Source organism: Oncorhynchus nerka, linkage group LG25 (genome assembly GCF_034236695.1).
Source record: "Oncorhynchus nerka isolate Pitt River linkage group LG25, Oner_Uvic_2.0, whole genome shotgun sequence".
Lineage (NCBI taxonomy): Eukaryota > Metazoa > Chordata > Actinopteri > Salmoniformes > Salmonidae > Oncorhynchus > Oncorhynchus nerka.
The window spans coordinates 56,477,066-56,614,521 of record NC_088420.1 but is presented as its reverse complement, the minus strand read 5'-3'; the positions used below and the strand labels follow the sequence as shown (position 1 = coordinate 56,614,521).

The following is a 137,456-nucleotide window of genomic DNA, read 5'->3' as shown; positions in this document are numbered from 1 at the left end:
TTGAGCTTTGTGCAGTAGGCCAAATACATGATCACAGCATATTGGTTATATGCCTGGCCTGCCAATATTGTTCTTCTCGGACAATATTATATTTAAAAACTTGAGATTTGATTACAAAATAGAACAGTTGGTGTAGCACTTTCAAGGCACAACTGAGCATAAATTAAACTTTATATAACTAGACAAGTCAGTTAAGAACAAATTCTTAGTTACAATGAGGGCCTACTCGAAAATCGAGTAGCACCGCATCTGACTCATGTACAAATTCATGTTGTTCCTATGACCAGAGAAAGTGAATTATTCCTCGATATTATAAAATAGACACGACGAACTGCTAATAATAATACAAACGCAAGGATGTCTATACACTTGGCTACTCATTCATTGCAGCTGCAGCGCGAGTGGAAGTAGTAGAGAAGCACATTTTATGTTTTGTAACAGTGCTAAATATTTTTTCATAAAAACAGCAGCTCTATGCGGTATAATTTGACTCTCTCTGTGGCCATGGTTTTAAAAGTTATTAAATGTTACGTAGGCTAGTATTAAACGTTGATGTGGGCGGGGGTTGTTGAAGGTCTGTAAGTACGGGGATTTTAACCACAGATCTCCCTGTCCGCCTGTTAGACGGATTTGGTATTTTCTCACAAATGAAATGGTTCAAAATGGGAACACTTTGCTTACCTAGTGCACAGGGCATCTCAAACAAGTGCACATACGGCCAATAGTGCAGCACGAAAATTAAAAAAAAGTTTGCAGATCCAACACCACCTGAAAGAGTCAATTAATTAACTTTATTTGACAAATTGAAAATGCATTTTCCTCTCTCTTTTACTTAAATGCCCTCCAGTTCACATTTGGGAGTGGGTGAGAGGTTGTGTGGTGGCTCTTGGAGTTTTTATGCAAAGCGTCTGCTAAATGCATACATTTTATGTATGGGTGGTCCCGGGAATCGAACCCACTAGAGGAAGGAGGAAGGCCCTAAAAATTGTCCAAGACTCCAGCCATCCTAGTAATAGACTGTTTTCTCTGCTACCGCACGGCAAGTGGTACCGAAGCACCAAGTCTAGGTCCAAGAGGCTTCTAAAACAGCTTCTACCCCCAAGCCATAAGAGTCCTGAACACCCAATCACATGGCTCCAATCACACTGCTGCTACTCTTTGTTATTATCTATGCATAGTCACTTTACCTACCTACACAACTTGTAGACTTGTTTACGTACTGCTGTGCGGTTTGTTGATAACCTTATTTTGCTACCTGCCAACTTTACGGCTTTTACTTTTTAATTACAGTTTTATATTTGTATTTTTTCCCTCACGCTACTTTTTTCCTGAAACTTTTTCACCCCGGAAGCTTTATCTGGACGTGATTCGTCAGGACCTCCACCAGCCGAAGATAAGTAGTAATATTAACATGATTCCTTCTAATTGCAGTCGCTATACTCATAATATACAGGAGAACGATCGCCTTACAGTGAGGATAGCCGTGATACAAGCCCAGCTTCAGACGCAAGCGTTAGGCAAGGGTAATGTAAGTGTAGGAAAGGATGAAACAGTGTCTGTGCCACCAATAAGTACAGATAGAAGTATAAATCCCCTCGCACAGTCCCCGCAGCCGGACAACTTTCTCATCGCTTCTGGAGGGAAATGCTGTAGGAATGCTCAACCGGTGTCGCTCATTCAGCCGACAGAAACTTTGGACCGGTTCTCCCCACTAAGCAACTGGTCGGAGTCAAAGGCCGAGCCTTCTCTGTTCTCTCCTCCTCCCGTTACGGGGTCTGAGATGCGGAAGACTTCCACCATTAGCTCTGACAAATTGAAAAACCTAGTCATTGGTGACTCCATTGCCCTCAGTATTAGACTTCAAACAAATCATCCAGTGATCATACACTGTTTACCAGGGGGCAGGGCTAACGACGTTAAGGCTAATCTGTTTACCAGGGGGCAGGGCTAACGACGTTAAGGCTAATCTGTTTACCAGGGGGAGGCTAACGACGTTAAGGCTAATCTGTTTACCAGGGGGCAGGGCTAACGACGTTAAGGCTAATCTGTTTACCAGGGGAGGCTAACGGCGTTAAGGCTAATCTGTTTACCAGGGGGCAGGGCTAACGACGTTAAGGCTAATCTGTTTACCAGGGGGCAGGGCTAACGGCGTTAAGGCTAATCTGTTTACCAGGGGGCAGGGCTAACGGCGTTAAGGCTAATCTGTTTACCAGGGGCAGGGCTAACGGCGTTAAGGCTAATCTGTTTACCAGGGGCAGGGCTAACGACGTTAAGGCTAATCTGTTTACCAGGGGCAGGGCTAACGACGTTAAGGCTAATCTGTTTACCAGGGGGCAGGGCTAACGACATTAAGGCTAATCTGTTTACCAGGGGGCAGGGCTAACGGCGTTAAGGCCAATCTGTTTACCAGGGGCAGGGCTAACGGCGTTAAGGCCAATCTGTTTACCAGGGGCAGGGCTAACGGCGTTAAGGCTAATCTGTTTACCAGGGGGCAGGGCTAACGGCGTTAAGGCTAATCTGTTTACCAGGGGGCAGGGCTAACGGCGTTAAGGCTAATCTGTTTACCAGGGGCAGGGCTAACGGCGTTAAGGCTAATCTGTTTACCAGGGGGCAGGGCTAACGGCGTTAAGGCTAATCTGTTTACCAGGGGGGCAGGGCTAACGACGTTAAGGCTAATCTGTTTACCAGGGGCAGGGCTACCGGCGTTAAGGCTAATCTGTTTACCAGGGGGCAGGGCTAACGGCGTTAAGGCTAATCTGTTTACCAGGGGCAGGGATAACGGCGTTAAGGCTAATCTGTTTACCAGGGGGCAGGGCTAACGGCGTTAAGGCTAATCTGTTTACCAGGGGCAGGGCTAACGGCGTTAAGGCTAATCTGTTTACCAGGGGCAGGGCTAACGACGTTAAGGCTAATCTGTTTACCAGGGGGCAGGGCTACCGACGTTAAGGCTAATCTGTTTACCAGGGGGCAGGGCTAACGACGTTAAGGCTAATCTGTTTACCAGGGGGCAGGGCTAACGACGTTAAGGCTAATCTGTTTACCAGGGGGCAGGGCTAACGACGTTAAGGCTAATCTGTTTACCAGGGGGCAGGGCTAACGACGTTAAGGCTAATCTGAAGATGGTGCTGGCTAAAGCTAAAACTGGCGAGTGTAGAGAGTATAGGGATATTGTTATCCACGTCGGCACCAACGATGTTAGGATGAAACAGTCAGAGGTCACCAAGCGCAACATATCTTCAGTGTGAAAATCAGCTAGAAAGATGTGTCGGCATCGAGTGATTGTCTCTGGCCCCCTACCAGTTAGGGGGAGTGATGAGCTCTACAGCAGAGTCTCACAACTCAATCGTTGGTTGAAAACTGTTTTCTGCCTCTCCCAAAAGATAGAATTTGTAGATAATTGGCCCTCTTTCTGGGACTCACCCATAAACAGGACCAAGCCTGGCATGCTGAGGAGTTGACGGACTCCATCCTAGCTGGAGGGGTGCTCTCATCTTATCTACGAACATAGACAAGGCTCTAACTCCCTTAGCTCCACAATGAGATAGGGTGCAGGCCAGGCAGCAGGCTGTTAGCCAGTCTGCCAGGTTAGTGGAGTCTGCCAGTAGCACAGTCAGTGTAGTCAGCTCAGCTATCCCCATTGAGACCGTGTCTAATTTTTGGTGACTTTAATATTCACATGGAAAGGTTCACAGACCCACTCCAAAAAGCTTTCGAAGCCATCATCGTCTCAGTGGGTTTTATTCAACATGTCTCCAGACCTACTCACTGCCACAGTCATAATCTGGACCTAGTTTTGTCCAGTGGAATAAATGTTGTGGATCTTAATGTTTTTCCTCATAATCCTGGACTATCGGACCACCATATTATTACATTCGCAATTGCAACAAATAATCTGCTCAGACCCCAACCAAGGATTATCAAAAGCCATGCAATAAATTCTCGGACAACCCAAAGATTCCTAGATGCCCTTCCAGACTCCCTCCACCTACCCAAGGACGTCAGGGGACAAAAATCAGTTAACCACCTAACTGAGGAACTCAATTTAACCTTGTGTAATACCCTAGATGCAGCCGCACCCCTAAAAACAAAAAACATTTGTCATAAGAAACTAGCTCCCTGGTATACAGAAAAAGCTCTGAAGCAAGCTTCCAGAAAATTGGAACGAAAATGGCGTTACACCAAACTGGAAGTCTTCCGACTAGCTTGGAAAGACACTACCGTGCAGTATCGAAGAGCCCTCACTGCTGCTCGATCATCCTATTTTTCCAACTTAAAATTGAGGAAAATAAGAACAATCCAAAATGTATTTTTGATACTGTCACAAAGCTAAACTAAAAAGCAGCATTCCCCAAGAGAGGATGGCTTTCACTTCAGTGATAAATTCATTAACTTCTTTGACGAAAAGATCATGATCATCAGAAAGCAAATGATGGACTCCTCTTTCAATCTGCGTATCTCTCCAAAGCTCAGTTGTCCTGAGTCTGCACAACACTGCCAGGACATAGGATCAAGGGAGACACTCAAGTTTTTTTTATACTATATCTCTTGACACATTGATGAAAATAGTCATGGCCTCTAAACCTTCAAGCTGCATACTGGACCCTATTCCAACTAACCTACTGAAAGAGCTGCTTCCTGTGCTTGGCCCTCCTATGTTGAACATCAAGCTGCATACTGGACCCTATTCCAACTAACCTACTGAAAGAGCTGCTTCCTGTGCTTGGCCCTCCTATGTTGAACATCAAGCTGCATACTGGACCCTATTCCAACTAAACTACTGAAAGAGCTGCTTCCTGTGCTTGGCCCTCCTATGTTGAACATCAAGCTGCATACTGGACCCTATTCCAACTAACCTACTGAAAGAGCTGCTTCCTGTGCTTGGCCCTCCTATGTTGAACATCAAGCTGCATACTGGACCCTATTCCAACTAACCTACTGAAAGAGCTGCTTCCTGTGCTTGGCCCTCCTATGTTTACCATAATAAACATCTCCCTATCCACCGGATGTGTACCAAACTCACTAGAAGTGGCAGTAATAAAACCTCAATTGAAAAAGCCAACCTTGAGACAGAAAATATAAAAACGATCTGCTATATCGAATCTCCCATTCCTCTCAAAAACTTTTGAAAAAGGCAGCAACTCACTGCCTCTCTGAAGACAAACAATGTATAAGAAATGCTTCAGTCTGGTTTTAGACCACACTGAGACTACACTTGTGAAGGTGGTAAATGACCTTTTAATGGCATCAGACCAAGGCTCTGCATCTGTTCTCGTGCCCCTAGACCTTAGTGCTGCTTTTGGTACCATCAATCATCACATTATTTTGGAGAGATTGAAAGCCCAAATTGGTCTATATGGACAAGTTCTGGCCTGGTTTAGATCTCAACTGTCGGAAAGATGTCAATTTGTCTCTGTAGATGGTTTGTCCTCTGACAAATCAACTGCGACTTCAGTGGGCCAATGCTCACCTTCAATGGCCACTGGCATGCTGGAAAAGTGTGCTCTTTGTGGATGAATCCCGGTTTCAACTGTACCGGGCAGATGGCAGACCACGTGTATGGCGTCATGTGGTGAGTGGTTTGCTGATGTCAACGTTGTGACCAGAGTGCCCCATGGTGGTAGTGGGGTTATGGCATGAGCAGGTATAAAACACTGACAACAAACACAATTGTATTTTATTGATGGCAATTTGAATGCACAGAGATATCGTGAAGAGATCCTGAGGCCCATTGTCGTGCCATTCATCACCTCATGTTTCAGCATGATAATGCACGGCTCCATGTCGCAAGGATCTGTACACAATTCCTGGAAGTTGAATGTCCCAGTACTTCCAAGGCCTGCATTGTGTGACGGCCCTGAATTTTTCTGAACCGTCTCAGTGCTTCTCCTTCCAATAGGGCGCGTCCCCTTTAATTCCCAATTAAATAGTGCTTCTCCTTCCAATAGGGCGCTTTCCCTTTAATTCCCAATTAAATAGCAAGCATCAGCTGCGCAAAATTGGGGTTTTGATGGAGGCGTGAATGAGGATGTGGTCAACCCTCAGTTGCGTTTGTTTTGTAGCTTAATAGAGTTGTACCCAAGACCGGATCCACTCTTTGCGTCCGTGGACTACACCTCAAATCAAATCAAATCCAATTTTATTTGTCACATACACATGGTTAGCAGATGTTAATGCGAGTGTAGCGAAATGCTTGTGCTTCTAGTTCCGACAATGCAGTGATAACCAACAAGTAATCTAACTAACAATTCCAAAACTGCTGTCTTATACACAGTGTAAGGGGATAAGGAATATGTACATAAGGATATATGAATGAGTGATGGTACAGAGCAGCATACAGTAGATGGTATCGAGTACAGTATATACATATGAGATGAGTATGTAGACAAAGTAAACAAAGTGGCATAGTTAAAGTGGCTAGTGACATAAGGATGCAGTCGATGATCTAGAGTACAGTATATACGTATGCATATGAGATGAATAATGTAGGGTAAGTAACATTATATAAGGTAGCATTGTTTAAAGTGGCTAGTGATATATTTACATCATTTCCCATCAATTCCCATTATTAAAGTGGCTGGAGTTGGGTCAGTGTCAATGACAGTGTGTTGGCAGCAGCCACTCAATGTTAGTGGTGGCTGTTTAACAGTCTGATGGCCTTGAGATAGAAGTTGTTTTTCAGTCTCTCGGTCCCAGCTTTGATGCACCTGTACTGACCTCGCCTTCTGGATGATAGCGGGGTGAACAGGCAGTGGTTCGGGTGGTTGATGTCCTTGATGATCTTTATGGCCTTCCTGTAACATCGGGTGGTGTAGGTGTCCTGGAGGGCAGGTAGTTTGCCCCCGGTGATGCGTTGTGCAGACCTCACTACCCTCTGGAGAGCCTTACGGTTGAGGGCGGAGCAGTTGCCGTACCAGGCGGTGATACAGCCCGCCAGGATGCTCTCGATTGTGCATCTGTAGAAGTTTGTGAGTGCTTTTGGTGACAAGCCGAATTTCTTCAGCCTCCTGAGGTTGAAGAGGCGCTGCTGCGCCTTCTTCACGACGCTGTCAGTGTGAGTGGACCAATTCAGTTTGTCTGTGATGTGTATGCCGAGGAACTTAAAACTTGCTACCCTCTCCACTACTGTTCCATCGATGTGGATAGGGGGGTGTTCCCTCTGCTGTTTCCTGAAGTCCACAATCATCTCCTTAGTTTTGTTGACGTTCTGTTCTTCGTGGCCTTCCTCCGCTGGAGATCTGTTGGCGGATTGGATTGTCTGACTGACCACAACCTTTTTGTATACGGTATTTCATTTGTTTTCATGTATACTGTGATGCTTTATGTAGTTAGTTATAGTTGAGGACTTATTAAGATTTGATACGCTTGATGGTTGTGTGGTAAAATGATTATTTTGATTATATGATTTGATACTGGCTTTACGCTACACTTGTATGAACGGATAAACATTGCGTGACTACGGTCACTTGAGTTCCCTGAACTTCTTTACCGGGCTGGACTCTTTTAGGCCCGAGGTACAGGACATTTCTGGAGTAACCAGTGCTCATTATTTGTTATAATGTTGTGTGTGTGATAATTTATGTTGGTAATACAACCCACACAAAATAATAGTAGTTTTTGATGTTCGTTCCAATGTTTTAAGTGTTTATGAAGTGTTTCCATCCTGTCTTTTACATAAGTCCTTTGTGTTGGTGTAGACTTGACGGACCAGATGGGACTCATTCCCTCCCAAACCAAAAGGAGAAACCAATGTTTTCTCTGGTAGGCACAACCTACCTGGCACCCCTATAAATAATAACTTCAAGTCAAAACCGTTACAATACTCACCAGACATGTCACCCATTGAGTGTGTACTACAGTGTGTTTCAGTTCCTACCAATATCCAGCAACTTCACACCTCATTGAAGAGGTATGGGACAACAATCAACAGCCTGAAACTCTATGAGAAGGAGATGTGTTGCGCTACATGAGGCAAATGGTGGTCACACCAGATACTGACTGGTTTTCTGATCCACACCCCTACATTTTTTTAAAGGTATCTGATAGAGAAATTCTAAATTACTCTATGCTTTAATTGCCAAAACCAATTTCACACTCGTTTCTATTCATTAATGAGGTGTAAGTTCATTAATTATGCATGAAGTAGATCGAGACCAGTCTTAAAAGCCAGGTAAAGAGCGTTTAATTCCAGAGAGTACTGAATGCTTACACACATTTCCACGGGTTATAAACTGAAAATGACGTCAGCGTTTTCCAAACGTTCCGTTTCACAAACAGAGGGCCCCTCTATCTTTCAAGCCTCCGCGTTATCAGCACGAAGTCAAGGCCAGTCAGCATAAATCAACATTCCCGACCATTTGGAGATGGCCTGTTCCCACCACCTGGAGATTTGTACAACTGAATGAACTAAGGAACAGACTTATGGTTACTAACTCCTGACTACATTATATACAATTGGGAAAGGGGGCAAGAGGGAAAACTCACATGTACCGTACCAGTCAGTTTCTGATTGGAATGTATACTTAATTAGTCATTTCAACCATATTTTCCTCTATCAATCCTCCCTTTGATCAAATATTATACATTCAAATCTACAAAATAAAAATATTATTATAAATGTTTACCCGACTTTTCACCCATCATTAATCAAATCTAACCTTAACTCCAACTGTTTTTAAACCTACATCAGAATCATAACTCCTCTTTCAGGATTTTTTTTCTTTTTACAATCTTTATTAAAAAACAGTTTAATCATTGAAACAAATTACAATCTAATTCCCCTTCATCTCAACACTATTCTCATCAAACATAAATTCCCCACAAATGACAGATCCAGATTCGTCCACTTCCTCTGTAGACATGCCTTCAGTCCTCCATGGGTTAGAACCTGGAATCGGCCCATAACGCACCATCTGTAGTGTCATTGATCTCTCCAGAGTCCTGGAAACAATAACTTTCATACATACACGCAATCAACCACGTACGTACAAGACTAACACAGTCACACCGGTTAAGGTAGCCCATAACACCACATTTTTCCATAAATACTGTCTACCCAATTTAGTTCAGAGAATTATCCACCCCAGAGTTTCTGCCAACCCGTGAGCCAGGGTGGTCAAACCAGCTGAGGCTTCGGGCACTGATTCGTCCGGAGCTGTGCTACCTGGGATGTAAGACACGGTCCTGATTACCACGCCCACTTCCTCCTTTTATCTAATGCAATTCTATTCTGTCAGGTCTTCCAGCTGATTGCTTCAGTCTGTTCTACAAACCCTTTAATAACCCTTCTGGTAACTATAATTAATCCAGTCTACATTCTTATTGAGAGTAGACCACTCTAATCCTGCCAGTATCTGATTTCTTGCCTTGAACTCATCCGGCACACCTCGTGGAACCCCAATGTTATCAATATATACTCTTTCGCCAAAAGACCTAGTTGGAGCATCTCTTCTCTCTCGTTTTGGCTAACTTCATGTCTTGGTGTTGTATGAGTGTAAAAGGCATTCCTAAATGTACTAAAGCACATAGTCCAGTCCAATCAGTCGGCAATACCACACAAACTCATTCCCCCGCACAACCACCAGATGTCGACACTGGCCCATTTTATTTTATTGAAGTCCCCAGAGTTCAACCAGCCTGTCAATTCAGACATGGTCTCGTCAGTGGTCATATTCTCTGTACCAACTTGGTTCCTGGGGATATAAATAGTGCAAATCAATACAACTGTCATTATTTGGCATTCCTGCTTTCATGAACAGCTTTACCATACATGCCATTCCCTTAGGGGAATTAATTCCGTTCAGTGGAAAAGGGATAGTTGTTAACTGGGGTTTAGCGTTCGCACAGGCATAACATTCTTCTTTAGCCACTGATCTGGCCGTATATTGAATCCATTCCAACCATAAGTTGGACTCCCCAAACCCAGTCTCCACTTCTATAACTTCTTTGAGGTCTTTGGTCTGAACTATTCGTACCTTTATACAATACTTCCTCTGTTCAGGAACACAGTCCAAAACGCCAACCCTTACTATACTCCACCTGGTCCCAAATTGAGTGTATGGGTTTACGTAGCCATCCCTTTCAGTGTGAGCTATGACCTGTCCACGATCAATATGGGAACCTGCACTGATATCTCTTCTATTTTGGAACAAAATCCTCACCGTCTAAACCATGGGTCAAATTACCACTCTCCGCATATCTAGTAGGACGTGCTGTATCAGGAATACGTCACCCACGATAAGACAGCTCAGACGAACAGCTTCCATGTGAAACCCCACCCTTTCCCCGAAAACACATAACTTAGCAAGAGCCAGATACATCTTCACTTCTATGAACAAAAACAGGGGTGACAGGACAGGGAGGGTTACTTCATTCGAGAGATGGCCCCCGGAATTCTGTTAATTCCAGTTCTCCTCCCGAACACTGTTTATTTGTTCGATAGTGAAATATGTATCTTACCCCCCGCAGTGCGATATGAATCCGGGTGGCCCGGGTAGTGCATAAACTCTTGGACATACAGGTTTGGTTAATAAAACAGTTTCTTATTTGTCAAACCAATAAAACATTTTTTTTTTATTAGTTAATTATCCCGTAGGTCACATCCTATTCTAGAACACTATTTACCCATCCCCCTTTTGTTACCTGGCTCTGCCCAGGTAACAACCTTGCCTTATTCTTATACAATGACTTAGATAAGATTTAGTGAATTATCCTTATGTCTGAAATTCCATTTAGGATGTTATCTTTTCTCTTCCTGGCCCCCCCTCTAACTTCTCTGCTCTCCAACCTTCAAGGTCTCTGCAGTGCGGGGGAGGGCTCCTCTGTATGTTTCTCATGTTTTCCAAATTTGAACTACATGGGAACTACAAACCCATGGACCCTCTTTTAGAAAAAAAACCATGTCTATGAGCGGCTTTTCTCCAAATTCCTTAATCAATCTATCTTAATCCTAACAATAATCCTAACTCCTCATAGATGTCCTATATTCCTGTTAAATATAATACTATTTAAAAACTTATCATCTAATAAATGCTAACCATATTAAAAATCCTTCCTACACTAACAAGCCCTCTCCTTGGGGACCCTCAGTATTCTATCTGACAATAACATGGATTTAATGTGTTGCAAAGTGTGGAATAAAACTTTGGTCCTGTAAAACTGAGTAAAGCAGAACAAAGCATTCTTATAACCCATCTGGTCCTCTCAGCTATTCTTATCCAGCACCAGGTGGGCACCATGCCACCCTTCACGACAGGGAGAACAAACATACATGGGTCATCCTCAGTCAGTCTTATCCTCCCCTCAAAGCATGCTTCACCTCAGCCTCTCCAAATGGAGCATCAAGCAAAGGCATCATGCCTGAAGCCTTCACCACATCTGTAAGACTTCTTAAAACACGGTATGATGCAAGCAGCACATCACATTAATAAGAACACCTCCTCCCAGCTGCCCACTGCACTGAAGATAGGAAACACTGTCACCACTGATAAATCCACCATAATTGAGAATTTCAATAAGCATTTTTCTACGGCTGGCCATGCTTTCCACCTGGCAACTCCTACCCCGGTCAACAGCACTGCACCCCCAACAGCAACTCGCCCAAGCCTTCCCCATTTCTCCTTCTCCCAAATCCATTCAGCTGAAGTTCTGAAAGAGCTGAAAAATCTGGACCCCTACAAATCAGCCGGGCTAGACAATCTGGACCCTTTCTTTCTAAAATTATCTGCCGAAATTGTTGCCACCCCTATTACTAGCCTGTTCAACCTCTCTTTCGTGTCATCTGAGATTCCCAAAGATTGGAAAGCAGCTGCGGTCATCCCCCTCTTCAAAGGGGGACACTCTTGACCCAAACTGCTACAGACCTATATCTATCCTACCATGCCTTTCTAAGGTCTTCGAAAGCCAAGTCAACAAACAGATTACCGACCATTTCGAATCTCACCATACCTTCTCTGCTATGCAATCTGGTTTCAGAGCTGGTCATGGGTGCACCTCAGCCACGCTCAAGGTCCTAAACGATATCTTAACCGCCATCGATAAGAAACATTACTGTGCAGCCGTATTCATTGATCTGGCCAAGGCTTTCGACTCTGTCAACCACCACATCCTCATCGGCAGACTCGACAGCCTTGGTTTCTCAAATGATTGCCTCGCCTGGTTCACCAACTACTTCTCTGATAGAGTTCAGTGTGTCAAATCGGAGGGTCTGCTGTCCGGACCTCTGGCAGTCTCTATGGGGGTGCCACAGGGTTCAATTCTTGGACCGACTCTCTTCTCTGTATACATCAATGAGGTCGCTCTTGCTGCTGGTGAGTCTCTGATCCACCTCTACGCAGACGAACACCATTCTGTATACTTCCGGCCCTTCTTTGGACACTGTGTTAACAACCCTCCAGGCAAGCTTCAATGCCATACAACTCTCCTTCCGTGGCCTCCAATTGCTCTTAAATACAAGTAAAACTAAATGCATGCTCTTCAACCGATCGCTACCTGCACCTACCCGCCTGTCCAACATCACTACTCTGGACGGCTCTGACTTAGAATACGTGGACAACTACAAATACTTAGGTGTCTGGTTAGACTGTAAACTCTCCTTCCAGACCCATATCAAACATCTCCAATCCAAAGTTAAATCTAGAATTGGCTTCCTATTTCGCAACAAAGCATCCTTCACTCATGCTGCCAAACATACCCTTGTAAAATTGACCATCCTACCAATCCTCGACTTTGGCGATGTCATTTACAAAATAGCCTCCAATACCCTACTCAACAAATTGGATGCAGTCTATCACAGTGCTATCCGTTTTGTCACCAAAGCCCCATATACTACCCACCATTGCGACCTGTATGCTCTCGTTGGCTGGCCCTCGCTTCATACTCGTCGCCAAACCCACTGGCTCCATGTCATCTACAAGACCCTGCTAGGTAAAGTCCCCCTTATCTCAGCTCGCTGGTCACCATAGCATCTCCCACCTGTAGCACACGCTCCAGCAGGTATATCTCTCTAGTCACCCCCAAAACCAATTCTTTCTTTGGCCGCCTCTCCTTCCAGTTCTCTGCTGCCAATGACTGGAACGAACTACAAAAATCTCTTAAATTGGAAACACTTATCTCCCTCACTAGCTTTAAGCACCAACTGTCAGAGCATCTTACAGATTACTGCACCTGTACATAGCCCACCTATAATTTAGCCCAAACAACTACCTCTTTCCCAACTGTATTTAATTAATTTATTTATTTTGCTCCTTTGCACCCCATTATTTGTATTTCTACTTTGCACATTCTTCCATTGCAAAACTACCATTCCAGTGTTTTACTTGCTATATTGTATTTACTTTGCCACCATGGCCTTTTTTGCCTTTACCTCCCTTCCCACCTAATTTGCTCACATTGTATATAGACTTGTTTTTTTTACTGTATTATTGACTGTATGTTTGTTTTACTCCATGTGTAACTCTGTGTCGTTGTATGTGTCGAACTGCTTTGCTTTATCTTGGCCAGGTCGCAATTGTAAATGAGAACTTGTTCTCAACTTGCTTACCTGGTTAAATAAAGGTGAAATAAAAATAAATAAATAAAATAACAAATAATACAAGAATTAGGGTCAGAAATCCAGTAACCACCATACCAGTATACTTACCAAACCAGTCTCCCAACCAGGTGGACAGTCAGACTCCTCTACCCCCGCCATGGTCCTCATCTCAGCAGATAGTGCATCAAGCCCATTTAAGGCCCTTAGATATACTACCATCTGGACTGGTGTTATTAGGGATATACGTACAACATTGTTCACCGAACATCTTGCAGACTCCCCCCTGACTAGCAAGAAGCATATTCTAAGCAAGTCTATTCTGTATAAGACAGCCACAAATTGTCCCTACCATCAAAACCAGTCTCCGTGTCTAATTGATCAATAGCTGAATAGTCTAACATTAATTACCTGAATGGGATTTTTAGCACAGTGGTGGCAGGTTCGGTCCAGGGGTGGTAGAGGAGTGTGTCTGGCCCCCTGGCTCGTCTGAGACCTCTGTTTTTGGCAGTACCTTAATAGAAAACACACCCACCGTGTCTGTCCCGGTCCTTTGTAGTCCGGGGGTGTAAGTGCCTGCATCAGAGAGCTTAATAGTTTTGATGGTTAGTAGGATTTCATCACCTTTACAAAGTTCAACAGTACTCCCAGGTTTCCCCCATATCATGGGAAACCTATCCACCTTTAATGGGATTCCCTATGCCATAAAGATATCCTCTTCTCTAGTCCCAGAACTGTCCCAAGTTGGTTATCATGTAATCCCCATACGGACACCCTCCCCCATTACACAGGTAATGTCCCCGTCTTTTGACACTCCTGTACACGGGTGTTAAAATCAAATAAAAATACCTCAATTCCTTCCCTGCCCTGTTGGCTCAAAATATGTTATCTTCCCTATTTATTCTCAATGATGAATATGACTTTCTCTCTGTTACAATACCAACTCCCTAATAGCCCATTCAAAAAAAAAAACTTCACAGCTAATGTTATAAGACAGAATCCTGAACCACTTTCTCATTTGCGGTTCAAACAGTAATTCTAAACCCTCAACCAAAACTGCTTCATTTCTAATGAATTTACCTTAAAACAAGTAACTCAATATGACCCCATTCATTATACAAATGACTCTCCCCTGAGGCTGATCAGACCTCAGAAGCCAGTCATGATAAGGTCAAAAGGCCATACCATATTAGACATAAAGATCCCTTTATCCTTACAATAGAAATAGTCACCTGTATGATTCAAACCCATAAAAAAAACATCTCATAAGGTTCCATATGTGAGCGTGCCTCTTTAAAACCTCCTTGCACTAAAACAAATCGTTCTAACAGCTGTTTTATATATATATAATTTGCAGACCTTTTTCAATTTGGTCGTTTAAAGCTGCACTCTCCCCCAAAATTATAATCCCAGGAGGCCTCTAAAAGTGAGCCACCACATCCCTAACTATCATTCACTAATGCTACCTCGAATCAGAAACTCAATAAGTGAACTATAACTAAAACCTAATGATAATTCCCCTTTGACTCAATTCAATAATCATAAGTTTTAAACATCGTCTACGGATATGTTTACTTAAATGACCATGCTACCTTTAGATACAATTCACCCGATAACATTATTATCCAATGCATTACTTTTTCTCTCTGACGCAAATGTCGTACATTTCACAGTGTAAGGAATCCGTAATTTAATCCCCGATATTTAATAAATATGCATTCACATTTCTCTCATGGCTCCTTTAATTTACTTATTTTGGTTAACTTTCATCCGTTCCGGAACAAAGAGTTCTACCTAAACCCGCCAGAACACACTGTTCAACTAAGTTAAATCAAACCCTAAAATTGACTATAACCAATAAACAAATAAACAAAACACTTTTATCTCAACTTCTGAAAGGTTACTCGAAGCCTCGATACACACACTAACAGCCATACAGTTTGCTCCGTTATTCCCAGTCTCTGGTGACAAAAGTGTCTCGCTAGTGACGTCATCATCAAGCGCTCAACCTGCCAATTCGTAGCGACTTCAAATGGATTGTAAATAATTCTTGTTCGATTAACCAAACCTAATTTATCACATCTGTTCTAATCCTGAATTATAATTTACCACCCCAACCAACATCTCTAAATTCGCCAATTTTATAAAAGCTTTTCGATGGGCATAAATCATAATGGTCTCTTTGTTATCATTTAGAATCCATTTTGCTCTAAATACCTGTCTCGTCTTTGACTTAGTATTTTAATTACAACTCTATTCCCAATACGTTATTCAGTTGTCTAATTACAACTCAGACCAGCATTAGTGAGTGCTCGCCTTAAAAATGCCTTGTCTCTGGGAACAGGGAAATCCCCTTAACCCAAACATTTACTCCTACAACGACACCCAATAATTCTTATGATCCCTTCACGTCGTTCGTTTTAAATCTCTTGATGTATCATGTAACTTATTTTTCTCTCTTCGAATTGTCGTCCCACAATATTTTTTCCACTGTCATACACTCAAACCACTGTGATTACCGTGCACTGTCCCTTTAAGATAAGACTTTTAATTTGTTCCCCGCAACGAGAACGGAAATCAGATCATTTTTAGAATACGTTACTTTTTGTTCAAATTCACTGGTGTTACCTTCACCAAAAATCAATAATCAGAAAAACAATCACAACTTCTTACGATTCAACTATTCTTACCTAATTTATAGTCCAAAGCGTTGCACTATATAGCCCCATTGAGTGTCTAGCAATTCCGTTGCTGGCCATAGCCACAAATCTGCCCGCCTTTGTAAAATATATATTCCCTATTCAGATTGAGTTCCCCCCATTTAACTTTAGGTAACTCTCTCTCTTCTATGATACATCTATTTAATTACGACTCCTATCTCAATACATTATTCCACCAGATCATTTTGGGCGAAATAGCGTTTTACATCGAAATTGTTTCGTCGTTATTTTTAATGACTTCTTTTATCAGTTCTATCTGGAACACATAATATCCGTTCAGTTATATCTTTTGCAAACACTGGCGATCTAAAATCAATTTTAGTTAAACCCTCGGCCGGGAACCGAACCGTGGATTCCCGTTGGCGAGACTGTTGCTCTCGCCACTATACTACCAGCGCTCTGAATTTGACCGAGACTCTCCGCAAATATACCCATTTTTACAGTTATCTGAAGTTGTTACTCCGACATCTAGACAACAGAAAATAGCCTAAATTTAAACGCCCATATCTCTTTTATTGGAATCCTCATCTACTAAAATCTGACATTAAGTCTCACCCGTACACAATACATTACTGTTCCTTTAGGACTTTTACTAAGATTGTCGCTCCAAATCAGCCTACTTGTAGGGTTGACCGAAGACAAATAGACAGAGTCTCAAGAGTCTCCGTCCACTCGCCGTTCAATCTGATATTAGTTTTCACCCGTATATAGCGATCACTACAGTAATTTACAGTAATCCCTATTCCTATAGGACTTTGAACTAAAATATCGCCCCAAATATAGCTTAATCTGTAGAGTTGATTGAAAATGACCAACGGAAAAGCAACTCAGTTGTTCCCCATAATCTACAAGATCTATATATCTATGGGGTCACTTGTTCCGTCTTTCCGCTGCATACATTGTTCAATCTGACATTTAACTCACCCACACGATCACTTTTCACTATCAAGAACACTGACTACTAAAAACCGGGAAAGACCCCCCATACATACATGCTCGATCTCCCGTCAGTTCTGGGGCCTCTTTCGAGGCATTTCTCCCCATTCTTAATCCTTACCGTTACTAGTAGCTATGGTCTTTAAACACTTATCTATGCCTTTCTATATAATTTTAAATTCTATGTGCGTGCAGTTCTATAAATTTGTTTACCGTTACTTAGTTACTTCTAGTTACTATTCTGTCTGACTACGTGTGTGTCCCTTTAAAAATAATCAGTATGTATTTTCCATCTCGGTCGGGTGCGTTTCTCATGATTTAAGTTTAGCTCTTTTATGGAAATCTTACCAATAGCTTTGACTTTTGAAACAAACATTAGGTCTAACCTTACAACCATAAGCCCAGGGTTTGTAAAGTCCTAGTATTTTCCGGTTGTGTCAGAGGGCTTTTAAAGAACGCTAATAATCGTTATCTCACGCCACTAATTGTTATATTTCCCTCTCGCATTAGATTTAAGTTACCCTCTCCCCCTTATTCGGCTAAACAATCCTTCCTTTTTTGTCGTAATCTCTCATGATTAAGTTTAGCTCTTTTATGGAAATCTTACCAATAGCTTTGACTTTTGAAACAAACATTAGGTCTAACCTTACAATCATAAGCCCAGGGTTTGTAAAGCCCTAGTATTTTCCGGTTGTGTCAGAGGGCTTTTAAAGAACGCTAATAATCGTTATCTCACGCCACTATTTGTTAAACTTCCCTCTCGCCTGGAACTGTCATGTCTAAAGAATGGCTTTTATCTCATTTCTTTAGATTTAAGTTTCCCTCTCCTCCTCATTCGGATATTTTCCGTAGTATTAGTTGAATCGGGACGGTGATCAATACTGCCACTATTCACATGACCAATCCAGTTATCTTGCGCTTGCCGTCTCTCTACGCCCAGTATTTGTACAAACTCACCGTCCTATCTCCCAGTACCTATTTAATATCCCTTCTTAATCTCGGGCTGGTGTGCCACTCATGACTAAGTTTTAGTTTATTTTCGGTAGTGCACATTACCACAGGTTATTTTCGAACCTGCTTCAGTGTATATCGGTTATACAAAACCCAGTGTATGATGGTCATACATACCCTGTGGGAATAGCATGGCCCCCATTATTGATGATTTCTGAAAATTTCAGAACATCAATTAAAGAGCTCAAATCCCCCCAGAATCGAGAATAAAGGCTACTTTACCTGCTGCCGGCTGGGAAAACATTGTTCGTTTGAATCTAGTCACCCTCTCTGTCCTCTGTGATAATACGCAGGCCTGTTTAAATTTTTACCTCAATTCAGAGGTCAGGTCTTTAGTAAAACGAGTCAAAACTCGTCCGTGCATGATTTTCCAGCGTACTACCTACAGGCACAGAGAGGGATATTTTAGATCCGGCTCTTCGAAGGACCAAATTGATAGAGAAATTCTAAATTACTCTATGCTTTAATTGCCAAAACCAATTTCACACTCGTTTCTATTCATTAATGAGGTGTAAGTTCATTAATTATGCATGAAGTAGATCGAGACCAGTCTTAAAAGCCAGGTAAAGAGCGTTTAATTCCAGAGAGTACTGAATGCTTACACACATTTCCACAGGTTATAAACTGAAAATGACGTCAGCGTTTTCCAAACGTTCCGTTTCACAAACAGAGGGCCCCTCTAACTTTCAAGCCTCCGCGTTATCAGCACGAAGTCAAGGCCAGTCAGCATAAATCAACATTCCCGACCATTTGGAGATGGCCCGTTCCCACCACCTGGAGATTTGTACAACTGAATGAACTAAGGAACAGACCTATTGTTACTAACTCCTGACTACATTATATACAATTGGGAAAGGGAGCAAGAGGGAAAACTCACATGTACCGTACCAGTCAGTTTCTGATTGGAATGTATACTTAATTAGTAATTTCAACCATATTTTCCTCTATCAGTATCTTAGAGCAACAGATGCATATCTCTATTCCCAGTCGTGTGAAATCCATTGATTAAGGCCTTATTTATTTAAATTGACTGATTTCCTTACTTGAAATTGTTGCATGTTTATATTTTGGTTCAGTGTACTTAGTGTGTTAGCTAACCCTATCCCTAATCTTAACCCTTTTAGCTAACCCTAACCTTCACCCTTTTAGCTAACTCTTAACCTTAACCGCTAGCACTATCCACCTAGCTAGCGTTAATTCTTCACTTATCATGTTTAGCAAATTCGTAACATATCATACGAATTGTAATATCATACAAATTAACACACCATACGAAAGGTAACATATCACACTAAAAGGAGTGTCTTGGATTTATGTACATAATAATATGAAATGCCCTGAGACCACATTGGAGCATCAGGAGTCAGATGGAAACATAATGCTATTTATTTACGGGAGCAGAAGGTCAGCTGGATCCATGGATACTTACAAGATGTTGACGAACACTCGCATACAAACACAGAATTTAAAAAGAACAAACAAAATGGCCAAGTCACTGAAGCTACAACTGGCTTCTAAGGCAGAGTGCCTATATCTTTGAGAGAGTATCACTAATTCCTCACACAGCTGAGTTTTAGAGAGAGCCCTGGGACATGTCACTCCAGTCTAAGCTCACATGAAATGAGCCACCTGAACAGGGGTGTATTCATTAGTCAGATTCCGTTGCAAAACATGTCTGTTGCAAAACGTTTTGCAACACACCCTATGTAAAAAGCCAAACCCCTACCACTGAACTTTAACAGGTAGGCTATTTCTCCAATTACATTATCTTATTCTATAATCCGTACTCTCAATACATTATACATTTCACCATGTCAAGACATATCACAAACATTTAACAAATAAAAAATATTAGGAAAACACCCTCAGCTATGAGAATAGAGCATTTGAATGACTGAGAACAGTGCTGGATAGATATGTGACATGACCGGAGCGCACTCTCATCAGTCCACAAACAATCTGTGGTGGAGAGTAAGCCGACACAGGATGGCTATACAATAATGTATCTTTTGATATTATCTGCGTTGTTAACCTTTCTTCTCACGTGTGATATGTATTAGACAAACGTGGAACATGTCTAGCAGTAGGCATATACTTGGAAAAGGAAAGCAACATGAACAAACATAGGAAACATTAGCACTGTGTTTGGAGCCAAGTGAGGGAAATGTGCATTCCACAGTCTATATTATTTATGTCATTAATTTCCATTGATAAATAACTTATGTTAACACATCGGCCTACCTGTTCTGTGCAGTTCAGGGGTAGCCATTCAAGAATCATGAGAGTTGATGGCAGAGTAAATCCAGAGATAATCAACCAAATAAGATCAACACCATTCTTGTAGACTAACTGCATAGTTAGGATAAAAGCCCTGTCGGGAAATGTGTTGAGTGACACAGCTCACATCACTCAGCTGAATTTGATAGAAGTTACAGGATGTGCAGGCATGAACAAGGAAATGCCTTCAGGTACAAGTGAAGTCATTTTCTGGTGAATATGTTATTATACACATTAGCATTGGCAGGAAATGACAAATAAGAACGTTTCTATTATCAGATTTGTGCTCAGGCTTGTAATTATCAGTCACTAGAGGGCAGCAGTAGCTAAATTTCTTTGCCCTAGTCTGATGAGTATCCCGTACCCACTATTCTATTTTGGTATCGGTAAATAGGCCTACAGTAAATTGCAATTGCTTACATTTTCTTTCAACTATTTGAAGGGTTTTGTATATTTACATTTTTATTTGTACCATTTGGAGAGTAGCCAACCAATGCCATTCTGATTGTATATAGTCCAATTGCTAAACTATATAGACTGCATAAAAATGCATCCATTAACTAAACTTAAATTAAAATGTTGATTACTGGACGTATATTCAACTGCAGTCTAGCACTACTACTCCTATTCAGGGAATATGCCATTACTCATCAAAACCAGGTTGGAATGTGTTGGAAAATCCCTCAGCCATAACCCTAAAGGATCTGTGTGCATTCTCAACCTCATTCAAAGGCTCAGACTGATCCATCAACAAGTTGCACAGGCTCAATTTTCCGTCAAACTTTTGGGGCACTGAGCAAATTTGAGGTCTTGTGAGCTTAAACTTGAACTTGTGCAACTTCCAGCAAGCGTTTACAGTGAACGCTGAGGCTGTACCCTGACGCTGTAGCCAAAAGGCTATTTGAGCATAATGTTGGCCTACCAACAAAACCATTAGAGCAAATCCAATAGCATTTTCACATGGAACTAGCTTTTGATTTCTATGAAGTAGCCTATATGCAGACCTACATTTGCATGAGACTTTTAAAAACGTTTTTACGTTATGAAGGGCTTGATATTAATTTTTTAAAACTTGGTCTGTAACACCACGGGCCAAATAGGTGACTGTAAATTGCATTGTGTTGTGTTCCATGATGCAAGAAGCCACTTAACAAAATAAAACATATTATTACCATACAGAGAATTAGACAATGGATTATGTGCCTGTCTCAAAATACAACAATTAAGACACACTTTTTTTTTACCTGTCTGGCTTTCCAAAGACCGCTTGAAATGCAGCCTACACGTTTATACACGAACATCAACAAATGTGCACAAGCATGGCTCAGCGCTGGAGAAGCACCTGACTGCAGTTCGGGTCCCGGGCTCAATACGTGGCGGAGTCCAACGCGTTGAACCAGAACCCGTCTCCTTCAAGGTCAGCCAAGTTGAGGTAAACATCGAAGGTGTCAACGAAAGTGAATCTTCATCGAACCTACATGGATAAAAATATAAACCATGGAAGTAAGTGAAACTGTCATTATGCATAATGTACGTCGTAATATTCATATACCAGTGCAGTGGTATATTTTTACATGACCAACTACCGCACCGATGTTAGCATAGCTTTCATTAGCACCCATTTGCACGTGAGCTAGCTAATTGCTCACAATGAGCAATCTTTACTTGGACAAATTTTCCTACATGAGCAGTAAAGCCTAGGTTTACATGTAAATTACAGTTATGTAATCGATTTTGTTGTTGATTTTCTGTATTTCTTCGATGTATGCCTTGTTGTGTTTGACTGGCTCTAAATGTGTATTGTTGGAGCCATTACCTTAGTTACACATAGCAAGTCTACACAGTATATACAATAATGAAATCACCTGGTCCCAACATACATGGTAAGTCAATAAAAGTCATTGTAACTTGTCCACACAGCAAACTGAAGTAAAATAAGAACAACTTCAAAACACATTTACGAAGAAAGCATACACATTGCTTTGAAAGAAAAGATTTTTGGCATGTGAGAAATGGTGTGTTTGCAGTCGAAAAGAAATGTTCTGGTCCAGCAATCCATACATGTTGTGAAAAATACGTGTTCTAATTCAGTTCCAACTGTGTTCAAAACTGTTATGCATGCTGGAGTATAAAAAGCTGTTGAATTGTACTTTTTCTTTACTTTCACAAACACTGTTCACAGAAACAGTGGGGGTCTTCATCCAGAAATATATTCCTGGGGGGTATTATTACTATTTACTATTATCATTATTATCATAACTATCAAACTTAACAACCTACTTTTTCTTTACGTACAGTACGCTCTGTACATTGCAATGGAAGCAAAGTGTGATTTCACTGAGGTATGTATAAATTATGACGTTCTCATCACTAGCGGATATAATGTTTTTTGGGATCCCCATCTGATTGTGTGATTTTCTTTTTCAAAGGAAAACTTGCAGCAAATTAGGCGACGGTGGTGCCTAGTTCTCCTGCAGAACATTCCCATGCTGTAAGTCTTGAACATTATCAAAACTTTTCATTTGCATCCTTAAAATCACTTGTTTCATTGTAGCCAGACTGACCTGAATATATTTTCATATTGAATGTATATAATGTCATTCACTCACTAAGGCATGAAGAAGACTTAACCCCACCTCTCCAATATATTTTAGGATGATGTAGAAGACACCTCCCCCAAGATGTCGCATCAGCATCCAGCTCTGCAGGATCAGGTACTGTATAGGCTATTAGCTAAAGTAAGGTGCATTCTTGTACACACATCCCTAGAGGTTCCCTTACATTACTTAATGACCACAATCTGTTATCTTTCTTGACAATACTGAAAACAAACTGCGTGGCGAACTGGGAGCTGTGAACTGGGTATGTATTCTGTGTATAATACTGAAGGCTTGATGCATGGCAAGATATAATATTTGTGATGACTTGTTGAGCAGTTATAGATATTGAAAACTCCTTTAATAGTGGCTTTTGTTTGCATCGTTGTATTGTGAATGTGAGGTGTAATTTGACTTGATCACCCAATGAGGCCCTACTCCTAATATTTATTCTTCCTTTTTCTTCAAGGAAGCGGATGTTCTTCTAAGGGACACCCTAGAGGCAGCAAGGTGGTTGAACTCCAAACATTTAAATGTACTGTTTCCCTCCCTAGAAAATGGCTGTCTTTGCCTCTTTTGAGGAGCAGGAGTAAAGCCATTTTTGAGCAGTGGTCAAACCTTGTTTTTGTCTGCTGTGTTAACACAATTAATAATTAAAACAATTATGTTGTTTAGTAAAGATGATGTAGAAGTCACCCGAGTCTCTGATCTCTTTACTGGAGCTGGTATAACTTAATGTACAAAGCTCGTCAGTATGTCTATATGGTATTATATGCGGGCGATTCCCTGATCCACCTCTACGCAGACGACACCATTCTGTATACTTCTGGCCCTTCCCTGGACACTGTGCTATCTAACATCCAAACGAGCTTCAATGCCATACAACACTCCTTCCGTGGCGTCCAACTGCTCTTAAACGCTAGTAAAACCAAATGCATGCTTTTAAACCATTTGCTGCCTGCACCCGCACGCCCGACTAGCATCACCACCCTGGATGGTTCCGACCTAGAATATGTGGACATACAGTGCCATGCGAAAGTATTCGGCCCCCTTGAACTTTGCGACCTTTTGCCACATTTCAGGCTTCAAACATAAAGATATAAAACTGTATTTTTTTGTGAAGAATCAACAACAAGCGGGACACAATCATGAAGTGGAACGACATTTATTGGATATTTCAAACTTTTTTAACAAATCAAAAACTGAAAATTTGGGCGTGCAAAATTATTCAGCCCCTTTACTTTCAGTGCAGCAAACTCTCTCCAGAAGTTCAGTGAGGATCTCTGAATGATCCAATGTTGACCTAAATGACTAATGATGATAAATACAATCCACCTGTGTGTAATCAAGTCTCCGTATAAATGCACCTGCACTGTGATAGTCTCAGAGGTCCGTTAAAAGCGCAGAGAGCATCATGAAGAACAAGGAACACACCAGGCAGGTCCGAGATACTGTTGTGAAGAAGTTTAAAGCCGGATTTGGATGCAAAAAGATTTCCCAAGCTTTAAACATCCCAAGGAGCACTGTGCAAGCGATAATATTGAAATGGAAGGAGTATCAGACCACTGCAAATCTACCAAGACCTGGCCGTCCCTCTAAACTTTCAGCTCATACAAGGAGAAGACTGATCAGAGATGCAGCCAAGAGGCCCATGATCACTCTGGATGAACTGCAGAGATCTACAGCTGAGGTGGGACACTCTGTCCATAGGACAACAATCAGTCGTATATTGCACAAATCTGGCCTTTATGGAAGAGTGGCAAGAAGAAAGCCTTTTCTTAAAGATATCCATAAAAAGTGTCGTTTAAAGTTTGCCACAAGCCACCTGGGAGACACACCAAACATGTGGAAGAAGGTGCTCTGGTCAGATGAAACCAAAATTGAACTTTTTGGCAACAATGCAAAACGTTATGTTTGGCGTAAAAGCAACACAGCTCATCACCCTGAACACACCATCCCCACTGTCAAACATGGTGGTGGCAGCATCATGGTTTGGGCCTGCTTTTCTTCAGCAGGGACAGGGAAGATGGTTAAAATTGATGGGAAGATGGATGGAGCCAAATACAGGACCATTCTGGAAGAAAACCTGATGGAGTCTGCAAAAGACCTGAGACTGGGACGGAGATTTGTCTTCCAACAAGACAATGATCCAAAACATAAAGCAAAATCTACAATGGAATGGTTCAAAAATAAACATATCCAGGTGTTAGAATGGCCAAGTCAAAGTCCAGACCTGAATCCAATCGAGAATCTGTGGAAAGAACTGAAAACTGCTGTTCACAAATGCTCTCCATCCAACCTCACTGAGCTCGAGCTGTTTTGCAAGGAGGAATGGGAAAAAATGTCAGTCTCTCGATGTGCAAAACTGATAGACATACCCCAAGCGACTTACAGCTGTAATCGCAGCAAAAGGTGGCGCTACAAAGTATTAACTTAAGGGGGGCTGAATAATTTTGCACGCCCAATTTTTCAGTTTTTGATTTGTTAAAAAAGTTTGAAATATCCAATAAATGTCGTTCCACTTCATGATTGTGTCCCACTTGTTGTTGATTCTTCACAAAAAAATACAGTTTTATATCTTTATGTTTGAAGCCTGAAATGTGGCAAAAGGTCGCAAAGTTCAAGGGGGCCGAATACTTTCGCAAGGCACTGTACATATGCATACCTAAACATTCATACATACATAAACATACTTTTTTTGAATATACCTTTATTATTCCCCACAAACCCTACCACCCTTCCCCCAATTGGAGTAAACTAATAAACAATAACCCTTTGGCTTCTACCTTCAGTATATACATCCTATACACATTTTACAGACACAATCTATTTTACAATAGTTATATTTTGTTTGTTTTTAGTCCTTCCTCTATTTCTGATGTTCATCCGGTTTGATTTCTATTTGTAACTGTGCTATTTCACAAAATTTCTGAACCTACAGTACTTAAGTATCAAATGTAAAAGTATAAACCATTTCAAATTCCTTATATGAAGCAAACCAGAAATCACTATTTTTTATTGAGGGATAGCCAGAGGCACACTCCAACACTCACATTGTGTTTAGTGAGTCCGCCAAATCAGAGGCAGTAGGGATGACCACATGGATGTTCTCTTGATAAGTGTGTGAATTATATAATCTTCCTGTCAATAAGTAAGGAGTACTTTTGGGTGTGTATGGAGTAAAAAGTACATTATTTTCTTTAGGAATATAATTTAAAAAGTAATTGTAAAGTAAAATACAGATTCCCCCGAAAAACAACTTAAGTACTTTTGCTCTTTTGTGTAGCTCCACTCCGTAGCCCACTAGTCTGTCTGTAATGGAGTCATTTAAAACATTGTTAAACTCAGTGCACTGGTAGTTTATTTAATGCAGCAGCAAACATTGTCACTGATTCTACACTACTTTCTGATTTTCTCCTGTGGAACCTAAACCTTTTAGCAATAACTAGTGTCCATTCGGTATTTCCACAATATCCCCATACATCTTAATACCTGGCCTGTCTGTCTTTAGCAGGCTGCGTAGTAAATTAAGTGTATTTGGCCATATTATACAAAAAAAATGGAGGCACAATTTCATCCTCGTCAATGGCATTTGCAATAACATAATATTCAAACCGTTCTGTGTATGAGCTCCGCTGGTCAAAACTTTCATCAGCAATTTTTCATTTCTCAATAGGCTCCTGATTGTCACTAACTTCAATATTGTCCTCAGTCATGTGATCTTCTTTCACCTCACTCACTGACATTTCATCCTCAAGTTCGCTCATTGAGCAGTTTTGAATTCCAAACTTCGTCTTCACAGTTGAACACATGTCCTTTCCTTTACTCACTCCTCCCTTTTCAATCACGTTGTTTCCCCACTCCGACATCCGTCTCGAACCCTTTTCTGCCATCCATGACAATTCTAACTTTCTCTCTTAGCTAGCTCGACTATGCACTTGCCTCTTCTAGCAATACACTGTGCTAACATTAGCCCAGACCAGGGGTCCCCAATTACATTCAGCCGAGGGACAATTTTTTTTTTTGACGGATGGGTGGTCATGACTACAGAAAAAAGCTAGAAATAATTAGTACACTGTAAATTGACCACAAGAATCCCAAACAGATATTTAGTATTTGACAAAAACAAACATTTCAAACCTTGATTATATTGGGAGACGATCACATATGGCTCTCTATTTATGTGCGGGAATACTTGGGAACAGATATCCTAAATTAAAATCACTTTGAGAGGATTTCCTGTAGATTTTACAGTATTTTATGTCCAACAACTAAAATGTATCACACACGGGATGAATTTTCAGGAACCCTGGCTTAGACTGTACTATGGAAAATAACACTTTTAAACATGTAAAAACGGACTTATTCCAGACAGCATAGATACTGTAGGTTCAGACTTACTCGCCGACACACTTTTATGTCTCGTTATGTCTCGTGGGTTTCATAACCACGTCTGCATAACAATTAAATACTGATGAGACGGGAATCAGTTCAACCATTTATATGAACATTTGTATGTGTTATAGATGAGCACGTTGATATAAATGGTTGAACGGTTCCCCATCTCATCAGTTTTTAGGTGGCACAACCCCAACACACAACATTATTTCCTGGCTCTTACAGGTGTTTCTGTACTGTTCACTGACAGTGAGCTACGGAGTATGTCCCACATGGCACCCTATTCCCTACATAGTGCACTATTTTTTGACCAGGACCCATAGTGACCTATGTAGGGAAGAGAGTACTTATATGTTTACATACCCTACATTACTCGTCTCATATGTATATAATGTACTCGATACCATCTTGTCTATGCCGTTCTGTACCATCACTCATTCATATATTTGTATGTACATATTCTTCATCCCTTTACACACAAGCATTTCGCCACACTCGCATTAACATCTGCTAACCGTGTGTATGTGACAAAGAAAATGTGATTTGATTTTGATTTGATACTACTTGGTACACAGAAAGAGTTGCCAGACTAGTTTGCATAACAATATGCCAGATAGACTAGCCTGGTCCCAGATCTGTTTGTGCAGTCTTGTTACAGCATGCGTGGCAATGACCATGCGAGTTGACAAGGCAATCACATAAAGATCTGGGACCAGGCTACATATTGACACCTTCCACCTGGCTGCTATTTGAAACCATGCCCTAGATGAAGGTGTATTTGGTCTCAGTGCCAAAACAGTACCAGTGTGTGAGCACGGAGCAGTGTGTCAAATCAAATGCACGCTCCAATCCAGTTCAGACAGACAGACACCTTCATGGGGCTTGTTGTTTTTGATCGTTAATGTAAAAAGAAAATACATGTTACAGATGTGTTTCGTTTACAGCTAGGAACAGTGGTGGTGGTGATCTTCATAGCAGAGTGTGTGGACATAAAATACTGTAAAATCACCAGGAAAAAAGCTCAAAGTGATTTTCATTTCGGAAATCTGTTCCCAAGTATTCCCACGCATAATAGAGAGGCGTATGTGATCATATCCCAATGTAATCAGTATTTGAAATGATTCTGTTTTTGTCAAATACAAAATATGTTTGGGATTCTTGTGATCAATTTGCAGTCTACAAATTATTTATAACTTTGTTCCGGGCCCCCGACCATCTGCTCAAGGAAAAATCGTCCCACAGCTGAATGTAATTGGGGACACCTGCTCTATGTACTGGTATTTGACAGAACGATTACCTGATTACCTATTATATTACATTGCATCTCGGTTTTAACAGTATGATCCAAGCAGTGATTCCTCACTGTGTGCCTTAAAATCTATTTTTCTAGAGAAACTGGTATCACATGATGGTTCCACGTTGATGGTCTTAGAGCAGGTGTTCTTAGATATCGGACCATTCTGCCAGTTTGTCCAAAGTATATTTTTCAGAAGTAGTTTCATAGCACGGATGTGTTTGTTCATGCATACGCACTGTAACTGTATGCAACATGTGTAAGTGTGTTCGTAGGTGTGTCTGACCTGTGTACACCTTTTCCATCTGCATAATCTGGGAATGGGATCCATATCAAATGGATATGTCACACTGTAGGCTGAGAAACAAAGAATGTTGGGATGTATTCTATGAAATGTCAGAAGTAGGAGAGGTGTTGCAGGGGTCTATTTTAGTGAGCCATTCACATTATGTTTTCAAGACATGAATCTTTCCTTGAAAAATCATTAAATGCTTTTTCCTCTCCCTCTTCTGACACTTCTCTCACTCTCTCTGATTGTCATCACCTTGAAGGTAAGTTTGATACATGAATCAAGTTATAATGAAGCTATGCAAACATCGCTATACAGGGAAACTATCAATTGGAATGAATCAGAAGTTACATTGAGCTGGGTGAATGGACTATGGAATGACAGTCATCCGATATGCTGTAATAAAAACAATGCCATGCTCATGAAAAAAAAGAATGGTCCTCTCACATCTAAAACGGCACCAACCGCCACTGCTCTCTACCTCTTAGGCTGCCAGTCCACCTGCCGAAGGCTATGTTTTGATGCAGGGATTAGTGAAGATTGCATATCAGTGCCACTTAATGAGGGATGATTATTTTATTTTTTATGAGCATGGACTCAATGTAACGTCTATAGGTTTAGGCTACTGGATGATACTAAACTTTCCCCTGTACCCGTCATGAGGTTGCTACAACCTATCCTATGAATGAAAGTTTACAACGTAGGTGCAATAATCAAGAGAATTGAATAATCAAGGTGACAGACAGTGACACATTCAATATCTCCGTGCACACTCTTGCCTGCATTTAGTTGATCTAGGGTGCAATAATTAGTCCAACAGTTACAAATGTGAGTTTCTATTGGACAAATTCAGGTATGTTTATCTCTGTTTCGTTGTGTTTGCTTCCATTTAAGAAACGCTTTTCAACAGAATATTCGGAATGAATACATCCCTGATCACACGCAAACACAATTCACTTTCATAGCAGCCACATAGAAACAGCATGATCACTTTTCTCGTTGTATATAATTTATTCTCGCAACTATCTACACGCTTTCCTCCTCTCACCTTTTTCCTTCGCTTGTGGACTTCAGTGCACAAGACATCAGTTGTCTGTGACTAGGCGGAAAAACCTTTCCAAGTCAAACCTTTCCTATCATGACCGTTAATCGCTAACGCACAGCCTACATCGTTGTCAAGTCATACACCTATTCGGCACATGTGACAAATACAATTTGATTTGACAGTCAACATAGCTACTATAACTAATGCGTTAGTAAACCCCCTACAATCATGCAGTACAGTGTACAATCAGAAAGCAGTTCAGCAGAACCCTGGTGGGCCCAGTGGCAGTAAATTCATAAAACCAAAAGCCTTACCTTGACTTGGAAGAGTTCCAGTGTTGGATAGCCATAACCAGCTAACTAACATAGCATCCCTCTCTGTCGGAGTCAGGCGTTTGAGTAGGCTAAACTAGCTAGCTGCATTTGCTAGCTAAGGGAAAGTCTCTCTCTCTCTCTTGCTTCTCCTTAATTTTGGAAGAAATTCATTTGTTCCAAACTGTTCAACTATTGTCTTTCTCTCTCTTTGAGTCAACTACTCACCCCATTTCATGCACTGCAATGCTATCTAGCTGTAGCTTATGCTTTCAATACTAGATTAATTCTCTAATTATTTTGATTGGGTGGACAACATGTCAGTTCATGCTGCAAAAGCTCTGATAGGTTGGAGGACGTCCTACAGAAGTTGTCATAATTACTGTGTAAGTCTATGGAAGGAGGTGAGAACCGTTAGCCTCCTAGGTTTTGTAATCGAGTCAATGTATCCAGAAGAGGATAGACGCTAGCTGTCCTCCGGCTACACCATGGTGCTAACCTACAACGTGCTGTTGAGACTACTAGAGACCATCATTGCAAAACAGTATGTTTTAATCAATTATTTGGGACGTGATTATATTTAGTTTGGATTTATCTGAAAAATTATAACTTTTTAAATGTTTATTTTTTTTGAAATTCTCTGAGTATGGTCCTCCCCTTCCTCCTCTGAGGAGCCTCCACTGTTGCATATTAATGTGAAGGACTGTGACATGGATACCACTGTGGCTTCTCTTATTTACATTAGGGAATCTGTGTTACGCATTTGCTTTTGCTGTGTGCATGTGTGTGTGTTTCTTAGTCAGAGCAACTGTCCGAATGTGGTCAACAATGCTGTGACTTATTCTGACCCCTCCGGGCCACACAACCTGATCTCCTAACTCCAGAACATGGCACTTCAGTAAGGGCCAAATGTAATAATATGAAGCTTTTTACACCCCCCGCCTGCCAAACATGCAATGGCAGGTAACAACTTGAAAGAAAAGGAGAGCCGCACACTTTAGGAGCTCAGATGCAATAATTTAATAACCTAATAGCCAACGTTTCGACAGACAAGCTGTCTTAATCAGGATTTCTTTCGCCTCCAGGTAACAACTTGACCCATGACCACTTGACCCCACTTTAGTGGCCAAGAACCTGGGCTCAAACAGGTTGAAGAGTGAGGGGTGAGGAGTGTAAACTAGCAGCCATATGAAGAGAATGGCATCTCTACTACAGGCCATTCTTCCTCTGGAATCCTCTTCTTTTACTAGTTTACTAGCTTACCCTGTCATTGACAGGTTTAGCTTGAGCTGGACATGTCACATTACGACAATGCCGCAGGCTGCGTATTGCGCATTTATGTTTCATTAAACATTCATGCTAAATTACACTTCTTCGGCTGTCTGTCGCCATAGAAAAGTTATCCTATGAGGGCAGCCGAAGAACTCTTTAAGGTTCTAGATAGTACCTTTTTTTCTAAGAGTGTATGGTGCAGAACCTGTGAATCTCATGTGCCATTTTAGGATAAGGAAAAATAGCAGATGTATGTAGTTCCATCCAAAGCAATGATATTTCGACAACCCCATTTGTCACTGGATCAGCCATGCACTGAAGGTTCACCTTGTGATATTACAAACACATGCTGTTTAGTGTTGCAGGAAGGTTAAAAAAATAGCATCATAAAATCTATTTCCTATCAGAGGGAAAAGGTTTTGGCAGAACACACACTTTAGAGAGAGAGAGATGGATAGATCACCCTGAGTGTTCTGCCAAAACCTTTTTCCTGCCCGGCCTTCTATTCATGGGCCTTTGACTCTTATCATCAAGGCCACAGCTGCTATCTGGCTTCTATCTGGGCCATAGGAAAGCATGGGAGCAATGCAGCCAGACAGGAGCTCTCACAGAATCAAAGCCCTTAATAACAAAGGGAATTATTATCCCATGGTGTAAGTAGGGCTATTGCGGCAGTCAAATTCCACATAACCGTTTAGTCATGGTAACTAGGCTTCTCCATGCTCTGATACTGCTGATAGCAAGTTTGGTGGGCTTCTAATTACTAACTGCCTATACTCAGCACTCTATTGTCACTCTAATCAGTCTGACATCAATGCAAATGTATTTGAAAAATCGAATCAAACACTTCATGAGAGCCCATGAGCTCATGTTGCGCAACATTTCTATAGGCTATGCAATTATGTGAGAAAACAACGTGATGGCCTCTACTAAAAAGAGGAGGATTCCATCAGCTTTCTATAGACTAGGGCTACTACATTTATTTCTCACTTTCCTAATATTAAGCACATTGTAGTATAGCATGCCTGGCTGACATGAAAATTAACCACAGGAAAAGCATCCTCCATTCGCTATTTAAGTGCATAGATGACATTTTTTTCCTGCTGCCCCTGTTTTGAGACATGTGCATGATAATGGTTCATTCTAAATCAAAACAAATTTCACACATATTTAGTATATGTAAAGACAAGATTAAATCAATAATAGTTTGATGGGTGACAATATTAGATTTATATATTATCATAATTAAGAAATAGGGCCCGAGTGGGTGTGATATATGGCCAAATAAAATTTGATTGGTCACATACACATATTTAGCAGATGTTATTGCGCGTGTAGCAAAATGCTTGTGTTCCTAGCTCCAACAGTGCGGTAATATCTAACAATTCACAACAATACACACAAATCTAAAAGTTAAATATTTCCTTGGTATATTGCCTTGGTATATTGGCCATATACCACAAACCCCTGAGGTGCCTTATTGCTATTATAAACTGTTTACCAACGTAATTAGAGCAGTAAAAATAAATGTTTTGTCATACCCATGACATATGGTCTGATATACTACTGTACCATAGCTGTCAGCATTTAGGCTCAAACCACCCTGAATGCTGATTGGCTGACAGCCGTGGTATATCAGACCATATACCACAGGTATGACAAAAAAATGTACTTTTACTGCTCTAATTACGTTGGTAACCAGTTTATAATAGCAACAAGGCACCTCAGGGGTTTGTGATATATTGCTAATACACGGCTAAGGGCTGTATCCATTCCGCATTGCATCGTGCCTAAGAACAGCTTTTAGCCGTGGTATATTGGCCATATACCACACCCCCTTGGGCCTTATTGCTTAAATATATCATACATATTCTAAGTTGGTCATAGAGGCGGAGAATCATCTATAAATATATATTATTTCACAAATCTGCCAATATAGATTTGATAGAATTCTCTATACTTCCTGTTGAACGCGGAACAAACAAGAGCTCGGTTTTATTGTTTTGTTCTTAGCAGCTAGCTAACTTTTAGTTTGGATTCTGTGACGCAGTTGGCATCAGTTACTGAGAATCCTAGTCTCTGTCCAGTGATCCTGCCTACAAAGGATGGGTCTGAGGAGCTATTTGGCATTGCAACTATTTACATATCAAGCTAGTGGGGATTTCTTGAGGGCTTGAATGCAGCCCGCGACTCGGTTAGCATTTGTGGTTGGGACCGCAGATTGTCCCGGGTTTGTGGCTGTCCAGATCCCTGCTGTTTGTTGTTGTCAATCTTCCCTGTGACCTGCCCTGTCTGGAACTGCGAGGAGAAACAGTGTAACCTACGTTGCTAGCTATCGTGACGAAGACCAAAACCGGGGGGGGTACCGTTGAGGACAGTGCTGGTGTCTCTCTATTACATGTGAATAATCTTTTAAACAAACAAAAATAGTTCTACAAGCAATTGTTACAAGCAGTTGTCCAAACACTGGTGGATTCATCTAATAAAATAATGGAAAACCTGGCCAGAGAGGTACAGGACCTGAAGAACAGTTTGCCGTTCTCCCAGGGTCAACTCGATGAGTTGAAACAGGAAAACGGCAAGATGACATTAATCTGTAAGTCATTGAGAGAGCATATTAGCGCTGTGTGTGAATCCATGATAACAATGACGGATAAATCAGACTATCTCGAGGGACAATTAAGGCGGAACAGCATGGTTGTAGACGGAATTGCAGAGTCTTCACATGAGACCTGGACGGAGTCTGAGGACAAAGTAAGGGAAATTATCTCTGAGAAATTGAAGATGGACCACAGGAAGATTGAGGTGGAGCATGCCCACAGGACTAGAAAACCCACCACAGGTCCAGGTGACAGGCCCAGGCCGATAGTGGTCAAGTACCCGAGATTCAAGGACAAGATAGCTGATCTGGAATTTGCCCATATCTTGAGAGGAAAGTATATCTTCCTCAATGAGGACTATCCTGAAGCTGTGTGCCAGAAGAGAAAATATACTGATCCCAGCCATGAAACCTGTCTTTGTTTGCTCTTTTCAGTATTGTGTCTATATCTGAAGCTACCCAGGAAAGGGCTGAAAATAGTCCATATTAATATATGTAGCCTTAGAAAAAAAGGTTAATGAAATCAATAACTTGCTACTATCAGATAACATTAATATATTAGCCATTTCTGAGACTCACTTAGATAATTAATTTGATGAAACCGCAGTATCAATACAAGGATATAAAATCTATAGAAGAGGTTGAAATGCTTATAGGGGAGGTGTTGTTGTATATATTCAGAGCCATATCCCTGTAATGCTTAGAGAAGATCTTATGTCAGGTCTTATTGAAGTGTTGTGTTTGCAGGTTCACTTGGCACATCTCAAGTATTTTCCCTTAGGGTGTTGCTATAGGCCACCAAGTGTCAACAGTCAGTATTTAAATCAAATGCTTGATAGTGTATATGATGTAAACAGAGAGGTTTACATTCTTGGGGACCTGAATATTGAGTGGTTTTCAACAAGCTGTCCTCTCAAGAGACAACTTCTTACTGTAACCAGTGCCTGTAATCTGGTTCAGGTTATTAATCAACCTACTGGAGTGTTTACAAACACTACAGGAACAAGATCATCCACATGTATCGATCACATTTTCACTAATACTGTAGAACTTTGTTCTTAAGCTGTATCCGTACCCATTGGATGCAGTGATCACAATATAGTGGCTATATCCAGGAAAGTCAAAGTTCCAACAGCTGGGCCTAAAATACTATATAAGAGATCATACAAAAGATTTTGCTGTGACTCTTGTGTGGATGATGATACAAATATTTGGTCTGATGTGATTAATGAGGAGCATCCAGATGCTGCACTGATGAATTTATGAAATAGCTTATTCCAAGTATTGATAAACAAGGCTCCATGGATTGATGAGGAATTGAACAACTGTATGGTTAAAAGAGATGGGTTAAAAGGAGTGGCTAATAAGTCTGGCTGCACATCTAACTCTGACTTACTGCAAATTGAAAAATGATGTGACTAAAGTCAACAAAAATAAGAAAGTGTATTATGAAGCCAAGATCAATGATATAAAGAATGATGTCCTTTCAATGAAATTATGGGCAGAAAGACGAATTCAACTCCATATTTCATCGACTCAGATGAGTTATCCATCACAAAAGCATTTGATATTGCCAATTATTTGTATGATTACTTCATTGGCAAAGTGGGCAAACTTAGGCAGGAAATGCCAACAACGAACAGTGAGCCATCGTATTCATGCATACAAAATGAATAATGAAAGAAAAGCAATCCAAGTTAGAATTTTGAAAAGTTAGTGTTGGAGAGAATTGGAAAATGTATTGTTATCGATCAATAATGACAAACCTTCTGGCATTGACAACTTAGATGGAAAGCTACTGAGGATGGTGGCTGACTCTATAGCCACTCCTATCTGTCATATATTTAAACTGAACCTAGAGGAATGTCTTTGTCCTCAGGCCTGTAGGGAAGCGAAAGTAATTCTGCTACCCAAGAATGGTAAAGCTGGTTCTAAAAGCAGACATATACGCTTATTGCCAGCTCTTAGCAAACGGTTGGAAAAAATTTGACTACAGTTTGACTACATACAATGCTATTTCTCTGTAAACAAATTAACAGACTTTCAGCATGCTTATAGAAAAGGGCACTCAACATGTACTGCACTGACACAAATGACTGATGATTGGTTGAAAGAAATTGATAATAAAAGATTGTGGGAGCTGTACTGTTAGAGTTCAGTGCAGCCTTTGATATTATTGACTATAACCTGTTGTTGAAAATACGTACAGTATGTGTTATGGCTTTTCAACCTCTGCCATATTGTGGATTCAGTGTTATCTATCAAAGGGTTTTCTTTAATGGAAGTTTATCTAATGTCAAACATATAAAGTGTGGTGTACCACAGGGAAGCTCTCTAGGCCCTCTACTCTTTTATATTTTTACCAATGACCTGCCACTGGCATTAAACAAAGCATGTGTGTCCATGTATGCTGATGATTTAACCATATACACATCAGCAACCACAGATAATGAAGTCACTGAAAGCCTTAACAAAGAGTTGCAGTCTGTTTTGGAATGGGTGGCCATTCCATAACATTCTGAACATCTCTAAAACTAACGGCATTGTATTTGGTGCAAATCATTCCCTAAGTTCTAGACCTCAGCTGAATTTGGTAATGAATGGTGTGGCTGTTGAACAAGTTGAGGCGTTACCTTATATTGTAAACTGTCATGGTCAAAACATATAGATTCAATGGTTGTAAAGATAGGGAGAGGTCTGTCCGTAATAAAGAGATGCTCTGCTTCTTTGTCACCACACTCCAAAAAGCAAGTTCTGCAGGCTCTAGTTTTGTCCAATCTTGATTATTGCCCAGTTGTGTGGTCCAGTGCTGCAAGGAAAGACCTAGTTAAGCTGCAGCTGGCCCAGAACAGAGTGGCACGTCTTGCTCTTCTTGAGAATCAGAGGGCTGATATACATACTATGCATGTCAGTCTCTCTTGGCTAAGAGTTGAGGAGAGACTGACTGCATCACTTCTTCTTTTTATAAGAAACATTAATGTGTTGAAAATCCCAAATTGTTTGCATAGTCAACTTACACACAGTTCTGACATACACACACTTATCCCACCAGACATGCCACCAGGAGTCTTTTCACAGTCCCCAAATTCAGAACAAATTCAAGAAAGCGTACAGTATTTTATAAAGCCATTATTACATGGAACTTCCATCTCATATTGCTCAAATAAACAGCAAACCTGGTTTAAAAAAAACAGATAAAGCAACACCTCAAGGAACAACGCCGTTCCCCTATTTGACATAGATAGTTTGTGTGTATGCATTGATATGTATGCAACGTGTGCCTTTAAAAACACATTTTGTATGTAGTTCTGTCCTTGAGCTGTTCTTGTCTATTAATGTTCTGTATTATGTCATGTTTCAAGTTTTGTGTGGACACCAGGAAGAGTAGCTGCTGCTTTCGCAACAGCTAATGGAGATCTTAATAAAATACCAATACTCTAACCTAAGTCATTATTTTTGCAGTATATAAATGTTTTTAAATATTCTGCTATTTCAACAATACCGTTATCTGTAATTAATGTGTTGTTGGTTCTCCATGTAAAAAAAAAAGTATGGTGGTCTTTTCTACACGATATCATATTCTTGCAGGACCTTTGCAAAGACCAACACCAAAAGATTGATTTTATAGATGACAAACGATACAACGTTGAAATCAAAGTGGGGAAAAACAATATAGAGGTATGCTATGTTATAGTATTCCTTATGTCCACATCACACAACCACAAACCTATCCACAATCCTGACAAACCCTACATCATCATATTTTACAGTCATTTTTTATGGTAACATTCCTAGCTACAGGGCCTTTGGGAAATATTCAGAGCCCTTGACTTTTTCCACATTTTGTTATGTTACAGCCTTATTCTAAAATTGATTCAAAAGTAGTGACAAAGCGAAAAAAAAAGTTTTAGACATTTTTGCAAATGTAAACTCCATTTTAGGACATCCCTATGACAAAACTCCATACTCTGTATAAAGTTCTAAAGGTGTAGGTATGATACTGGTCCAGAGAAAGGGTTTAGAGGTGATTGTAGCAATACATGCTACATGTCAACTTGCCACCAATGGGTGGAGTCAGAACCATGAGACAGACTGACAGTGTACCGCCCCAAACGTTCAAGTCCATAAAAGTATTTAATTACAGCACTTACCTGCCTGGATAACATTTAGATGCTATGTGCAACAGTAAACGTCAATGTCAGTGGGAGAGTGACTCGGACAGAGAGCAGTCTATTTTAGTGAGCCATTCACACAGGGGTTATAAACTATAAATCTGAATGATATTTCCACTATACGCTCTCAGCTACTCTCCCACCCTAAACTCCCTCACTCTCTCCCTCAGACTTTTCTACACCTTAAAGGTAGGGTTTGTCTCAAAGACTCCTTTGGCGTAATATGAAGAAACTTACGTTTTTAAAATGTAATCTTCTGTGTGGATGAAATGTATTACATTTTAGGTTTGAAATTAATGTAGGAGGAGTTTCGCTGGTTGAGGAGAGCGGTGGAAAACAGTTTGGAAAGTGTAACTTTTCAGCATAGGTCAATTGTATTTATTTCTGGAGGGCTGCTTGAATTCAGAATGGAAATGTATGGTATAAAATGAAGACACATTGGATTAACATTGTTCTGAAGACTGACAGTGAATAGTTAGTGTTAATTAGTTCACATGCCTTGGAATAAGTGGGTTATGGAGTCTTATTGACGCCTATGCAGAGACTCTGGTCAGTTATGGAGATAAATGTTAACACCGCACATTGTAAAGCTTGGATATTCAACAAATGTTAAAATGTTGAAATGTTACAATAATTATTTAAATATAACATTTTGGCAAACCTTTTGTTTGTTCTCAAATAAACCAGAGCTGCATTTGAAATGGTTAATAAATAAGGGTTTTAATTTTGAGTGTTAAAAAAACTATTATGGATCAGACCTTTAAAAAAAGAAATCTTCTTAAATGACATACCCAAATATAACTGCCTGTAGCTCAGGAGCTGAAGCAAGGATATGCATATTCTCGATACCATTTTATTTTTTTATTTCACCTTTATTTAACCATGTAAGCTAGTTGAGAACAAGTTCTCATTTAGAACTGCGACCTGGACAAGATAAAGCAAAGCAGTTCGACACATACAACAACACAGAGTTACACATGGAATAAACAAACACAGTCAATAATACGGTAGAAAAAGTATATATATAGAGTGTGTGTAAATGAGGTAGGATTAGGGAGGTAAAGGCAATAAATGGGCCATGGTGCCGAAGTAATTACAATATAGCAATTAAACACTGGAATGGTAGATGTGCAGAAGATGACTGTGCAAATAGAGATATCGGGGTGCAAAGGAGCAAGATAAATACATAAATAAATAGACTATGGGGGTGAGGTAGTTGGATGGGCTATTTACTGATAGGCTATGTACAGGTGCAGTGATCTGTGAGCTGCTCTGACGGCTGGTGCTTAAAGCTAGTGAGGGAGATATGAGTCTCCAGCTTCAGTGATTCTTGCAGTTGTTCCAGTCATTGGCAGCAGAGAACTGGAAGGAAAGGCAGCCAAAGCAGGAATTGGCTTCAGGGGTGACCAGTGAGATATACCTGCTGGATCGCGTGCCACGGGTGGGTGCTGCTATGGTGACCAGTGAGCTGAGATAAGGCGGGGCTTTACCTAGCAGAGACTTGTAGATGACCTGGAGCCAGTGGGTTTGGCGACGAGTATGAAGCAAGGGCCAGCCAACGAGAGCATACAGGTCGCAGTGGTGGGTAGTATATGGGGCTTTGGTGACAAAACGGATGGCACTGTGACAGACTGCATCCAATTTGTTGAGTAGAGTGTTGGAGGCTATTTTGTAAATGACATCGCCAAAGTCGAGGATCGGTAGGATAGTCCGTTTTACAAGGGTATGTTTGGCAGCATGAGTGAAGGATGCTTTGTTGCGAATTAGGAAGCCGATTCTAGATGTAATTTTGGATTGGAGATGCTTAATGTGAGTCTGGAAGGAGAGTTTACAGTCTAACTAGACACCTAGGTATTTGTAGTTGTCCACATATTCTAAGTCAGAACCGTCCAGAGTAGTGATGCTGGACGGGCGGGCAGGTGCGGGCAGCGATCGGTTGAAGAGCATGCATTTAGTTTTACTTGCATTTAAGAGCAGTTGGAGGCCACGGAAGGAAAGTTGTATGGCATTGAAGCTCGTCTGGAGGTTAGTTAACACAGTGTCCAAAGAAGGGCCAGAGGTATACAGAATGGTGTCGTCTGCGTAGAGGTGGATCAAACAATCACCAGCAGCAAGTGCAACATCATTAATGTATACAGAGAAGAGAGTCGGGCCGAGAATTGAACCCTGTGGCACCCCCATAGAGACTGCCAGAGGTCCGGACAACATGCCCTCCGATTTGACACACTGAACTCTATCAGAGAAGTAGATGGTGAAGCAGGCGAGGCAATCATTTTAGAAACCAAGGCTGTTGAGTCTGCCGATAAGAATGTGGTGATTGACAGACAGCCTTGGCCAGGTCGATGAATACGGCTGCACAGTAATGTCTCTTATCTATTATGATATCGTTTAGGAACTTGAGCGTGCCTGAGGTGCACCCATGACCAGCTTTTTAAATTTTTTTTAAAGGAAACACTTTGAAGTTTGTGGAAATGTGAAATTAATGTAGAAGAATATAACACATTAGATCTGGTAAAAGATAATATAAAGAAAAAACATGTTTACATTTAGGACACTAGGCGCAATTTAGATTTTGGCCAGGTGACTGCAGTGTGTGTGCAAAGTTTTAGACTGATCCAATGATCTACTATATTTCTGTTCAAAATGTTGCATCAAGTCTGCACAAATGTGCTTAATTGGTCAATATATACATTTTCAAGTACATAACTGTGCACTCTCCTCAAACAATAGCATGGCATGTTTTCACTGTATTAGCTACTGTAAATTGGGCAGTGCAGTTAGATTAACAAGAATTTCTAAGCTTTCTGCCCATATAATATATGTCTATGTCCTGGGAAATGTTCTTGTTTCTTACAACATCATGCTAATCACATTAGCGCACATTAGCTCAACTGTCCCGAGGGTGGGACATAGATCTGTAGAGATCTTTAAGAGATTTAAAGTGCAGTGCATGCCCTGACATTTCCCCAAAAATATGTATATGTGATACAGTTTAGTCGGAAAGTATTCAGACCCCTTGACTAAAATGGTTAAATAAAAAAAGGCCTCATCAATCAACACACAATACCCCATAATGAAAGCAAAACAGGTTTTTAGATTTTTTTGCAAATGTATACATAAAAAAAAATGAAATACCTCGAAATTGAGCTCAGATGCATCCTGTTTCCATTGATCATCTTTGAGATGGGCCTTGGTCCTGGAGGTGACCAAGAACCTGATGGTCACTTTGACAGAGCTGGGAGAACCTTCCAGAAGGACAACTCTCTCTGCAGCACTCCACGAATCAGGCCTTTTTGGCAGGTCTTTATGGCAGAAGCCACGACTCAGTAAAAGGTACATGACAGCCCGCTTGGAGTTTGCCAAAAGGCACCTAAAGGACTCTCAGACCATGAGAAACAAGATTCTCTGGTCTGATGAAACCAAGATTGAACTCTTTGGCCTGAAAACCAAGCGTCAGGTGTAGAGGAAACCTGGCACCATCCCTACGGTGAAGCATGGTGGTGGCAGCATCATGTTGTGGGGATGTTTTTCAGCGCCAGGAACTGGGAGACTAGTCAGCATCAAGGGAAAGATTAACGGAGCAAAGAGATGCAGGACAACAGGACAATGACCCTAAGTACACAGCCAAGGCAACACAGGAGTGGCTTCAGGAGAAGTCTCTGAATGTCCTTGAGTGGCCCAGCTAGAGCCCAGACTTGAACCCAATCGAACATCTCTGGAGAGACCTGAAAATAGCTATGCAGCGACGCTCCCCACCAACCTAACAGAGCTTGAGAGGATCTACAGAGAAGAATGGGAGAAACTCCCCAAGTACAGGAGGTGTGCCAAGCTTGTAGCGTCATATCCAAGAAAACTTGAGGCTGTAATCGCTGCCAGAGGTGCTTCAACAATGTACTGAGTAAAGTGTCTGGATACTTATGTAAATGTGATATTTTATTTTGTTATTTTTAATACATTTAGTATTTTTTAAATAAACTGTTTTTACTTTGTTATTATGGGGTATTGTGTATACATTGATGAGGGGAAAAAACAATTGAATCCATTTTAGAATAAGTCTGTAATGTAACAACATTTGGAAAAAGTCAAGGTGTCTGAATACTTTCCGAATGCACTGTAAATACAGTTGCAGCAGCTAATAGGGATCCATAATAACTCCAAATCCAAATTCGTTGGGTTATGGACTCTACAAGGTGTCGTAAGCGTCCCACAGGGATGCTGGCCCATGTTGACTTCAATGCTTCCCACAGTTGTATCAAGTTGGCTGGATTTCCTTTGGGTGGTGGACCATTCTTGATTCACACGGGAAACCGTTGAGCCTGAAAAACCCAGTCGCGTTGCAGTTCTTGACACAAACCACTTCACCTGGCACCTGCTATACTACTGTACCCCTTTCAAAGGCACTTAAATGTTGTCTTACTCATTCACCCTCACATCCTGTGAGCTTCAAATAACAAGAGCCCTCTTCTGCCTTACATACTGAACACATTTCAAATGCTGTTCAAATAAGATACCTCAAGTATGGACACAGGCCTCTATTGGACTTGGACACAGGGTTAACCAGCAGTGCACATTAAATGATCTAAAAGAGGTTCAATGAGGCAACATGTGCACTGGGTGTGTGACATAGCTGATGCAAATGAGGATACAACCAATCATCAATCCCCATCCTCAGCATTGGCAACAGCTTAATATGTGAAAGATACACTACATTGTATTTGGAATACATTTTTCAACCAAATACATTAAAAAAAGAAAAAAAAGATTATTACAAAATGTATATATATTTTTTAGCACCAGTTGATAAAAAGGCCGACCTGGATCCTCATGAATGGTATGTAAGCCTGAATGTTCTGTTGTTTCGTTTTTTTGTTTGTGTTGAGGGTGAAAATGCTTTCTTCTTCTACTTCAATTTCAGGGCTAAGACAATAAGGGAAACATGGCGGACGCGTAAGTAGTGATGTTTACGTGTGCCTTGGAAAGATGAACCACATCATATAACAGAACAGCCCATCTCCATGTTCTCTATTTCTCTCCCACTGTCATTTAATGCTGACACAGGCCCAAACTAAAAGAAAAGTCCAAGATCTCCTCAGCCCGACGGTTGGGGTTGAAGGTGAGCATTTTGGCATCCATGGCCAACATAAGAACAAAACTTGTAGTTTTACACTGTCGGAACTAGAAGCACAAGCATTTCCCTACACCCGCAATAACATCTGCTAATCACGTGTATGTGACCAATACGATTGGATTTGATTTGATTTGAGATATGAACAGTGTATAAATCAGTGGAGACTGCTGAGGGGAGACCGACTCATAATAATGGCTGGAATGGAGTCAATGGAATGGCATCAACCACATGGAAACCACATGTTTGATGCGTTTGATACCATTCCATTGACTCCATTCCAGCCATTATTATGAGCCGTCCTCCCCCTCAGCAGCCTCCAATGACATAAACAGAACGCATGTCATAACGCGTAGGTCATGTGTAGCTCATGAACCCCGACCTCTTGTGACCTTTTGAACCTATGTTTACATTCCTTTGGATGTTTGTGCTCCTATAAACACATGTTTGATACAATTCCACGTATTCCGCTCCAGCCATTATCACGAGCCCGTCCTCTCCAATTAAGGTGCCACCAACCTCATGTGGTAGCTTTATGTTTCCTTCCTATAGATCAGATTGCTGACAGTAGCTTTATGTTTCCTTCCTATAGATCAGATTGCTGACAGTAGCTTTATGTGTCCTTCCTATAGATCAGATTGCTGACAGTAGCTTTATGTTTCCTTCCTATAGATCAGATTGCTGACAGTAGCTTTATGTTTCCTTCCTATAGATCAGATTGATGACAGTAGCTTTATGTTTCCTTCCTATAGATCAGATTGCTGACAGTAGCTTTATTTTTCCTTCCTATAGATCAGATTGCTGACAGTAGCTTTATGTTTCCTTCCTATAGATCAGATTGCTGACAGTAGCTTTATGTTTCCTTCCTATAGATCAGATTGCTGACAGTAGCTTTATGTTTCCTTCCTATAGATCAGATTGCTGACAGTAGCTTTATGTTTCCTTCCTATAGATCAGATTGCTGACAGTAGCTTTATGTTTCCTTCCTATAGATCAGATTGCTGACAGTAGCTGGCCAGATGCTAGAGGTTGAGACGGAGGAGAAGAAGAGAGAAAGAGAAGAAGCTCTGGCTGAGAGAGTCCCTCCTCTCAAGCTTTCTGGCTTGTCTGTGGATGAGCTCATGGTATTATTTATTTAAACTTCAGTCTGCCAGCAGCATACCACCCTGCAATCCCACTACTGGCTATCCTCTGAAGCTAAGCAGGGTTGGTCCTGGTCTGTCCCTGGATGGGAGACCAGATACTGCTAAACGCGGTGTTGGAGGGCCAGTAGGAGTCACTTCTCTCTGGTCTAAAAAACTATCTTCCTTATGTAGGGTGCTGTCTTTCAGTTGGGATGTTAAAATAGGTATCCTGTGGTCATTAAATATCCCATGGCACTTGTTGTAAGAGTAGGGGCGTTAACCCTGGTGTCCTGGCTAAATTCCAAATATGGCCACCTAATCAGCCCCAGCTTCCAATTAGCTCATTCCTGTAACTATTCCCCAGGTTGTTGCTGTAGATGATCATTTTTCTCAGTAAAATAAGGGATGAAAATATATATATTTTTAATTTAACTAGGTGGGTCTTGTTGAGATAAAAATCTATTTTTCAAGAGAGACCTGGATATAGACCTAGGTATACACACTGATACTCACATTGACATTGTATACAATACTGTGCATTTATGACGCCATGTGAGGGTGTGCATAATGCATTATAATACACGACAGTTGAAATTCTTTACAGAAAGTGTAACAAAAGAAAATATGATAAATTGGCTGTCTTTTGTTCGCTTGGCAGGATTTGTGCAAAGATCTGCAACGTAAGATCGACGTGGTAGATGAGGAGCGATACGACGTGGGACTGAAAGTAACCAAAACTGACAAGGAGGTAGGATACTCAAAATTAATTTGTAGAAAACAAGTAATTGCAGAGGAAAATGACAAAAGATCAGGGGTGTAAAGATGTAAGTAAAAATAATTGAAAGTACTTACTATAAGTATTTTCTTGGGGGGGGGGATCTTTTATTTTTACTTCACTACATTCCTATAGAAAATAATGTACTTTTTACTCCATACATTTTCCCTGTCACCCAAAAGTACTTGTTACATTTTGAATACTTAGAAATTGGTACAATTCACACACTTATCAAGAGAACATCCCATGTCATCCCTACTGCCTCTGATCTGGCGAACTGACTAAACAAAAATGCTTAATTTGTAAATTATGTCTGAGTGTTGGAGAGTGCCCCTGGCTATCTGTAGATTAAAAAAAAAAACTTAATGTAAGCCATTTGAAATTATTTATTTTTTTACTTTAACTTTTGATAAGTATATTTTGGAAGTTACATTTACTTTTGACATTTAAAAAGCAAATACTTAATTATTTTTTGTAAAAAAAATTATAAAAATAAAAAAAAGGCCAGGGTTTGGGAAGTCAATGAGAGAAGTGAAAAATTCTTCCTCGGTTGTTAATTTTCTCGAAATGTCTTACGTAGCTGAACATGTCATTACTCCCACCTCATGGAAGTGACAAACAGCTTCATATCAAAGGAGTGCCTTTTATTTGACGGCCTGCACAGGTGCAGTTCAGCGAGAGTTGACCGTTCGACCCGATGACGTGTTTCTGTGTATGAACTTAGCTATCCAACATCGCCATGACATCGCTACAAGCGTGATCAAGGACTTCTATTTCCGTCTTCATTCTGTGCTGTCTTTGATAATACAAAACACTGCCTCCCAACGGCTATGAGTTCACAACATTAATTAAGAGGGAACGTCAGCCACAGTACATACTCGTTGCTGTACAACTGGGAAGACTACGCATCTGTCCCAAATAGCACTCTATTCCCTATATAATGCACTACTTTTAACCAAAGCCCTATAGGGCCTGGGCAAAATTAGTGCACTATAAAGGGAATAGGGTGCCATTTGGGACATTGGCAATGATCACAGTAAATGTGAAAGCCTGTATTGTGACTGAAAGTTATTATGTCCTCTGTGCTCTGCCAGTGCCATGAGTTGGGTCTGAAGATCATTGAGCTGCAGAGCAAGTTCAAGAAGCCAAGCCTGAAGAAGGTGAAGATCTCAGCTGAGATGATGCTCAGTGTTCTGCTGGGCTCCAAGCACAAAGAGACAATCGACTTCAAGTCCAACCTCAAGACAGTCAAGAAAGCAGAGGAGAAGGTAAGACTGGTCCATGCTCAATCGCCTGTACTTCGTCAAGATGTCTACTTGCTTTTACTTGTTATATTGAGGTATTATCACAGACAGCTCTTCATCTCGAATCCAAATGATGAACTTGTTGTTTATTCTCACGCTAGTTTGTTTGTCAATGACTGATTGAGTGTCAATGATACATTTCTGCTCCCCACAGAAAGAGGAGGTCACCGACTGGCGTCAAAATGTGGATGCCATGTCAGGCATGGAGGGCAGAAAGAAGATGTTTGATGCTTAATAAGGTACACAAAACATTGCATGCACTGAGAAGATCAATTCCTGTAAACACATTGCTACAACACAGAACTACAATTACATCTGTTTACTTTGGTATATGAAATGTTTTGCAGATTAGTGATGATTATCAAGGAAGGCTTTTCTGATTGGAAATAAAAGAAGTAGAAAAGGAGAGGACAACTGAAGGTACCAATTATAACTGTAAGAGATAACTGAGTGAACACATGGAGAAGAAAGAAAAAGTTATTGAATATATTTGTTATTTTTTGTACATGAAATCAACATTTTAATTTAAATAACTATATGAGACTTTTGAAGCAAATATAAATAGTTAAAATATGTTTTTATTAAGTATTAATACAATATATATTGTATCTGAGCAAATGCATGTCTTTATTTGAAACACCTGTATGCAGAAGTTACAAGACAATAAAAAAAAAATGGTTTGAGTATTTCAAGTGCAGTTTCTTGTTTAATGTACAATACTCCACTACCGCCTGATATCAGTGTTACATTTAGGTCTGAGAAAATTGTCTTGGTTCTCTTGACTAGGTTGGATCGGGAGTGTCTCTGCACTGCTATTTTCAGGTCTCTCCAGAGATGTTCGATTGGGTTCACGTCTGGGGTCTGGCTGGGCCACTCAATGCCATTCAGACTTGTCCCAAAGCCACTCCTGCATTGTCTTGGCTGTGTAGGGTCATTGTCCTGCTGGAAGGTAAACTTTCGCCCTAGTCTAAGGTCCTGAGTGCTCTGGATCAGGTTTTCATCAAGGATCTCTCTGTACTTTTCTCTGTTCATCTTTCCCTCTATCCTGACTAGTCTCCCAGTCCCTGCCGCATGCAACCACCATGCTTCACCGTAGGGATGGTGCCAGATTTCCTACAGATGTGATGCTTGGCATTCAGGCCAAAGAGTTCGATATTGGTTTCATCAGACCAGGGAATCTTGTTTCTCAAGGTCTGAGAGTCTTTAGGTGCCTTTTAGACAACTCCAAGCGGGCTGTCATGTGCCTTTGATTGAGGAGTGGCTTCCGTCTGGCTTCCGTCTCTACCATAAAGGCCTGATTGGAGGAGTTCTGCAGATATGGCTGGAAGGTTCTCCCATCTCGACAGAGGAACTCTTGAGTTCTTGGTTACCTCCCTGACCAAGGCCCTTCTCCCCCGATTGCTCAGTTTGTCCGGTTGGCCAGCTCTAGGAAGAGTCTTGGTGGTTCCAAACTTCTCACATTTAAGAATGATGGAGGCCACTGTGTTCTTGGGGACCTTCAATGCTGCATAAATGTTTTGGTACCCTTCCCCAGATCTGTGCCTCGACACGATCCGGAGCTCTCTGAGCTCTACGGACAATTCCTTCGACTTCATGGCTTGGTTTTTGCTCTGACATGCACTGTCAACTGTGGGACAGGTGTGTGCCTTTTCTAATCATGTCCAATCATTTGAATTTACCACAGGTGGACTCCAATCAAGTTGTAGAAACATCTCAAGGATGATCAATGGAAACAGGATGCACCTGAGCTCAATTCCGAGTCGCATAGCTAAGCGTCGGAATACTTATGTAAATAAAGTATTTCTATTTTTTACCCTGTTTTCACTCTGTCATTACGGGGTACTGTGTGTAGATTGATGAGGGGAAAAGTATCTAATCCATTTTGGAATAAGGCTGTAATGTAACAAAATGTAGAAAAAGTCAAGGGGTCTGAATACTTTACGAATGCACTGCATACTAATGTATTACTGCATCTGCATATCCCCCATCAAGAGTTAGAAGTGTTTCAACATGTACAGTATGACCTATTAATGAATAAATCAATCATCTTTTGAGCTCAAGTGCATATTTAACTGCTTGTCAAATGATTATGGGGGCATTATGGATTGCTGTGGTTGAGATTCAAAAAATGTTCATTTTGTGAACAACAGGACAATACATTTAATACACTCTCAATATACAGGATAGAAATACTGTACGTCCAGAATCCCTTACTTACTAAAACATGTTCAAAAAAAAAAGATTTCTAATTTGTGCAACTTAGAATATTGTTGACAGAGGTACACCTGAATTATTTTAGTGCCAGTCACTGCCAGCTACACAAAACAAAAAATGAAAGTCCCTGGGAACATTCAACTCTTATAATACAGATAAGGTTAACTCAAATCTGTGTGGTCATTGTTATTTTCCGAATTACATGGCTTTGTACAGTTGTGTGACATAGACCAAATCCTCTGAAATGCTCTTAGTTGTGTACACCACATATAATGTATCACTTACATAAACGTTATTACACTCTCCCATGTAGTACAACCACTTAAACAGAAATCAAGTCACTTCATGGAGTTTGTCCCCCTCCGGTCAGTCACTGTGTATGAACAGACAACCAGACAGGTGAAAAGACACACGGGATCTGCAGCGTTTCACAGCAAGAATGGTGAGGACAGTGAGTCTATTTTAGTGAACACCTCACGCGAGGCCGAGAATCTATGTATCTACTCACTTTCCGTCCCTCCAGCCTCACATAGACGACTACAGTAGGTTTTCCTCAAATGAAAGGTACGTTTCCAGTACTAATGTTTTGAAAGTGGCTTGTTGTCAGTATGAGTAGTCACCCCAACAAAGAGAGGTCAAGTTGAAGTAGTAAATAGGAAGTTTGTCCACTTGATTTACTCAAGGATTGTTTTAGTTTGCCAACAATTTCTATTGCAATCAGTTTTTATTTATTTTTACAATTGGATATTTTATTGTTATTTGTTATTTGTGTTACCTATCCTATTTTTGTGAGATGTTACAGAAGATAGCTAACCAATTAAGCTATTTATATGTACAATTTATGCAATCTAAAGTCTACAATAATTAAAAGGAGATATCTTGGGAGAATACCTTCATAAACGAAATTATAAACCTACATAAAAGCATTATTTAATCAATGCCCCAAATACTGCATTCTAGTGAGATATGTTTCTAAATACTAATAATATTGAATAAAAACTACATTAAATAAAGACCAAATACTAGTCAGACAGATTCATTGTGTTAACTGCGTTCATCCACCTCTGGCCTGCTCGCCTCCCTACCACTGAGGAAGTACAGTTCCCGCTCAGCCCAGTCAAAACTGTTCGCTGCTCTGGCCCCCCAATGGTGGAACAAACTCCCTCACGACGCCAGGACAGCGGAGTCAATCACCACCTTCCGGAGACACCTGAAACCCCACCTCTTTAAGGAATACCTAGGATAGGATAAAGTAATCCTTCTCACCCCCCTTAAAAGACCTAGATGCACTATTGTAAAGTGGCTGTTCCACTGGATGTCATAAGGTGAAAGCACCAATTTGTAAGTCGCTCTGGATAAGAGCGTCTGCTAAATGACTTAAATGTAAATGTTAACAGTACTGACTTTCATTGATTATTTAATGATTCCTAGATCATCTTATTTTCTGTAGTTGTATCATATGTTTTATAAACAGTCAATTGTTGTAGTTCTGACCAAAAAGCCACTAACCAAATAGGTTGCTAGATCAAATCCCTGAGCTGACGAGGTACAAATCATTCTGCTCCTGAACAAGGCAGTTAACCCATTGTTCCTAGGCTGTCATTGTAAATACAAATTTGTTCTTAACTGACTAGTTAAAGGTAAAATGAAAAAACAAGCCAAAATGTAAATTGATAACCTGGCAGAATGAATATGAATGTCATCCAAACCAACAACATGTTTTTAGAACGTTGAAATACATTTTTGCAAGCTCATCACTTGTATTATCCAAAATATAGTGACATAGTTGAGAAAAACAATATTTGAGTCCATTTGAGTCATCTTTTTCATTGACGGGGGACACACAGTAGCCATGTCTGAAGCGTAAGAATCCATGTCTTACGCTATAATAACAATATAAATATGATCATCTTCCTCTTTGTCTATTTTTCATCTTTATCTCAAATTTACTGTTTGTCCAGGCCGGTAAGTTCATTTTCATATTCAAACCGGGACAAATGAACCCTGCTCCTGTAGTTGACTATTGTGACAGGTCTAATGTCACTCACAATCATTTATGCCTCATTGCCCTAGGCTAGAAGTAGCTGGTGGAACAGAACACAAATCATGTCATGTCAGGATCTTATGTTGTGGATTTTTTGGGGGGACTATACAGACAACTAATTTGAGGCAGCGATAAAAATCTTATGTATACTGTCCATAAAACATAATTAATACTTAAATAAGAACATATTGATAATTTATATTATTGTTTATTCCATGTTCAACAATGTGCTCAAGACACCTTTTCTGCCCTGATTTCAGCCAAAACCAAAGTCAAAGATCTCTCTGCATATCACAGACTCTTGTTGAAGGTAGCTTTTGTGTGTTATTTAACTGGCAGCTGTACAAGAAGCTTATCCATAATGTGTGTGTGTTGTAATTTGGATAATATGTTGTACATAGATATACTGTATATAAAACATAATGCAAATTATGCTACTATTATACTCAGGGTTGGAGGGATTACTTGAAAAATGTAATCAGTTACTGTAATTATTAAGGCAATCAATTGGTTTACTCGAAATGAAATTACATTACTAATTACTTTTGGATTCCTTCCTTGGTGAGCCAGCATCTGCCTCATCAGTTTATGCTGATCAGTTCCCTCTTTAACTCTACCCACCCAACCCCCCAGAATCCTTGGTCAAGTGATGGCTCAACTTCCTGCTGCGTCTCTGGATGAAATTACCTCACTGGTCAGCTTCACTGTCAGGTTTCAGTGAAAGCTTTCCCAACCCTCATTTTTTAATTGTGAAATTATAGGCCTATAGACAAATCAAATCAAGGTGTATTGGTTGCATATACAGTTTAGCAGACGTTATAGTGGGTGCAGCGAAATTCTTATGTTACTTGCCCCAAACAATGTAGTAAAATGTCAAACAAGCACACACAAAAAAAATAAAAAAAATAAAACACAACAAGAAATCAAGAAATGTCCGAACAAATCAAATTAACAACTCAAATAGCACTGTAACAGTTATCCAAATGCAATCTATAGGTACAGTGCATTTGGAAATGATTCAGACCCCTTCACTTTTTCCACATTGTTACGTTACAGCCTTGTTCTAAAATGTATTATATAAAAATGTTTACGGCCCAGTACATCACGGGGGCTAAGCTGCCTGCCATCCAGGACCTCTACACCAGGCGGTGTCAGAGGAAGGCCCTAAAAATTGTCAAAGACCCCAGCCACAGACTGTTCCCTCTACTACCACGTGGCAAGCGGTACCGGAATGCCAAGTCTAGGACAAAAAGGCTTCTCAACTGTTTTTACCCCCAAGCCAATAGACTCCTGAACAGGTAATCAAATGGCTACCCTGACTGTTTGCATTTTGTGCCCCCCCCCCAACCCTGTTTTTACGCTGCTGCTAATCTCTGTTTATCATATATGCATAGTCACTTCAACTATACATCCATGTACATACTACCTCAATTGGGTCGACCAACCAGTGCTCCCGCACATTGGCTAACCGGGCTATCTGCATTGTGTCCCGCCAACCCCTCTTTTACGCTACTGTTACTCTCTGTTCATCATATATGCATAGTCACTTTAACCATATCTACATATACATACTACCTCAATAAGCCTGACTAACCGGTGTCTGTATGTAGCCTCGCTACTTTTATAGCCTGTCTTTTTACTGTTGTTTTATTTCTTTACTTACCTATTGTTCACCTAACACCTTTTTTGCACTATTGGTTAGAGCCTGTAAGTAAGCATTTCACTGTAAGGTCTACACCTGTTGTATTCGGCACACGTGACAAATATACTTTGATTTGATTTGATCATCCTTGAGATGTTTCTACAACTTGGAGTCCACCTGTGGTAAATTCAATTGATTGGATATGATTTGGAAAGGCACACATCTGTCTATATAAGGTCCCACAGTTGACAGTGCATGTCAGTTCAAAAACCAAGCCATGAGGTCGAGGGAATTGTCCGTAGAGCCCCCGAGACAGGGTTGTGTCGAGTCACAGATCTGTGCAAGAGTACCAAAACATTTATGCAGCATTGAAGGTCCCCAAGAACAAAGTGTCCCCCATTACTTTTAAATGGAAGAAGTTTGGAACCACCAAGACTCTTCCTAGAGCTGGTCGCCTGGCCAAACTGAGCAATTGGGTGAGAAGGGCCTTGGTCAGGGAGGTGACCAAGAAGCCGATGGTTACTCTGACAGAGCTCCAGAGTTCATCTGTGGAGATGGGAGAACCTTCCAGAAGATAAAAAACAACATGAGCTGGCGCACACCCAGAATTATGGTTAATGGGTATTTACCAACGTTTCAACGTTGGTAAATAGGTCAATTAAATTGCTGGGAGATTACACATGGAGTGTGCGACTTTCTTTATTTTGATAGTTATATGTTGGACAACATCTCTACAGCACTCCACCAATCAGGCCTTTATGGTAGAGTGGCCAGACGGAAGACATTCCTCAGTAAAGGCACATGACAGCCCACTTGGAGATTGCTAAAAGTCACCTAAAGGACTCTCAGACCATGAGAAACAAGATTCTCTGGTCTGAATGCCATGCGTCACGTCTGGAGGAAACCTGGCACCATCCTTACGGTGAAGCATGGTGGTGGAAGCATCGTGCCGTGGGGATGTTTTTCAGCGGCAGGAACTGGGAGACTAGTCTGGACCACGGGAAAGATAACCGGAGCAAAGTATAGAGAGATCCTTGATGAAAACCTGCTCCAAAGCGCTCAGGACCTGAGACTGGGGTGAAGGTTCACCTTCCAACAGGACAAGGACCCTAAACACACGGCCAAGAAAACACAGGAGTGACTTTGGGATAAGTCTCTGAATGTCCTTGAGTGGCCCAGCTAGAACCCGGACATGAATCCGAACGAACATCTCTGGAGAGATCTGAAAATAGCTGTGCAGTGACGCTCCCTGTCCAACCTGACAGAGCTTGAGAGGATCTGCAGAGAAGAATGGGAGAAACTCCCCAAATACAGGTATGCCAAGCTTGCCAAAGGTGCTTCAACAAAGTACTGAGTAAAGGGTCTGAATATTTATGTAAATGTGATATTTCAGCTGTTGTTTTTTTATACATTTGCTACAATATCTAAAAACCTGTTTTTTCTTTCTCATTATGGGGTATTGTAGACTGGTGAGGGGTAAAACAATTGAATCAATTTTAGAATAAGGCTGTAATGTAGCAATATGTGGAAAAAGTCAAGGGGTCTGAATACTTTCCGAACGCACTGTATATACACTGGATGAAAGATCTACTAAGAATGACATGTACAGTAGTACATATATTACAGTGAGCTATGTCAAGAATCCAGTATATAAATAAATATCTGGTGTGTATAAATAGTGTGACTAAAATGCAATGTACAATAGTAGAAACATTAGAATGAGCTATGTTGAGAATATATAAAAAATATAAATACACAGTACGTGGCAAAATTGATATAAATATATATGCAGGTGAATGGTGTTTATAGACAGTATGCAAATAGAAAAGGTGTGTTTAGCAGTAGTTATATAGGATGAGCCATGACTAGAATACAGTATACACATATAAAGTCTGTAAAACAGTATAGAAACATTATTAAAGGGACCAGTGTTCAATGACTCTCTCTACACAGGGCAGCAGTCTCAAAGTTGCAAGGTAGAGCACAGGGTGGTAGCCGGCTAGAGACAGTGTCTACATATTCTGGCCAGTAGAAGAGGAAATGGTCATTTGAATGTCTGACTCACCTTTAACATAACAGTCAGGTATAATAAACTCTTTAATAGACAGATGTATAACAGATCGAAATGAAATCAGATCATTCCATGAGTTGGATGATTACTTGTGCAAATACTCTGAATGTAGATCGGTCTTCAAAGACAGACAGGTCAATTTTAGTGACCTCATTTGCACTTAAATGATAGATTTAGCTGACTAAGCAGCTGATTTGTCATGTGTGTCATCCCAGTGCTTGGGAAGTGAACAGGATGGGGCTGTGTTGACTAATTAAAAAATGTCCTTTTGACACAGGGATCCTGATTAAATGTGGGATGATTTAGTTCTCGGTAAGTGGGGGTCTGACTTTTGTGGTTAAAAAAAGTTTCTGGGGAAAGCAACCAGGGAGAGGAAATTCTGAAGTTTGAGATTTTAAATAGATTACGGTACAACAGAAGGAAAAATCTTAAATTCCCACTGAAAAGGTGACTTCCGAGCTGTGTGCCTCATCACATCTTTCAAAAAATCTGCCATTTCACTGTGTTTAAGGCAAACACTTGCAGCCCACATATCATATCAGATTAAGTAATCCAAGATGTAATCAGATGTTTTAATTAACGTCATCCGATAACAAATGTATTTTAAGTAATCTGGTCTGATTACAGTTACTTCATTTTTCGAATCTGATTACGTAATCCTGTTACATGTCTTCTGTTACTATCCAACCCTGATTATACTACTAATACATAATACTAGTATTATACTACTAAGTAATTAATAATAGTAGTATAATAGTATTATAATTGTAGTGTATCTATAATATTGTATCCCAGACCAAACTGGTGAAGAAGGCCACATCTCTGCTGGTGGCTGAAAAAGAGCAGAAGGTGGTTGACAGAGATACCACACTGAGTGAATGAGTTCCACCACTCAAACTCTCTGGGCTGTCTGTACAGGACCTGCAGGTACTATATGTATGAGTATATTCAGACATATTACGATGTATTCAGGAACAGTACTATGAGTATGAGTATATTCAGGTATATTTAGGTACTTGATTATGAGTGCGAAATATTCAGGTATGAATCTGCTTTCTCTTCACAGAATATTTGTAAAGTACTGCAAATTGAGGTTGTTGTTGTCGCAAATTAAAGTTTCCAAAAGTTACCAACAGATTCTCAAATTAAAATATTACAAACCGTTAACTTCATAGTATGATCTTTCAATGCACACACTATCCAAGTATGGGATATATTATTATGCGAATGAATAAGAAGCTCTTAGAAGATAATAAACCTTTGTTATGGTCGATATTCTAAAAAAGAATGTGCTACTATAAAAGCAACACCGATTTTTTGGGCAATAAAATTTGAATCAAATCAATGTACAGGCAGTACATATTCGTGTTGGCATGTGAGACTTTTATTTTGAAACCTTGCTATGTGGCAATATAGATTGGAAATCTGACCATGAAGATCATTGTGCTGAAAGGCAAAAAGTGACCTCAGTTGAAGAGGGTAAGAGTATCAGCTGAAGCAATGTTGGGGGCTCTGCTGGGAGCCAAGGTCAAAGTCTGTTGACTTCAAGGCCAACCTCAAGACTGTCAAAAAGGAGGAGAAGGTAAGGGAAGTAGTAGTTTTACATAGTAAGAGTCTCTTGCATTGGTATATGTTTTGTATGGATGCAAATCAAATTTACATCATACGATAGATCATTCTAGTCATTCAATAGAAAATAATGTCTTATTTTTAATGGAAAGTAATGTATTATTTTTATGTAATTTGTTCTGAAATTGTATTTATATGATGTAGTATGGACACACACAATGTTGGATAGTTAGAAGTTATTCATAAAATTATGTTACTGTCAATAAAGCACTTATTAACATCGTATTATCATTGTCACTTGCATGGTCAACAATAAAAGTTAACACTGCGTTTGTGTGAGTGTGCGCGTGTGTGAGTGCATGCGTCTGTGTGTGTGTGTGTGTGTGTGTGCGTGCGAGCTTGCGCATGTCGTTTGTATTGTGTATCAATCATAGTTTATACTGTAGTTTTTTTTTAACAAAAAAAAGTGCCGTAGTTTCCACTTTGCAGGCAAAACATTGACATAGCAGATACTTAATAATGTCCACATTCAGTGACTTTTAAAATGTACCCAGCTAAACATGTCATGCCACGCCTTCTTCCTCCATGATGACGGTCCCAGACAGCGCGAGCCGTTCCTTTCATCCGTCCATATATGGGCAGTACACGTTACACAAATCCCGCCCAAATGTGAGATTTACCGCTTCGATTGGACCGCAAGCTGTCAGTCGCGGACCTCTTTTGAACGCTCTCGATGGTGATCCAAATATCTGTCATCAGTCACGACTGCACGACAATTGGTCTAAACTTGTAGCTCACGCAGGGTAAGGTTGTTTCCATGCTATTATTGTAATACATTTTCAGTTTTAATTGTTATTGACCCGCATTTTGTAGCTTGAACGTCTTTACACGCATGCCCTCGTAAAAACGCATGCACGCTATCTGGATTCTGGACAGAGTAGACTACCAGTGTATGAGATGACAAGTGCAAGGCATCACAGCTAACGTTAGCTGTTTTTATTGTCTGTTGATATGATGTAATAATATGGTATTCCGTATTCATTACGCCACAGGGAATGTGTAATAGCCACATTTCGTTGTTTAGATTCAGCGTTACCCTGTGCAATGATGTTTAACTTGGGTTAACGTAACCGTGTGTTGGTTTGTAGTATGCCACTTGAAATTATTGACCTACCAGACCCACCCCTTAAACCTCTCAGCCATGTTGATGATGGCTTCTGCTTCTGATATCACGCTCATTAACAATAGAGTTGCATAGTAACACAAGTAAAATATTTTAGGCTTATAGCAAGCGGAGTTGTGTACATGTAACTAATAACAGTGCTTAATTAATAGTGTGTGCCGTGACAAAACGTATGCGCGGGTGGAGGTTGACCTCAGTGAATCTGCATGCAATGCTTTATAATAAAGCATTGCATGCATATCATCGCAATTGCTAGTGCCATAGAGCAGTAGAGTAGAAGCACTTACAGAAGTTGCAAACATGGGGAACATTTTTAGTTGTTTATGGTCCGGGAAAAATGGGGCCTTTTATGAACGCATTTCATGCATTTATAAAATGACTGGAGACTTTGGCAGATACCACACAAATGATCGAAATGACAGTTTACTTTGACACAGACAAACTGAGAATCTGAGATCAATAAAAACAACCGTGTCTTGAATCCATCAATGGCCTAGGCCTCAACCAGGTCTCAGAGCATTTTGTATTATTCTGTACGTGAATCTGAGACGCTCCTTTTACTGTGATAAGTTATGTTTGGTATGGTTACATAAGACAGATGGTTACTTAAGTAGGGTGGATGGGTGGGTGTATAACCCAAAGGTTGCGAGTTCAAATATCATCACAGACAATTCAAAACTCAGCAAAAAAAGAAACTTCCTCTCACTGTCAACTGCGTTTATTTTTAGTAAACTTAACATGTGTAAATATTTGTATGAACATAACAAGATTCAACAATCACACTCAATTTGTCATCCGCGCTTCGGTCTGCTTCGGTCTGCAGGTTGTATAACTTTTCATTACATTTCATTATAGTACAACGGTTTGATTTGTCTAATCTTAGCAATTTCTTCTTAGCTAGCTACATAGCCGTCTTTGTATCAAAGATAATTGCGTAATTATCGTATTTCGTCGTCCTCCTATCTGCCCAGCAGCTAGCCAGCTAGCAAACGTTCACCGTCTACCGTAGCACTGTAGTAACTATCACACTCAACTGAACGACTCGATTAGTGTAGTGTTAGCTAGCTACATAGTTGTCTTTGCTGTCTTCGTATCCAAGATAATTGTGTAGTTTAGAGTGTGTAGTCTTAGAGTGATTATCTTAATTTACCGAGGTTAGCTAGCCAGCTATTTGTCGTCCTTAACGTAGGAGTCACTCCTAGCTAGCCAACAGCTAGCCAACGTCTACTGAATAGAACTTTCGCATTCCGGTCGCATTCCGCATCGCTCCACAGGTAGTATCACATTTTCATTTCATTACAGTCCCAACGGTGTGATTTGTTTGATCGTAGCTAGCTACATAGCCGTCTTTGTTTCAAAGATAATTGTGTAGTCTAGAGCGATTTTCTAGGTTAGCTAGCCAGCTATTGTCGTTCTTTTAACGCAACGTAACGTAACGTAATCAACACTGCTAGCTAGCCAGCTAGCCCCCGAATAGCAGCATTGTAGAAACTTTACACTCAACGGAACGACTTGATTAGTCTAGTGTCAACAACGCAGCCACTGCCAGCTAGCCTACAAAGTCAACAACGCAGCCACTGCCAGCTAGCCTACCTCAGCAGTACTGTATCATTTTAATCATTTTAGTCAATTAGATTCTTGCTACGTAAGCTTAACTTTCTGAACATTCGAGACGTGTAGTCCACTTGTCATTCCAATCTCCTTTGCATTAGCGTAGCCTCTTCTCTAGCCTGTCAACTATGTGTCTGTCTATCCCTGTTCTCTCCTCTCTGCACAGACCATACAAACGCTCCACACCGCGTGGCCGCGTCACCCTAATCTGGTGGTCCCAGCGCGCACGACCCACGTGGAGTTCCAGGTCTCCGGTAGCCTCTGGAACTGCCGATCTGCGGCCAACAAGGCAGAGTTCATCTCAGCCTATGCCTCCCTCCAGTCCCTCGACTTCTTGGCACTGACGGAAACATGGATCACCACAGACAACATCGCTACTCCTACTGCTCTCTCTTCGTCCGCCCACGTGTTCTCGCACACCCCGAGAGCTTCTGGTCAGCGGGGTGGTGGCACCGGGATCCTCATCTCTCCCAAGTGGTCATTCTCTCTTTCTCCCCTTACCCATCTGTCTATCGCCTCCTTTGAATTCCATGCTGTCACAGTTACCAGCCCTTTCAAGCTTAACATCCTTATCATTTATCGCCCTCCAGGTTCCCTCGGAGAGTTCATCAATGAGCTTGATGCCTTGATAAGCTCCTTTCCTGAGGACGGCTCACCTCTCACAGTTCTGGGCGACTTTAACCTCCCACCTACCTTTGTCTACCTTTGACTCATTCCTCTCTGCCTCCTTCTTTCCACTCCTCTCCTCTTTTGACCTCACCCTCTCACCTTCCCCCCCTACTCACAAGGCAGGCAATACGCTCGACCTCATCTTTACTAGATGCTGTTCTTCCACTAACCTCATTGCAACTCCCCTCCAAGTCTCCGACCACTACCTTGTATCCTTTTCCCTCTCGCTCTCATCCAACACTTCCCACACTGCCCCTACTCGGATGGTATCGCGCCGTCCCAACCTTCGCTCTCTCTCCCCGCTACTCTCTCCTCTTCCATCCTATCATCTCTTCCCTCTGCTCAAACCTTCTCCAACCTATCTCCTGATTCTGCCTCCTCAACCCTCCTCTCCTCCCTTTCTGCATCCTTTGACTCTCTATGTCCCCTATCCTCCAGGCCGGCTCGGTCCTCCCCTCCCGCTCCGTGGCTCGACGACTCATTGCGAGCTCACAGAACAGGGCTCCGGGCAGCCGAGCGGAAATGGAGGAAAACTCGCCTCCCTGCGGACCTGGCATCCTTTCACTCCCTCCTCTCTACATTTTCCTCCTCTGTCTCTGCTGCTAAAGCCACTTTCTACCACTCTAAATTCCAAGCATCTGCCTCTAACCCTAGGAAGCTCTTTGCCACCTTCTCCTCCCTCCTGAATCCTCCTCCCCCTCCCCCTCCTCCCTCTCTGCAGATGACTTCGTCAACCATTTTGAAAAGAAGGTCGACGACATCCGATCCTCGTTTGCTAAGTCAAACGACACCGCTGGTTCTGCTCACACTGCCCTACCCTGTGCTCTGACCTCTTTCTCCCCTCTCTCTCCAGATGACATCTCGCGTCTTGTGACGGCCGGCCGCCCAACAACCTGCCCGCTTGACCCTATCCCCTCCTCTCTTCTCCAGACCATTTCCGGTGACCTTCTCCCTTACCTCACCTCGCTCATCAACTCATCCCTGACCGCTGGCTACGTCCCTCCCGTCTTCAAGAGAGCGAGAGTTGCACCCCTTCTGAAAAAACCTACACTCGATCCCTCCGATGTCAACAACTACAGACCAGTATCCCTTCTTTCTTTTCTCTCAAAACTCTTGAACGTGCCGTCCTTGGCCAGCTCTCCCGCTATCTCTCTCAGAATGACCTTCTTGATCCAAATCAGTCAGGTTTCAAGACTAGTCATTCAACTGAGACTGCTCTTCTCTGTATCACGGAGGCACTCCGCACTGCTAAACCTAACTCTCTCTCCTCTGCTCTCATCCTTCTAGACCTATCGGCTGCCTTCGATACTGTGAACCATCAGATCCTCCTCTCCACCCTCTCCGAGTTGGGCATCTCCGGTGCGGCCCATGCTTGGATTGCGTCCTACCTGACAGGTCGCTCCTACCAGGTGGCGTGGCGAGAATCTGTCTCCTCACCACGCGCTCTTACCACTGGTGTCCCCCAGGGCTCTGTTCTAGGCCCTCTCCTATTCTCGCTATACACCAAGTCTCTTGGCTCTGTCATAACCTCACATGGTCTCTCCTATCATTGCTATGCAGACGACACACAATTAATCTTCTCCTTTCCCCCCTCTGATGACCTGGTGGCGAATCGCATCTCTGCATGTCTGACAGACATATCAGTGTGGATGACGGATCACCACCTCAAGCTGAACCTCGGCAAGACAGAGCTGCTCTTCCTCCCGGGGAAGGACTGCCCGTTCCATGATCTCGCCATCACGGTTGACAACTCCATCGTGTCCTCCTCCCAGAGCGCTAAGAACCTTGGCGTGATCCTGGACAACACCCTGTCGTTCTCAACTAACATCAAGGCGGTGGCCCGTTCCTGTAGGTTCATGCTCTACAACATCCGCAGAGTACGACCCTGCCTCACACAGGAAGCGGCGCAGGTCCTAATCCAGGCACTTGTCATCTCCCGTCTGGATTACTGCAACTCGCTGTTGGCTGGGCTCCCTGCCTGTGCCATTAAACCTTTACAACTCATCCAGAACGCCGCAGCCCGTCTGGTGTTCAACCTTCCCAAGTTCTCTCACGTCACCCCGCTCCTCCGCTCTCTCCACTGGCTTCCAGTTGAAGCTCGCATCCGCTACAAGACCATGGTGCTTGCCTACGGAGCTGTGAGGGGAACGGCACCTCAGTACCTCCAGGCTCTGATCAGGCCCTACACCCAAACAAGGGCACTGCGTTCATCCACCTCTGGCCTGCTCGCCTCCCTACCACTGAGGAAGTACAGTTCCCGCTCAGCCCAGTCAAAACTGTTCGCTGCTCTGGCCCCCCAATGGTGGAACAAACTCCCTCACGACGCCAGGACAGCGGAGTCAATCACCACCTTCCGGAGACACCTGAAACCCCACCTCTTTAAGGAATACCTAGGATAGGATAAAGTAATCCTTCTCACCCCCCCCTAAAAGACTTAGATGCACTATTGTAAAGTGGCTGTTCCACTGGATGTCATAAGGTGAAAGCACCAATTTGTAAGTCGCTCTGGATAAGAGCGTCTGCTAAATGACTTAAATGTAAATGTTAAATGTAACAACTGAGACATAAACTGAACAAGTTCCACAGACATGTGACTAACAGAAATGGAATAATGTGTCCCTGAACAACTGATGGTCAAAATCAAAAGTAACAGTCAGTATCTGGTGTGGCCACCAGCTGCATTAAGTACTGCAGTACATCTCTTCCTCATGGACTGCACCAGATTTGCCAGTTCTTGCTGTGAGATGTTACCCCACTCTTACACCAAGGCACTTGCAAGTTCCTGGACATTTCTGGGGGGAATGGCCCTAGCCCTCACCCTCCGATCCAACAGGTCCCAGACGTGCTCAATGGGATTGAGATCCGGGCTCTTCGCAGGCCATGGCAGAACACTGACATTACTGTCTTGCAGGAAATCACGCTCAGAACGAGCAGTATGGTTGGTGGCATTGTCATGCTGGAGGGTCATGTCAGGATGAGCCTGCAGGAAGGGTACCACATGAGGGAGGAAGATGTCTTCCCTGTAACGTACAGCATTGAGATTGCCTGCAATGACAACAAGCTCAGTCCAATGATGCTGTGACACACCACCCCAGACCATGACGAACCCTCCATCTCCAAATCGATCCCTCCCCAGAGTACAGGCCTCGGTGTAATGCTCATTCCTTCAACGATAAAAGCGAATCCGACCATCACCCCTGGTGAGACAAAACTGACTCGTCAGTGAAGAGCACTTTTTGCCTGTCCTGTCTGGTCCAGCGATGGTGGGTTTGTGCCCATGGGCGAAGTTGTTGCCGGTGATGTCTGGTGAGGTCCTGCCTTACAACAGGCCTACAAGCCCTCAGTCCAGCCTCTCTCAGCCTATTGCGGACAGTCTGAGCATTGATTGATGGAGGCTGATGGAAGCTGTTAGTGTCTTAATGATGGTTCCACAGGTGCATGTTCATTATTTATGGTTCATTGAACAAGCATGGGAAACAGTGTACCTTTACAATGAAGATCTGTGAAGTTATTTGGATTTTTACGAATTATCTTTGAAAGACAGGGTCCTGAAAGAGGGACGTTTCTTTTTTTGCTGAGTTTAGCTAATTAGCAACTTTTCAACTGCCTTTTTAGTATAACGCAAACGTCTGGCAATGCAAATGTCTAGCAACCCAAAGGTTGCAAGTTCGAATCTCATCACAGACCATAGCATTTGAGCTAATTAGCAACTTTTCAACTACTTCCTACTTTTTAGCTGCTTTGCCATTACTAACCCTAACCTTTTTAGCTAACCCTTCCCCTAACTTTCACCCTTTTAGCTAACCCTAACCTTAAACCTTTAATCTAACTTCTAAACTTAACCCTAACCGATATCCCCTAGCCTAGCTAACGTTAGCAAGCTAGAATTCGTAACATTCATTTTGCGAATTCGTAACAATGTACGTTTTGCAAATTTGTGACCTATAATCAGAAATGTAATTTTTAACATATCATACGAAATGGGTGATGGACATCCACAAATGAATACATACCATACGAAATGTAACATATCATACATACTAAATGAATTGTTCACGTATTTACGTACAGAATAATACGAAATGCTCTGAGGCCAGGTTGTAGGCCTGCGTGTGCGTGTGTGTGTGTGTGTGTGGAGACATATTGTAGGCTACAATATGAGGAAATTATAGTCCGAAAAATGCTTTCCAATTTCACTGAATAACCCAACGATGTGCAGCTCACACGTTGCTGATGGCCAATGCGTTTGTGCCAAAAGCCTATCTCTCTCCTGTTTAACTTCCAAATATTGTTTTACAAAGTAAATCAAGTATTTTTGTAGCCTAAAGCAGACAGATTTGAGTGTTTTGATCAGGAGCCATTTGCTTTCTAATCTGTGTTTTCCCGCGACAGCAGAACTTCTATAACTTTGGCAAATGTATTTCAATTCGCACGGCTATGATTCTGTAAGGAAATAAATGATGGTGCAACGCTAGAGAGATGAGAGAGTTGCAGGCTCATGTGTATCAGAGTAGAGGGAGAGAGATCATATCAAGTTGATCTCATTCTAGTTCTGTGAGAGATACAGGCATGCTTCTCATACAGCCATGGCCATGCGTTGGTTTCAAACAACGTTTCATGCCAGAAAAGGTACCGTATTCAATCAAACAGGTTCCGGAACAAGGCAGTCCAAAACTGAGAGGTTCCGGCTCAAATGAAGCACGGGTAATAATACAAGGCACCACTGAACTGCTGCTGTACATTTAGGTTGTTGAAACTCATCAAGTAGCCTATTCGAGACTTGTTGAATAATTCTTATTTAAGTTGTGTGCTAAGTGACTGATGATGTTAGCTGGCCACAGTAACAGTCCAGTGCATTATGTAACTGAACCTGCACCCTTCGCTTCTATAATTCCTCATTGTTTGTTTGTGTAAAGTACAGAATCCTGCTGCCAGCCTGTCCTTCCGGATGTCCTATAATTCAACCCATTGTTTGTTTGTGTACAGTACAGGCTCCTGCTGCCAGCCTGTCCTTCCGGATGTCCTATAATTCAACCCATTGTTTGTTTGTGTACAGTACAGGCTCCTGCTGCCAGCCAGTCTTTCCCGATGTCCAAGTACAAAGTCTTTGTGATGAGGCATGGAGAAGGGGCCTGGACCAAAGAGAACCGCTTCTGCAGCTGGGTGGACCAGAGGCTGAGTGAGGATGGGGTAAAGGAGGCCCTAGCATGCGGTCACCTCCTAAGAGAGGCAGGCTACCACTTGGATGTGGTCTTCACATCCCTGCTTAGCCGCTCCATCCACACAGCCTGGCTGCTACTAGAGGCCATGGGGCAGGAGTGGGTCCCAGTGGTGAAATCGTGGAGGCTGAATGAGCGCCATTATGGTGCTCTGATCGGGCTCAACCGTGCCGAGATGGCCCTAAACCACGGCGAGGAGCAGGTGAAACAGTGGAGGAGGAGTTACGACCTCACGCCGCCGCCTATCGACAAATCACACCCTTACTTTTTGGAGATCTACAACGACCGGCGGTATTCTACTTGCGATATTTCTAAAGAGGATCTCCCTAAGTCGGAGAGCCTGAAGGATGTCTTAGAGAGGCTCCAGCCATACTGGGATGGCACCATTGTGCCAGAGATCAAACAGGGGAAATCGGTGCTCATCTCTGGGCATGGGAATAGCTGCAGGGCACTGCTGAAACACTTACAAGGTATAATTGGTGTGTGTGTGCGTGCATGCATGCAACCCCACTAGGCTTGAGTGCATCAGCTCCACCATTACTACCATTGACATTTGCTGCACTGCTATTGTCCTTTTTAGTTCTCTTTTGTTACTGCAGACTTCAGTAAGAGCTGCATGGCTACTTTCACTTCCATTTGAATGTTTGAATCTACAAAAGGAGTTCGCTAGGCCCTCTATGCTTTAGGCCTAGTTCGTAACTAGCATTCACTCCCATTTGGTTTATAGCAATATATATAAATATGAGTTCCAGAAATGGCACGTGGTTGAACTTGTACAAAAAGGGCACTAGGTTTATGTTACATCAGGCTACTGCCATGAGATCCACATTGACCTTTTAGCTCCTCCACTGGCCACCCTGTGACTTTATAGACAGTTATGTAATGGGGATATTATAAATCATCTATGCTATATAGCAGGAATTTTTGTTTTGCTCATTTCTTGTTAGAGGACCTACATTATAGACCTACAGTAGTCTGTTGCACATTTTGATTTGGTTTTAATTGGTTATTGAGCACTCAGATAAGCTTACTTCGGTGTACAGAAATCAGAGCAGTTGGTAGCGCTTTCCATAACAATATGGGATAAAGCTGTACTAACATAATGGTTCTATTATCTTCACGGTGAAAGTATAATAGTATGCCACAGGTTGTTTGTTTTACTGTGGTTCACAGCAGCAGAACACTACAAATCAAACATTTATCTCTATTTATTTCAACAGGGATATCAGATGCTGATATCGTCAACGTGACGTTACCCACAGGAACGCCCATTCTGATTGAGCTGGATGAGAACTTCCGGCCCACCAAACCCATGCAGCTCCTGGGAGACCAGGACGCCATCCAGGCAGCCATCAGGAAGGTGGAGGATCAGGGGAAGGTCAAACAAACACCATGATTGGCCTGAATCTAGTCAACTGGATTCTAGTCATTCTAGATTCAAAAATCTAGCCAACTGAATTATATTCATTATACATACTAGTGATTTGTAGAATCTAATCAACTGTATTCTAGTCATTCTGGAGTATATTCTAGAATCTAGTCAACTGGCTGTAAGACTAATATACGAATTTGCCCAAGCCTGGGCTAGCACTTATTTAGTTGCCTGTTATGCACCATTAATCAGATTCACTCAAAGCTGAATTCTTGATTTAATTAAATCAATATTAAGTACATGCTATTGTAGTCAGTAAGTCTCAGTGAACTGACTGTATAATCGTGGTATGAACTTAACCCAGGCTACCCTATTGGGTGCAACAAGGAAACAAAATAATATTGTTCATACAGAAATAAGTGGTGTGCTGAAGGGAGTTACATTAAACAGGCATATTTATCATTAACAAGCATATTTGGCAATAGGCTGACTAAGCGTGTATTGAGGCATTTTGCCATTAAAGGAATAGCAGCACGTGAAACGATCAAATGTTCCTTTAAAAAAAAAAAAACATTTTCAAACCTCTGTCACGTGCCTTCACTGCCATTATTCTCAATTTCTGTAGGATTTTGCGATGCAATTTTGTTAGTTCTTAAGTGTAAGTGAATTATGACTGACAGAATCTAGCAGTAGAATATGAACCAGCACTAACAGGTACAAATTGTTATTTATCAAGAAACTTTAAAAGCACTTCATAACAAGTATTACCTCATTGAGACTGACAGTCAGGCTATTCATTCCAAGACCGGTCGGTGGATTGTGTGATCAAAGCTTCTTTTAGTACATTAATGCTGTAAATGTGTTGTTGAAAAAGATTATTCAAACTTGATAAGAACATGTCCGCTCATATGCTACATGCTAGTTTAAGAGAAGTTCATATGAAATAACTGTAGTGCTCATGCGGTTAATCATAAAATGCCTACATTGACATGCTGATTTATGACTTGCAGTATATTGCGGTATAATTTGACACAAAAACTTCTCTTGTTTCAATTTGTGACCCACCACCTGGCTTCGGTCTTATGTAGCAAAATTTGAAATTGTATTTTTTACATTGGATGAAAGTAGAGACTCAAAGCTAGAAAATGGTATTTGATACACTGCAGTTGAGGAACAATGGAAAATTAATTCTGCTTTGAATGTTGATAAACTTGTAACCCCATTTTGTTGAGAAAATGGCCCTTAAATGTTTTGGTACACCTACTGGAGAGCTCTTCTTTGTCTACACCCATTCAACATCGTTCACACCCTCTTCACACCAAATTCATTAACAGCCAATCGTATCCATTTATTGTTGCTTTTTTTTATCCAAAAGATTCAAGTCATTCATTTGTAAACTTGGAAAAGAGGGAACAACCTCATAATATAACAAAGTGTTCTTAATAAGTCCCAAGTAAAGGAAGTGAAATTGCTTTGCAAATTCTCTCTTGAGTAATATTAACCTGAAATTTACCAATGTACTCATCGAACGGCAAAAACTCCCCAGTGTCGTCTACCAAATCACATACAAAATGTCAAACCAAAGGCCTTTGAAAATGGATTTCCTATTAATTTTAATAACTCTATTATTCCAAATCAATGTTTTGAGGGGGGAAAATTGTGCTTGAATATCATTTTCCAGAAAAACAACATTAGCTGGTGAAACTTAGACAATTTCACAGGTAATTTTGGAGGGTCAGAATCACATTTCTTTAGGAATTCAAGTCCACCAAGTTTATTAAACAGACTGTTAGGGATATGATACCACAGAGGTAGGATTAGACAGACATATCAACCATTTAATTCTAAAAGCAACCATTAACGAATCAAAATCAATACCCTGTAAACCTCCACGATCATACTAATTGTGATTTCTGAATATAATGATTTATTCCTCCAAACAAATCTAAATATAACAGAATTTACTTTTTAAAAATGTTATTAGAAGAAATAAAAAGGGACTGACTTGGGTAAATGGTTCTAGATAAACCATCGGTCTTGGACAAAAGAATACGACCCAAGATTGAGATATCACATTGCTGCCACGGACTTAATGAAACTCTCATGGAATGAATCCTATTATCGATGTTTAAAGATTCTCTATCTGAAACGTTTTTAGTGATAACAATTCCTAAATATTTAACTTCCTTTTTAACAGGCAATGTTGACTGAGTCACAGCAAATAATTGGCATGAGATCACATTTGTTAAGGTTGGGAGTCGACCCAGAGGCCATAGAAAATGTCTTGATTCTGTCAATAGCCAAGGGAATAGACGCTCTATCCTTTAGGAAAAGGGCAGTATCATCTGCAAATGGACTGATATTTATATCTTTACCAAAAATACGGATCCATTTTAATTTCTCAGATTTGTTTAGAAATATGGCTAGTAGATCTGTGGCTAAAATAAAGAGATTGGACAACCCTGTCTAATTCCTCTAGCAATAGAGAAACAAGGGGATGTACCATTACTAATAGCCAGCGAACTGCTATTATCATTATATTGTACATTATCCTTATCACTTAACAGAAATCCTCCCAAAACCCAAAAGTAGATAGTTCTAAGTTAAAAGTTGTTCGAAAGTGCCAAAAGCATTTTTAAAAATCTAAAAACAATATAAATCTAGGTGAAGAGAGTCCTTCTTTGGTTTGGGTATAAGAACTATTACTCCCTGTCACAAAGGAGGTGATAAGATGGCATTAGCAATACCCTCTTTGTAGCCCGAAAGCAATAACTCTCTAAATCACGCCAAAAATGTTGATAGAATTCAGGAGTCATGCTATCCGGTCCAGGAGATTTACCTATAGGCATTTGTTTAATGGTTTAGTCCAACAAAGTAATATCTATATCAGAATCACAGAGTTTCTTCTATAGGGTTAACAGAGTTATGAACTGAATCAAAAAAGGAATTCAAGTTGCCTTCTGAAAGATGAGATTGATATAGTGAAGTGTAGAAAGAGTATCTTCTTATGAATCACTTCACGATCAACAGATAGTGTCATTTACATAAATGGGTGTAATACTATTCCTAGTCTGCCTACTCTTCTCCAAATGAAAGAAATAAGATGTGTTTTTTTCACCTTTTTCAATCCATTTGGCCTTTGAACAGATGAAGGCACCCTGTTCCTTTTTCATCTTAATTTAAATCAAGTTTATTGCTCAGCCTGTTAATATCAACATCTGCTTGGATAATCTTTTCTTAGCATTTTACCAGTAGTGATGGCAAGACATTGATTTCTGAATGTAATAATTTCCCATTTGTTAGTAGAAGAACGAGCAGGATCGAGACAGGTCCCTCTGATAAGAGCTTTAGACTGTAAACAAAATGGCTCATTCTTTAAAAGAAAAGATGCTTTTGAAAATCTCTTGTCATTATCAAAAGGAAAGAATAATGGAACAATGGCCTGTCAGAGGATCTGAGGAAATACTACATTCACTGACAAGATTCATAAGATTGGAAGATACCAACCAATGATCAATTCTAGATTTGAATTGTCTGTCGCTAGTTATAGAGTTGAACCAAGAACAATGTTCTAAAGTTGGATTCTGTGAACGCCAAATGTCAGAAAGTTGAAAGTTGGGAGCAGAAATGTAGAATTAAGTTATTAAAACAATGGGCTGAATGCCTGGTGGGATACTTGTCCATCCAGTCACGAGGAGCAACATTATAATCGCCTCCAGCGATAATGTTATCTGTGGAATATTTGTTTTTCAATTCAATTAAGACTTCACTAATAGATGTTAGAAGAATGACTATGTTATAACCATAAATATTTACCAATATGTAACATGACCCTTTTTTATATTCGAAAACATTAGTTATCCAGTGACCCTCAGCATCACACCTGCTTTCTTAAACTGTACCTGGAAACTGTCTGAAAAGTATTCCCACACCAGCAGAATGAGATGAGCCAAGGCTAAAAATGATCTCGTCACCCCATTGTGAAGTCCAAAATTTGAAGTCGGCATCTGAGGAACGTGTCTCTTGAAATTTTTTTTTTTTTTTTTTGACTTTTTAATGAATCTTTACAAAAACAAAAATTGCCTTTGGTACGTAAACCCCTGGTGTTCAATTGGTACGTAAACCCCTGGTGTTCAATTGGTACGTAAACCCCTGGTGTTCAATTGGTACGTAAACCCCTGGTGTTCAATTGGTACGTAAACCCCAGGTGTTCAATTGGTACGTAAACCCCTGGTGTTCAAGAATAAAAAGCAAAGAAATGTTGACAAGCAGAGTATCCGAGAGAGTTGTCTAGAATAAACAAGGGACCCTGAATATAGCATAAGCCCTTCAAAAATGTACTTGACGAACAGTAACGACCATAAAAGGAAAATAAATGGATAGACCGTGTAATAACACATGATATATTAATAGTTTAGATCTTCAATTAAACTCTCAAACGTAAAATAAAAACATCTGACAGCTAATCATCGCCATATGAAAAATAAATGGAGATTTACTTGCATAATATCAATCTTGAAACCAAATGAAATGACTAAAAGCTAACTGATTTCTTAGTATGCCATCAAATGAGAATCAAAAATCAGTGTGCTTACGTTGGTTAATGTTCACATTCAAAACTCGCCACTACGGACAGTATGGCCCTATGCAATATCACCTATATGCGGTGTTCAGATAAACGATTGGATGAATAAACTCACCAGTTGAAACGGTATATGGCTTCATTAGCCTTCTACTGTATAAGCAGGCCAACTCATGAAGCATAAATCAGTCACACGTGGCTCCACCCTGCGGTCGTCAATGGCAGAAAACCCCTCGCGAAAGGAGGCTTTTTTTTCTCCCTGCATCTTGCCCCATCGACTTGTGGCCACAGCTTCGCATGGGCATCCCTGTCGCGCTTGCTGAAATCTTCTGCAAAGCGAGTGCCTTTCTCCCTGAAGATCGGCGCAAGTTTGGCAGCTCTCCACACCTCGTCTCTCACGTTCCTCAACGCAAACATCATGATGACCTTGTCTGTGTCTGTTCATCTCCTTTCTCTTATCTCCCCGAGACGGTGTACAACATCTACAGCGATGTTCGGGATAGCAGGGGGATATGGAACAACCTTCCCAATATTGTCAATCACAATCCCTCTGATATTCTCACCATCAGTTTCAGGGAGCATGTTCAGTCTCAGCCCCCATCGGCGCTTGTATTGGTCCTGTTCATCACTAGCTGTGCGCAGCTCCTCGTTTTCTTTTGTCAGGGCATCAACTTTATTTTTCAACAGTTTCACATCAGTGGTAATATCCTTAATGCCTGCTGCATTAAACTCTGTAGTTTTGTGGGGTTTCGAAGGGGTTATTTGGACACCTGTACCGAAGACTAATTCCTCCAACCTCGGTACCGTTAATTCTGGGAGAGTGTCAGAATCTTCCATATGGATGACAGTTACGACAGCTCCCTCTACATTTTTGCTAGCTTCCATCTCAGCTAATGTTACTAGCTAGCTAGTCTTGGCTGAACTTGCTTGAAGTATAACAAAGTGATGTTCGGTAAACCAAAAAAAAGACAGCAAAAATTCAGAGCATCAATGTTGTTGAGAAATGTAGCAAAACTTTTGTAGTTCTCGATTGATAATGTTGTCTTACACTGCGGTAGACAGGACTATCAAGACATACTGAGCAGCTCACGTTATAGACAGAAGCATGCTACATGGCAGACCAATCCAAACTCATCTCCCGGCATGTCCAGCCAGTGTTACCTTAAAAGTAAAAGTACTCTTAACATAGTTTAGGTTATGTGAACAGCATTGCATTTTCAATTGAATACAGTGCTATTAAAGATATTTTACATTTGTACATTATTTGGATACTAGTATTCAGGGCCGGTCCTGGCCGTTCTGGCACCCTAGGCGAAACAAAAATTGGCCGCCACTACAAGAATAATCCCAGTAAGCAACATTAAGTTGAAAAAAACGTCTAAAATAAGTATTTTTCAAGACGTTGAAGTTGGGTTCAATTTAAGCTCTGAATGAAAGTTTAAAATAGGTATTTTATGGATGTTTAAAATCAGGTACATTTTTGGTTCTGAATGAAAGTTGAAAATATGTCCAGAGCGGAAAAAATCGGAGCCAAACATAGACCAAAAAGTCAACTTTGACATTGTGTGTAGGCCAGTGACAGAAAAATCTAAATTCAATACATTTCGAATTCAGACTAACTCAACAAAATGTGGAAAAATTCAAGGGGTGTGAATACTTTCTGAAGGCGCATTGTTTGTGGCGCATTGAAGGTGCATTTACTGTGATGTTTTTTGTTTGTTTGTTTTTTACACAGTGAAGATACTTTGTTACTTTATGTTTGTGTGTCTCATTTTGTATTGTACGTCTGTCTGTCTGATATTTTTTTGAACCTTCTGTCCATCTGTCATAATAACCATCGTATTTGTTGTTGTGGTCTTCAGGTCATTAGGGAAATGATGACTAATATTATTAGTTCATCACTAGAACCGTAAATGTGTAAATATATTGATACTACTAAATACTGTAGTCATGTCCTGTAATATTTTCTGTAATGTATTATCCCCACGGTTATACTAAATGTTCAGTGACGACATTAAGTATTAAACTTAGTTTGAAAACTTGACTTTGCCATTTGATGGTTTGCATGGTGGAAATAAAATGAAATGACTCGCTCTGTAATTGTAACGAATGCGCTGAGAGTACAGGGAGCGAGTGTTTTAATAAAGAAACAAAACACAAACAACACTCCCAACATGAAAACAGAGTCAATAACACCTGAGGAAAGAACCAAGGGGAGTGACAGATATAGGGAAGATAATCAAGAAGGTGATGGAGTCCAGGTGAGTGTCATGAGGTGCAGGTGCACAAGCCGATGGTGACAGGTGTGTGGGACAATCAGCAGCCTGATGACCTATAGGTAGTATACGTGATAGTAATGATATGACTGTCTCAGAAGTTTTCTTTGTGGTAAAAATGCCAAAGATGTTTCAAAGATGTGAAAGTATGTCTGTCTAGTTGGTAGTGTATTATGATGAGAATGTTCCTTTAAGAAAGTGTGCCTACCTGTTGGAGCTAGAGTTTTCCTGAATCATGATACAGTCAAGTGAACTGCAATGAGCAAAGCCCAAAGATAATGATCCTCGACAACAGATAATGAACCTTTTCATCGGGGTGAACACAGGGGGGAGTGGCTGTTCGAGTTATTTGGCATGAAGGAGAAGACTGGGACTGCCAAAAACCATCAGTTCTGGGTGTGAGACTGTCGCCTGGGATCAGGCTAACAAGAATGAGGAGTATGGTGTACAATATGATTCTTATTCCCCCTTGTGCTTAAGTTGAGCTTGCAGGAACCAATAGAAAATTCAAAAAAAGTGCAAAACTAACACACCTTACTTGCATTCCAGAGAGGTCAAGCAAGCAAGCAATAATTATTTAAACCTAGATCTGTTTAGCATATTGGGAGGGTACTGTGTATGTACTATAGGCCTACACATGCACTACATGACCAGAAGTATATGGACACCTGCTTGTCCAACATCTCATTCCAAAATCATAGGCATGAATAGAGAGTTGGTCCTTCCTTTGCTGCTATAGGAGCCTCCACTCTTCTGGGAAGGCTTTCCGCTAGATGTTGGAACAGTGCTACGGAGACCTGCTTCCATTCAGTCACAAGAGCACGAATGTTGGGTGATTAGGCCTGGCTTACAGTTAGCGTCCTGCTCTGTGCTGGCCAGTCAAATTCTTCCCCACTGATCTCAACAAAGCATTTCTGTATGGACCTCACTTTGTGCACAGGGGCATTATAATGCTGGAACAGGAAAGGGCCTTCTCCAAACTGTTGCCACAAAGTTGGAAGCACAGAATTGTCTAGAATGTCATTGTATGCTGTAGCGTTAAGATGTCCCTTCACTGGACCTAAGGGGCCTAGCCCCAACCATGAAAAACAGCCCCGTACCATTATTCCTCCTCCACCAAACTTTACAGCTGGCACTATGCAGTCGAGCAGCTAGCGTTCTCCTGACATCCGCCAAACCCAGATTCGTCTGTCGGACTGCCAAATGGTGACGCGTGATTCATCACTCCAGAGAACGCATTACCACTGCTCCAGAGTCCAATGGCAGTGAGCTTTACACCTCCCCAGCCGATGCTTGGTATTACGCATGGTGTGCGGCTGCTCAGCCATGGTAACAGATTTCATGAAGCTCCCGACAAACAGTTATTGTGCTGATGTTGCTTCCAGAGGCAGTTTGGAACTCAGTAGTGAGTGTTACAACCGAGGACAACACTCTGCGGTCCCTTTCTGTGAGCTTGTGTGGCCTACCACTTTGTAGCTGAGCCGTTGTTGCTCCAAGACGTTTCTACTTCACAATAACAGCACTTACAGTTGACTGGGGCAGCTCTAGCAGGGCAGAAATTTGACGAACTGGCTTGTTGTGGCATCCTATGACTTTGCGACGTTGAACGTCACGGAGCTATTCAGTAAGGCCATTCTACTGCCAATGTTTTTTTAATGGAGATTTAATGGCTGTGTGCTCAACTTTACACCTGTCAGCAACGGCTGTGGCTGAAATAGCCGAATCCACTCATTTGAACAGGTTCCACATATTTTTGTACATATACTGCATCCTTTGAATAGGATTGCTCTTTTATTTAGGTGGACAGAGGAGTTTCAATTAGCTGTTGACTGTTGGAGTAGTAACATGTCCTTGTTTGGTAGCTCTGTGTTCTGGCAAGAGAGATGTCAGCTGTTGGAAAGGGCTTTTATAGACTCTTTTATTTACTCATACATTTCGGCGTGGTTCAGATTCTTTTTAGATTACTGCATTGACTTCCCATCTCACTTAATAAAACTCCTTTTAAACTGATTATATTGCCAGTTTGCAAGCACAGTATAAGTAAGCTACACGGTATATTTATTTGTTGGTACATTTTCTGACAATCACATTAGTTATTGCAGCACTCGCCACACTAATTAGTTTGTATATTCTGACCTGAAATAGCTGCATCCAATAGCTGCCAGTATGGTTAGTAATTAACTATGTAATTATTAGCCTACAGCTTTATTGAAAGCAGTAATGGTTCCCCCAATACCCTTTGAATTAGGTATTAGCTCTTAAGGATGGTCTCCCACCTATAGTCTGCCTATCCGTTTCTAAAGTATGAATCAGACAACATTCCCACCTGGACGACATCATGGTTCCCTCCCTTGTTCTCTTTGCCCTGCCACATTTTTGTACATTTCACATACCAATGCTGCTATATGAAAGCTACAGCTCCAAGACTAATGGCATAGTGCCAAGTTTCGTCACATTATTTCGCAGTATTTGTTGAGAACAGCCAAAGTCTTTCAATATTGTTTTCTATTTATTTCTTCAAAAACACGATTTGTCATTTTTTTGTGAAGTTTAATTGTGGAGATAAGGTGGCAGGTAGCCTACCGGTTAAGAGCGTTAGAACAGTAACAGAAAGGTCTCTGGTTCGAATCCCAGAGCCGACTAAGTAAAGCAATCTGTGGATGTTCCCTTGAGCAAGGAAGTTAACCCACTGTTCCCCGGCCGTCATTGTAAATAAGAACTGACTTGTCTAGTTAAATAAAGGTTAAATAACAAAAAAATTGATTAATTGCTCTGGATAAAAGCACCTGCTAAATGACTGAAACATATATAAGGATGCTTCATCGTATTAGAAAGCAATAGTTACTTTTTTGTAGAAGAAAAATACATTACAACTCTTTATTATTGCTTTTATCGCGAGCGTTTCATTATTAGGAAAAGCCAAACGTCTCCGATACACATAGATGACCACAAGTAGAGAGAGAAATAGCCAATGTAGCCTAAACATCTTAGAAATGTGAGCGGGACAGGAGGAGCCAAAACGGCACCATAGCCAATGGATAAAAGCTCAATTGTTTCAACTCTCTCCGAAGCTTCTGACATCGAACATAAAGAAACAACTGAACTTGGCTTTCTGCAGGACAGGTACGTTTGAATTAGATATGAACTTTACATGTATTCATTTCACACGCGAGAATATGTGCCACAACTCAGTTGCCCTGATTTTGTGCGCATCCCATTTTCCAAAGAAATTCGAGGCTTTTTGCAAGCTAGGCTGCGGGTATAGTTCAAGAATAATACGTTATACCCCATAGTATGAAATGAAACGATTTCACATAAAATGTTTCCCATGTTTACTGTATGTTCTTTAAAATTGATAATTGCAACACAGTTCTACTAGTTTATTGATTCAGTAGGGTAACGTTGGATAACTAGGACCCCTTAAGTACAATTTCCAATTGCTGCGGGAAAAAAAGCAAGGTTTGGTAAAACAATATATAATTTAAAAAAAAGTAGATATCAAACAAACTATGAAGAAAAATAAGAGGGCCCCAACACACTCACCTTAAATTTGACTACTTTATTAATTAAAAACGGATTACATGTATTTAATTTAATCTCTAAGCAAGTGTATTATTTATCTTTAGGCTCCCCTAATGGTATACAGGGCCTTCAGAAACTATTCATACCCGTTGACTTATTCCACATGTTGTCCCACAGCCTGAATTCAAAATGAATGAAATATATTTAAGTTGGTTATTGATCATTGCTAGAAAGCCATTTTCGAGTCTTGCCATAGATGTTCAAGACAATTTAAGTCAAAACTGTAACTAGGCCACTCAGGAACATTCAGTGTCGTCTTGGTAAGCAACTCCAGTGTATATTTGTTTAGGTTATTGTCCTGATGAAAGGGGAATTTGTCTCCCAGTGTCTGTTGGAAAGCAGACTGAACCAGGTTTTCCTTTAGGATTTTGCCTCTGCTTAGTTCTATTCTTACTAATAATGGACTGTTTCTTTTTATCCTAAAAAACTCCCCAGTCCTTGCCAATGACAAGCATACCCATAACATGATGCAGCCACCACCATGCTTGAAAGTATGAAGAGTGGTACTCAGTTACGTTTTGCCCCAAACATAACACTTTGTAATCGGGACATAAAGTTAATTTCTTTGCCACATTTCTGGCAGTTGTACTTTAGTGCCTTATTGCAAACCGTATGCATGTTTGGAATAGTTTGATTCTGTTCATGCTTCCTTCTTTTCACTCTGTCATCTAGGTTAGTATTGTGGAGTAACTATAACTTTAGTTCATAACAGCAATCAGAACAATCAATCCCTAATACATCAATTGCTTCACTCATATAGTTATTAACATACTAAACTCAAATCAATCCTTCAGTTTTAAAAATCATTCAGTTTCCAAATCATAATCAAAAACCCAATTAATTATCCAACCAAAATTTAGAATGACATTGCTCAGTGATTCAAATTGGTCCTATCACTTAAAGTAAAAATAACCCCAATTTAACAACATTGGCAGAATGTACATTTATATTAACATCCAGTGTAATTATCCCATAATTCTACTATTCACTTTTTTATCACGATTATAATACAGAAATTAACCACACCTATCACATCCATTAAACTCTGTAACTGTTTTAAAGTTACCATTGGCCTCGGGTGAATTCCTGAGCAGTTTCCTTCCTCTCTGGCAACTGAGTTTGGAAGGATGCCTGTATCCTTGTACTAACTGGGTGTATACACTACCGCAAGAGTCATAAATAACTTCACCATGCTCAAAGGGATATTCAAGTTTTTACCTATCCACCAATAGGTGTCCTTCTTTGCGTGGCATTGGAAAACCTCCCTGGTCTTTGTGGTTGAATCTGTGTTTGAAATTCACTGCTCGACTGAGAGACCTTACAGATAATTGTATGTGTGGGCTTCAGAGATGAGGTAGTCATTAATAAATCATGTTAAACACATGCAACTTATTATGTGACTTGTTAAGCAATTTCTTTGCAATTTTAAATTCAGGCTGTAACACAACAAAAAGTGGAATAAGTGAAGGGGTGTCAATACTTTCTGAAGGCGCTGTGATATAAAACATTTAATTAATTAGATAATATTTATATACCTTTTTATAAAATACTAAATCAACTTACCTCAGAATCATTTTATTAGATGAGACTAATTGAGCAAGAGTAGTGGCAGCCAGGGAAAGTTTGACACCGCTATATTGATTGTTATGACTAAATAATGCTTAATAATGACAAGGGAAATGATATAAATAGGGGAGGAGAGTTTTTGGTAGCAAGTTAAGAAACAATGAAGAAACGTTTATTTTCATATTCTTTAGATTCTCAAGATTTATTTGTCCCTTATTCAATCTGAATATACTTAGAGAAAGAATAAATGTACATCTTTTAAAACATCCATTTACCAAAGATGCTAACTGCATTCTGCATTCCCTTCGAAGGGAAGAAAGACTTAGGGCTGGATTCAAACAGTAGTGCCGAAGATCTGCATTGTAGCGCATTATAGCGCGGTTGAAAGTCATTTTCAACTGAGTCGACATATGCAGCGTTTACCGTGAATGCAGTCTCAGCGAACGCGGAAACATTGCCTTTAAATTTAAATCACGCTATAACGCTGATCTTCTGCGCTACTGATTGATTCCAGGCCTTAGGCTATTTTAGCCTTGTAACTGCGCCATGGTCTCGACTGCTAAACTAGATCACATGCCTCAGACACCTTGTGAATCATCAGAGACTCTTTGTTTTTGAAGCTTGGTTAGTAAGAACTCTTATTCCAGACATGATGATGAGCATGAAGCCAGTCTGGTGATATGAAAGCAGCCACAGACAGTCTCAACTTGTTTGAAGTATTTTCTTGGGCTTTAAAGACGTGTAATTGAAGGCCACTCTCTGCATTCATCACCCCAGTTATAGTCACGTGCACACAGGCACACATTCGCGCTCACACACACACACAAAACCAAGTGGAGCCCATTGGAAATATGTGACCTGCAGTATAAAACGGGATGGCGAAAAGAAAGAAATGGTAAATCGAGCATTCCTCAATCATGAAGTAAGAGTAAGCTGAAACCCATGGATTTTGTTGATTTAAGTCTGTGCAAGTATGCCTTAAGTAGCCTAGCTTGCAGATGTTTCACCAGCCAGTAACATAAAATCAAAAATACCTAGGAATTACACCATACAGTACCAGTCAAAAGTTTGGATACGCCTACTCATTCAAGGGTTTTTCTTTATTTGTACTATTTTCTACATTGTAGAATAATTGTGAAGACATCAACACTATGAAATACCACATGTAGAATCAGGTAGTAACCCCCAAAAATGTGATTCTTCAAAGTAGCCACCATCTGCCTTGATGACAGCTTTGCACACTCTTGGCATTCTCTCAACCAGCTTCACCTGGAATGCTTTTCCAACAGTCTTGAAGGAGTTCCCACATATGCTGAGCACTTGTTGGTTGCTTTTCCTTCACTCTGCAGTCCAACTCATCCCAAACCACCTCAATTGGGTTGAGGTATGGGGATTGTTGAGGCCAGGTCATCTGATGCAGCACTCCATCACTCTCCTTCTTGGTCAAATAGCCCTTACACGGACTGGATGTGTGTTGGGTCATTGTCCTGTTGAAAAATAAGTGATAGTCCCACTAAGTGCAAACCAGATGGGATGGCGTATCGCCGCAGAATGCCGTGGTAGCCATGCTGGTTAAGTGTGCCTTGAATTCTAAGTAAATCACAGACAGTGTCACCAGCAAAGCACCCCCACATCATCACACCTCCTCTTCCATGCTTCACGGTGGGAACCACACATGCGGAGATCATCCGTTCACATACTCTGCCTCTCACGAAGACACGGCGGTTGGAACCAAAAATCTCAAATTTGGACTCATCAGACCAAAGGACAGATTTCCACCAGTCCAGTGCCTATTGCTCATGTTTCCTGGCCCAAGCAAGTCTCTTCTTATTATTGGTGTCCTTTAGTAGTGGTTTCATTGCAACAATCTGACCATGAAGGCCTGATTCAAGCAGTCTCATCTGAACGGTTGATGTTGAGATGTGTCTGTTGAACTCTGTGATGCACTTATTTGGGCTGCAATTTCTGAGGCTGGTAACTCTAATGAACTTGTCCTCTGTAGCAGAGGTAACTCTGGGTCTTCCTTTCCTGTGGCGGTTCTCATTAGAGCCAGGTTCATCATAGCACTTGGTGGTTTTTGCGACTGCACTTGAAGAAACGTTCAAGTTTCATGAAATGTATCCGGATTGACTGACCTTAATGTCTTAAAGTAATAATGGACTGTCGTTTATCTTTGCTTATTTGAACTGTTCTTGCCATAATACAGTATGGACTTGGTATTTTACCAAATATCTTCTGTATACCACCCCTCCATGATTGGCTCAAACGCATTAAGAAGGAAAGAAATTCCACAAATGAACTTTTAACAAGGCACGCATCTTAATTGAAATGCTTTCCAGGTGACTATTTCATGAAGCTGGTTGAGGGAATGTCAAGAGTGTGCATGTAGTATATTTTTTCCCCTCTCCTTGTGGATTAGAAGTTCTCACATCTGCTTTACCCAGGCCAGTGTGTGTGTGTGTGTGTGTGTGCGCGTGTGTGTGTGTGTGCACGCTCTCTCTACCCTGACCCAGGCAGCGAATACTATAATTTGACTTAACACTCTGTTTGTCATACATTAAGCAGACGTCCTGCAGTGGAAAAGCTGTGTGCCGCAGAGTACATGCCAAGTCAGGCTCCTATTCCTTAGATGGTAGTGGTTATGGAGACCAAAGCCAGTGCCTCATTGTGTATGTGTGTGAGCCGTTGAGCCATCGTCTCCTGATGAACAATGAGCTTGTCTCCTGGGGACCAGGAATTGTTTCTGGCTACGACTATCTCTCTCTCCTATAGAAGATCATCCACTTTTCTAGTTAGTCAGTGACTGTGAGAAAGGGATTTGTGAATCTCATTGGAGAAAAAAGAGCACAAGGCTGTCTCATTCTGATATATGTGTGTCTAGGTCTGTGTTTTTGTGTCTTAGTATTCTAACCTGTCTCAGTGTTAAAACGCTTGTCTCCTGTGTGCCATAAGACTGTGTAAAACCACTGAGCTAAAGCCAAGGCAGTTGCTCCAGGAGCTAAACCAAGACTTCATGTCTCAGCTAAGGTTATCATGCGAGTGTGTTTCACCTCAGTGAAACTCTTCAGCTTCTCTCTTCAGCTTTTCTCACCAGTATTGGGAAAGGGAGATACCTAGTAAGTTTCAGAACTGATTGCATTAAACCGAAATGCGTCTTCAGTGTTTAACCCAACCACTCTGAATAACAGAGGTGCGGGGGGCTGCCTTAATTGACATCATCGGTGCACGGGGGGCAGTTGTTGGGGGTTAACTGTCTTGCTCAAGAGCAGAACAGCAGAGTTTTTCACCTTGCCGGCTTTGTGATTTGAATCAGCGACCTTTAACCTCTGGGTTACCTGCTACCCGTTGTCTCATTGTTTCACTGCCATAAGGTCAGCTTAGAAATGTGAATTGAATTACATATTTAGATAAGGATGAGATGCTGGCACCCCCCTTCCGTACGGAAAGCTGTACACATTGTGCTGATTGAAACAGTTGTGTCTGCTTATTACTGTTTCTCGTCACCAGAGAAATTAAGATCATCCCGTTGTTTTATGGGAAAAAGTGCATTCAAGTTAAGCGTTAAGTCAAGTTGAGCATGCATACAAACACAGCATTCAACTAAAACTCCAGACTTGAGTCATGTATAGAGAGCAACATTGTATATTGCCAATAGTATCATGTTTCCTCTGTCAAAATCTGTAAATCCATTTAGCACAAATTAAGTTTATGATATTCTATCAACTGGCATCAATAGGGTTAAAGGGATACTCTAGATTTTGGCAATGAAACCCTTTATCTAATTCTCCAGAGTCAGATGAACTCGTGGATACCATTTTTACTATCTTTAACACAAGCATCTGAAGTCTATGGTAACTGATAACATGCTAGTAGATACCATAGACTTCTAGTCATTGCGCAAATGCTAGTTAGCATGGGTTCACGAAACTACCTCTTAACTTCCTTCATACATAAAAAAATGGTATCGAAGAGTTCATCTGACTCTGGGGAAGTAGATAAATGGCATCATTGCCAAAATCCTTTAACCCACTTGTTGGGAACTGTAACGTGTCTCATATAGCGAGCGTCACTACACTGCCCTCTCCGAACGGGAAGGCACGTCCCCGTGCTTCGACTACTCAGCTCCCTGACATGTTTGGGCCATGTGTTCCCGATGGCCTAATAGCCTCCATCCCACTTCTGACACCAGTGCAGCAAACAGCAAAGCAGGGAAGTGAACCCAGGTCGCTGGCGTCAATTCCCACCCACTTGGTGGGAATTGTAACATGGCTTATATAGCGAGGATCGCTACAATATTGGTTTAAATAATGCAAAAACAAAGTGTTGGAGAAGAAAGTAAAAGTAAGAAAGCTAACGTTTAAGTTCCTTGCTCAGAACATGAGAACATATGAAAGCTGGTGGTTCCTTTTTAAAATGAGTCTTCAATATTCCCAGGTAAGAAGTTTTAGGTTGTAGTTATTATAGGAATTATAGAACTATTTCTCTATACGATTTGTATTTCATATACCTTTGACTATTGGATGTTCTTATAGGCACTTTAGTATTGCCAGTGTAACAGTATAGCTTCTGTCCCTCTCCTCGCTCCTCTCTGGGCTCGAACCAGGAACACAACGACAACAGCCACACTCGAAGCAGCGTTACCCATGCAGAGGAAGGGGAACAACCACTCCAAGTCTCAGAGTGAGTGACGTTTGTAACGCTATTAGCTCGCACCCCGCTAACTAGCTAGCCATTTCACATTGGTTACACCAGCCTCATCTCGGGAGTTCATAGGCTTGAAGTCATAAACAGCGCAATGCTTGACGCACAACGAAGAGCTGCTGGCAAAAGGAGCTAACTACGGCCATTCCGATTAATCGGTCGACCTCTAGTACAGTATACATCGGTCTCCTCAGTGGCACAGTGGCCTAAGGCACCGCATCTAAGTGCTAGAGGCATCATTACAGATGCTGGTTCGATTCCAGGCTGTACCACAACCAGCTGTGAGTCCCATAGGGCGGTGCACAATTGGCCCAGTGTCGTCTGGGTTAGGGTTTGGCCGGGGTAGGCCGTCATTGTAAATAAGAATTTGCTCTTAACTGACTTGCCTTGTTAAATAAAAAACATTGGTGACCCTTTACTATTTAAAGCATGAATGAAAATGTAGTGTTTTCAGATTGTCTGGAACTCATTTTTAGCCTCATAGTCAGCGATTGACGACTATATCATGACAACATCTATAAACAGTAATGTGATGTCTGATCATGTCTGGTGCATGAACCTGTCAGAGAACAGTGGTGGGCTGTGGTGGGCTGTCAGTAGAATAGAAAGTTGTCTATAATTCTATTAAGCAATGGCATAGATGTGACATTGAATGGGAAAGGAAATGGTTATCCACAGGGGCAAATTACAGGGGGCGGGGGGGTAGTCTAATCTTAGGGAGATTAGAGTGAGTGGCATTTTATTTTTTTATTTTTCTTATTTCACCTTTATTTAACCAGGTAGGCCAGTTGCGAACAAGTTCTCATTTACAACTGCGACCTGGCCAAGATAAAGCAAAGCAGTGGGACACAAACAACAGAGTTACACATCGGATAAACAAACGCACAGTCAATAACACAATAGATAAATCTATATACACAGTGTGTGCAAATGTAGTAAAATTAGGGAGCTTTCCAATATTTAGGGATTTCAGACGATACGAAAGAGAGGTTGAACAGGCTAGTAATAGGGGTTGCAACAATTGCGGCGGATACTTTTAGAAAAGAGAGGGTCCAGATTGTCTAGCCCAGCTGATTTGGAGGGGTCCAGATTTTGCAGCTCTTTCAGAACATCAGCTGTCTGGATTTGGGTGAAGGAGAAATGGGGGAGGCTTGGGCATGTTGCTGTGTGGGGGTGCAGAGCTGTTGACCGGGGTCGGGGTAGCCAGGTGGAAAGCATGGCCAAAGAAATGCTTCTTGAAATTCTCGAATATCGTAGATTTATCGGTGGTGACATTGTTTCCTAGCCTCAGTGCAGTGGGCAGCTGGGAGGAGGTGCTCTTATTCTCCATGGACTTTACAGTGTCCCAGAACTTTTTGGAGTTTGTGCTACAGTATGCAAATGTATATTTTTTAAAGCTAGCCTTTTCTTTCCTAACTGCCTGTGTATATTGGTTCCTAACTTCCCTGAAAAGTAGCATATCACGGGTGCTATTTGCGGGCTACTGCTGATGCAGTACGCCACAGGATGTTTTTGTGCTGGTCAAGGGCAGTCAAGTCTGGAGTGAACCAAGGGCTATATCTGTTCTTAGTTCCACATTTTTTAAATGGGGCATGCTTATTTACGTTGGTGAGGAAAGCACTTTTTAAGAATAACCAGGCATCCTCTACTGACAGAATGAGGTCAATATCCTTCCAGGATTCCCGGGCCAGGTCAATTAGAAAGACCTGCTCGCTGAAAAGTTTTAGGGAGCGTTTGACAGTGATGAGGGGTGGTCATTTGACCGCTGACCCATTGCGGACGCAGGCAATGAGGCAGTGATCGCTGAGATCCTGGTTGAAGACAGCAGAGGTGTATTTAGAGGGCAGGTTGGTCAGGACGATATCCATGAGGGTGCCCATGTTTACGGATTTAGGGTTGTACCTGGTACGTTCCATGTTAATTTGTGTGAGATTGAGGGCATCTATCTTAGATTGTAGGACGGCCGGGGTATTAAGCATATCCCAGTTTAGGTCACCTAACAGTACAAACTCTGAAGTTAAATGAGGGGCAATTAATTCACATATGGTTTCCAGGGCACAGCTGTGGGCTGAGGGGGGTCTATAACAAGTGGCAACAGACTTATTTCTGTTGCATATTATATCTGTTACTTATTCCACACTTATTTCTGGAAAGGTGGATTTTTAAAAGTAGAAGCTCGAACTGTTTGGGCACAGACCTGGATAGCATGACAGAACTCTGCAGAATATCTCTGCAGTAGATTGCAACTCCACCCCCTTTGGCAGTTCAATCTTGGCGGAAATCGTTGTTGTTAGGGATGGAAATGTCAGAATTTTTGTGGCCTTCTTAAGCCAGGATTTAGACACGGCTAGGACATCAGGGTTGGTGGAGTATGCTAAAGCAGTGAATAAAACAAACTCAGGGAGGAGGCTTCTGATGCTAACATGCAGGAAACCAGAAGTCAACAAATGATAGTGCCTGGGGAATAGGAGTGGTACTTGGGGCTGCAGGGCCTGGGTTATCACCAGAGGAACAGAGGAGGAGTAGGATAAGGGGACGGCTAAAGGCTATAAGAACTGGTCGTCTAGTGCGTTGGCGACAGAGAATAAAAGGGGCAGAGTTATGGGCGTGGTAGAATAGATTCAGGGCATAATGCACAGACAGTATGGTAGGATGTACAGTGGAGGTAAACCTAGGCGTTGAGTGACGATGAGAGAGGTTTCGTCTCTGGAGGCACCAGTTAAGCCAGGTGAGATCTCTCCATGTGTGTGGGGTGGGACAAAAGAGGCATTTTGAGCGGGACTGAGGGCTCTACAGTGAAATAAAACAAAAGAACTTGTCAAGACAAGCAGTATACAAAGCATATTGACATTAGAGAGAGGCATAAAGCAATCACAGGTGTTGATCTGAAGAGCTAAGTCAACAACGGGTAAATGGTGATGAATGGGCAGAGTGGGTCAGTTAGGTACATACATGACCCGAGTTCAAAGCTGGGGCCGACAGGTAAACAAAATGATGTGTTATTGAAACAGTCCAGGGGGCATTAGCTGTGTAGCCGAGTGATCATGGGGTCAAAAGAGCAGCAATAGGTGAGTCAGGGTGCCGTTCGGTAGTCACTACGACGCTAGGCGAGCAGGAGACACAGCGTTCAGAAAAACTAGCGGGCCGGGGCCAGTAGATGGATCTTCGGTGACATCGTTACAGAATAGCCTGTTGAGACCACATCGGGCGATCACGTCGGCAGTCCAGTCGTGATGGATCGGCGGGGTTCCGTGTCGACAATAAAGGGTCCAGGCCAGTTGGCAAAGGAGGTATTGCAGCCCTAGAATTAGCTGGTACATGGGCCTAGCTGGAAAATGGTGTCATTCATCAGACATATTTTTACCATCAGTGCACTTATACCACATATAAATAGAATAACTGTCCCTTCTAGTTTTGCTATGTTAGAGACATAGAAAGGCCACCATGTCCCAGACAGATGTCTATTAGCAGACATGACTAAATCACTAGGATACTAGAATCAACTGAATGTGCTGGCATGAAAAGAAGCCCTGAATTCTGTGATTTCTCGCTTCCCCCATGGGTGACATCACAGTAAGACTCAGAACAGATTATGTGATGGATAGGGATACAGAAATAGATTCAGGAGCCCCTAAGGTCCCTTTGGAGCAGAAAAGGACGTGGTAGATACTGTAGATGTTTCATTTGCACAGTCAGATATGTCATCCATTACTTATGACCTAATTAGGCCGACTTTCTTTTATTTACTCTACCTTCTTTCCTCTCCTGCAGCTTGTAGACACACAATGGCTATTAGCATTATGGAAAACTGATTCTTTGATCATCACGGAAACAAAAGTTGTTCCTGGATCCCATCTTGTCTCTGGCTAGCTGGGCTGTGTCCCAAATGTCACCCTATTCCCTACATAGTGCATTCGTTTTGACTAGAGGCCTAGGGGAATAGTGTGCCATTTGGGACACAACCCGTGTCTCTGGATAGCAGCAGCAAGCAGGTATTTGCTAGGGTAAACCATGGTTTCTGTATTCTGTTCCTGTTCATTCCCAGCTACGCTAGCTACTACGACACAACTACCATCAACTAACATCGCCTCCTGTGTCTGTGTGCTTCCTTAAAAGGAGGAACAGTACCGACGCCTTCTCAGTTGATGGGATGTGGTTGGAACAGGGAGTACACACATAGCTTCAGCTATTTTTATTAGTTTAGACTTGATGGTGACGCCAAGGGAAACTCCAACGCAAGTATTTGAATGGAGCCTCAGCCTGCTATCTGGACACCAATGTCACAAGACTCATTAGGAGTGGGAGGGAGAGCTCAGTTTTCTGTTCCGTTCCAGCAAATGTCCCAGTCCCTGTGAGTGTGTGAGTGTGTGTTTGAGTGTGTCCCAGTTGTAAAGGTCAATCAATGGCAACCCAACATCATCGTCACAGGCAACACAGGCTAATGACTGATAATACAAACTATTTCACCAGCTCAGCTGCAGCTGGTCTTTAAGGGTAGACTTATTTTGTTGAGAGGAAACTTTGTCAGTTTTGAGTGAGTGAGTGAGTGAGTGAGTGAGTGAGTGAGTGAGTGAGTGACAGTTGTGAAAGTAGAAAAGCCAGGTGGAGAGATCACTGATTACTTCAAGAGATCTCAACAAAAATGGAGAGTTCCCTTACAGAGCATTGTCTGATGAGGGTCTGTTTAGACCAAAACAACAAACTATGTTTAATCCTAATGCCAATTGAATTGTTTGTATAATGGAGAGGGTCGCACCTCACCTTCTTATGCAGTTCCCTGCGTGGAAGCGTTCCCACTCCAGGGCACATGGACCTTTAAAGTTGGCTGTATCACCAGATTTTTTTATCAACTACTGTAACTGTACACAAACCTGCTCAAACTGAGTCACCACACATCCCCGATTCCCTGAAGGTCATCACTACACTACACTGCATCTCATAACCTTTTTGGAGTTTGTGTCCTGGATTAAGGACAGTACCATATTTGGTCACGTGGGACAACACTTGTAAGCAGCTGCGCTTTCTTGATCGATTGCACACGTCTCTTTGCCATGTTTATCTAGTATCTATTAGTCTCTATCCTCTTCTTTATTAATAAGGGTTTCAATGATCGAAAACGAGTTCAATTTGAATTGTTATTCTTTATCGTTTAACTAAGGGGGCTCTGCTCTCGGATTCTGTGATAGTGAAGGGAACTCCTCTTGTCTGAACGTTCTAAGGAGTTCTATTTGAAGGCAAGGTTGTAGTTCACCGTGTAGGAGAGACAACCCCAGTCACAGTGTAGCTGAACAGCCTCTACTTCTTCCCCTGGATATTTCCTGATGTGATTCGTGGGTTTAGTCCTTTCACTTTCTTATTTGACCTTTTTTTTAACTAGGCAAGTCAGTTAAGAACAAATTCTTATTTTCAATGACAGCCTAGGAACAGTGGATTAACTGCCTGTTCAGGGGCAGAACGACAGATTTGTACCTTGTCAGCTCGGGGGTTTGAACTTGCAACCTTCCGGTTCCTAATCCAACGCTCTAACCACTAGGCTACTCTGCCACCGCTAAGGCAAACTAAGCATTTAAATAGGAAAAAGGCACATCGTGTTTTACTGTGCCTCTCTTTGATGTTGCTGATTAATAAAGTTGTAGACATGCCTGTAGTCATGCTGTGGACAAGCGATTATTTTATCTAGTTGAGTCGTTACATGTCCAGACAGTATCTAAATAGCACATGGGGCATATATCAAAAAGGAATGTATGAAGACAGACATAAGGAAGTGCTACGTGTTGATCTAATTATGCATCTTGTAGTGGGACATCCAGACTGCCTTCAACGTCTAAGAAGCTGGACTATAGCTATGATTGTGACCTAGAAACGTAATCTAGAAACTTAATTTTCACTTGTTGGCTTTTGTAGTGTACAGAACTATGTGATTTAATTCTGTCTCATTTATTCAATTTATTTTCTCCCCAACTTCGTGATACCCAAATTGGTAGTTACAGTCTTGTCCCATTGCTGCAACTCCCGTACCGACTCGGGAGAGGCGAAGGTCGAGGGCCACGCGCGTCTATTACGTCTCTTTGTAATATGAGGAGACTTTGAAATCAGACGAAGGCCTTCGGGTCAAAATGTTGCACTCAATAAAAATGTGGGAGCCTTCCAGTGTGCTGGTATCTATCGTTCTTTTGAGACGTTTGAAACAGAGCATTGCCCATCAATCGCACTAAGCCCAGGTAACATCATTCAGGATTTGATTATGACTCAGCAAGCTATGCCAGGAATATGCACCATTGTCTGGGAATGCAGAACTCTTCCTTTTCATCTTCTTTGACATGAAAACACAATAAACACATAATATATCCAATAACTCATTCTTAAAATTGCTCAGAAACCTAACATGCTATTGGTTCACAGATGGACCCGATGAACTCCAGGAGTATTTTTTCGATTCCTTTGTTGCAGTGGCTTGTATTACTGGCTGTATTATGGTTGTTGAATGTTTTCCCAGTGTGATTCTGATGTAAGGTAACTAAATAATTCTCGAACAATACATTTCGATGAGGAGCAGGTAAACTGTCAGCGGGTTGAGACGTGGCAGATGTTTTTTTTGTTTAAATTTTTTTGTGTGACTCAAGCTCCGATAGCACACGATTCATGACACTTCTGTATACACACACCTAACAGGTCAACACACCGACTCAAAACCAGAAGCATTTACGAAGTTTTGTCTCAGATTTTTTTGTTGTTGTCGTCATTTGCTCTTACTCAGCAACAAACTGACATGCACCCAGTTGTCCCTGTCACTTTTTATTTGATTTTATAGAAGATTTCAACACACACATACACAAACGACGATGTCATACAAACATCAACTACATCACACCGGCCCAGACCCACTAGCCCTCACCTCTGTTTTTCTACTTCTGACAGCATCGCGAGGTGTATTTATATGAATTGCATTTCGATATCCGTGAATGCTGCATGGTCAGTGTCATGGCTGTGAATGTTTGACAGATAGCCAGTGACATGAGAGCAGCCAGAGCGAGCCCATGACGGTCAGAGAGAGAGAGAGAGAGAGTCGGAGAGGGAAATAGAGAGGAAGATGTAGTCGATACAGTTAAAAGAAAGAGAGCGCGAGAGGGAGAGATTCAGCGAGAGAGAGTCCAGCTCAAACTCTGGTCCAGGTCCAGTTTTCTTTTTCATTTTAACATCTTGGCCATGTTCTGTTATAATCTCTACCCGGCACAGCCAGAAGAGGACTGGCCACCCCACATAGCCTGGTTCCTCTCTAGGTTTCTTCCTAGGTTTTGGCCTTTCTAGGGAGTTTTTCCTAGCCACTGTGCTTTTACACCTGCATTGCTTGCTGTTTGGGGTTTTAGGCTGGGTTTCTGTACAGCACTTTGAGATATCAGCTGATGTACGAAGGACTATATAAATTAATTTGATTTGATTTGATGACTTTGCAGCAGGCCACAGAAAGAAGTGAGAGAGTGACGGAGAGGGATAGAGAGTCTAGGGAGAGAGAGAGAGAGAGAGAGAGAGAGAGAGAGAGAGAGAGAGACCCATGCCCGCAAACTGAACGCGCTCCAGATGTGTACATTTCAATGTGTCCCCAGCCCCCGTCAGGTGGAAGTGATTTGTGGATTTGATTCAAGTGGTACGAAGGACTGGACATAACATGGGAAGTCTATTAGATGATGTTCCCAGTCCCACGCATAAACAAAGAGATTATTATGGGACTCAATTACAGGTGTATATGAACTTTTTTTAGGTTTCTCGGAGACGGAAAGGTGGACAATGTGTAAAGACGTCTGTCTGTACTGTATGTGATTGAGAACAGCTGATTAACATAGCTCTGTTTCCATAGCATTGGGTTTTGCATGATGTGTCAGTACTGTTGGAGAGAAACGACCAGTTGTAACTGCGAATCAGAGCGAGTTCCACTCCTGACCGCCAAAGCAAGAGTTGAGAGTCTTCAACTCTTCACATGTAGAGTAGCCTCTCCCCTTCCATCACTCCATCCATCCTAGCCTGGTATTTAAACCCTTGCTGGAGCCAGGCCAACCCAAACAGGCCTGCAGCTCCAGTAAAAGTAGCAGTGGCGTCAGGCTCCCTGACATGTATGAGGGCTGGTTACCCCGACATATATGAGTTACCCTGCCGGTGGGTCAGTGTGTGGTCACATCCCAAATGGAACCCTATTCTTATATGGACATTTCCATGTAAAAGGACCCACGTTTCTTTAGGAGCATATCAAATTTGGTGTCAAATGAAGGATAAGAGTCTATATTTCTGAAGACAATAAATGTGTTTTGAAACCATTCTCCTTCGTAAGAATTAGGAACAAGCAAAAGCTTTCATTTCTGGTCACACAAATGGAAAGGGGTTCTTAAAAAAACAACTACTAGAAAAAGTCTTAAACGGTATTAGAAATGCATCAAAACACAATCATGTTGACGTAAAGGGCCCCTGTCAATTAATATCAACATTTATATTTAGTTTTGCAGAAATTATTTACCTTCTGTAAGTTTAAGACATTTTGGGTAGTGTCTTGACATTCTGTTACCAAAAACCCACATACAGTATCTTTAAGATATTTTCTCATTTCTCTCCCTCATGAAGGAGGATTATGAAAGTTCACAGAAGTAATAAGTAAAGGTATACCTAACAATTAGTTGTAGTGTTTTTACTGATAACAGTTTTGTTTATGAATTATGAAGTGATTAAAATGAACAGCACAGTACAGTAGAGAACAGCACAGTACAGCACAGTAGAGTACAGCACAGTACAGTAGAGTACAGTAGAGTACAGCACAGTACAGTAGAGTACAGCACAGAACAGTAGAGTACAGCACAGAACAGTAGAGTACAGCACAGTACAGTAGAGAGCACAGCACAGTACAGTACAGCACAGTAGAGTACAGCACAGTACAGTAGAGAACAGCACAGCACAGTACAGTAGAGTACAGCACAGTAGAGTACAGCACAGTAGAGAACAGACAAGTACAGTACAGTACAGCACAGCACAGTAGAGAACAGCACAGTAGCTCAAGGTGTCATGTCATAGCTGACACCCCATTCTTTCTGCAGACATCTTTGAATTTTAAGTAGAATTGGAGTAGAGATTTAACAGAGTTTTTGGAAAATGTGGTCACATAAAAAATGTAAAAAGACATAGTAATTTTTTTTAAAGATGAAAATTGCATCTGCCCTGTTCCTCAAGTAAATATATTTTAGTAAAAATATCAGTGGCAATTGTTAAAAGTGAACTTCTGCATATACTGTAGGTGTATGATTTGTTAAACTTTGCAATCAATGGTATTTGCTTGGCATACATTTTAAAGTGAAAAAGTGAGTCACTCTGTTACTGTGGAATTGGTCAAAAGGCCCTGGTCAAAAGTAGTGAACTATATAGGGAATAGGGTGTCATTCGGGATTCAAGTTGTGTCTGCAGGGTTGCGCCGCCTCACTTCACAGAAGCACAGCAAATGATTTGTCACACCCTGGACATAGTTGGTCCACTGCACAGATGGTAAGCTCAACTCCGCTGCCCCTCCACTACCCAGGCGTAGGGCTGTAACCCCCGTCCATACCACCAGCCTACCGCGCCTCCCGACGCCATCCAGTGGTACTGGTGTGGGGAGTCAGGCTAGCCTGGCTCGAAGCCCCCTCCCTACCTGCCTTAGTCAGTCCCATTCCCCCCTTCCTCCCCATTGGATTCCATCATGACCAATTTCACTGTAGGCAGCTCGATGGTGAGAGATTTTGACCTGCCTAGTGAGAGATTTTGACCTGCCTACAGTCTGTGGACCGGCTAAGGTTCAATGTCACCCAGATGCCCGTGTCTGAGACATCAACTCCCTTCTGCCAACAGTTCTGGCCAATTACTGTAATATTGGCACCATCGTCACTCACGTTGGGTTTAACGACATTCACTTTAGGCGATACTTGGAACTGAGGGAGGATTACCATAATAATTATCTCTGGGCATTTCCCGCGCTATCGAAGGGGTTTGGAACGTTTCAGTCCCCACGATGCCCTAAACGAGTACCTCAAGGACCTTTGCAATAACAAGATTGTTTCCTTTTGTGACAAATTTGATTTGCTCTGGGAGCACCCAGCGCTTTATAAAAGAGAAGGGGTTCACCCTAACCGCAGGGGTTCCCGGATTATTTCCAGCAGCATTGGGCTTTTGCACATAAACATAGCTGATTCAAATAATCAACTCATCAGCGTTGTACAAGTAACCAGCGTTGTACAAGAATAGACTGAGAAGTTTGAGAAGAAAGTTCTTTGTTTCTGGACATTTTGAGCCTGTAATTGAACCCACAAATGCTGACGCTCCAGATACTCAACTAGTCTAAAGAAGGACAGTTTTATTGCTTCTTTAATCAGACAACAGTTTTCAGCTATGCTAACACAATTGAAAAAGGGTTTTCTAATGATCAATTAGCCTTTTAAATGATAAACTTGGATTAGCTAACACAATGTGCCATTGGAACACGGGAGTGATGGTTACTGATAATGGGCCTCTGTACTCCTATGTAGATATTCCATTAAAAGTCAGCCATTTCCAGCTACAATAGTCATTTACAACATTAACAATGTCGACACTGTATTTCTAATAAATTTGATGTTATTTTAATGGACAAAAAATGTGCTTTTCTTTCAAAAACAAGGACATTTCTAAGTGACCCCAAACCTTTGAACGGTAGTGTGTATATATATATATATATATATATGATGGGATGCATAGACATTATGGACAATAGTATATCTGAAGAATACGTAGGATAGAATGGTATACAGTATCTACAGCAATAGTTAAATAGGATAGGCCATGACTAGAATACAGTATATATACATATGAAGTGGGTAAAACAGTATGTAAACATTTTTTTAAAAGACCAGTGTTCCATGTCTATGTACATAGGCAGCAGCCTCTAAGGTGCGGGGTTAAGTAACCAGGTGGAAGTTGGCTAGTGACAGTGACTAAGGTTCATGGCAGGGTACTGGGCAGAGGCCGGCTAGTGGTGACTATTTAACATTCTGATAGCCTTGAGATGTAAGCTGTTTTTCAGTCTCTTGGTCTCAGCTTTGATGCACCTGTACTGACCTCACCTTCTGGATGGTAGCGGGGTGAACAGGCCGTGGCTCAGGTCCTTGATGATCTTTTTGGCCTTCCTGTGACATTGGGTGCTGTAGATGTCCCAGAGGGCAGGCAATGTGCTGTTGCTGTACCAGGCAGTGATACAGCCCGACAGGATGCTCTCAATGGTGCATCTCTAAAAGTTTGAGGGTCTTAGGGGCCAAGCTGAATTTCTTCAGCCTGTTGAGGTTGAAGAGGGGCTGTTGCAACTTCTTCATGACACTCTCTGTGTGGGTGGACATTTCACAGTGATGTGTACGCCAAGGAACTTGAAGCTTTTGAACTTCTCCACTGTGGCCCCATCGATGCGAACGGGGGGCGTTCTCCCTCTGCTGTCTCCTGAGTCCACGATCAGATCCTTCATTTTGTTGATGCTGAGGGAGAGGGCCCTCACCTCCACCTGTGTCGTCTGCAAACTTGATGATTGAGTTGGAGACGTGCCTGGCCACGCAGTCATGGGTAAACAGAGAGTACAGGAGGGGGCTGAGCACGCACCCTTGTAGGGCCCCTGTGTTGAGGATCAGCGTAGTGGAGATGTTGCTGCCTACCTTCACCACCTGGCAGCGGTAGGTCAGGAAGTCCAGGACCCAGTTGCACAGGGCAGGGATCAGACCCAGGGCCCCAAGCTTATCGATGAGCTGTTGGTGTTGAAGGATGAGCTGTCGTCTATGTCATTCTTACATAGGCATTCCTCTTGTCCAGATGGGATAGGGCAGTGTGCAGTGCGATGGCGATTGCATCATCTGTGGATCTATTGGGGAGGTATGCAAATTGCAGTGGGTCTAGGGTGTCTGATAAGCTGGTCGGGTAGTCAACGTCAACTCATTGCCTAATATGTTGGGTGGTCAATGTCAACTCATTGCCTAATGCTAGCTTGAATTATCTTTATCGAGCCAGATAACATTTTAATAGGCTAATTGTATAGTCTTATAATGGGTCGCTTGTGAGGTATACAGTGCATTCGAGAAAATATTCAGACCCCTGGACTTTTACCACATTTTGTTACATTACAGCCTTGTTCTAAAATTGATTAAATAAATAAAAAAGCTCATCAATCTACACACAATACCCCATAATGACAAAGTGAAAACAGGTTTTTAGAAATGTTAGCAAATGTATTAAACATAAAAAACTGAAATCACATTTACATAAGTATTCAGACCCTTTACTGTGAGACTTGAAATTGAGCTCAGGTGCATCCTGTTTCCATTGATCATCCTTGAGATGTTTCTACAACTTGATTGGAGTCCACCTGTGGTAAATTCAATTGATTGCACATGATTTGGAAAGGCACACACCTGTCTATATAAAGGTCCCACAGTTGACAATGCATGTCAGAGCAAATACCAAGACATGGGGTCAAAGGAATTGTCTGTAGAGCTCTGAGACAGGATTATGTCGAGGCACAGATCTGGGGAAGGGTACCAAAAAAATGTCTGCAGCATTAAAGGTTCCCAAAAACACAGTGGCCTCAATCATTCTTAAATGGAAGAAGTTTGGAACCACCAAGACTCTTCCTAGAGCTGCCCACCCGGCCAAACTGAGCATCGGGGGAGAAGGGCCTTGGTCAGGGAGGTGACTAAGAACCCGATGCTCACTCTGACAGAGCTCCAGAGTTCCTCTGTGGAGATGGTTGTCCTTCTGGAAGGTTCTCCCATCGCTGCAGCACTCCACCAATCAGGCCTTTATGGTAGAGTGGCCAGATGGACGCCACTCCTCGGTAAAAACAGTTGACAGCCCATTTGAAGTTTGCCAAAAGGGACCTTAAGGACTCTCAGACCATGAGAAACAAGATTCTTTAGTCTGATGAAACCAAGATTGAACTCTTTGGCCTGAATGCCAAGCGTCACGTCTGGAGGACACCTGGCACCATCCGTACGGTAAAGCATGGTGGTGGCAGCATCATGCTGTGGGGATGTTTTTCAGTGGCAGGGAATGGGAGACTAGTCAGGATCAAAGGAAAGATGAATGGAGCAAAGTACAGAGAGATCCTTGATGATAACCTGCTCCAGAGAACTCAGGACCTCAGACTTGGGTGAATGGTCAAATTCCAACAGGACAATGACCCTAAGCACATAGCCAAGACAATGCAGGAATGGCTTCGGGACAAGTCTCTGAATGTCCTTGAGTGGCCCAGCCAGAGCCCGGACTTGAACCCAATCGAACATCTCTTCTGCAGAGAAAAATGGGAGAAACTACCCTAATACAGGTTTGTCAAGCTTGTAGCATCATACCCGAGAAGACTCGAGGCTGTAATCACTCCCAAAGGTGCTTCAACAAATTAGAGTAAATGGTCTGAATACTTATGTAAATGTGATTTTTCAGTAATTTTTTGGTATGTACACTGTACATTTGCAAAAACTTCTAAAAATGTCTTTGCTTTTTCATTTTGGGGTATTATGTGTAGATTGATCAGTGGGAAAAAAATAATCTATTTCAGAATAAGGCTGTAACGTAACAATGTGAAAAAAGTCAAGGGGTCTGAATATTTTCCGAATGCACCGTATACACTGAGTTTACAAACATTAGGAACACCTGCTTTTTCCATGACATAGAATGACCAGGCGAAAGCCATGATCCCCTATTGGTGTAACCTGTTAAATCCACTTCAATCAGTGTAGATGAAGGGGAGAAGACTGGTTAAAGAAGGATTATCTTTGTGTGCCATTGAGGTTTAAGGGTAAAACAAAATATTTAAGTGCCTTTGAACGGGGTATGCTACTAGGTGCCAGATGCACCAGCTTAAGTGTGTCAAGAACTGCAACGCTGCTGGGTTTTTCACACTCAACACATTCCTGTTTCTATCAAGAGTGGTCCACCACCCAAAGGACATCCAGCCAACTAAACTGTGGGAAACATTGGAGTCAACATTGGCCAGCATCACTGTGGAACGCTCTCGACGCCTTGTAGAGTCCATGCCCCGATGAATTTAGGCTGTTCTGATGGCAAAATGGGGTGCAACACAATATTAGGAAGGTGTAATCTCCTCCAGTTGACTCGATGGAAGATCAGTCAACTTCTAGTGAATCTTTGTTTTCATTTCAACAACTTTCAAAATGATGTGTTGGATGCATTTGCTTAAGATTGATACAAGTCAGATTTTGGAGTCAGTAGCCACGTTTCCATTCCATTGGCAACAGATTTTCTGCATAAAAACATTTTCCCATTAGAGAAATTTCCATCAAATTGAGGCGGTGCGCGCTGAAGTAGTGCACGTAAAAATAACTGTGTTGCCGTTAAAATTGCCATGTACCAAGTAAAAAATACAAGTCATCACACTGGTTTAGACATTGGCAATACTCTCAAACATTGGATTTATATTCAGTTATTGTTATTTTGAGAGACAATGTATAGACAGACTGAACACTAAGTATATCTTCAATGTTGCTTTCTGTAGGGGAGTCAAAAATACTGCCAGAACTATCACCTTCTTAAACTAACATTTGGTTTAAAAAGGTTGCGCTCTGGCAAATATACACTTGAGTTTGATATGTTGAAGTGGTTTACAGGCCTCTTCCAGACTGCTCGGGTTTTAAGCCTCTGTTACTGTATATGGTGTTGGTCATTGTGAAATCTAAACCAGAATACACTAGTGCCCTGCTGTAATGCATTGTGCTGTCCTTGTGGCCCCCTCAGATATCAAAGATAAAACATGTAATGGGACTGCAGCACTGAAGTAGACCATCTATAACTGGGTAGACATCCTACATTACCATATAAGGCTAAGTTTAAAGGCCCACTCTTTCAAAAAACAACAAAATGGCAGTGCCACTGCTTGGTTTGGCTGATTGATCGCTGTGGATGTTGAGATTGGTGTGATTTCATAAACCTTCACTGTTCAGTCCTGTCACTCCTCTCTGAGCACATATTTCACCACTGGAATTGAAAGTTGTCGCTTGTCAACATGAGTAGGGACAGCAAACAAGGGGGCGGAATAGGCAGTCATATGAAGAGTGATAAGTCACATGACCCAGAGCTCACACAGGGGCGTTTTTAGTATGTAAATCTTGGGGGGCAAAAAAATTAAAAATAAAATGCGGATGCATGCCAGCAAAGCCACTACACAACACAACACATTTCAATGAAATGACATTGAACCACTGTGGGAATAGCCGTTGAATTGAAGTCTGTGCCCAGTGGGTTCTCTTATTCTGCTGCGACTATTTCTGTCTCCAGTACTAGAATCTTACAGATCTATTGGGTACATTAAACATTCATGTGGATCTATTTGTTTATAAGTTGCTCTTAGATATACTCAAACTGCAGCACTTGATTCACTGATATGCTTAAATTGTCTGGAAATAAATCCCAGCATGATATCTTCCAGAGCTTTGTGTTCTAATTGAACAGATGCAAGTAGCACCTCCCCATTTGACTCCGTTTCAAAAACTTTTCTTCATACTAAACACTACCCAGGCCACACTAGTGAGACAGCCGGGAAAGGAAGTGCCCCCAGTGAACCCGTGAAAGAAGGCTTGCCTGCTCTTTTGGCTTTGCTTTTGTCACACCCTGATCTGTTTCACCTGTCTTTTGTGATTGTCTCCACCCCCCTCCAGGTGTCACCCCATCGTCCCCTGTGTATTTATACCTGTGTTTTCTATCTGTCTGCGACACTTTGTTTTGTATGTTCAAGTCAACCGAGCGGGTTGTGTCTCAGCGCCTGCTTTTTCCAGTCTCTCTTTTCTCGCCCTCCCGGTTTTGACCCTGACTCTCGACTGGTACCTCTGCCCCCTCTGGATTACCAATCTCGACCTTACTCTGAGCCTGCCTGCCATCCGGTACTGTTGCCCCACCTCTGGTTCTGACCCCTGCCTGCCTTGACCTGTCCATTGCCTTCCCCTGTTTGGAACATTAAACAATTGTTTATTCGATGTGGTCTGCATCTGGGTCTTCCCTTCATACCTGAGAGTTTTGCCATGTAACAAGCTGTAACTGCACTAGCTGTACTATTGTGACTTAAGTTGAGTATGCTTATTGGTCATAGTACGAATAGTTAGTATGCCTAAAGATCCTGGATGTCGTACTAAATTCACCAAAATACGAAGTATACAAGCAGTGGACACTTTCTGTGCTTTTAAGGCCCATAATGGCATTTTAAGAAAATGGGTGTGGCTTTGCCAAGTTTTCAGATTTGAAGAAAATGGCAGAATGTGCAGCCGAAGTCCGACGAGAGCGGGTACAAATTCATTGCTTTAACTAATTCTAACAAATGTTAATGTTGCGCAATGTAATAAAGTAATGGCTTTTCAAATAAGTTAAATTATATGTTATGTTGGCTGACAATTTGTTAGCTACACTATCCTTACATGGAACCCAAACCGGCTGCGTGCCGTCGTGCATAAATGTATTTTGTCCCCCCACACCAAACGCCATCACGACATGCAGGTTAAAATATCAAAACAAACTCTGAACCAATTACATTAATTTGGGGACCGGTCGAAAAGCAGTCAACCTTTATGGCAATTTAGCTAGCTAGCTTGCACTTGCTAGCTAATTTGTCCTATTTAGCTAGCTTGCTGTTGCTAGCTAATTTGTCCTGAGATTTAAACAGAGTTATTTCACCTGAAATGCACAAGGTCCTCTACTCCGACAATTTATCCACACAAAACGGTCAACCGACTCATTTCTAGTCATCTCTCCTAGGCTTTTTCTTCTCTTGACTTTATATTGTGATTGGCATCTCATAAATTTGGTGCATTACCACCACTGACCTCGTTCGTTTTTCAGTCACCCACGTGGGTATAACCAATGAGATGGCACGTAGGTACCTGCTTCTATAAACCAATGAGGAGATGAACTGACTTCTATTTTACCCGATGGCAACGCAGACGCTCGTTGGTGCAATAATTGAATAATATAGATTTCTACATTTATTTTTTGCACCGCTCGCGCATGCAATGTGAGCTGTGTAGTCAGCATTTTACAAACCGCATATCATTACAGCAGTATGTACCGCAGGTATGTTAGTTGGCTACTACATTGAATTTGTCAGTATATTAACTATATGCTATCTAAATAATTACCCAGTGTTTGACTTGATTATACATGTCATTCTTATTTTAGCTAAGCTGTATAGTCGTTGTGTATTCTCAATGGACATTGTTAATTCTGGCTATCTGCTCTGATTTCAGAGGATTCTCACCTGAGTGTGCCAGAGCAGTTATATATAAAACTCTCATTGAGTGTCAGTAAATGTTGGCAAAAAGGCGTAATTAAATGGTTGCCTCAAGCACACATAAACAGCCTAACAAGCTCTGCTAGAGATTAACATGGTCGGAGTGAGGTGTCCTTTCATTTGTCTGCAAGTAGCTAGCAAGTTAGCCAGTTCGCTTGGGTGCTTGACTGCCTTTGCGAGGTCAGAATGCTCGGATCAACCCAACTCCTCGGCCACTGAGGGCGAAACGCTCTGAATTTACGAACTGACAATAATATTATGACAACGCTCTTAATTTACGAACGCCCAGTGCACATTCTGGCAATCCAGAATGAATTTACGAACACACACAACTTCCAGTAGACAAGTGAAGTGCTAGTACGCTCAACTGAACGGATACCATTCGTTTACAGTATACTAAAATGAACTAATAGTATGTAGTATACAGTATGGGTATTCGAACACAGCTACAAGGGAGAGAAGGCACAAAGCAGTCAAATATACAGGTAATGGCCAAAACAATGGAAGCACTCGAGTAATGCAGGCTGTATCACAACCGGCTGTGATTGGTAGTCCCATAGGGCGGTGCACAATTGGCCCAGTGTTGCTCGGGTTTGGCCAGTGTAGGCCATCATTGTAAATACGAATTTGTTCTTAACTGACTTGCCTAGTTTAAAAAAAACGTAAAATAAAATACACAATTATAATGCTCCCATCCAATGTTCCTGCTAAACTGTACGCGTGCACGATAGCGCACCTCCAAGACTGTGGTGCAGAAGAAATGCCATGCTACGCAGAGATGCAAGAGATTGAACTTCACTGATTTCGCACGATTAGTTTGCACTATATAGATCGTTTTTCCTGTGATCGAATCAAAAAATATCAGCCCCTTATCACTGCAACAAACCTAAACAAATCTAAGATTGCGTCTGTGGTTTTGTTGTAGGCAGAGCTAGATCGCAACGGAGCAGAGTTTTTTTGGCGGGGGTTGTCCACGAGCAGTCTTTCAATCACCCTCGAGTTTATGCGCTTTTCACATCGGTTCAAGATCAACATTTGTTTTTATTCTTTGCTAGTTAGGGAGTTATTAGCCCAGTTATAGATAAATATAGGACAGCAATGAGTTACTGCTTCCTACAAGAGCATGACACGTGTAGGCTATATTTCAAGCTGTCTTTGAAAAGCCAGTCAGGTAAAAAGCTTAGGTCTTAATTAAAGGAGCAGGGTTGTATTTTGAGACAGGTTTGAATATGCAAATAAGCCAATAGGCAGAGGGGGTAGACCCCATTGTTCAAATCTCTGTATGGTAATAATAAGCCTGCATTGAACACTACATATAGACTACTGAAGTTTATATCATAGAAATCAAAATATATTTCCATGTGAAAATGTAATGGGATTTGCTCCATTGGGTTGGTTGGCAAGCCTACATTATGCTCAAATAGCTACAATAGCCTATTGGTTACTGTCTAAAACTGTAAGGGTACAGCCTCAGTCGTCATTGTAAACACGCCTCGGGAAGTTGCACAAAATTCTCACAGCATTCAAGATTCCGCTCACAAGATCTCAAATTTGCTCAGTGCCCCCCAGAATTTGAGGAAACATTGCCCCCATCCACAGGACACGAGTAGTCACTGAATGGTTTGATGACCATGAAATTGGCACATGAGAACACCATCATCAAATGATGGAATTTGTTATGGAACAATGGTGTCGCATCCCTCCCATAGAGTTCCAGACACTTGTAGAATCTGTGCCAAGGTGCATTGAAGCTGTTCTGGCTCGTAGTGGCCCGATGGCCCTATTAAGACACTTTATGTTGGTGTTTCCCTTATTTAGGCAATTAGCCTACTTGTACACACTCCACTATTCCAACTTATGGAGTTTTGATGTATCCTCCAGAAATATTATTAGGTATTACTGTATCATTATTATTTTATGGACTGGGGTTTGTCATACAGCCAAGCACAAATTGAAATTGATCGCAGCCTCTCCCTTCTTAAACGCATATATTCTAGGATGTTAAAAAAAATCCACAGGGAACTGGAGCTGCAAACAACAACGAGCCATTTTGATTTATTTTTATTAGCTGTTCTATGTCAACATTTTCTGGAAGTGAACTGCTTGCTTCGTGACAACTCTTTTCTCCCACACCCTTACTCTGTTCTTCTCACTGTAGACATTACTGGCAGTGAACTGCTTGCTTCGTGACAACTCTTTTCTCCCACACCCTTACTCTGTTCTTCTCACAGTAGACATTACTGGCAGTGAACTGCTTGCTTCGTGACAACTCTTTTCTCCCACACCCTTACTCTGTTCTTCTCACAGTAGACATTACTGGCAGTGAACTGCTTGCTTCGTGACAACTCTTTTCTCCCACACCCTTACTCTGTTCTTCTCACAGTAGACATTACTGGCAGTGAACTGCTTGCTTCGTGACTACTCTTTTCTCCCACACCCTTACTCTGTTCTTCTCACAGTAGACATTACTGGCAGTGAACTGCTTGCTTCGTGACAACTCTTTTCTCCCACACCCTTACTCTGTTCTTCTCACAGTAGACATTACTGGCAGTGAACTGCTTGCTTCGTGACAACTCTTTTCTCCCACACCCTTACTCTGTTCTTCTCACAGTAGACATTACTGGCAGTGAACTGCTTGCTTCGTGACTACTCTTTTCTCCCACACCCTTACTCTGTTCTTCTCACAGTAGACATTACTGGCAGTGAACTGCTTGCTTCGTGACTACTCTTTTCTCCCACACCCTTACTCTGTTCTTCTCACAGTAGACATTACTGGCAGTGAACTGCTTGCTTCGTGACTACCTCTCTTTTCTCCCACACCCTTACTCTGTTCTTCTCACAGTAGACATTACTGGCAGTGAACTGCTTGCTTCAGTGACAACTCTTTTCTCCCACACCCTTACTCTGTTCTTCTCACAGTAGACATTACTGGCAGTGAACTGCTTGCTTCGTGACTACTCTTTTCTCCCACACCCTTACTCTGTTCTTCTCACAGTAGACATTACTGGCAGTGAACTGCTTGCTTCGTGACAACCCTTTTCTCCCACACCCTTACTCTGTTCTTCTCACAGTAGACATTACTGGCAGTGAACTGCTTGCTTCGTGACTACTCTTTTCCCACACCCTTACTCTGTTCTTCTCACAGTAGACATTACTGGCAGTGAACTGCTTGCTTCGTGACTACTCTTTTCTCCCACACCCTTACTCTGTTCTTCTCACAGTAGACATTACTGGCAGTGAACTGCTTGCTTCGTGACTACTCTTTTCTCCCACACCCTTACTCTGTTCTTCTCACAGTAGACATTACTGGCAGTGAACTGCTTGCTTCGTGACTATTCTTTTCTCCCACACCCTTACTCTGTTCTTCTCACAGTAGACATTACTGGCAGTGAACTGCTTGCTTTGTGACTACTCTTTTCTCCCACACCCTTACTCTGTTCTTCTCACAGTAGACATTACTGGCAGTGAACTGCTTGCTTCGTGACTACTCTTTTCTCCCTCACCCTTACTCTGTTCTTCTCACTGTAGACATTACTGGCAGTGAACTGCTTGCTTCGTGACTACTCTTTTCTCGCACACCCTTACTCTGTTCTTCTCACAGTAGACATTACTGGCAGTGAACTGCTTGCTTCGTGACTACTCTTTTCTCCCACACCCTTACTCTGTTCTTCTCACAGTAGACATTACTGGCAGTGAACTGCTTGCTTCGTGACTACTCTTTTCTCCCACACCCTTACTCTGTTCTTCTCACAGTAGACATTACTGGCAGTGAACTGCTTGCTTCGTGACTACTCTTTTCTCCCACACCCTTACTCTGTTCTTCTCACAGTAGACATTACTGGCAGTGAACTGCTTGCTTTGTGACTACTATTTTCTCCCACACCCTTACTCTGTTCTTCTCACAGTAGACATTACTGGCAGTGAACTGCTTGCTTCGTGACTACTCTTTTCTCCCTCACCCTTACTCTGTTCTTCTCACAGTAGACATTACTGGCAGTGAACTGCTTGCTTCGTGACTACTCTTTTCTCCCACACCCTTACTCTGTTCTTCTCACAGTAGACATTACTGGCAGTGAACTGCTTGCTTCGTGACTACTCTTTTCTCCCACACCCTTACTCTGTTCTTCTCACTGTAGACATTACTGGCAGTGAACTGCTTGCTTCGTGACTACTCTTTTCTCCCACACCCTTACTCTGTTCTTCTCACAGTAGACATTACTGGCAGTGAACTGCTTGCTTCGTGACTACTCTTTTCTCCCACACCCTTACTCTGTTATTCTCACAGTAGACATTCCTGGCAGTGAGCAGAGCGACTGTCAACTTAATGTGAATTTACAGTAGAGGGAGCTGTCAATGACATGCCAAGTCCGTATCAGGATTATGTCAAAATAGAATACACAGGTACTTTACAAAACCATAACAGGTTGTGATTACCTTGTTTGATTACCTTGTTTGTCTATGCTATTAGAACTCTTTGAAGGTAACGGATGGAATTTGATAAATGAGCTACTACTAAGGGAAACACTGCTTTGAAGATACAATACCACTAAGGAATAAGTGTCCATTTATTTCCAGTGTTGTGGTTCTGGCATTACCAAAGCATGCCTGGTCTATTCATGTCAGAAGTACACACGTACTCCAGCTGAGTAATTCAATGAAAGGCTGAAGGCACGAGCCCATAAATCCCTTATTTCAGCATCTGTTTATTCCTCATCGACTACTCTATTCTTGTATCTGCCAATCAAGTCTCTTCACAGTGGAAGCAGACTCTCTCTGAACAACACAACCTCCAATTAACAGCTTAAGTCAGTCAGTCACTTATGAACATAGAATCATCAAATTTGTACGTCAAATAATGTTCAGCTATTATTGTGGTGTATCATTTAAGAAATGGGGCTGCTCTGACAGAGCTCAGTTCAAATCAAATCAAGTTGTGTTAGCCACATGCGCCGAATACAACAGGTGTAGACCGTACAGTGAAATGCTGACTTACGAGCCCATAACCAACAATACAGTTATACAAAATATGGATAAGAATAAGAAAGAAAAAAAGTAACAAGTAATTAAAGAGCAGCAGTAAAATAACAATAGCGGGGCTATATACAGGGGGGTACCGGTACAGAGTCAATGTGCAGGGGCACCGGTTAGTTGAGGTAATATGTACATGTAGGTAGAGTTATTAAAGTGACTATGCAGAGAAAATAACAACAGAGAGTAGCAGCGGTGTAAAAGAAAGGCGGGGAGGGGGGAGGTCAATGCAAATAGTCTGAGTAGCCATTTGATTGGATGTTCAGGAGTCTTATGGCTTGGGGGTAGAAGCTGTTTAGAAGCCTCTTGGACCTAGACTTGGCGCTCCGGTACCTCTTGCCATGCGGTAGCAGAGAGAACATCCTATGACTAGGGTGGCTGGAGTCTTTAACAATTTTTAGGGCCTTCCTCTGACACCGCCTGGTATAGTGGTCCTGGATGACAGGAAGCTTTGCCCCAGTGATGTACTGGTCCATACGTACTACCCTCTGTAGTGCCTTGCGGTCGGAGGCCGAGCAGTTGCCATACCAGGCAGTGATGCAACCAGTCAGGAGGATGCTCTCGATGGTGTATCTGTAGAACCTTTTGAGGATCTGGGTACCCATGCCAAATCTTTTCAGTCTCCTGAGGGGGAATAGGTTTTGTCATGCCCTCTTCACGACTGTCTTGGTGTGCTTGGACCATGTTAGTTTGTTGGTGATGTGGACACCAATGAACTTGAAGCTCTCAACCTGCTCCACTGCAGCCCCGTCGATGAGAATGCCCGGTCCTTTTTTTTCCTGTATTCCACAATCATCTCCTTTGTCTTGATCATGTTGAGGGAGAGGTTGTTGTCCTGGCACCACACAGCAATGTCTCGTCGTTGTCGGTGATCTGGCTTACCACTGTTGTGTCATCTACAAACTTAATGATGGTGTTGGAGTCGTGCCTGGAGCTCTATCAGCCAGCCAGTAAGAGTTTTTTCATTTGTAAGTTGTAAGGTTTTTACAGGCTTACAGTGTTACACAATGGACTGCATTTCACTAAATGACCCCCTGGCCTGCCTGGCTATACCATCCTAAATACAGATTTATTATCATGAACTAACAGTGTTTTATAGATATTTAGTAAATATGCTTTGGCAGAGATACCCATTGTACTATTAGCTCTTTAATATCTTTTGTTATTTACTTTCACAATATGTAATGCATTTTCAGATGCTCTTTTCCCCCCTTTCTGGCAAGATAAGTGTGTTCATGATGAGAAAAATAGAGACCCACACACTTTTGAAAAGTTGAAAAAGTCCAAAACCAAGGCTGTAAATGCTAAAATACTTCTGTTTGTTTTTCTTTCTCATAATGACATTATGGCTTTATGTGAATGCCATAGACAATGGCTTCTGCAGCACAGAGGGAGAGGGAAGGAAGTGAATCGAGGGAATACAATCTGCAACCCTGTATAGTACTGTCCTGGGGCCGTACTGTATCTTCTTGGCATGTTTGTGTCTTTCCTGTCTCTGCCCCGACCCTGGTCCACTCTGTGGGCTGGAAAATCAGTTGCCGGGTAGTTTTGGCCACTCAGAGGAAGTGAAGGCCTCTAGGAGACTGCCTGCCTGCTTGCCTGCCTGCTTGGCTGCCTGCTTGCCTGCTGCCTGCCTGCCTTTAACACCCTATTCCAACCAGCGCTGCTGAGTTTAGCTAACCAGTGACAGCTCTGTAAACACAAGCAGGCTAAAAAGAAAATGTAGATACTGTAGGAGGGAGGTAGAGAATGGTGATCGAAGGAGCGAGAGAGAAAGGTAGAGGGAAAGGGGTTGAGAGAGAGGCAGAGATGGAAACAAAAAAGAGAAAAAACAGGGGGATAGACAGAGAGCTAGAGGGAGAGAGGGGAAGAGACATCAGGAGCGTGTGAATAGAAGGAGAAGGCAAAACAAGAGAAAATAGTTTGAGTAAGATTGTCTGCGCAAGACAGACAGACAGAGAGAGAGAGAGAGAGAGGGGAGGGGAGGGAGCAAGCAAGAGAGTAAGGAGGGAGGGAGGCTGAGCAAGAGAGAGAGAGGGAAGAGACAGGCTTTGCCTTTTCTGGTAGTTATAGTTGCTGAAAGAGCAAGCAGGAATTCTTTGTGCTGTAGCAGAGAGAGCTGAGATATAAACCAGACTGTGGAGTTGATATACTGAGAGAGGAGGGAGTGCTGCCCATGGACTAAACCTAAGCGTCCGCTACTCACTACAGCTAAGGTATTGTATAGCTATGGGATTTTTTCCCCCTACTATTCAGTAGCCCATAGAGAGCCAGGGAATGTCATAATGCTGAGTGTTGAATGTTTCTTGGGTGGTCCTGCTTCGAGTCATGTCCAGTGAATGTTAGTGTGTTTCTGTGTTGACTGGGGAGCTTATCTTGTGTTTTGTCTTTACTTTGTGCCTGTTTTGTTTGATAGAGTTCCCATCCCAGTTAGCCTAGTTAGTCCCAGAGAATTGTGATTGGAATGATGATGATGATGATGATGATAATGATTATGATGTTTCATCATATTTCTATTTATATATATTTATTTCTGATATTTCTTGCGGCTTTAGGTGTGACAACTAAGAGCTCTGATGTAAGAAAAGCAGGGGTTGGTTATACCACAGCAGTTTTAAGCACCCAAATGTTTGTGCAGGTCTTTACGGTGTCATGCTACTTAATGTGAATGAGTTACAGGCACTTAATCACCAATGATGTCACTGTCAGGGTTCTTCTGATGTAAGGTCAAAGGTTATGTCATTTGGAGTTAAACATTGAAAGTGTTGAGGCTAGATTTGGCATTTACCCTCACGGCATCAATGAAAACCTTTTTGCACGTCCTCATTTCAGCATACTGACCTCTGTACAGAGTCTTACGGCATAGAAGTTGTGTAAATTTGTAATGATGTTAAACTTTACCAGTCTGTGTTGGTTTCTTTCAGTCTGAACACAGAAGAAACGCTCCCAGGCCACCATGGATGACGACTTTGACCAGCGCATGGAATTGAGGAGGCAGAGGCGTGAGCAAATGCGTCTAGACGCAGAGAAGTGAGTGACCTGTCTGTCTAGCACGCACACACAAACATGCATTTACACACACACGCATTTACACACACGCACACAAACACACACATTTCACTGACGGTCTACACCTGTTGTTTACAAAGTATTTGACAAATAAAATGTGATTTGATCTAATATGGTGGATGAGCTTTAAACCCAAATGTGTGCTCTCCTCCAGTTAAGCCCATTGCCTCATCTGAACCCAGTAAGAGTTCTCTGATCTCTTTGCCAAATTCATCCTTCTCACTGGGCATTTTTACTGGTAAACCTCGTTCAGCATTTATTGTATCTATTGTCATGCAGGTACACTTGAATGCACACACAGGATAACAGGAGAAGTCATTCCAGACAGCTTTGGGCCCGTCTCCTATCCCCCGACATCAATCTGATTTGTTAGTTCCAGTGGTGTCCAATTCTATTCGAAACCTGACTGTTTGACTGACTGACTTACTGCACACAAACAAACAAACTCTATAAATGTTCTATTTTGGCAGTGGATTTGTTTTTGGCTCCCAGAGGCTTCCATTTCTTCAGATTTTAGGGTTGCTCATCTCTCCTTGCTTGCTATAAGGTACTGTTTGTTTTGTATGGGCAACCATCACTCTACATCAGCTTCTAAGTCATTCTAACTTGAACAGATGCAGGCTTGCCTAGATGTCCATCTTGTTCTGTGTCGCCATTGGCAGGCAATCAATCGATTCTGCTTATGATTAAACCTTACGTATTCCGTTACACTTTCCATTGTTTAGGAAATCTGCTTTTTACTGTGAATATATCCGTTTGCTATAATGATGTTTTATGGAGAATAAATGAACAGCATTCGAGGTTTGTTTGAATGAAACCGGCAATTCCTTGGTATGCAGTGTTTACATTGTGCAGAGTCATGAGGCACTTTCCCTTCCTCCTGAACCTCCCATAGTCCAGCAGCCATATATGGGCTTGTAGACACATAATGACCAGTTGTGCTTGTACAATTTGAGTGTGTGTGTGTGTGGATGTGTTAGCACCTTTTTTTCCCCGAAGAGGGGGGCTGTCCCCATAGGAGAACCCTTTGAAGAACCCCTTTTGGTTCCAGGTAGAACCCATTTGAGTTCCATGTAGAACCGTTTACACAGACGATTCTACGTGGAACCCAAAATAATTATATATGGAACAAAAAGGGTTCTCCTATGGAGACAGCCAAAGAATCCTTTCTGGAACCATTTTTTTCTAAAAATATATCCAAGCATGTGTATGTGTGAAAGCACAGTATATGTACTGTAATGGTTTCTGTCTTTGTCTGAGCATATCCATGTGTTGGCCCAGCAAGCCCTGTGCAGTAGACAGAAACAGACAGAAGACTTTGATGCAGTGGCAGGCTGAAGTGATGACTGCTTAATGAGCTCGATTGCTTTGCTCATTCATTAGTGAACAGATTGGCTGGGCTGTTTGGAGAGTTCAGACCTCTGTCTGTGTGTGTGTGTGTGCGTGCGTGTCTGTGGAATTTAAGGGTGAGTACAATCGTTCCCAGACAAAGTCACGGATTACTGCAATGCATCATCTAAGCTGCCACTGTGACCACGCCTAAATGTCAGTTTGGATCTAGAGGCTTTCGTCCAGCGAAGAGGAATGGTTCTATTGCTCAGCAGGAAGCACCGCCAGCGTGTGGGGGTGTGTGAGAGAGAGAGAGAGCGAGAGAGAGGGAGAGAAAGAATAGAAAGGGTGCAGGGAAAGAGAGCGATTCAGTAGTTTAGCTGTGAGTTTGGCCACCATAATGCAGTGGGGTTCTGCAATCGCGGTGTGTGAAAACGTCTGTAGTGCTGCGCGTGTGCTGGACTGATCAAAAGGAAAAGTTCATTGAAATTGATGTCTTCAAAATCGCAGCCTCTCTGCAGAATAAAGAACAGATTTGTCACATTTCATTCTGTCTTTATACTGTAGACTTGGTTTAAAACATGTCCAGAAGAGACCAAGTATTCCCAATTGGATGGGTAGGATAGTCAGTTTTACGAGGGTATGTTTGGCAGCATGAGTGAAACTAGACATTAATGCCCACAATTTTGTATCAAATCTAAAAGTGTCACATCTCCGTCAACAGTCGAATGGAATAGGCTGTAAATGACAGCATCTGTATTGTTGGGTACAGGAGGCTGTGAGAAGTCACTCTGTATGTATGTCACTCTCTGTTTAATGAAGGAGACAACGATCGGTGCATTGTTTGTTTGCTCATGGATGAAACTACAGCCCATTGCATGTATGGTATCTACAATATTATCTGAAGTCCCATCAGCCCCTGCTCTGACTGTGGTCTGAAGGGCGGGCCTGCAGTTTTCTCACAGTCCGGCTCCTGCCCTGCATTTCCTGTGCAGCCTCACACACACACGGAGCCTCGCTGCAGCACGGCCTGGGCCCGAGGACACGTTGTAGACGCTGGGATGTTTTGACTGCTGTTTTTATTTCAGAGCTGACAACTTGAGTCTCCCCCCCCCCCTCCCCAATTGTTATAATCTGTAACATATCAACATGAGTATGTACAGTATGATGGTATTCTTGAAGAGAAATACTGATGGTTCAGAGCAACCTTTGTCATTCGGAAAACCCACGCACTTCCTCTCCTCCCCAGCATCTGTAAATGATTGAGTGTGTGTATACACACAACATGACCAGAAGTATGTGGACACCTGCTCGTCGAACATCTCATGCCAAAATTGTGGGCATTATTGTCTAGTTTCACTCATGCTGCCAAACATACCCTTGTAAAACTGACTATCCTACCCATCCTTGACTTCGGCGATGTCATTTACAAAATAGCCTCCAACACTCTACTCAGCAAACTGGATGTAGTCTATCACAGTGCCATACGTTTTGTTACCAAAGCCCCGTATACTACCCACCACTGCGACCTGTATGCTCTCGTTGGCAGGCCCTCACTACATATTCGTCGCCTAACCCACTGGCTCCAGGTCATCTAAGTCTTTGCTAGGTAAAGCCCCGCCTTATCTCAGCTCACTCAGGTCACCATAGCAACACCCACCCATAGCAGACGCTCCAGCAGGTATATTTCACTGGTCATCACTTCCTTTGGCCGCCTTTCCTTCCAGTTTTCTGCTGCCAATGACTGGAACGAATTGCTCTCTCTAAATTTTAAGCATCAGCTGTCAGAGCAGCTTACCGATCACTGTACCTGTACACATTCTATCTGTAAATAGCATACCCAACTACCTCATCCCCATAATATTACTTACCCTCCTGCTCTTTTGCACCCCCAGTATCTATTTGCACATCTATAACTCCAGTGTTAATGCTACATTTGAACTATTTCACCTCTATGGCCTATTTATTGCCTACCTCCTTACTCTTCTACATTTGCACACACTGTACATAGATTTCTCTATTGTGTTATTGACTGTATGTTTGTTTATGTGTAACTGCTTTGCTTTATCTTGGCCAGGTCGCAGTTGTAAATGAGATCTTGTTCTCAACTGGCCTACCTGGTTAAATAAAGGTGAAATAAAAAAAATAATAAAAAAATTGGTCCCCCCTTTGCTGCTATAATAGCCTCCACTCTTCTGGGAAGACTTTCCACTAGATATTGAAACATTGCTGCGAGGACTTCCTTCCATTCAGCCACAAGAGCATTAGTGAGGTCGAGTACGGATGTTGGGTGATTAGGCCTGGCTCACAGTCAGCGTTCCAATTCATCCCAAAAGTGTTTGATGGGGTTGAGGTAAGGGCTCTGTGCAGGCCAGTCAAGTTCTTTCACAATGATCTTGACAAACCATTTCTGTATGGACCTCGCTTTGTGCATGGGGTCATTGTCATGCTGAAAGAAGAAAAGGACCATCCCTAAACTTTTGCCACAAAGTTGGAAGCACAGAATTGTCTAGAATGGCATTGTATGCTCAAGCGTTAAAATGTCCCTTCACTGGAACTAAGGGGCCTAGCCCGAACCATGAAAAACAGCCCCAGACCATTATTCCTCCTCCACCAAAATGTATAGTTGGTACTATGCATTGGGGCAGGTAGCATTCTCCTGGCATCCGTCAAACTCGGATGCTTCCGTCGGACTGCCAGATAGTGAAGCGTGCTTCATCACTCCAGAGAACGCGTTTCCACTGCTCCAGAGTCCAATGGTGGCGAGCTTTACATCACTCCAGCTGACGCTTGGCATTGCACATAGTGATTTTAGGCTTGTGTGCGGCTGCTCGGCCATGGTCACCCATTTCATGAAGCTCCCGACGAACAGTTCTTGTGCTGAAGTTGCTTCCAGAGGAAGTTTGGAACTCGGTAGTGAGGAAAGACAATTTTTCGAGGCTGAACCGTTGTTGCTCCTAGACATTTCCACTTCAAAATAACAGTGGTCTAGGGCACTGCATCGCAGTGCTAGCTCTGCCACCAGAGACTCTGGGTTCGCGCCCAGGCTCTGTCGCTGCCGGCCGCAACCGGGAGGTCCGTGGGGCGACGCACAATTGGCCTAGTGTCGTCCGGGTTAGGGAGGGTTTGGCTGGTAGGGATGTCCTTGTCTCATCCCGCACTAGTGACTTCTGTGGCAGTGCACGCTAACCAGGTGCACCGTGTTTCCTCCGACACATTGGTGCGGCTGGCTTCCGGGTTGGATGCGCGTTGTGTTAAGAAGCAGTGCGGCTTTGTTGGGTTGTGTTTCGGAGGACGCATGGCTTTCGACCTTCGTCTCTCCCGAGCCCGTACGGGAGTTGTAGCGATGAGACAAGCGATGAGAAAATCCTCCTCACAATACAGCATAATGACAAAGTGAAAACATGTTTTTAGACATTTTTCCTCATTTATTACATGTAAAAAAACATAAATAACTTTCTAAAACTTGATTGCAGTACACTTGTGGTAATTTAATTGATTGGACATGATTTGGAAAGGCACACACCTGTCTGTATAAGGTCCCACAGTTGACAGTGCATGTCAGAGCAACCAGTCAGGATTGAGGGAAAGATGAATGGAGCAATGTACAGAGAGATCCTTGATGAAACTGCTCCAAAGCACTAAGGACCTCAGACTGGGGCGAAGGTTCACCTTCCAACAGGACAATGACCCTAAGCACACAGCCAAGACAACACAGGAGTGGCTTCGAGACAAGTCTCTGAATGTCCTTGAGTGTCCCAGCCAGACCCTGGACTTGAACCCAATTGAACATTTTTACATCAGCCGATGTCACAGTTCTATACAGAAACCCAGCTTAAAACAGCAAGCAATGCAGATGTAGAAGCACGGTGGCTCTGAAAAACTCCCTACAAAGGCAGGAACCTAGGAAGAAACCTAGAGCGGAACCAGGCTCTGAGGGGTGGCCAGTGCTTTTCTGGCTGTGCCTTTTTTGAGATTAGAACAGTACATGGCCAAGATGTTCAAACGTTCAGAGATGACCAGCAGGGTCAAATAATAACAATAATCACAGTGGTTGTAGAGGGTGCAACAGGTCAGCACCTCAGGAGTAAATGTCAGTTTGCTTTTCATAGCCGAACATCTCTAGAGAGACCTGAAAATATCTATGCAGCGACACTCCCCATCCAACCTGACAGAGCTTGAGAGGATCTGCAGAGAAGAATGGGAGAAACTCCCAAAATACAGGTGTCTCAAGCTTGTAGTGTCATACCCAAGAAGACACAAGGCTGTAATCGCTGCCAAAGGTGCTTCAACAAAGTACTGAGTAAAGGGTCTGAATACTTATGTAAATGTGATATTTCTGTTTAAAAAGTATTATTTTTTTCAAAAATTTTTTTTTACTTTGTAATTATGGGGTATTGTGTGTAGGTTGATGAGGGGGAAAAAACTATTTAATACATTTTAGAATAAGGCTGTAACATAACAAAAGGTGGAAAAAGTCAAAGGGTCTGAGTACTTTCCAAATGTACTATATGTGTGTGGGAGGGGGGGGGGGAATAATACCCATTCTCTATCAACGGGACATTTCAAGCTCTCTGCTCACCTCATAAACAAGGCAAGAGACGGCATGGCATGCTCTGCAGCCACGGATCCTCTCACACACACATGAGATGAATAAGGAAAGAGAGAAGGCAATAATAAGAAGATTAGATTGTTTGATTTCTCCATTTCTCGCTCCCTCCTATCTCCGTATCCCACTTCCCAGAGCTGAGACGATAAACCAAAAGTTATCAACTCCGAATAAACCAACCAGTTATCGTGGATATTTTCTTGATATGGTTTGTTGCGATAAATAATCTATAACCCTACCATAGAAATGTGAAGTTTGAAATGAAACAAGTATGCTAATATGGGTGATTGATAATGGACCACTTGATAGCTACAACATTTTGTAGTTTTAAGGTTAATAAAATAAAAAGAAATGAAATGTGGTCCACATTAATGTGTCATTCAATTTATCGTTATCGAGATAATTCAGTCAAGTTATCGTGATATGGATTTTGGTTTCTCTTTATCTTGGCTGGGAGTCCAGTTGATGAGCATTGTGCTCCCTCTGGGGCTCTCCCTATTCTCCCTCTCTTTCATCTCGGTGACGTGTTGATTCACAACACATACATACCTGTGTGTGTTATCAGTCTTACCTTCCACCACCACGACACTATGCATCCATCCATCCATCCATCCATCCATCCATCCATCCATCCATCCATCCATCCATCCATCCATCCATCCATCCATCCGTATCTGTCATTGCTCTGGAGGTCAGATCACTGGGAGACAACATGGTGGATCAGTACAGGGTCACGTGTTTGACTGACGAGACCTGATAATTCATCTTTGAATAGTTTGTGAGACCGTCGGCACTACTGTGCAGTGTAAGGTCTATGGCTGGATCATCTCTCTCAAAGCAGTACGAGATTGTTGGTTAGACGGATGAGCAGTCTGAACTTTAGCGTTTTCCTGTTAGTCTGAACCTGTGTGTAGCTCCATTTAGCATGTTCTTTGTGAATGCTTGCAATAGGGTCTGTAGTGTAAACCCATCTACAAATGAATCTGTTTAAGACTGCTCTTTTAAAAGCTGTGGCTGTATCTACAGTAAGGTGTCTTAAATACGTGTATGTACTCTATATAATCACACTTTGGGACATAAGGATTAGGCCATGACTACATGGCAGATTTAGTGTTGTATAAAGAACGGAGATGGAATTAGGCTCTTCTCAGCCCAACATACTGTATGTTTGTACCTGCCTATATACACACAATTTACATTCACCTCCCATGTAGATAACTGTAACAGAGACCAAGTCCAGTACATCACTTCTCTCTGCTTCCCTATCTCCATGTTTGGTTAAAGACCAAGATTGCATCCCAAATGGCACCCTATTCCCTACTATTCCCTACCTATTCCCTACTAATTGTAGAGCCCTATGGGCCCTGGTCAAAAGTAGTGCACTCAATAGGGTGCCATTTGGGACACAATGTAAGTAACTCCCCAGGGTGGAAATAAATGTCCGGAAGCTTATAAATGTCCCTCTGTAAAACGCTTGATGAAACAAAAACTTGATTTCTTACAATTGTTATGTGAACCACTATAGGTGAAAATAATTGTAGTGATGGTTTGGTATGTATGGGAATCCTAATGATATGCAATAGGCATTGGGATAATATCAGTCATTTGTATGGCAGTAATAATTGTACGCAAAAGGCTAACATCTCCCATTTATGTGTACGTCTTGGCTTGTTTCAGGGGCTTCGGCACAACTGATGATGATGAGGAGGCGGCTCGCGAGCGTAGGAGAAACGCTCGTGAGGAACGAATGAAAAAGGCGGAGATGGAGGAGTCTAGCAGCAGCACCGTGACAACAGAGGTCAACAACACTCACAGGTAGAGAACACAGGACACCCAGAACATGAACAAATCCTTGAAAACCAAAATGTCTTCTACAAATTTTAGGTAGAACCACCCCATTCTCCCTACTGAACAAGACCCTGATCTGTAGAAAGAACCCATCTGGTAACAATAATATAAGTTCCAGTGTTAACCAATAGCTTGTCTACAACTAATTAATTCTGTTTTCCCCTCCACTCCACAGTGTGACAGAGACAGAGTCCTCCTCCACCGGTGCAGAGGTGAGCTCCTCAGCAGGTGATGGGGATGACGTGGTACTCCTGGACCGCCTGGCCAAGCGGGAGGAACGCAGACAGAAGAGGTTGAAAGAGGCACTAGATAGACAGAAGGAGTTCGACCCTACCATCACCGATGGTAATGAGAACAGCCAGGAGGAGACCTTCCCTAGCGGGCGCCACCGAGGCACAGAGGAGGAGAAGGAGGAGAAACCAGCCCAGGAGGAAGTAACCACCAACTCCTGGAGTAGAGAGGAGGAGAAGGAGGTGAAAGAAGAAGAGGCGACGCCAAAGGAGGAAGAGCCTGAACCCGTCACAGAGCCTGAGAAAGCTGAGGAGGTGGAGGAAGAGAAGAAAGAGGTATGGCTTCCTAGATTAACGTTAAAGGGCATAAATGTTGGATGGGAGGTTTTGTTATTTACAGGAAGTTATATTGACACAAAATGTACTTTATCTCATAGGAAGACATTGAAGAAACACAAATAGTACAAGAGAAATGTATTGAATTTGTTGTACCCGCTGCACCACTACAAGAATGCGGGTTTGAAATATCAATTATGCCCAAGATGGCAGTAGAGGATAAATCTGTTGATGAGATCTCTAAGAAAGAAGAGGAAGAAAAACAGAAAAAAGAGTTGGAAGAAAAAGAGGCTGCAGCAAAACTCAAGAAAGAGGCTGAGGAAAAGGCTGAAAAAGAAAGGAAAGAAGCTGAAGAGAAAGCTGCAAAACTTAAAAAAGAAGAGGAAGAGAAAGCTGCAAAACTTAAAAAAGAAGAGGAAAAAGCTGCAAAATTGAAGAAAGAAGAAGAAAAAAATGCACAACTCAAGAAAGAGGCTGAAGAAAAAGAAAAGGCTGTAAACCTGAAGAAAGAGGCTGAAGAAAAAGAAAAGGCTGTAAACCTGAAGAAAGAGGCTGAAGAAAAAGAAAAGGCTGTAAACCTGAAGAAAGAGGCTGAAGAAAAAGAAAAAGCTGCAAAACTCAACGAAGAAAAAACTGCAAAACTCAAGAAAGAAGCTGAAGAGAAAGCTAAAAAATCAAAGCAAGCAGAGGAAAAAAATAAAGTTGAGGTATCAGTGTGACTTTTAGGGTGATTGCCTCCATTCACATCCTGGATAACTCCAATGTTCCTCATATCTACTGTATCATAATACAGTACGCTCAATAATACAGTTATATTCAATATATTTTAAATGACACATGTAGAGGATATATTTGGGTTATCCAGGTTTTGCTGCGTTTTACATCTTTGCTGTTTGGGCCCCTTCCATATCCACATTCTCCCATGATTTAAGGTGTGGTCACAGATCAGAGTGGTCACGATGTGTTGCTTTGCATCATTGCGAACTTGGGCAGTTGTGTCCTAGTCTGGTCCCAGATCTGTTTGTTCTGTCCTGCCAATTCCTATGATCATTGTCATGCCAAACTGAGCCATAGAAGTTGGCACGAACAGATCAGCAACCAGGCTAAGTTATGTCACAGTGTTGTCACAGTGTGTGTGTGTCTGTGGTCAGCATCAACGTACATCTGCATTGCTCTCACCTTGCAGGCTGCAGTGGGACACCATTGTATGGCAATTTGCCTGGCTTCTACAGTTCACATATGTAGATAGATGCCACAGTTATCTGACTTCCCTTGTTATGTTTCCCCGTGTTCCTGCCCACCAAGGAGGAAAAGTCCAAAAAGCGGGTAAGATCAAGTGGAAATGTCGACTCAAATAGAAATATTATGTCGGTGATGATCTACATCATAGATTGTAAAAAATGTCCATATTATGCTGGACACCATTTGTTTATATTCTCTAACTTTGTTTTTGTTTCTACGTCGTTGGACTTTGATGCAGGAGGCTGCGAAGGTGGAGTTGGAGAAACCGAAGTTAAGATCAGTGAGGAAAGACGAAGTGAGCATCATTTTCTGTCCACCCGACAAAACAGTTGCCTTGTTATACTACCACCGTTTGTTGCATTCATTACCTATTCTATATATCTATGCTTTTTATTGGTGTATAACTCATCCACTGGTCTGTTGCTCATCCACTGGTCCGTCACTCATCAATTGGTTTCCATTGGTGAATTGATAGAAATAGATAAAGCATGTTGGATGGGGTATTGTAATCTCATTCCAATGATAGACCAATGGATTCATGATAGACCCCTATCTATCTGTGCCCTCTATTGAACAGAAGGAGTCCTCCCTCTCCAAGCAGCAGAACGGCGGTGTGGCGCGCTCCGCCGAGGCCGAGGACCAGGAGCGCCTGGAGGCGGAGCGTAAGCTGGAGGAGCTGAAGCGGCGTCGTGACGAGGCGGACAGCGAGGAGTTTGAGAAGATGAAGCAGAAACAGCACGAGTCTGAGGCCGAGCTGGAGGAGCTGAAGAAGAAGAGGGAGGGGAGGAAGAAGGTCATTGAGGAGGAAGAGAAGCACAAGAAAGCAGAGCTGGCTGAAAAGAAGGCCAAGGAGCAGGTGGGTGGGGATGTAGCGACAGACAGACAGGTGGGAACTGGGGAAGGACAAACAGACAGATGTGGAATGTCCCTGCAGTGGATAGCAGCCGTTGTACGGGCTCCTGACCAATTATGCTATGTTGTGGAGGTTTTTAACGCTGATCTTAACTTATTTTATACATAATGTCTCCGAAAATAGCTTCTGGAGATCAGAACAGCTATCACTAATCTCGATTTGGATGACAGTTTATACCTCAACTAGTCTACAGTTCTGGATGCTCTGTTTACTAGATCAGGCCCTAATTCCCCGGGACTCGAAAGAGGAAGCGACGGCGGAAAAGTGGCAGACGAGCCGGGCATCCTTACGAGACTACATTGGCGACCAAATAAACTGCCTTTACCCTCCATTCTGTTTGAGAACGTACAGTCACTAGGGAACAAACTGTACAAGCTCTATTTGAGACTAATCTATTCAACGGGACCTGGAGAACTGTACTATTCTGTGATTCTTGGAGACGTGGCTGAACAAAGACATGGATAATATACATCTTGCATCAATGCATCATCAAGACCTGTCAGCAGCCTTGAGGAAGATGAGGGGGAGGTGTGTGTCTCTTTAACAACAGCTGGTGTGCAATGAGACTACACTGTTTACTATGAGTTTTTATCTACAATTTTCATAGCTGTCTATTTACCACCACAAACCGATGCTGGCACTAAGACCACACTCAACAAGCTGTATAGGGCCATAAGCAAACAAGCAAATGCACACCCAGAGGCAACGCTTCCTGTGGCCGGTGTTTTTAAAGCAGTGAAACTGAAATCCCTTTTACCTCATTTTTATCAGCATGTCACCTGTGCAAGTAGAGGCGACAAAATTCTTGATCACCTTTACTCGACACACAGAAAAGTATTAGAGGACTTCCCGAGTGGTGCAGTGGTCTAAGGCACTAGAGATTCTGGGTTCGAGTCCAGGCTCTGTTGCGACCGGGAGACCCATGGGGCAGCGCACAATTGGCCCAGCGTCTTCTGGGTTAGGGGAAAATTTGGCCGGCAGGGATGTCCTATCGTGCACTAGCAACTCCTGGGGTGGGCCGGGTGCAGTGCACGCTGACACGGTCGCCAGTCGTACGGTGTTTCCTCCGACACATTGGTGCGGCTGGCTTCCGAGTTGTGTCAAGCTTGGTTGGGTTGTGTTTCGGAGGACACAAGGCTCTCGACCTTCGCCTCTCCCGAGTCCGTACGGGAGTTGCAGCGATGAGACAAGACTGTAACTACCAATTGGATACCACGAAATTGGGGAGAAAACAGGGTAAAAATAGTATTAGAGGTTCTCTCTCGCCCTCCCTTTTGCAATTCTGGCTATAACTCTCTCCTCCTGTTCCTGCTTACAAGTACAAACTCAAACAGGAAGTACTAGTTATGTGCTCGATACGGAAGTGGTCCAATGAAACGGATGCTAAGCTACAGGACCATTTCGCTAGCACAGACTGGAATATATTCCAGGATTACATAATAACATAATAATATATATATATAATAATACATAATAACTGATAACATACACCACACCAGTCACCGTATGTACATATCCCAACCAGAAGCCATGGATTACAGGCAACATCCGCATTGAGCTAAAGGCTAGAGTTGCCACTTTCAAGGAGCGGGACATTAATCCGGACACTTATAAGAAATCCCGCTACGACTATGAGGTGGTGAGGGTAGGCAACAACACATCTGCCACGCTGACCCTCAACATGGGGGCCCATCAGGGGTGCGTGCTTAGTCCCCTCCTGTACTCCCTGTTCATCCATGACTGCGTGGTCGCGCACGACTCCAACACCATCATTAAGTTTGCTGACAACACAACGTTGGTAGGCCTGATCACCAACAACCATGAGACAGCCTATAGGGAGGAGATCAGTGACCTGGCAGTGTGGTGCCATGACAGCAACCTCTCCCTCAGCGTCAGCAAGACAAAGGAGCTGATTGTGGACTGCAGGAAACGGGAGGGCTGAGCACGCCCCCATCCACATCGACATGGCTGTAGTAGAGGGGATTGAGAGCTTCAAATTCCTCAGTGTCCACATAACTATTGAATTAACATGGTCAATACACACTAACACATTCAGGAAGGCACAGCAATGACTCTTCCCACTAAGGAGGCTGAAAAGATTTTGTATGGGCCCTCAGATCCTCAAAAAGGCAACTTGTTGGTATATGACCGCAAGGCGCTACAGAGGGTCGTGCGAACGGCCCAGTACATCACTGGGGCCAAGCACCCTATCATCCAGGACCTCTATACCAGGCGATATCAGAGGAAGGCCCTAAAAATGTTCAAAGACTCTAACCTCCCAAGTTATACTGTTCTCTCTGCTACCGCATGGCAAGCGGTACCGATGCACCAACAGGACCCTGAACAGCTTCTACCACCAAGCCATAAGAGCTAAATAGTTACCCAAACAGCTACCCAGACTACTTGTATTGACTCTTTTTGCACAAACTCTTTTGAATCACTACCTGCTTTATTGAACAGCTCAATTATTTTTAAAAAACAAACATGTTTTCACCCCATTTCAGAACGTTTTCTTCAATTTTGTGCCTAGTAAAAAAAAAACTAACCCTAGCTTCATGTCTTCATCCCGGTTTAACCTTAACCCTAACGATAACAATGATGGTTAAATGGGCTATTGCTCTGGTTCTAACAGGAGGAGAGGAAGAGGTTGAAGGAAGAGATAGAGCAAAGAAGAAAAGAGGCTGCAGAGAAGAAGAAACAGATGATCGAGGAATCGGGCGACGGAGACAAGAAACCCTTCGCATTGGGTGTCACGCCCAAGGGCAAGGTGAGGCCCTATAGGCTTCCGCTACAGATGATATCATTACAGTAACTGAGAGAGATCCGTTGACGATTAACAAAAGCTATCGCCTATAGATATTGTGTCCATATTGATGTGCAATGTCTTCCCATAAAGCAATACAATGCAAAGCCTTGAGTAAAGATCCACAGAATTATTCTCATACAAACATGGGGAACTGCTATGTAATTCATTAATTGTTAAGCCTGTTTCTATTTCCTCTGAATGATAGACAGCTTTTCATAAAAACAGAAATTCTCCATGACAAGTGCAGAACAGGGATTTTTCTGCTGGTTTCACAACTGTGCTCAAATATGGGTGTTTAGAGGAGGTCTAGGACTGAGAGGAATTTATTGTGACAATTATTTTGGGAGCATCCACAGCTAGCAGTATGAGGTGTGTGTGTGTGTGTGTGTGAGAATGTGTTTGTGTACGTGTGTGCCTGCCTGAGTGTAAGGCTTGCATGTGTTTGTGCGCACACTCGTTATGGACTTGTCATTTATCATAAACAGCAGCTCTGGGTTCCCGGCCCGGGGCTCAGGAGCTGACAGGACCCTGCTTATACTGGCTCTGTGACAGTATAGTCTCACAGAGCCAGAAAATATAGTCTCTGACTCCTCAACACAACACTGAGTCATCACCATTGGGTTCACTTTGTTCAGATCTCACAGAACTAACTGCCCAAGAATGGTACGAATTTTAGTCTAAAGGGAGAAAAGACGAAATGGAAAGAGAGGGACCGAGAGAGAGAGCAGCAGACAATTGCATCACCTGTGTGTTGCATGTCAACAATGTGTTTACAAGTGTAATTAAGTTAGTCTATTCTCTGTGTTTTTAGATTGGGGAGAGAGCAGAATTCCTGAACCAGAGAGCCCAGAAAGGGTGAGCATTCCTTGCCTTTTACTTCTACTGGTATTCATGTAAACCTTCAGTCTAGAGTGTACTGCATTGTACTCACGGTTTGTGTGTTCTCGCTCCTACAGCTGTAAGACATCACATGCTCCTATTGTCTCCAAGATAGGCAACAGACTGGACCTATACACTGCTGCAGTTCAGGTAAGGCATGGACACATCCTAAATGCATAGTGTTCCAGGGCATCGTGAGGCCGACTCATCATGTCATAAGATGACAGAATGAGTACAAAAATCCAATAAAAAGCTAGGAGGCAGAAATGAGGTGATTGTGTCTTGTTGAGGACCTTTTTGTCCATTTGTAGTCATCATTGTGAATTGAGAAGTGGCTCTCATCTGACTTTTATGGTTAAATAAAGGTTAAATAACTAAATAAATGGAATACAAACACAATCACTTGTCTCCCAGTTACTCTATTTATTTATTTATTTTTAAGTGGCATTATCTTGATGTCTGACTGTAAGTTGCTCTGGATAAGCGCGTCTGCTAAATGACCAAAATGTACAAATGAAATGTCTCCTTTCCCTCTCCATAGACCAACCGGGATGTGAGGTCTCCTAAGTCTCCGGTTTCAGACCTGCCAGAGACACCAAGCATCCGCAACATCAAGAGCATGTGGGAGAAAGGGAACGTTGGGGTGGCCACTGAAAGCCCCAAGCCTATGAATAAGGTGAGGGAGGAGAGGGAGTCAGGAGAGGAACGGGGAGACATGGATGAAGGAGAGAGAGAGTGTGGGGGGGGGGGGGATTGAGAGAGGGAAAGGGAGAGAGGGAGAAGGGCAGCAGGTAGCCTAGCTATTAAGAGAGTTGGGCCAGTAAGTGGAATGTCGCTTTTTTGAATCCCCGAGCTGACGAGGTGAAACATCTGATGTGCCCTTGAGCACTTAACCTAATTGCTCCTGTAAGGTGCTCTGGATGAGAGCATCTGCTAAATGACTCAAATGTCAAAATAAGAAGCGATTGGGAGACAGGAGGACAATCGCTGACTGTAAGTCATGAATGACGGCCTACTTCTCCATCTTCTTCCCAGGATGCTGCTGATATTAAAGTGGGTGTGGCTGGACTGACCAAAGGCTGGGGCAAGAGCCCAGCAGACACTGGCAAGGCAGCTGCAGCCGCAGCTGAGAAGGCTGACGTAAGGACAAACACACACGATTGAGCTCTTTAACTTGAAAATATGGCTAGCTGTAGTCTAATGACCCCAAATGGCCGACCTGGTGAGTGCACGTCTATACGATCATCCATTTGTCTTTCAACTTGTGAACTACACTAGTGGAAACACGCTGAAATAGGATTTATATACACGCATCATGTCAGACGTGGAGACACTGTACACAAACGGTCTGGGAGCACTGCGAACGTACTGCCTGGTTGGAGGTGTGACTGCAGGGTACAGCGAAAATCATTGGCTCCTAGCTCCAACATGCAGGACTGAGTGAAATAAAACAAATAGTATCTGGGGTCCCTTCTTCTTGGCCTTCCTGCAACACCTGGTGTTGTAGGTGTCCTGGAGGGCAGGCAGTGGGCACCCAGTGGCGCATTCGGCTGTGCATAACATCCTCTGAAGCACCTCGCGGTCCGCGGCAGTGGAGTTGCCGTACCAGGCTGTGATGCAGCCCGACAGTACGCTCTCCATGAGGATGGAGGTTGTCAGTTCAGTTACCTTCCCTTTCTTGGGCACTGGGATGATAGTGGGTATCTTGAGTGGCCACCTGAGCTACAGAGACATTGAAAAGGTCAGAGAACAGCCAGCTGGTCTGCACATTGCCTTGCTAGGGTTAACACGTTTGAATGACTTACATACGTCCTCATTGAATACCATGAGTATGTAGCCCATGTCATCAGGGTCTCTCCTCGGGAGCTCAGGGCCAATATGCTTGAATCGTGCGAAAAAGGTGTTTAGCTAGGGTGGGTGGTGTTGGTGATCGCGATGCGGCTGGCTTTCTTTTCGTAATCCGTGATCGTTAGGAGCCCCTGCCACATACGCCTTGTGTCTGACCCGCTGAATCTCAACCGATCTGCGTAGGTTGTATCTGTACTGTTCAACCAAACTATTGTCTCCAGTCACCTGTTCATAAGCAGCATCTCTCTCTTTCAATTTCAGGCGAGAAAAAGACCAAACAAACAACAGAAGTACGATAGTTGTGTGCCAGGTGGCAGGATGCCAACATACACTACATGACCAAAAGTATGTGGACACCTGCTTGTTGAACATCTGATTCAAAATCATGGGTATTAATACGGAGTTGGTCCCCTTTCTGCTGCTGGAACAGCCTCCACTCTTCTGGGAAGGCTTTCCACTAATGTTGGAACATTGCTGTGGGGATTTGCTTCCATTCAGCCACAAGAGCATTAGTGAGGTCAGACACTGATGTTGGGCGATTAGGCCAGGCTCGTAGTCGGCATTCCAATTCATCCCAAAGGTGTTTGATGGGGTTGAGGTCAGGGCTCTGTGCAGGACAGTCAAGTTCTTCCACACAGATCTCAACAAACCATTTCTGTATGGACCTTGCCTTGTGCACAGGGTCATTGTCATGCTGAAACAGGAAAGGGCCTTCCACAAAGATGGAAGCACAGAATTGTCTAGAATGTCATTGTATGCTGTAGCGTTAAGATGACCCTTCACTGGAACTAAGGGGCCTAGCCCGAACCATGGAAAAATATCCCCAGACCATTATTCCTCCACCAAACTTTACAGTTGCTACTATGTATTGGGGAAGGTAGAGTTCTCCTGGCATCCGCCAAACCCAGATTCATCCGTCGGACTGCCAGATGGTGAAGCGTGATTCATCACTTCAAAAAACACTTTTCCACTGCTCCAGAGTCCAATGGCGGCGAGCTTTACACCACTCCAGCAGACACTTGGCATTGCAAATGGTGATCTTACATTTACATTTAAGTCATTTAGCAGACGCTCTTATCCAGAGCGACTTACAATCTTAGGCTTGAGTGCGGCTGCTCGGCCATGGAAACCCATTTCATGAAGCTCCCGACGAACAGTTATTGTGCTGACGTTGCTTACAGAGGCAGTTGACACTTTGAAAGACACTGCAATAAGTCCATTATGCTGCCAATGTTTGTCCGTGGAGATTGCATGGCTGTGTGCTCGATTTTATACACCTGTCAGCAACAGGTGTGGCTGAAATAGCCAAAACCACTCATTTGAAGGGGTGTCCACATACATTTGTATATATAGTGTACCTCCCTGGTTCTGCCCTCCACATCAGCCACTGTCAGGCAATATTTCACCTTGCTTGGACTGGATAGTTACTTTAACGTTATCTTACTGCTGACAGAGTACGATAAGAGAAGTTTGCGTACATCAAGTTTGCGAACATCACGCCATGGCACATGAGTGTGTGGTTTATGGAAGTGTGTAAACAGTGTCTTGAGGGGACGTTTTAGATCTTGGTGACAATGTGACTTTCTGTATAGGACCAATCAAAAAATGTAAAGTCTCTCAAATGTTTTCAGTTGACGACCAGTTTCATAAAAAACAACTTTTGCAGTTGATTTGTTTTCATTTCTAATTTAGTTTAAAACTAGAGAGTTAAACTAGATAATTTCTGTGTATAACCGATGTGTAGGATACAGGTATCCTAAATTGGATGTATATCTAAAGTAAATGCCATATCCAGTGTGATGTTGAGGCCATTTGTGACAGCCAGTGCATCCTATTCATTATAGCTTGCTAGCAGGCTAATTTGACCAGTTCTATTAGAGACAGGCAGAACAGTATGTGAGGCATACTGTTGAATTGGCAAGCCACTTTGTTCGAACCTGACATTTATGAGGTTTTATCTTGAGTCCCATTCCTTCTGGCCACAAGTACTTGTAAGAGCCAAGTTGCTTCTACATGAACGCTACAAGGTTTCCCTCTCATGGAGAGAAGTTGTAAAGCACTCCTTCTGTATGTTATATGAAATGTTTTGCTTAGATTTGCATTTAGCTTTTGAGGCAGGCTATTTGTTTTGAGAAAATGTCTGTCTATCAATTACTGTTGTTTAACAACTTCTTTATTTTCCTCTCTTCTACTTGACTAGCTCTGCAGTTTTCCTCCTCCGGAACTTTCCTTCCTTCTGTACTTTTCTGTTCTGTCTTCTGATTGATTTTATCTGTGGGAAAGGTATAGTATGATCCAGTTTGTCATGTTAGCCATATGCATCTGACATCTTTCAAAAGTACTTTCTTGAAAGCGCCATTGGTGGAAACATGTACATTTTTAGTTCCTCAATACACGATTAGCAATTTAGTCGTGATCATTCACCACCCATTGATGCACTTCTTAGCATCCAGCGTAGTTCCATCCATGCTTTTGTTCAGATGAAATGCACTGTAGCCTCACTATGGCTTCTTCCCCACGTTATGCTCTGTGTTCTCTTGCAGGACCTGAAACCTGTTGACGTGGGCAACAAGCGCAGCCTATGGGAAACTAAGGGCTCCTCCCCTGCTAAGGTGAGCTAGTCGATCAGACGATGGCCCTGCCCCGAAACAGCCCCTATCCCCAGACACATGGAGAACAGAGAGGATTTGATGTTAACAGAATGGGGATAGCTCCACCTTGCCCTCTAACAGGCTAGGTGTATTTTTTGCCATATTGCCAACATCTGTCCAATCTCTCAGATCTCCACAAGTGTTGGGTTTAGGGTGATTAGGCAACAGTACTGATTAGGCAACAGTACAGTGTGCCAAAGATGAATCACTTCTTAGGATGTACAATAACACAGGATTCTGTGATTCTACTCTTCCCCATTTGAAACAGTCAACGTAATTGACTGCACCTTTAAACCTCGATAAGCAGAAGAGGTAATGGTATTGAGCAAAAGGAAAGTTTTGCACGTTACACCACCAGGTACTTAGTCTTTAGCCTGATCCCAGATCTGTTTGTCACACCAAACAATGACCATAGGAGATGGCAAAACAGCAGGCTACTGAGTTATCTTAACCTGCTGTGATTATACCCCTATGTATTCTACGTCACCAACGCCATGACACATTATGGGTCAGCTGCACCTTTACAGGAAATGTTCCAGGAATGTTCTCCAACTGGTTTGACATTGGGAATGTTCTCAAATAGTTCCAGGAATGTTAAGAAAGGATGTTCTTCTGTCGGAATTTCAGTACTCTAGCATAACGTTTCCTAGTCATGTTCAATTCTGGTTTGCTGATACATCGTTGTCACACTTTCTTCACTCTCATTCCTGAGTACACTCCTTGTGAGTCAGTTTAGCATATTAAAATGCATGACCCTGAAGTATATGAAGTTTGAATAAGTAATAATGATTGCCCCTTGGTAAAACACGATTCACCTTGAAATACAGTCATTTCACTGGCAAAGATTAGATGGTTTAGTAACTTTGTGTCCCCTTGTTTTCTGTTAACAGGTGACAGTTGGAGGCAAGAACAAATCTGTCACAAATGGTAAGTGAGTTTTCTCACCATGATGTGAACGTGTGCGCGCGTGCTTTTTCCCGAACCTGTTGTGAGTGACATCGTCACAGAACGAAAGAAGCTGAGGCTACGGAGACTTTTTCCTCTCATGAAGGACACCCACCCACACCCATCCTTGAATTGATTTACATCCCCCAATGGAGCCGTGTCCATAACTCCTACGTCTGTCCTCCACTCTACCCGAGTTCGCTGGCCACCGTAAATCAAATCCTTTGGACGGACATATTGGGCATGTTCCGTTGCCTCATTGCATTATTGTTCTATATTTAAAGGGCCCGTTCTCACTGACCTTATTTCTCTGTGCAAGGAACCTGTCATGTCCTGTGTCCCAAATGGTCTAGGTAGCGTGGGGGTTAAACAACGCAGGGCAGCGGAGGCATCCCAAATGGAATCCTATTCCCTATATAGTGGGATGCCTCCGCTGCCCTGCGTAGGTCACCCCACGCCACCTGGACCTGATGAATACTGTGCAGACCGTCGGCATGATGCCACGCATGCCACAGTGCAGCTGCTATTGTCACACTATTGTTGCATTATGCCCATAGGGCTGTGGAGGATTACCAGCCGTTTGAGCTGCAAAGTAGCCTCCCTCACTCGGCTTTTACACGCAACCGTAATGTTGTCAAGGCTTATACTCTTACGGGGTCAATTGTAGTTGCTTACGGTGTAATCTCAGTGGCTGTTGAGTGAGACTAGCAACAGTAGATACTGACACATCAAAGAGATATGATTCCTATGGGTAACAAGTTATATTGATTATACAGTACACGTTTCTGCCCAAGTACCTTTCTCACTACTGTGCTACTTTTATAGTTCCCCCAATACGGTATATACTGTATCATTAGTAGCACCCTCAGCCCAGTCTAACCCAAACTGGGGATATCCCTCAAACACTGTCTGAGTCAGACCCTGGAGGAAGGAAAAGCTGTCCGCACTCGCTTGGGTGTCACCCTATCTAGCGCCCCCACCCGTGCAACCTTCCCAGATCTTCAGCTGAAATAGCCCACTGGGAATGAACTGAAGGGAAAATTACATTGTTAGAGCTATCAATCACTAAAACTAGTGTCACTGCAGGGGCCTCAGAATATGTGTCAACAAAGGTAGCGCCTACTGGGTCTGATATACACAACTGCACACACACACACACACACATACACTAACTCACTTGCGCACACATGCATGCTTGTACACAAACACACACACACACTTCACTGTACTTGAACACATTCACGCACACATGTTTGTACGTGCACACACACACACACACACACACACACATACACACACACACATATATATATATTTTTAAGAACAGCTCTAAAATTAGATGACTTGTTAATCAGTCAGTGTCTCTATTAACACCTAATAACGTTTGATAAGCTATGCCATATTCTGAAGGAGTGGATACATATTTATCTCTGGGAGTTAGAATTGAATAACTATGACTCACTTAGAAGTAGAAGTATACTTATTTTAGTGATTCTTAGTGATTATTTTTTAAGACACATTTTTAAGAGTTTGGCTGTACTGGTTGTTCTCTGTTTCCTTGCACTGTTTTGCCACTTTTTGAGACTTTTTGTTTGTGACTTTTTGCAACTTTTCCTCAGGACTAATGATATTTTCCTCCCTATCTCTCTCAGCAGGTGTGGGACGCTAATGATCAAAAGTAAAAACCCTGAGGAAGAAGCCCAAACTGATGAAATACAAGACTCTACTCTGTGTATTCATAACCAAAAATATCTCCATAACAGCCCTGCGGGGGTTGGCACCCATTATCTTTCAGTTCTGAACAGAAACATTATTTTTTTTTGTTCCGTTCCACTGTTCTGACCAGCAAGTTCTGAACCTGTTCGAAACCCCCCAAAATAAATATAGCGTTCCTTTCTGTTCCTTTTTAAACCTCTAAAATCTATTTTTCTATATGACTTCACCAATCATTGCGGATAGAGCAGCATGCTATGGAGTGGGCAAGCTATAGTTGTTAACATGCATTGGACAGACAAGTGTAGGTCACGAGATGCGACTAAAATTTTGCGGGTGGGGAGAGAGGGTGGAGGAGGAGGCTTGGCTTGAAGTGCTGGGCATCTTGTTATGACATGCATTTTCTGAATTAGACCCACAGAATTATAGGTACGGAGGAGCGGCTTCTATGAAGGAACTTTGAATGTCTTTGAACTTTCGAGAGTTGGCTTAATGTTGGACTAGAGCTATTTAGCTAGATAACAAGCTTGTGTGTGCTATAGTGTCCTTAACTAGCAATGAAAAAGTTAATCCATTCTTCTCTACTAAAAAATCTCTCTCCTTAATTTCTGAATCACGCTCGTAACATCAGTAGGCTACAGTAGCCTATGCTTCAGAGGGGGTGGGGCATGTAGCCGACACACACATAAACACCGGCGAAGATTTTCAGCTGGCAGGCACACACTGGAATACGTTTTTGAGTGTGGGCTTTGCAGAGGTGCTTTGTTTTTTTTGTTTTTGTGGGACAGGAAAACCCCAGAATGTATAAAATAACGTTATTAAACAGTTCCCATGCTTGAACAATAATGCTTCTGTTCCAGAACAGTATACTCTAGATCACTTTAATTCCTGGTTCTGATTCTGTTCATCGAAAGATGTCATTATTTTCCGGTCTGATCCCTGAAACGGTTCCAACCCCTCCAGCCTTTGCACAATCCCTTGTACATCGTCATAGAATTTATGCTGTGAAAATGACATTTGGAAATAATTTATGTTAGTGTAATGAAAAATATTGTATCCCCCCCACCCTTTTGGGCTCGACTTAATTTCTTTGATAAACAAAAGAAATTCAAAGAATAGATAAGAAACCTTAAAAAAACGTTTTCAAAGTTATCCAAAATGTAATGCGTCTTCTGAAGAGATACACTAAGAATTGAATAAGGTATCTATCCAAATAGCCATACTGAACTGAATTTGGTTGTACTTTTATTTTTTTCTATTTTTCAAGAAAAGCTTCCATAAGGTTGACATTAGCTGGCAGTCTGATCATATACATGTACTACCTATATGTCAGGATAGATGTTTGTCACATTCATCACTTCGATATCTTTGCTCACAGTGTAATGGTGACGTGATGGTGTCATTGTAGTGCATATTCACATTATTCAGTCGAACGGGGTATTTTAGTTTTTAGTTATGAATTAGCAGTATCCACTATCACAGCTTTTTTGAGATGTGTTCACATTTTGTATTCCATTTCTGGAAATATCAAAATGAGTTTTATGGCATCACAGCTGTTTTTTCCTCCCAAATATACTTTTCGTTGACTGATTCTTTGGTCCCGCTTAGCTGGGTTTGGGCTGATAAGCCTCTAAATACTTGACTTATTTTATGTTTACGGATGTCAATATTCGGACTGCCACATGGTCACGAGGAGGCTGTCCTAATATGGACACCTGCTCTCCAGGTGAAATAAACCATGAACTACAACTTATTTCCCAATAAGCACTGGTTGCTAAACTAACCCCCTCAAAATCATTGGATAAATAATGCCCAGGACTGTAGCAAGATTATCAGAGGGTTAATCACTCCTTGGTTGGGCTTAAAGGTCTCAATGTATAATAAGGCTATTGGTATTAAGGACTATCCAGGAAAGGTGTGACCGTTTGACTGAAGTTAACAATCACCCAAAGAGACAGGAGTCATATCACATTGTTCCATGAAGATTTTCACAACTAAGCCAAAGAGACTAGGTTTTTTTAGACCAACGTTTTAAACAATGAGGAGGCATAGATGCAGTAAAGAGGCCAATGGAACATAGACCATTGGGGGATAGAAGAAGGACACCGGATTGGCGCACGTTCAACAAATCTCAAATCAAATTGGATTGGTCAGGTACACGTGTTTAGCAGATGTTATTGCAGGTGTAGCGAAATGCTTGTAAGAGCTAGAAGCGAGGCAGCCCTCTCTGTCGGCTCCATTTCCTCCCCTATCTGATCCTAACAATGCCAAATCTGTGATGATTTATGTATTGTAACAGGTCCACAATGTCGTTACTAAAGTTCGATTTGGATATATTTGGCTGTTTACGCTGCATAACATTTAGAAGTAAGTCCATTTTCAGGTTTAGAAGAAGTGACTGCTAAATGCTAACACCTGTTCGTAAAAGCTGGTAGCATAGCTAGCATAGAAAAATCGGTGCTGGTAGTCAAAGTCGTTTTTAACTGTAATGCAGTTGATTGATGAGGATGACATATGTATTGGGGTTGACATCAATACAAGCATTGTACTCCGATTTTTTTTTTTTTTACCTCAGCATAGTTTCAAAGACAATAGCCTAAATGTAGGCACATTTTCCTGGGGGCAATAAAGAGATTCGCGATCTTTCCTCCATGGCTTCTTTCCCCTGTGCGTTTCCATGGCATTTCCATTGTTTTGGTCGACTTCTATTGACCTCATTAACCGCATCTATCATTTCAAAACCAAATATGTCAAATGTTCTGGGGATTCTTAAGTATGTCCTCTTTTGTTTACACATTTTCAAGTAATTCATTGTATTTGATTTTTTAAAGGATTCTTTGCATCATTTTGAAACACCATGGGAAATGTTCCCACAGAGTAACATTAGCTGAGATTTGCACCGTATTGCAAGTTAAGGGGAAAAGTAAAGACCCATCTGTCTATAGACAGTTGATTTTACTGATGTATACCAAAATACAATACTGTACTAGGCGTCTAATTAAAATGCAGTTCTTTACTCATTGATGTTTCACTTTGGCATTCTGAGTATGACGTGGTATCGATCTCTGTGAATGCTCCTTTTTCTTTTAAACTTGGGATAAAGGAGAGTATTGTAAGTAAAGTAAGTCCTAATGTCTATTATAATGAACTGCCTTGTTCAGAGGTTTTGATTCAAGATTTTCCTTGTCCCCGCTACATCAATAAAACAAATGTAAAAAGCTAAGAATGTGTCATAGTTTTGTTTTTGGATGTTGTGTTTTTATTCAATAGCTTGTGAATGTTTTAATGGATGAATGATGTTCTCAAAAGGCGAAGGGTGGACAAAGAGATCTGCAACGTCTTTCATGGAAAGGAATGTGGTCAATGAAACCCTGTGTCTGCACGTGCACGTATGCGTGCGCATGCCTTCAGATATGTTGGGGTTCCATTGTCTTAAGGTTCGAACAATATCTGAACAACCATAGGGCAATGCAGTCACATGAGCAGGAAGGGCCACACTACATACCCTTTTTTGGCCAAACAAACCTGTTAGGATTCTGAACCCTAAGGAATTGCAGCCTCTGTATCTGTCTCTGCCTTGGGCTCAGGTAAGGGCTATTACTTCATACTGACATGTCTTTACATCCAGACATACCTTTACGTTGCCTTGGAATCCATCATAAATCAATGTGATACAGCTAGAGCAGATATGAACTTGGATGGTTCTTAGCTTGCTCATTATCTTGACCATTTTGTCTCTAGGATTGAGAGGAGGCAGTGGGGGAGTGGAGCGTCCTCATACATTTCAGTAACACTTTATTTGAAGGTTACCTACATAAGGAGTGTATAACAAATTCACAATGATATGCTTATGTACTGCTTGGGAATGATTTAACCACCCTAGTCATAGACTGTTCTCTCTGCTACCAGAGCATCAAGTCTAGGTCCATGAGGCTTCTAAACAGCTTCTACCCGAAAGCCATGACTCCTGAACACTTAATCAAATGGATACTCAGACTATTTGCACCCCCCCCCCCCCCCCCCCTCTTTTACACCTCTGCTACTCTCTGTTGTTATCATTTATGCATAGTCACTTTAATAACTCTACCTACCTGTACATATTACCTTAACTAACTGGTGCCCCCGCACACTGACTGTACCGGTACCCCCCCTGTATATAGTCACCCCGTTGTTATTTTACTGCTGCTCTTTAATTACTTGTTATTTTACTGCTGCTCTTTAATTACTTGTTATTTTACTGCTGCTCTTTAATTACTTGTTATTTTACTGCTGCTCTTTAATTACTTGTTATTTTACTGCTGCTCTTTAATTACTTGTTATTTTACTGCTGCTCTTTAATTACTTGTTATTTTACTGCTGCTCTTTAATTACTTGTTATTTTACTGCTGCTCTTTAATTACTTGTTATTTTACTGCTGCTCTTTAATTACTTGTTATTTTACTGCTGCTCTTTAATTACTTGTTATTTTTCTTATCTGTATTTTTTAAAAGTGCATTGTTGGTTAGTGGCTCGTAAAGTCAGCATTTCACTGTAAGGTCTACTACACCTGTTGTATTTGGCGCATGTGACTGATTTGATTAATGCACGGGTTACGGATGTTATATGCGTCATATGAAGTAATGTGCTTTAGGTACCCTGATGCAGGTACCTTTCAAATAAAGCATTACATTTCTAAAGCCACTGACAGGGCTCTGGCAGGCAGTTGGACATCACCATAGGATAGGCATGACATGAGGTTCAATTTCATGAGTGGTGAAGGGAGTCTGGGACTCCCCCATCTCTCCTGAAGTACATAACTGACAGTCCTGTTAGTGCCTAAAGCAAACAGTGTACTTGGCCGCTATCCCAGTTTAGACTCAGTATAAGGTTTATTTCCTTTTCTACTGGTCCGACGAGACCATGACCTGTAGACTCCTTGTATCTATAGAAGGGAGTATGGATGAGTGCAATGTTGTGTGGATCAAGCCCTCATTAAATACAATTTAGTTATATACAGTACCAGTCACAAATTTGGATACACCTACTTATTCAAGGGTTTTTCTTTATATTCACTATTTTCTACATTGTAGAATAATAGTGAAGACACCAAAACTATGAAATTTACATTACATTACATTTAAGTCATTTAGCAGACGCTCTTATCCAGAGCGACTTACAAATTGGTGCATTCACCTTAAGACATCCAGTGGAACAGCCACTTTACAATAGTGCATCTAAATCTTTTAAGGGGGGGGAGGGTGAGAAGGATTACTTTATCCTATCCTAGGTATTCCTGAAAGAGGTGGGGTTTCAGGTGTCTCCGGAAGGTGGTGATTGACTCCGCTGTCCTGGCGTCGTGAGGGAGTTTGTTCCACCATTGGGGGGCCAGAGCAGCGAACAGTTTTGACTGGGCTGCGCGGGAACTGTACTTCCTCAGTGGTAGGGAGGCGAGCAGGCCAGAGGTGGATGAACGCAGTGCCCTTGTTTGGGTGTAGGGCCTGATCAGAGCCTGGAGGTACTGAGGTGCCGTTCCCTCACAGCTCCGTAGGCAAGCACCATGGTCTTGTAGCGGATGCGAGCTTCAACTGGAAGCCAGTGGAGAGAGCGGAGGAGCGGGGTGACGTGAGAGAACTTGGGAAGGTTGAACACCAGACGGGCTGCGGCGTTCTGGATGAGTTGTAGGGGTTTTATGGCACAGGCAGGAGCCCAGCCAACAGCGAGTTGCAGTAATCCAGACGGGAGATGACAAGTGCCTGGATTAGGACCTGCGCTGCTTCCTGTGTGAGGCAGGGTCGTACTCTGCGGATGTTGTAGAGCATGAACCTACAAGAACGGGCCACCGCCTTGATGTTAGTTGAGAACGACAGGGTGTTGTCCAGGATCACGCCAAGGTTCTTAGCGCTCTGGGAGGAGGACACAATGGAGTTGTCAACCGTGATGGCGAGATCATGGAACGGGCAGTCCTTCCCCGGGAGGAAGAGCAGCTCCGTCTTGCCGAGGTTCAGCTTGAGGTGGTGATCCGTCATCCACACTGATATGTCTGCCAGACATGCAGAGATGCGATTCGCCACCTGGTCATCAGAAGGGGGAAAGGAGAAGATTAATTGTGTGTCGTCTGCATAGCAATGATAGGAGAGACCATGTGAGGTTATGACAGAGCCAAGTGACTTGGTGTATAGCGAGAATAGGAGAGGGCCTAGAACAGAGCCCTGGGGGACGCCAGTGGTGAGAGCGCGTGGTGAGGAGACAGATTCTCGCCACGCCACCTGGTAGGAGCGACCTGTCAGGTAGGACGCAATCAAGCGTGGGCCGCGCCGGAGATGCCCAACTCGGAGAGGGTGGAGAGGAGGATCTGATGGTTCACAGTATCGAAGGCAGCCGATAGGTCTAGAAGGATGAGAGCAGAGGAGAGAGAGTTAGCTTTAGCAGTGCGGAGGGCCTCCGTGATACAGAGAAGAGCAGTCTCAGTTGAATGACTAGTCTTGAAACCTGACTGATTTGGATCAAGAAGGTCATTCTGAGAGAGATAGCGGGAGAGCTGGCCAAGGACGGCACGTTCAAGAGTTTTGGAGAGAAAAGAAAGAAGGGATACTGGTCTGTAGTTGTTGACATCGGAGGGATCGAGTGTAGGTTTTTTCAGAAGAGGTGCAACTCTCGCTCTCTTGAAGACAGAAGGGACGTAGCCAGCGGTCAGGGATGAGTTGATGAGCGAGGTGAGGTAAGGGAGAAGGTCTCCGGAAATGGTCTGGAGAAGAGAGGAGGGAATAGGGTCAAGCGGGCAGGTTGTTGGGCGGCCGGCCGTCACAAGACGCGAGATTTCATCTGGAGAGAGAGGGAGAAAGAGGTCAGAGCACAGGGTAGGGCAGTGTGAGCAGAACCAGCGGTGTCGTTTGACTTAGCAAACGAGGATCGGATGTCGTCGACCTTCTTTCCAAAATGGTTGACGAAGTCATCTGCAGAGAGGGAGGAGGGGGAGGGGGAGGAGGATTCAGGAGGGAGGAGAAGGTGGCAAAGAGCTTCCTAGGGTTAGAGGCAGATGCTTGGAATTTAGAGTGGTAGAAAGTGGCTTTAGCAGCAGAGACAGAAGAGGAAAATGTAGAGAGGAGGGAGTGAAAGGATGCCAGGTCCGCAGGGAGGCGAGTTTTCCTCCATTTCCGCACGGCTGCCCGGAGCCCTGTTCTGTGAGCTCGCAATGAGTCGTCGAGCCACGGAGCAGGAGGGGAGGACCGAGCCGGCCTGGAGGATAGGGGACATAGAGAATCAAGAGATGCAGAAAGGGAGGAGAGGAGGGTTGAGGAGGCAGAATCAGGAGATAGGTTGGAGAAGGTTTGAGCAGAGGGAAGAGATGATAGGATGGAAGAGGAGAGAGTAGCGGGGGAGAGAGAGCGAAGATTGGGACGGCGCGATACCATCCGAGTAGGGGCAGTGTGGGAAGTGTTGGATGAGAGCAAGAGGGAAAAGGATACAAGGTAGTGGTCGGAGACTTGGAGGGAGTTGCAGTGAGGTTAGTGGAAGAACAGCATCTAGTAAAGATGAGGTCGAGCGTATTGCCTGCCTTGTGAGTAGAGGGGAAGGTGAGAGGGTGAGGTCAAAAGAGGAGAGGAGTGGAAAGAAGGAGGCAGAGAGGAATGAGTCAAAGGTAGAC

General features: G+C 42.2%; 3 protein-coding genes across 11 annotated transcripts; all 3 read left to right on the top strand.

The window, feature by feature from the left end:
- Positions 1-21,855: 21,855 nt before the first annotated feature.
- LOC115109700 (troponin I, slow skeletal muscle-like) lies at positions 21,856-47,460 on the top strand. Of its 2 annotated transcripts, XM_029634946.2 has the most exons (12): positions 21,856-21,972; positions 22,767-22,811; positions 22,899-22,960; positions 23,124-23,331; positions 23,536-23,576; positions 43,362-43,393; positions 43,505-43,559; positions 44,564-44,695; positions 45,354-45,443; positions 46,565-46,738; positions 46,929-47,013; positions 47,122-47,460. In XM_029634946.2, exons 6-11 carry the CDS (start codon positions 43,383-43,385, stop codon positions 47,007-47,009), a joined length of 543 nt encoding a protein of 180 aa, XP_029490806.1. In that variant the 5' UTR covers positions 21,856-21,972; positions 22,767-22,811; positions 22,899-22,960; positions 23,124-23,331; positions 23,536-23,576; positions 43,362-43,382; the 3' UTR covers positions 47,010-47,013; positions 47,122-47,460. The 2 variants fall into 2 exon arrangements, with proteins under 2 accessions (XP_029490806.1, XP_029490805.1); XM_029634945.2 differs by lacking the exons at positions 21,856-21,972; positions 22,767-22,811; positions 22,899-22,960; positions 23,124-23,331; positions 23,536-23,576 and adding an exon at positions 38,430-38,635.
- A 9,554-nt stretch (positions 47,461-57,014) lies between these two features.
- On the top strand, positions 57,015-72,994 carry LOC115109699 (bisphosphoglycerate mutase). Of its 2 annotated transcripts, none has more exons than XM_029634944.2 (3): positions 57,015-57,117; positions 64,839-65,466; positions 66,217-72,994. In XM_029634944.2, exons 2-3 carry the CDS (start codon positions 64,866-64,868, stop codon positions 66,390-66,392), a joined length of 777 nt encoding a protein of 258 aa, XP_029490804.1. In that variant the 5' UTR covers positions 57,015-57,117; positions 64,839-64,865; the 3' UTR covers positions 66,393-72,994. The 2 variants fall into 2 exon arrangements, with proteins under 2 accessions (XP_029490804.1, XP_029490803.1); XM_029634943.2 differs by having other exon boundaries at positions 57,017-57,117; positions 64,834-65,466.
- Positions 72,995-76,241: 3,247 nt separating this feature from the next.
- On the top strand, positions 76,242-133,058 carry LOC115109698 (non-muscle caldesmon-like). Of its 7 annotated transcripts, none has more exons than XM_065009891.1 (17): positions 76,267-76,349; positions 82,978-83,054; positions 108,339-108,444; positions 116,099-116,236; positions 116,445-116,835; positions 116,937-117,542; positions 118,141-118,161; positions 118,316-118,372; positions 118,655-118,933; positions 121,623-121,757; positions 122,608-122,651; positions 122,753-122,825; positions 123,217-123,351; positions 123,711-123,815; positions 127,067-127,135; positions 128,065-128,101; positions 129,772-133,058. In XM_065009891.1, exons 3-17 carry the CDS (start codon positions 108,371-108,373, stop codon positions 129,786-129,788), a joined length of 2,181 nt encoding a protein of 726 aa, XP_064865963.1. In that variant the 5' UTR covers positions 76,267-76,349; positions 82,978-83,054; positions 108,339-108,370; the 3' UTR covers positions 129,789-133,058. The 7 variants fall into 7 exon arrangements, with proteins under 7 accessions (XP_029490801.2, XP_029490796.2, XP_029490802.1 ...); XM_029634938.2 differs by lacking the exons at positions 76,267-76,349; positions 82,978-83,054 and adding exons at positions 107,449-107,630; positions 107,970-107,992; XM_029634939.2 differs by lacking the exons at positions 76,267-76,349; positions 82,978-83,054 and adding exons at positions 107,449-107,630; positions 107,970-108,007.
- Positions 133,059-137,456: the final 4,398 nt, after the last annotated feature.

What these genes read in the sequence shown, in the direction of transcription:
- LOC115109700 (XM_029634946.2), top strand. An exon ending in CCCGACGGTTGGGGTTGAAG is followed by an intron (nt 43,560 to 44,563) that starts GTGAGCATTTTG and finishes TCCTTCCTATAG; the next exon opens with ATCAGATTGCTGACAGTAGC. An exon ending in TCAAGAAAGCAGAGGAGAAG is followed by an intron (nt 46,739 to 46,928) that starts GTAAGACTGGTC and finishes TGCTCCCCACAG; the next exon opens with AAAGAGGAGGTCACCGACTG.
- LOC115109699 (XM_029634944.2), top strand. Translation starts at nt 64,866, where the DNA reads ATGTCCAAGTACAAAGTCTTTGTGATGAGGCATGGAGAAGGGGCCTGG. An exon ending in ACTGCTGAAACACTTACAAG is followed by an intron (nt 65,467 to 66,216) that starts GTATAATTGGTG and finishes TTATTTCAACAG; the next exon opens with GGATATCAGATGCTGATATC.
- LOC115109698 (XM_029634936.2), top strand. Translation starts at nt 108,371, where the DNA reads ATGGATGACGACTTTGACCAGCGCATGGAATTGAGGAGGCAGAGGCGT. An exon ending in GATCAGTGAGGAAAGACGAA is followed by an intron (nt 118,373 to 118,654) that starts GTGAGCATCATT and finishes TCTATTGAACAG; the next exon opens with AAGGAGTCCTCCCTCTCCAA. An exon ending in CCGCAGCTGAGAAGGCTGAC is followed by an intron (nt 123,816 to 127,066) that starts GTAAGGACAAAC and finishes GTTCTCTTGCAG; the next exon opens with GACCTGAAACCTGTTGACGT.